The sequence below is a fragment of the Mustela nivalis genome, assembly GCF_964662115.1.
Source record: "Mustela nivalis genome assembly, chromosome: 14".
In the NCBI taxonomy this organism is placed as follows: Eukaryota; Metazoa; Chordata; class Mammalia; order Carnivora; family Mustelidae; genus Mustela; species Mustela nivalis.
Window position 1 is genome coordinate 82,427,168 of NC_139033.1, and position 126,163 is coordinate 82,553,330.

A 126,163-nucleotide genomic window follows, 5' to 3' on the forward strand; every position below is an offset into this window, starting at 1 on the left:
CCCAGGAAGTGGTAGGAACATCTACATGACTGCTTAAATGGTAATGTTCATGAAATGCTGGAGGCTGAGCAAGAACTAGCTTGAGAATTAGAAACTCACCCTCAGTGAACCAGTCAAAGGGGGGGCAGGGAAGCACACTCTTTCACGTCTTACCTTCAAGGAGCCCCAGCAGGTCCTCACAGTGAAGACTGGAACAAAATTCTTTTGTGTTTGATGCAAGGGAGAGGGGACATGTGATCATTTGAAATATGCCCAGATGGGGGCGCCTGGGTGGCTCAGTGGGTTAAAGCCTCTGCCTTCGGCTCACGTCATGATCCCAGGGTCCTGGAATCGAGCCCCGCATCGGGCTCTCTGCTCATCGGGGAGCCTGCTTCCCTTCCTCTCTCTCTCCCTCTGCCTGCCTCTCTGCCTACTTGAGATGTCTGTCTGCCAAATAAATAAAATTAAAAAAAAAAAAAAAAGAAATATGCTTAGATGGTTTATTCTACACACACACGCAGAGTCCAGCCCATGACAGAGACAACTTCCCCAGAGCCTCATCCAACATGGCGACTCCAGCCTCCTGTAGCCTTTGTCTTACCCAGGGAGGCAAAAGAGCCCCGAGAAGCAGCCCTTGTGAGAATCACGGGCGGGGCCACAAGGCCACAAGAAGACAGACCTAATCATCTGATCCTGGGACAACTCCCCTCCCTCTGTCTTCCAGCCCCAAGCAGGGCTCCTGTTTCTAAGAGAGTTGGCAGCTGTAACAACTGTTACAAGGCTGATTCTTCACAAATCCGTGTGTCATCCCTGCACAGGGGTCATGCTGATCTCTGTTGCCATTCCAACCTTTTGTTTGTTTTTAAAGATTTTATTTATTTATTTGACAGACAGAGATCACAAGCAGGCAGAGAGGCAGGCAGAGAGAGAGGGGGAAGCAGGGTCCCCACTGAACAGGGAGCCCGATGTGGGGCTCAATCCCAGGACCGGGAGACCATGACCTGAGCTGAAGGCAGAGGCTTAACCCACTGAGCCACCCAGGCACCCCTAACCTTTTTTTTTTTTTTTTTAAGATTTTATTTATTTATCTTGAGAGAGAGAGAGAACAGGGGGAGGGGACAGAGGCAGAGGGAGAGAATTTTGAGCAGACTCCCTGCTGAGTGCAGAGCCCAGTGAGGGGCTCGACCCCATACCCCTGAGATCATGATCTCAGCTGATATCAAGAGTTGGATGCTTAACCAACTGAGCCACCCAGCTGCCCGGTGTCGTTCCAGTCTTAACACATGTGTTGCCTAAGTGAATACCAGTGCAAGACTGACTCCACCAAAGCAGTTTCTAGAGACACCCAAAGACCACAGAGGAAACATAAACAAGGACACGAGAGGAAACCTCAGCCTCTGAGCCTAACTCCTCGCCAGAAAAACATATAAACCTCTCATTAAAGCGCTATCACAGTTACTCAACATCTGTCTGAAATTTGACAAAAACTACAAGCTTGTGAAAAAAAAGGCACTGTCTGAAGGGAGAAGGCAAGCCTCAGACCCGGGCTCAGCTACGGCAGAGATGTTGGCATTATTGGCAGGAATTTAAAGATTTTATTATTTTATTTTATTTTATTTTTTTAAGAAAATTTTTATTTATTTGACAGAGAGAGAGAGCAAGAGCACATAAGCAGGGAGAGCAGCAGTGGGAGAGGGAGAAGCTGGTTCCCTACTGAGCAGCGATCCCGATGCAGGGCTTGATCCCAGCACCCTGGGATCATGACCTGAGCCAAAGGCAGACACTTAACCAACTGAGCCACCTAGGTGCCCCAAGATTTTATTTTATGAGTAATCTCTATACCCAACTTGGGACTTGAACTCACAACCCCGAGACTAAGAGTTACCTGCTCTTCCTATTGAGCCAGCAGTATGCCCCCTTGTATGGGGAATTTACACAACCATGGTCCATATGCTAAGGGCTCTAACAGAAAAAGTGGGCAACATGCAAGAATAGATGGGTAATGTAAGCAAAGAGATGGAAACTCTAAGAAAGCATCAAAAAGAAGTGGTAGAAATTTTTTAAAAATTTAACAGAAATGGAGAATGGCTTTGGTGGGCACATAGGTGGGCCAGGCACAGCCAAGAAAAGAATTCATGAACTTGAAGATATGTCACTAGAAACCTTCCAAACGAAAATGCAAAGGGAAAAAAAAAGTTAAAACAACAACAACAACAACAATGTCCAAGGACGGCAGGATGATTACAAAAGATGCCGCATATACAGAATGGGAGTTCTGGAAGAAGATAGGAGCAGAAGAAACATTTAAAGGAATAATGGCTGACACTCACTGCCCACATCGTGTGGTGTCAGTGGTGATGGATGTGTGACTCCGAGGCGCGGGCACCCACCGCAGCCGTTCTGGGCCCAGTGAGCACACACTCACTCTTGGGGACAGAGGCTGAATAACCAGCCCCCCTTCACAGGCAGTGGTGTGGGGGTGGGCACCAGCCTCAGGGTGCCTCATCAGTGGGTTCAGGTACCAGGCACTCTGGGCTTTGTGGCTGAACCAGTGTGAGCCCCAAGTATGTCCACAAGCTCTGGTGGCATGGCTGGTATGCTCACGATTTGCCTTCTGAGAAATGTCCACTAACAGTATCCAGGAATGTGTAGCTGAACAGAATAGGGCCCCGTGCCCCAAAAATCCATCCTGGGTCCCTTCTCTGCATGAGCCCACAGTATGGATGCCTCACAGGAACAGGACACAGGAAGGGACAGATAGGGACATAGAGGCTGCAGGTGGGAGCCCAAATCCCCTCTGCCAGAGGTCAGCATGGCTGCTAACGGATGGTGAGCTCTTGTCCTCAGCACAGAAATGAGTTTCCCATAAGTGAGATAAGATGTTTACAAAGTGGTATTTGTGAACTCATTTTTGCAAGAAGATAAGTGCTGGGAGGGGTGCCTGGCTGGTTCAGTTGGTGGAACACGTGACTCTTGATCTGGGGGATGTAAGTTTGAACCCCACTTGTGTGTAGAGAATACTTAAAAATAAAACCTTTTAAATAAAAGATTTATTTATTTATTTATTTGACAGAGAGAGAGAGAGAGAGAGAACATAAGCACGGGGAGTGGGAGAGGGAGAAGCCGGCTTCCTGTTGAGCAGGGAGCCCAACGCGGGGCTCTATCCCAGGACCTGGGATCATGACCTGAGCCAAAGGCAGATGCTGTGCCCCTTAAAAATAAAATCTTAAAAAAAAAAAAAAAGTGCTGCGAAAAATGAAGTGGGGCCCTGACTTCCCAGAAGGTAGTGTGAGTGCCTCGGTGTGTCTCTATCACGGAAAAAAACAAAACAACAAAAAAACCCCGAAACACTAACTCTCCAAAATAACAGCAAAAAACAGAGAATATTGCAGAATTAATGACAGAAACCAAACCACAAATTCAGCAATTTTTTTTTAATTTTATTCATTTGACAGATAGAGATCACAAGTAGGCAGAGAGGCAGGCAGAGAGAGGAGGAAGCAGGTTTCCCGCTGACGTGGGGCTCCATCCCAGGACCCTGAGATCATGACCCGAGCCGAAGACAGAGGCTTAACCCACTGAGACACCCAGCTGCCCCGAAATTCAGCAATCTTAGACCACACTCAGCAGCACAGCCCATCGAGGCATATTCAAACTGCAGGAAACCAAAGACAAAAGGACAACTGGAAAGAAGCCACAAGAAAAGAAAAACAAAAACAAAAACCCCCAGCTCACCTACAGAGAAATAACGATGAAAATCACCTCAGATTTCTTGTCTGAAACCATGCAAGCAAGGAGTAAGAGGGAGTAGAATATTTAAAAAGGTGGGGCAGCTGGGCGGCTCAGCAGGCTGACTCTTCAGCTGACTCTTCATTTCGGCTCAGCTCATGATCTCAAGGCCATGAGATCAAGCCCTGTGTTAGGCTCATGCTGGGCATAGAACCTGCTTAAGATCCTCTCTCTCTCTTAAAAAAAAAAAAAAAAAAGGCTTATGTAGAGCTGAAATTCCGACCTAAATAATTTTCCTTTTCTCTGAAGAACTTCTTTTAACATTTCTGGCAAAGCTCTACTGGCAATAAAATTTTTGTTTTAAAAAATACTTTAAAAAAAAGTATTTGTTTTAAAAATATTTTAAAAAATACTTTTATTTATTTAATTAATTCAATCAATTAAGTAAATAATAAATAATAATAAATAAAATAAAATAAATAATAAATAACTAATTCAATTAATTACATAAATAATAAATGATCATTAATTAAATTAATGAATAATTAATTTAATTTAATACAGAATTAATTAATTATTAAATAAATTAATCAATTTATTTCTTATCTTTAAAGATTTTATTTATTCATTTGAAAGGGAGAGCGAGCATGAGCAAGGGGAAGGGCAGAGGGAAGAGGGAGAAGCAGGCATCCTGCTGAGCAGGGAGCCTGTCATGGGGAATGATGCCCAGACCCTGTGATCACGACCTGAGCCAAAGGCAGATACTTAACTAACTGAGCCACCCAGGCTCCTCTTTTTTTTTTTTTTTAATATTTTATTTATCTTATTTGACAGAGAGAGAGACACAGCAAGAGAGGGAACACAAGCAGGGGGAGTGGGAGAGGGAGAAACAGGTTTCCTGGCAAGCAGGGAGCCTGATAGAGGGCTGGATCCCAAAACTCTGGGATCATGACCTGAGCAGAAGGCAGACGCCCAATGACTGAACCACCCAGGCAACCCTAAAAATTTTTTTCAAGTAATGTGGAGCTCAAATTCATGACCCTGAAATCAAGTGTCCACACTCTTATCAACTGAAACAGCCTGGGGCCCTGAATTCCTTCAGCTTTTGCCTAAGAAAGTATTTCTCCATTTTTGAAGGATACTTTCACTGAATACAAAATCCTAGGTTTGGTGGTATTTTGTTTGTTTGTTTGTTTTCTTTCAATATGTTTAACAGAAATAGTGTGAAGGGACACCCTTGCCTTGTTCCTGACTTTGGGGAAACACATAGCTTCTCATCATTAATAATGTTACCTCTAGGTTTTGTTGGGCTTTTTTTTTTTTTTTTGGTCATTTAATTGTAGTATAGTTGACACACACCTGTGTTTTTGTAGACATTCTTTGTCAAATTGGGAAAGTCCCCTTTATTCCTACTTTGCTGAGATTTTATGAGCAAAGGTGTTGGATTTTGCCATATGCTTCTTCTGCATCTATTGGTATGATCATGTGATTTTTTCTTCTTTAGTTTGTTGATATGATGGATTACATTGATTTCCTAATGTTGAACCAGTCTTGCATACCTGAAATAAATCCTATCTGGTCATGGAGTGTAATACTATTTTAATTTTTTAAAGATTTTTTAAAGTAATCTCTACATTTAATGTGGGACTCGAACTTAACAACCCTGAGATCAAGAGCCACATGCCCCACCGACCAAGCCAGACAGGCTCCCCTATAATTCTTCTTATATGTTGTTGGATTTTTTCTTTTTTTTTTCTAATATTTGTTGAACATTTTTGCACTTACGGTCATGAAAGATAGCTTTTTTTCTTGCAACATCTTTGCCTGATTTTGGTACATTAGGGTAATGCTGGCCTCATAGAATCAGGTGTGTTCCCTCTGAAGAGGCTGTAGAGAAATCATTTCTTCCTTTAATTGTATGTGTCTGATGCAATCATGCACCAAAGGGTAGGTATTACCTGAATGAGATGAAAATTTACATCCACAGGAAAATGTGCAGACGGTTTACAGCGGCTTTATACATAATTCCCCCAGAGGAAACCACCAAGATGCCCTTTATAGGTGAATGGGTAAACGAACTGTGGGATGCCTATACAATGTAGCATTATTCCAAGATGAAAAGAAATGTGCTGTCATAAACACAGAGGAGAGGGTGGTTACCAAGGGCTGGGGGGTGGGAGAGAGGGGGAGATGCTGGCCAAAGGGTCCAAGCCTTCACTTTTAAGATGAATGACTTCTGGGGATGCACGGTGCCTGTAGTTAATGATACTGTGCTGTATACTTGAAATTTGCTGAGTAGATCTTAAGTGTTGTCATTACACATACACAGAGAAACTGTGAGGTGATGGATGTGTTAACAGGGTAGTGGTGATCATCCCTTGAAGCACATGTATTTTGAATTATCATGTTGTACATCTCTTTTTTTTCATGTTGTACATCTTAAATATATGCAATTTTACTTGTCAATTGTATCTCAATAAAGTTGGAGGAAAAATGAGCTATCAAGCTATAAACTGACATGAAGTGGGCTTAAACACAACATTGCTACATGGAAGAGGCCAATCTGAAAAGGCTACACTCTTTATATTTCCAATTACATGACATTCTGGAAAAGGCAAACATATAGAGACAACAGAGCAAAAGGGTCTGTGGCTACCCGTGGTGAGGGGCGGGGCTGGTACTAGGAGCTCTGCAGGCTAGCTGCTCAGTTATTCTGCCATTCTTAAACTACTAAAAACAATGAAGTCTACTAAAAAAGAAAAAATAAGGATATGAGCCAAAAGGGGCTGAGTGGCCCAAATTGGTGGAGAGGAGCTCTTGGGAGATGCGGGGGGTCAGGAAGTGACTAAGCTGTTTTGAGAACCACCAGTGAGAGACAGGGTGTCCCAAGATCCAAGAGAATTCTGGCAGGGTAAGTTGACTGCTTTCTGGATTTAATGCCTGTATTAGAGTCCTGGGGAGAAAAAAGGAGTCATAAACACACAACTCAAGGTCTACTTTATGCACAGAGTAAACGTAAGAAACCAGCAATGGGAAGAACTAAATTGATTTTTGGGGGACAGAATGTTCTGGAATTCTCAGCACCTGTCTGCAGCTCCCCCCCCATCCCCCAGGCACAGATAGGGCATCTTCCACACCATGTTTTCTAACTGTAATAATTGCCCTTCTCCAACTGCCAGACTAACACAAAGTATTAAACCTCTTGGTACCTGTCAACTGCTTTTTAGAAATCCCTGTGTGCCAGGAGTGCTACCTGAATCTGGGGGGCAGTGGGACCGACAGCCCAAGTGGTGGGGTGCTTCATGGAAGGGGCTTCATCTCTCTGCTCTGGGGCCTTGGGCCTGTGCTCCAACACTGCCAATTCACCCTCAAGGCTGTGGAGGGCAGAGCCCAGAAGGGTGTGGGGTCAGATGGAGGCAGGGACGTGGTACAGAAGACCAGGGCTGAGGGGGTACCCTTGGGGGCCTGATGAAGCCTCCAGACCCAGACACAGATACCTGTTACCGCCAAGGAAAAACAAAACACAAAGCCAGACCAGGAAAAGACAAAGAAAGGAAAGGGGAGGGAGAGAGCTCTTGTGGAAGCTGCTGTAGGCATGGGACACACCTTTCCTCCAGAGTCCTGGGGGCCACTAGGAGGCTGTGACTGCCATCCCAATCCCACCAGCAGACTGAGGCCCCCATGGCCTTGGCTGAAGGCCCTCTGCCACTTGGCAGTGGAGCTGAGTTTAGGACTCAACCTGCCAGGGGCCCCTCAGGAGGTGGGGTGCATGTCTGCTTCCCCTTCAGGAGCTACTCCATGTGCGGTGGGTGGGGGATGGGGGGAGACCTGTGTTCTCCCATCCCAGGTGAGGCATGCAACCTTGATGAGGGCATGTTCTTATATCAAGATAGGAGCTTGCACAGGCACACCAATTCGTCTGCAGCATGTGGGAAACATGCACAACACGGGGTCTAAGGGGGTGCCAGGGCCGGCTTGGTGGGCTCCCTACAGCCCCAGGTCAGTGCAGCTGCACTCCACTCCACACTTGTGGGAGAGAATCAGCCATCAAATAGTATCTCCAGTGTTTGCCGGGCATGCCCGTCTCATGGCCACAGCTGAGAAAGGAGGACGTCTGCCTCGTTCTTGCAGACTGAACTGAATTAAATTGGACAGAATTCAACCAGGGCCAGCCCCGCCCCTCCTGTGTGGCAACCCAGTTGAGGGTCCTGGGAGTGGCCGCAGAATGAATGCACAGGCCCCCTCTGCCTTCATCTGTGAGGAAAAAAAGGCAGGACAGGTCAAAGCATCCTGTTTCCTCATCTGCCATGACATCATCTGCCTTTTTCATCCTTCTATCAGTAAAGTACTTGGTCTCATATGCTCATCACTGACAGTATCAACGTCTTTTTGGAGGATGAACTGAGAGCCTGGGCACTCCTGTGACTTCTCCTGGTCCTGAATTCCCTGCTGGGGACCATCCTGGCCTTCTGGGGGCCCGAGTTGCACACACTGTCCCCATGGTACCATCCAGTTCTAATGTGCCTGCATTTCATGCTCAAAAACACTTGGGGCTAATGCAGCTGCCTTTGCACACTTTATAATCTAGCAGGACGGTGCCTCTCATTCCTGTTCTCTTTTAAGCACTTATTAAGTCTGTAGTTTTAACTATTCATTTAATGCCTGTCTTCCCTGCCACAGATGGTGCCACGAGGGCAGCTCTGCGAGCTTTGCCTCCTTACAAGCTCATCTTTCTTACCTACTGCCCCATCCAACCTCATCTGTCCTTCTCCACTGGTCTGCATTTCTCTGCACTTTCAAACCAGGGGGACCTTGCCACACCTACTCGCGGGTTCCTCCTGCCAGGGACTCCCAAGCTGCTGGCCCACTGGGCAAGTGCTAACAGTCACGTGGGGTCCTGTTCCACCTCTTCAATGATGCCCTTCCGTGGCACTTGCTCTGCTCTCCAGTGCCTCTGAGTGTTCTTTGATTCCTCTCTGGTGTAAGCGTGATGCCACCCCTGGGAGGCGCTGGGCTGTCCCACCCTTGCTTATTCACAGCAGGCAGATTTTACGGATTTCATGAAAGGGCTCTGGTGATTAAAATATTTTAAAATCACTGCTGTGTGGGATGTGTGCACACAGCAAAGACTTTCAAAAGCAATTAAAAACGCAATTCCTTGCAAGAAGTCAACCCTGGCTCCTTGGAGCGGCTCCTGCCTCCCCTTCCTGGGCCTTGCACTAGTGTGGTCCGGTCCTCCTTCCCTGGCAGCTGGCGCCATCATGGAAAGCCTACATCTTCTAGCCTCTAGAGTCTGCTGGCTCCCCAAGAACAGGATATTTTAGTGTGGAAGTCACTTTGGGAAGGAAGCAAAGGCACTCTCTAGAGTTTAGAAGGGGAATAAAAAGGGGGCCTGGATTTCTGGGAGTGGTCAAGAGGGCCACCGGTCCCTGATTCTCCAAGGTGGTTTCTGCCAGCTTGGTGACACTTTGTGAGTAGAAGGCCAGCTCATGTGCCCACACCACCAGTCTGCAGCAGACATCCTGCGAGTGCCTGGGCCTGGAAGCCTTGGCCCTGGCGTCCCATGTGCTCCAGGTCACTGCACATCCCCTCGCCCCTTCTCCCACCACAGATGTGCCCTCCCAGTCCTCCCACCATTTCCACAGCTGACAATAGGCTTTGTTACCTCTTGGTCTTACTAAATACGGCACAATGGCTTCCCTGCTCCTCTGACCAAGAAATTAAAAAGGAAAAGCATCTCTACACCCAAGAGGTGAGGGGACTTGTGCTCCATTCCCTCCCACACTTCCCCCAGCCTCCTTGGGCCTGTCTTGCCCTGGCACTGCACAACAGACTTACGGGCATCACCTCAGCCAGGCCTCCAGGGACACACATTCCTCTCATTTCTGCTTCTCGTACTGGCTCTTTCTTATTCTCAAGAGACCCTGTTTCCCACTTCGCCTAAAAAACACCTGTCATGGGGCACAACCTCATTCCACATCCTCCTCTCTACCTTTTCTTCAAAGGACCTTTGTCTTCAGCTTTCCTTGGTGCCAGACTCCGAGAGAGCGAGCACCCTGTGCCACGTCCACCTTGACACCCCCACCCCCCACCCTGTTCCCTGGCCCTCAGCCCTGTGAGTGAGGCCCAGTAACACTGTCCCCTCTCTGGGTTGGTCTCCTCAGATTCAAATGTGGTTAAGCCCATCGTTGATGAAAACCTTCCCTTGACTGCTTCCCCATGGACACCCCCAATCTCTGTCCTTCCTCCCAATCTCTGTCCTTCCTCCACACTTGGGGCTTCAGGGAGGTCTGCGCCTGCCTCTACCTGCTGTTACCCTGTGACCTGGGCTTGGCTTCTGCTCTCCCAAGAGAAGAGCAGTGTGGTCACTGGTCAACTCTGAACATTCTGGTTCTGATTAAATACAGAGAACCAACCAAGATCTGAGTCTATACTGCGAACTGGAATGGCTGCACCACTGCCAAGACAAGGGGCTCATCATAATTAATGTGTAAAAAGAAGATTATTAATTCCTTGTGCTGAACGAAGATGATCATTACAATTGATTTCCACAGCATTTGGGAGACAATAGTGTTGATCTCTCAAAGGGAAAGTTAATGCAATAATTCCATGAATGTTTCAAATACCGATCAATTTAGGTGAGATCAGTTCATTTCCCAGAAAAAATGTTCACACGGTCCTCCCCACTCAGATGAATAGAAAGCAGGTAGTTAACAGATGTCTTAGTGCTACCTTACAACAAATAAATAAAAACAAATAAATATATAAGGCATTTTGAAAGATCTACTATTTACTTTCTTTTGAGGTACTGAGCTAGAAACTTAAAATGTATTTGTATAATCTTTATGACATACCAAGTTCCACTTTCCAGTTGAAGGTCTGAGTGTACAACAGGCTGAAGCAGAGAACAGCACAATGGCCCAAAGCCAGCTGCAGTTATCAGCAGATGGTGGGTTTTGAACCCACATGTATGGGCCCAAAGTTTGTGCTCTTTCTATACCACCAAACCAAAACATTGTCCAGTATTTCTGTTCTGTAAGTCATTGCACGATGCCCAGTATTGAGAAGGACCAAATGTCCAAGAGTCCCTAATACATTCATGCTATCTTGGTCTGAAAAAAGAGGCGGCCAAGGACACCTGCCTCGGCAGCAGTGGTGCTGAAGTTTAGGAAGATGAGAAGAGACGCACATGGGCACCGTGTCTGAATTCCCAGCACTGCCTTCTTCCCCATTCTACAGCCAAGCATCTGAAGAACAATCTGGAAAACCTGATGGAGCACTAAAATCCCACTGGCCTTCAGAGTACCAGCTTATGGTTCTATCACTGGTTACTATAAGCAAAGTCAAATTACAAACACACTCATTTGGGAAGCACTGTAATAAAGGATTAGACGACTTCTTATGTTCACATATGAAATTCCAATTAAGCTATACATGCGCAGTACTATGTTATTTTGGTAACACAGGGACACAATTTAATGATTCTAATTTTTTTTTGTAGTTTTTTTTTTTACAAGTCAGGTGCCATAAACATTCAAATAATCCATCCTTTAAAAAGTACGTTTACAACATCAAAAGAATTAAGATGAAATATAAACCTTTCTACTTACAATTTTTATACAGATTAACCAAATCACAAATACCACAAATAAATGTTAAACTGTAACAATATAATGAATAAACATTCAGATTCTTAATAAAATCTTCCTTTAACATTTGTTTTTAACTTACCATTATACTAAATAATCTATGCAGAGTTTTGGGGTACAATACCAAGAAGGCACCAACAGTACAAAGCAGATACAAAGCAGTTTCAGAACTTTCTCGAGTGCTCTACACGGATGAACGGCACAAAAAAGGCAACAAGCTTTAGGTAAACCTGGTGCAACCCTAGAGAATTCCCTCTGGATTCCCAGTCATTTCCGATCCATGATGCCGAACTGGCTTACAGTGAGAGAGACCACAGATCTACTGTTACATGCTTCTCATCTGCACTATACGAGTATCATATTTCAAACACCAGCATGACAATTTTAAAGCACAAATGCTTTAAAAATGTATAAGCAAAAAGGATTGCTCAGATTTTCAAAACCACTACATTTACAAAAATATTTCCCTTAAACTTGGGATTGCTCCAAAACATTTACAAATATAAAAGTATTATGGAAGGACCCAAAGCATGTGTGCATATGTGTGTATTAACATACTGTTACCATACTATATAAAAGTTACCAATTTAAAAACCGTATTAACATATAAGCAAATAAAGGTCAAACAGTCTCCTCTAAATGGTTTGAACGTTATGTGGCATGCGGTGTGGGCAGCATACATGTGTGACTCTTTACTTAGACACAACCAGTGATGAGCCACGTGTGGCTCCAAAAGCCAGCAGGACCCTGCACACCCATCACCTATGCCTGCAGCAGCAGGACAGACTGTGAACACACCACGCACTGTGTACTGCACACAAACACAATGGTATTCTTCTACCCATGCATCAAAATGGTCTGCGTGTCTCCCTCAGCTTTGAAGACTTGTGTCAACACAGAGTCGTCATGAGTTCTCTCAAATCCATTCCACTGGCTTTGTTAGGTATTTTGTTTCACACTAAATGAAAAGACTGGAATGTTTCAATAGGAGTTTTTTGCTTACTTTTTAGACACCAAAAAAGCCATTAGTCTGAAAGCTTATCTGAGCATACTAAAAATGGAGGCATTCAGTATCACCAATAAGGAATCTGGATGATCTAAGCAGTACATTTTTAGAGATGGAAGAAGATTCCAAATGACAAGCCTATCACATGTAATAGCTAGTACTTTTCACAGGTACCTTGATTATGACAATTCTCTGACCTGTTAAACCAAGTTTGGCATGATTAATAAGAAGCACACAACTTATGACTACAGTGATTCTAGAATGCAGTTAGTGGTTTCAGGCCAATCTGACTCCACAGTACCAGCGAGGGGGATGGAACAGCCTGCAGTCCCCAGGTATTTAGTAACCAAGGCTATGGCTTTCTATTTAGAGGACTGCAGATTAACCTCATAATACTAACATTCCATTTAAAAAGGACAAAGAAATAAGAGTAAGAAAACTGTCAATGCTTCTTTGAAAATGAAAACTGACTCACCAATATATCAAGTAACAGTCAAACCTCTATCCTATCAATGCCGTGCAGACCTTTACATGGCAGCTCTGAGCACGGAGATGAAAATCACGTACTTTAGAGCAAGAATCTAGATGTGGTTCTGATCTCTGAGGCTGCGTCAGCCGTCCTTTGTTCACCTGTGAGGTGTGAACATCAGCACCCTGGCCAGTTGGTGTGGGCCAAGTGATACTGGGCAGTCCTTCCCAGCACTCAGATGGTGCCCAGCAGCATTTCCGGGGCACACAAGAACCAGAGAATGCAACCTGACGTTTGGGCGTCTTCACCATAGTTTGACATATTATTTTAGACCTATGATTTGAGTAAAGGAACATGTCAGAGAGTCGATTCTCTGCTATGCAAAGGGAAACCAGGACCCTACAGAAATGCCCTCTAAATCATTTTATATAAACCAGTGTTGGGGCAGTTCCCTGGGTGGAAAGAGGAGGCCCCCAAGCATTTCTGCTCCAAGCACAGAGTGGAGCGGACTGTCCATTTGGACACGCTGATCCAGAGGAAATCGACACTGAATATTAACATGAATATGAAGATCGAAGATGTACATTTATTTTCATGAATTACAAGTGCATTTCTGTTCATATTAGCAGGCAGTCTTTATATAACCCATTCTCCATTGCTGTCAAAAACCAAACGAGAAAAAAAGGACAGCTGAGAAATGAAAAGCTAAAAATAGAATTAGTTTTCCTAAGTGATCTGCTGGATAGCATTTCCGTGGGACACAAACTCAGAGGTAACAATAAATTTTTCGTTTCAATCATAGGCATGTGGCACTTGGACAGTCATCTCTGCACAGAAAGCTGTAACAGTCATGCGAGGGTACAGTAATTATTGAACAAGGCAAATTTCTCACCACAGAGAGCAGTGGGGGAGTAAAGAGGAGGCACCGCACTGGGACAGAACACCAAGTCAACGCCACAGTATGCAGTGGCAGGAACAAATACTTAAAGAGATCAGGATAATATGGGCTAGAGCTCCAAACATGACTTAGTGCTAGCTTTTTCTCATGGTCTTAGCTCAGCTGTATCAGAAACATTGGAGAGTACCTGATGACAGAACAGTGCTTCATGTCATAAGCTCATGAAGGCTTTATTACAAATTGTTATATCGTAGGTTGAAAAATGAACTTGAGATGCTGACATGCTGGAGGAGGAAAAAGAATTGTACACTTTCTTATTTAAAGACGCAGGGCTCCTCTCTGCTAAATCCTGAGGCATTGGACGTGGCTACACTGAATGTGGCACGCCGTGTGAAGGAGCTTGGGGGCATGCGTACCCCTGCGTGTGCAGCTCTGCCCTGTGACATCCGGCTGGCCTGTGGGCTGCTTCTCCACACGCCTTCCTTAGTGCCCTGCTCCGGTGTCCATCTCTCACTAAATCCCGAGTGCAGCTGCCACTTTCAATCTTTCTGTGTAAGCCTTGCAAACAGTACTGCAGATAACACATCTGGGTGAGTGTTTTACCTCTATGAATAGTGTGAGAAACCACAGTAAATCTAGACAGTGAAGTTGCTGGGTGCAGTACTTCTTTCTTTTATTTAGAAAAATGAGTTTTCTAAAAGCTGGGCAAACAGCACAAACCTTAAATATGCTAGTGACTAACATGATATGAGGAAAGACACGGGCAAGTGCCCCCAAAGGTTCCCGAGATGGGAGCACCTGCTGCAGGCTGCAAAGACATCCCAGGTGTTTCCACATGCTCCTGCTCTGGGGAAACGCTGATGGTGAAAAGGTGAAGTGCAAATAAAGGGCTGTCACTGACTTAAAGTGCCCTAGGTAGTAGCCTTCCCTATCATAAAGTGAGAGGCCAGTGACGAGAGCCAATTTGGAAAGAACTATCTCTGGTGTGACTGCATGGGTCAGCAGGGCGGCACATAAGGACTCAGGAGAGGGAGGAACCACTGCATCTTTCAAACCAGAAAGCGATTAGTGACTAAAGCAACGGTAAGCAGTAGGTGCACTGAAAGTACATACTGCCACAGGTCACCAGTGGGTGACACACACAGGGATGCCAGGAACAGTTCTCTGGACTGAAGGAATTCTTTGAAAGCATAAAAGCCACAACTACCAGAAACCGCCCCTCCGAACGGCTCAAAGGAGTCAAGGTGGGTAAGCCGAGACGGGCTGGAGACAGGACCGGGGTCAAGAACTGGGAAGAACAACACCGATGTCTGAGCATGTCCAGTCCTCTGAGCCCTTGTCCTATTGAAAAACAAACAAACAAGCCTATGAGTTAAGAATGACCCACATTAAAACAACATTAGCAGCAATATTAGGAAAATGGAGAAGTGAAAAGAATGTACCAACATTACGAAAACTGGAAAAATGGGAAGCAGAGGGGGAAGGTCATTTCACCTGGAACCACAAGGGTGTGCGCATCACAGGGCAGCTCTGAAGGAGTGGGCTCGGCCTCCAGTCTGCAGGCGCCTCTCCCTGGGCACCTCAGAGGAGGTTCCCTATTTCTGTGAAATAGGGAACACACGCACTCATGCATACTTGCAGCTTGGCAGACTTCAGTGTTCCTCAGGTGCCTTTTATTAACTACGGTACCCACCACTCCAATGGTCAAAACCAGGATCTGAAGGTCTTTGTAAAGAACACATATTTGGGGGAGGGGGTCCTTGGGTGGCTCAGGTCATGGTACCAGTGTCCTGGGATCAAGCTGCACATTGGGCTCTCTGCTCAGTGGGAACCCTGCTTCTCCCTCTCCCATTTTCCCTGCTTATGTTCCCTCTCTCGCTGTGTCTCTCTGTCAAATAAATAAATAAAAATCTTTATAAAAAAAAAAAGAAAAAGAAAAAGAAAAAGAAGGAACATACATTTGGGAGGTCCCTGGGTGGCTTAGTCAGTTAAGCGTCTGACTTAGGCTCAGGTCGTGATCTTGGGATCCTGGGACTGAGTCCCAGGTCAGGCTCCCTGTCAGCAGGGAGTCTGCTTCTCCCTGTCCCTCAGCCCCTCCCTCTGATTGTAGTCTCTTGCTCACGCTCTCTCGCAAATAAATAAAATCTCGGGGGAAAAAAACCCACACATTTGGGGAGCCTGCATGGCTCAGTTGGTTAAGTGTCCAACTCTTGATTTTGGCTCACGATCTCAGGGTTATGAGATCAAGCCCCACATCGGGCTCCATGCTAGGCATGGAGCCTGCTTAAGACTCTTTCTCCCTCTCTCTGCACCCTTCTGAAACACACACACACACACACGCAAAACATTCATCTGTGACCTCTTTTTCTTTTTTCTTTTTCAATCTCTACACCCAATGTGGGACTCAAACCTGCACCCTGAGATCAAGAGTCACACGCTCCACTGACTGAACCAGCCAGGCACTCCTGCTACCTCCCCTTCTTACCAGGTCTCTTTCCCTCTCTGGATGTCCAGTTAGGACAGAATCAACCACACAGTGCCAAGCGTGTTGTTGTAACAGTCAAGTTCCCTACAACTGCAACAAAGCAGGACAAGCAAAATGAAGTACTGGCTGGAAGTGTGAGGTTGGTGGGCTTGGATTCTGGTGAGGCAGGGAGCCATGGCATGGTTGCCAGGAGCAGCAGATAGTTCTGATCACGTAGGTCTGGGGTGATCTGACAGCTGTGGCCCCACCAGTCCTGAAGGACAGCTCCCTGAGAGACAGCAGGTGGCATCCTGTAGACAAGTCTTCACTCATTCTCTAGACTTGACAGGACCCACCTGCAAGAGGTCTACTAGAAGTGTCACACCATCAAAGTACAAGAAGCACACCTTCCCCCCTTCATTATGGTAATATCTCTATTTTACACGAAGAGATTATATTACAAATCAAATCTACTCTAACCCTTTATAGGCTAATAGTTTTCAAGGGTGAGCATCAGAATCTTCTGCAGAGCTTGTTAAAACACAGACTGTTGGGGGGCAAGGCACAGATGGACCACACTTCTGAGAACCACTGCCTAAGGCATCCATATGTAATGAATTAGGTTCATCCAGAGGTTTCCATTGGTTTTGCATCACGCTGTGGAGAAGTGAAACACTACTACTCCAATCATGTTGTGTTCTTGGCTCTGATGAGGAAGTCTGCTTGAGATGGCTGGAGGGTAACGTAAGTGTGTCAAAATGCAAACAAAATAGATCTTCCCTTTGGAGAGACCCTTACTGTTGTGAAATGTCTGCTAGTATGATCTAGCAGAATGTCACTTTTGTATTTCACAATGCACTTTCAGGCAAAATGGGAGTTCATCTACCACTCAGGAGTCAGGGCAGGAAGAATGATTGTTATAACCCAACTCTCTGACAAGGAGATGGACTCAGAGATGGGAAATGACCTCCCTCTAGAGATACGCTCTTCTGAACTGCAGCCAAATCTACTGTCTGGGAGAAATTAATCGGTCTGAGAAAATTCACCAACAGGCAGAAGAGGAAGGAAGTTAGGCACCTACCTTCATCAGCCTCTAGCAAGAGGAGGCTTGTCACCAAGTTAACCACAGACATATTTTTTAACTTTTCACTGGACACATTATCTAAAACTGACCCACTTAAACGAAATATAACGAACACCCCCGATCATTTCAGACCACTGAGGGCATCAGTAAAGCCTGTGCTGAGTCAAGGAGGGGACACGTGGGGCTTTTCCTGGAGTAGGCTTTGCTATCCCCTCCCGCAAAGGTGTCCCCATGGCTGTACTCTGAGGTCCTGTGTGGGCACGTTTTCTAGTTCTTTCCTATGTGGCTGGGCAGTCAACATCACCTTTCTTTAAAGTCCCTGTATGTTCCAGCACCTGTACCTCCCTGACACTCCAGTTTGTAGCGTCTGATCTCACTGTTGCAGGCTGGGAACTCAGTAACATTGTGGTACAGTATTGTGAATGAGCTCCTCAGCCTTTTCTAGGGCACAGAACTACTACTCCAAGGCAACATACTGAACTTAGAAGAAAATGGGATTTCTGAGTCCAAAGACCCAGAGCTGCCTAACTTTGCCAACAGTGTATAATCTTCAGCAAAATGCTTAAACACGTGCAATCTTCAGTTTCCTCAGTCATAAACATGGGCTGTATACTGACTTCAGTCAATGTTGCTGTGAGCAACAAAATAAAATGTTTGTGAAAGAACCTGGCCCAGAATTTAATGAGTGCCCCCAGCTCCACCTTCCTCTGGATTTACTTTTATATTCTAATGACTAAATTATAAGCCAATCTAGATGTTGGGACCTCCTTGGAAATGCATTAAGAAAGAAGTAAGATAGACTGACAGGCAGATGGAAGAACAGATGAATAGATATGGGAGAAAACAGGTTTCTATTGTAAAACTCAACTTTTCAAAATAGTTAAAAATTGTAATTTAAGAAACACTGGGTAACTAGATCTATAGAGATGATCATTTTGTGATGTATAAAAATCAAATCAGGGGCGCCTGGATAGCTCAGTGGGTTAAGCCTCTGCCTTTGGCTCAGGTCATGATCTCAGGGGTCTGGAATCGAGCCCTGCATCAGGCTCTCTGATCAACGGGGAGCCTGCTTGCCCACCTCTCTCTCTGCCTGCTTCTCTGCCTACTTGTGATCTCTGTCAAATAAATGAATGAAAATCTTAAAAAAAAAAAAAAAATCAAATCATTATGCTGTACACCTGAAGCTAATATGTCAATTATGATTCAGTAACAAAAAGCTGGGGGAAAAAAGTCAGGCTATAATCATGTACCGTGGCGAAAGTGAACTAAACACAGAGTGACTGTCTTTGCCACCCCTTCCCTGGTAACAAGCCCTAATCCTGGACTCTCATAAAGTGGGGTGGACACTGGCAGCCGCCGTGGCCTCCGTCAGGAGACATCAGGCCAGCAGTTGCGCCCTGAAGTCCTAGGAGCACATTTGCCTTTGTCTCGTTCTCCCGTGGCAGCTGCACTGCCCTCCTCCTCCAGCAGCTGCACCAGTAGTCCCAAGGGTACCTTGCTCTCTGGGTCACCCAACATCCTTAGTGTCCTAGAATCACCTTCCTGATGCTTCAGAAACTGAAGAGGCCTATGGGAGAGAGGCGGGCTCCTTGGTAAGCCTGGGCTTCAGCTTCCCATGCAGACCTGACTCCCCAGCCCCACACTGCCAAGCACCTCCCTCCTTCCTGGCATTCTCTCTCACACTAAAAACATGTGTGGCAGTTCTGTTTGTCTTTGTCCCCTACTAAACCGTGTGCTCCTTTGGGGCCAGGTTTAGGTTTGCTCTGCTCCCCAGAGAGTCTAACAGGTGCCTGTCCCAGAAGAAGTATGCAGTATGTGTGAGCTTACCAAGAAAAAGATGGAGAAAAACAGAGGCCACCAACGGACTTCAGGAAAATGAGCTGTTAAAAGGATTGTGAAGAAAGAAAAGCAACCGAAGTAGCTCGGCTCAATATTCTAGGCCAGGGGTCAGAAAACCTGTACTTGTAAAGGGCCAGATAAAACTTTATTTCCAAAACCCTGATGCAGCTGATCTGACCTTGTGCAGACACAGGGAAACAAGTTCTGGGAGAGACAGGACCCTTTCCACTGTGAGCACCAAGCAAAGGGACCAGGATGGAGAACCCAAGGAGACTCAAGTAGTCAAAGCGGTTGGGTCCTGGGGTCTGACTTTTTGTCAGTGAGTGACCCTGCATATCATTATACATAAATACTTTAATAGACTCTAACATCATGGGGTATGAAAGGATAAATGAATCCAAGCCTTGCTAGACTCTGATCTCCTCAGCCTCTTCCTCATCCCAAAGGGCTTATTTATCAGCTTGTTCCTAATGTCCTACAAGCTGGTGCTCCACACTTCACTTTGAGTTTGTCTTTTAGGACATGTCCAGTGTCAGGTGCTAGGGTCAGTAAATCTGGAGTCTTTCAGACTTTGCATTTCCTCCACTCTGCCGAACACCACTTCTCGCCTCCACAGCCCTCGTCCAAGCCTCTAGCCCTCTGGTCTGGAAGCTCACAGATTCATTTCGAGCTCTTCTCCCACCCAGTCTTCTCCTCCAACCCTTCATGCTTAGATACCAGACTTCTTCTTTTTTTTTTTTTTTTTTTTTTAAGATTTTATTTATTTATTTGACAGATCACAAGTGGGCAGAGAGGCAGGCAGAGACAGAGAGCAGGGGGGAAGCAGGCTCCCCGCTGAGCAGAGAGCCTGATTCGGGGCTCAATCCCAGGACCCTAGGATCATGACCTGAGTTAAAGCCAGAGGCTTTAACCCACTGAGCCACCCAGGCGCCCCAAAGTCACCAGACTTCTGAAAACCCCATTTTTTCTCCTCCACACTAGAAGAGTGTACTCTCTACTGGTTCCCAGCCTTACTCTGCCTGATGGTTTCCATGGCCCCCTGAGGCTGAGCTGGCTATGTCAGTCCTCAATTCTCTCTACCCTTCCTTTGTCTTCTGTCCTTAATGACAGGGCTGGGAGACTGTCAACTGTACTGCTGGACTTCACGGGTGACTGGCTTCTGATGAGATTCTGCCAAAGGCCGGCAATGCAGGAAAAGCTAGGTTTCCTTTTTTCTGCTTCTTAGTGACACACGACTTTTGAGGAGAAGGGAGGCTCCTGGTTTCATAGGCACTGGATAGTTAACAGCAGCTTCAGGCTCCAGAGGGCAGTACAGGCTCCTGGCCCCATTCACAGCAATAGTGATGCTCTAACAGCTGCAGTTACAGCAGGTGCCCAGCACCCTCGCTGGGCTGTGTGATGATCAAGGAGCCTGGCTAAAACCGTTTTACTTTTGCTCCTTTAGCTGGAGGCCCCTGGGAACAGCTTCCTGGAGTTACTGCAGGTAACCCTACCCTTTCCTATCCAGCCATTCTAAAGGCCTCTGACCAGTTACACGGTGTCTGTGTGAAACACCCCAAGCAGCTTCTGCTTTTGAGCCTTGCAACTGCCAACCCTCAGCCTGAACCACCATCTGTAGATCCCAATGTATAAAAACAGAATGGACAGGGCAGAAAGAATGGAGCAGAGACACAGTTCTATCAGACGCATACCGCCACAGAAGCCACTCTTCTCTCGCCACCCTCACGGAGCCTCCCGTTTTGCTGCAAGCAAAGCAGCCATGTAGCTACCAGCCATCAGGCTGTGCATGACCCCGCTGTCCACGGAGAAACACCTCCAGCCTCTCCTGGGCTGCTCTGTCCGAAGCATTTCTCCAGCAAATGCTTCAGGCCTGGTTGTAATTATTGACTTCGCTGCTCATTTCTACAGACTTGAACACTATTCTCACTCCTCCACTCCCTCGAGTTTCCACACTATTCTTTCCCCCTCTTTATGGATGTTCTCTAAAATCAAGATCTGCATTTCCTTTTTTTTTTAACACAATTTTTTGAAAATCTTACTGATACCACTGCATTGCTCACCAGACTTTCTGACTTAAGCACAGGAAGTTTCCACATGGAACTCAAGGAAATCTTTCTTTTTAGTAACATTTAACTCATATTCTCTCTCCCTCACCAGGGTTTATCATGTGGCTAAAGCTCTAGGTACCTGACAAATTTAAGATCTGTATCCCGGCTGGAATCTAGCTGTCTCTTCGAAGATGAGCTCTTTGAGCTTTTCCTTGGGCAGGTCGTCCAGCTCCATGTCAAACTTGAATGGCGCCTCGGCAATGGGCTGTAGGAGAGCACAGGATGGGGAGCAGACAAGAGTGGTTATGGCAGAGGTAATCATGTACTGATCAAATGTCTGTGGCTTACACTCCGAAATGTATACAGCAGCACTGACATCAATGGAAACCAAGAGCTCTGATAAAGAGCATTTATGCACCCATATCCCACCTACACGCTCCAAAAGGCACACTTTGTATGAACATGTAATAAACGGATGGGGAGCAACTACATCCATTTTGAACATTCTTCTGAATTTATCACTAATACCAAAATCAATTTCAAATTTTTAAGGCACTAGGTGTTGAAGTAACAGAAATTCACTGTTGTGTAGGTGGTAATGATATGTTTATATAATCAAAAGCCAGGCTACTCAAATCAATGTACTTAAATACATTATTTTTATGTGAAAAAATATTATGAAGCCATTAAAAAATGAAGCCGTAAGGAAGATTAATATCAGAGGGAAATGTGCACGTTTGTGTTAAACAACATGAAGCCTGTTTTGTTTTTTTTTTAATTTAGATACAGAAATATAAGACCGAGAAGAAAATACTCCAAAATCTTTTTTTTTTTTTTTAAAGATTTTATTTATTTATTCGACAGAGAGAGATCACAAGTAGGCAGAGAGGCAGGCAGAGAGAGAGGAGGAAGCAGGCTCCCCGCTGAGCAGAGAGCCCGATGCGGGACTTGATCCCAGGACCCTGAGATCATGACCTGAGCTGAAGGCAGCGGCTTAACCCACTGAGCCACCCAGGTGCCCCGAAAATACTCCAAAATCTTAATACCTGTGTAACAAGACTACAAAGTGATCTGTGTCATAGTTTTCTGTGAGTTTTCATTTTTATTTTTCAGCACACTCTATAACTAATCAGAAGGCTATTTAAGTACATATTTAAAAAGGGGTGCCTGGGTGGCTCAGTCAGTTAAGAGTCTGCATTTGGCTCAGGTCATGATCTCAGGGTCCTGGGATCGAGCCCTACGTGGAGAGTCTCCTTTCCTTCTCCCTCTGCCCCTTTCCCACAACTTGTGTATTTGCTCTCTCTCAAACAAATAAAAAAATCTTAAAAAAAAAAAAAAAAAAAAACTACATATTTAAAATGTCTCTGTTAAGGAATTCCCATATATATATATATGAAAAAGGAAATCAGTCAATTGTTATTATTTATATTTTGATTTTTAAGTACCCCCAAACTAACATAATGTTCTAGAACTAATCTGATGAGGATTCCAGCTGTCAATCAGTGGATGCCTAGTAGTTACCAGGCAATTCTAAATTTTATCCTTGTAATCCTCAAATCAGGCCTTTAGGGTAAGGAAACATGGGACACCAAACTCTGCACTAAGCACTGGTTTCTTGAAAGGGGGTAGAGAATTCATGTCCATGAAACAAAAACAATACCTAGTTCTCTCTCTCAAGGACAGCTCTATGTGGGGTCACACTTGTGTCCTACATATGCCATCTTTCTGGTCTTCCCAACTCCCTAATTGGGTTTGGGGTACCACCCAGGCTTGCGATTAGGACATGGGAGGCTCACAGGGCTAGTCAGAGCTCCAAACTTTACACTATCCCCTCCTTTCCCATTTACAAAATTAGAGGTATCTTTGCAAGCTGCCCCCAGTATTTCTGAGGGGACGGGGACAGAGATGGAAGGGAACTGGTTAGGAAATACTTTCTCTTTTTGACTTGTTCTTTCTCTTTATCAGTTTTTAGCTTTTATACCTTCTCCTTCCCTCTTCCATTTTCCCCTTTAACACACTCTGCTTGGTTCTCCCCACTTTTAAAACAAGAGTGTGAAGAAGGCTTGGTTTCTACATGTGAGCCTCAACCAGAACGACCCAAACTTGGGTATATATTGCATTTTTCTTTATTATTGTCCAGAGAATAAAGCCTCAGAAGAGTCAAAGAGGCCAGGAAACTAGGACTTTCCTGGAGAGAACATGACACACAGTATCTTTACCTGGCTGTCCAGCATGTTCCAGAGGCCTGCCACATCCATCTTTGGACTCATTTCTCACCACAAGAGGCTCTTGTATCCCCATCCCCAAGGAGGCACACCAGACATGAAGTCATCAAGTCACAGTGGGAACTATCCAAGCTGCGCACCCCCCCTTCACTTTGCAATGCCCCTCCCCAAGCAGGCAGTTGGCCTCCTTTCCACCCTCAGGAAGGCACTCTGATTTAGGTTCCTCTTCCTGCCACAAACCATGACAATGGTCTCTAGTCTTGGACCCCTTATCTGTGCTCCCCTTTATTCATCCATTCCTGCAGCCCCATCCCTGCTGCAGGTGGCCTGGAGGAAACTTTTTAAGATAGAAGGGGCTTGGTGGGTGGGGTGGGGAGAGGTTTCAAGCTGTGCTGACAGTACTGCTCCTTAAGGCAGATGATGTGGGCTACTGAGAGGACCAGAGGTGGCACCATATACCTCTTGGGGTCAGTCTAAGTATGATATCTGGGCCCTTCCTGGTTGGGCCTGCTGCTGGCTGATAGATATCCCTGGAGAAGCAGCCAGGAGTATTGGCCTTACCTCATCGCTTGGGTCATAATACTGCTCCAGATATGGATGGGCCAGAGCCTGTTCTACTTCAATCCTCTTGTGAGGGTTGAATGTCAACATTTTGTCCAGTAAATCCAGAGCTACAAAAGAAAGGTTTTGCAGTAGTGAGAAGCCAAAGGAACATTTACTGAATTACTTTCCATTCCCTGCTTAAGTAAACTTGACCGACAAAAAAATGGAACTAAGCATCACCATGGGGAGAACAGCCAACACACTGAGTGACTATTATCTGGGCTTCTGGAGATTATGACCATTTGACAATCACAAATCTAGACTTAGAAAGGTGACATAATCAGCCAAATGCTGAAAATGGAAGACCATAGTTCAAAGTCAATTTTGCCTACAAAACTGAACTTTTCCTAAACGACCATTCTGCTTTGCAGACATCTGAAGGAAAAGTGTTATATATTTATTTCTCTTAAGTCAACTCAAAAGTCCTCTCCGCAATGGCCAATTTATCTTTCAACACATATGGTAGGCCTCTAAGGCCATAGAAGACAATGGTCACTTGTCCTCCTGCGTGGTTTCCATATGTGTGAAGAACGGGCCCCTTGGCCTACTCTGCAGCTTGACATCTTTCTCCAAGACCCAAAAGGAAGTATTCTCTCTCTTTTAAAGTTTATTTACTGAAGCAATCTCTAATTTCTACACCCAACATGAGGCTCAAAACCATGACTCCTAGATTAAGAGTCACACGTACTTCTGACTGAGCCAGCCAGGCACCCCCAAAGTATTCTCTTGATCTAGTTGGTAGTCAGCAGCTGAATATTTCTTCCCTGTATAGAGTACAGGAACAGAAAGTGTGGGATCAAAAGGACCAAGAGGGAGGGACAGCTAATGAATGGCTTACCCTGGTGGCCTCCATAGCTAGTGTCCAGGCACTACTTCAAGCCATGAAGAAAGCCAAAGGTCATGGCTGACAGTGGCTGCAACATGGGTTAAGGGAAATATGACCAAACAGTTCCTATATTTAGTATCAGGAGCGGGTTTCAGTGAGAAAGAATACATGCTAGAAAAGATATTACTGCTCTTTAAAAAAATGTGTGCTTTTATTTAATGATGCTCAGAACAGGGTTTCCAATTTAGGTAGCAGGTCCTTTCCTCAAATTGAAGGCTCTTGACAGGGGTAGGTAAGGAGCTACCCAGCTCTCTTAAGTCCTAGCTTGCAGCTCTGAGGCACCCCTGAAAAATCGAAGAACTCCAAGGAACAAGTCTGATAATCTATTCCAAGTCTGAAAAACTACTAGCAAAATAAAGAATGTCTTCTTTCTTCTTCTTTTTATTTTTAGAGAATGTAATTATCAATAAAATAAAACCAAAGATGAAAACATTGCCATTTCCTCAACAAAACCTTGTTTCTTACAGTGATAACTTATTAGGTCATTGATCTCATCCATCTGCAAATCAGCACATTATCACTAAGTCCTGAGGAGAACGGAAAAGGAAAATCATTTTAATTATCTACTCACTAAAAACTGTGTTCAATCCTGGAGAGCAGCAGGCCAGTACACAATCTGAATCTGAAGTGCCTAACCGCTGTGTGCCAGGAAGTCAACCTCAGGAGAGCACCGGGAGGCAGAACCTTACTGCCTGAGGTCATTGAAAGAACAGGCATGAGAGGATGTGTGTGCATGTGCACGCGTGTGTGCGTGCCTGCATGTGCACTCAGCTCTGGCTCCTACCTGTGACTTCCCTTGTTGCATGTCACCCACCCATTCTTTAAGACAACTGGGAGATAAATGTGGTAAGCCACATTTGGACTGTCATGATATATTCCACACAACACATAACTTTGCTCGTGTCCACAAAACTGTAAAAAAATTTTTATGTAGCGCATATTTTTTTAAATAAAAGATTTTATTTTTTTATTTGACAGAAAGAGAGAGCACAAGCAGGGAGAGTAGAAGAGGGAGAAGTGGGCTCCCTGGAGCCTGATGTGGGACTTGATCCCAGAACCCTGAGATCATTACCTGAGCTGAAGGCAGCTGTTTAACCAACTGAGCCACCCAGGCGCCCAACAGAGTGCATTTCTACAAATAGTATGTTTTCTGTTTTTGCCTCCCTATCATCTTTTCAATACACATGAGGCTACCATAGGAAATTAGGGAACAGTGACATTTTACTTTGTGGGCTAGAGAACTTTTCAGAGCAGAGGAGGCTCTTAGGGTGTTGAATGAAGCACTGTCAGGACCGGAAAGATCTACATCCCCACTGCCATGATGTGAGGTCTCAGGGTCCATGAACAGGCTAGGTTTCAGAGGCGGCTCTCTCCAAAGTCAGGATAGTACAGCACAATGGTCAATAACTCAGGTACCTCTGGCCTTAATGCCAGGTCCCACAGAACCCCAGGCAGATATATGAACACATGACATACCAGTTTTTCAGACTTGTTGCACATTCCAGTCCTACTATCTGTAACCCAGGTAATAAACCTATCCCATCTACTGTTCCCAACCACTGACTGCTCCCCACTACCATAAAAGAACTGAGACATTCCCCAAGAATTTTAAAAGATTTATTTATTTATAAATTTGAGAGTGTGCGTGCATGTGCATCCAGGGGCAGAGGGGGGAAAGACAGAATCCCAAGCGGACTCCACACTGAGCGCAGAGCCTGATGTGGGACTCAATCTCATGACCCTGAAATCATGACCTGAGCCAAAACCAAGAGTCAAACACTTCATCAACTGAGCCATCCAGGAACCTCTCCCCAAGAACTTTCTTGAGGGATTAGAAGTCATTTGGCCTTTTTTCCAATTAGACACCATCTGTCAGGAAAAATCCAGGAAGGTCTGACCACAAGTCAGATCTTAACAGCATTATTTCTAAGCCATTGGGGCATATTTTCCCCCTCCAAACCTTGTTGATACTAATAGGGAAGCACTTCAAGGCAGCTGGTATTTGGCAGCTTAAGCAGCTCTAAAATAGACCTTTTCGTTCTCTCAAGTTAAATTCTAGGCCCTTAAACCTATAGGCAAAAATCACAAAGGAAGATAGCTTTTTTCTGCTACTTGAAAAATAACTGGATCTCCAGCTTCCTTTTCTTGCTAGTGCTATTTCTGCATTATTCACAGCTACAGAAGGGGAAAAGGAGAGAAACGGGAAGCAGCTGGCAGGTGCTGATCCCACAGTCAGAGTGCCCAGCCTCCCTCCTCCCACGTCACACAGCAATCCACTGGCACCACTCAGATGGCATGAATCATTCTGCCTGTGCATATGCTTCCTTGGATGCAGGTTTTATTTCCCCTAAAAGGCTGGAAGTCCCTTCAAGGCTGGGGTTAAATCTGACCACGATCCCTGACTCTCCTTGGTAGCCTCCTAGAACCCCATACCTTCTCTTTAACTTCAGTGGGTACACAGCAACATGACCCTGCTCTGCCTGTCTGGTCCTTCAGCCTTTTTTCTTTCCCATCTCAGCCCAGACCCTGGGGTGAGTCATATGACTGGCTCTCCACAGCATCACTGCGGGTCCATCTCACCTATCCAGCAAAACTCTCATCCAAGATCAAGGCTGCAACCTGTCACTCCCATCCTCAGCCTGAATTTCTGAGTAGGGCCAGAGAAAAAGACCTAGCTGTTCAAACTGTGCCACTGCAACAATGCTTCTCAAACTTCCCAGTCTTAGAATCCTGCTCTTAAAACCTACTGATGATTGATCTTAAGAAGCAGTTAGTTCAGTCACAGTTCAAACTGTACAAGCACTTTTCTCTGAGGAAAAACCACTGCAATTGGCATGTGGCAGACATGCTCTATGTGTCTATGTTCTCATTCTGTCACACACAATGTGCACAAAACGTGTGAGAAGGACGAGATTTAAAGCAAGTACTTTTTACTGCTCTGTCAGGGACATTCTTAGGTGCAGTTGGCACTGGTTTTTGGCTATTAGGGCATGGCACTGCCACTGCCTTGCCCTGGGTCGAGGTGCTGGCAGTCTTGCTCACCACTGCTTCAGCACCAAGAGTGCAGCTGGCAGCACAGAGAAAGTGTGAGAACACCTTAGTGTTACTGTAAAAATAGTTTTGACCCTATGGACACCCTGAAAGGACTTGTGGAGGACCTCAGAGGTCTAAGGAACACACTACAGAGAACTGTGTATCATACAAACTCAAGATTTTTTTTTAAAGATTTTATTTATTTATTTGACAGAGATCACAGGTAGGCAGAGAGGCAGGCAGAGAGAGAGAGGAAGGGAAGCAGGCTCCCTGCTAAACAGAGAGCCCGACGCAGGGCTCAATCCCAGGACCCTGGGATCACGACATGAGCTGAAGGCAGAGGCTTTAACCCACTGAGCCACCCAGGCGCCCCCAAACTCGAGATTTTTAATCTTAACAAGGCCTCCCAATGTTCTGGGGCACCTCTGCTCAGGTGCTTTTCTAGTCTAAGATTATTCCCAACTCACACAGCTTGAATCATACCCTTCCTGCCCCGTGAACCTTGTTACTCTGTGCAGGTATTACTGAGGGTGCTGAGAAAACAGAGGTCCCCAGGAGCAACCCTCCTGGATGTCCTTCCACCAGATTCACACATGTCCTTACTGCAGAAAGAGGAGACTCTCTCCCTGATAGAAGTCAAATCTCCGACTGTGTAGCCCAGCTCCCCCTCATCTGGACCAGTTGTTTCTGTCTGCAATTTCCGTTTCAAACTTCCCATTCACACTGAGTGCTTCAACTAGTCTTTTTTTTTTTTTTTTTTTAAAGACTTATGTGAGAGAGAGGGAGCACATGAGCACAAGCATGCATGAGTTGGAGGAGGGGTGGAGAGGGAGAGAGAATCTCAAGCAGACTCCCAGCTGAGCACGGAGCCTGGCAGTCGGTCTCACGATCCTGAGATCATGACCTAAGCCTAAACCAAGAGTCCCATGCTCAACCAACTGAGCCATGCACGTGCTCCTCAAATACTTTTATCCAGTCACCAATGATCCCTTAGCTGGAAGCCTCTGTTCCATGGAGACTGCTGAGCATGTCCACTTTCTCATGATGCCATCTACTGCTTCTGTGAAATATGCACTAGTTACTTTCTTTGTCCATCATTCTTTCCAGTTTTCAAGAGCTCCTACTTCTATTCCATTGGCCATTGAAGGTTTGTGTTCTCAAGCTCTGAGACATCATTGTTCTTACCCTCTCAACCTCCTGCATGATTCCAAAGCAGACTGATAAATACAACTCTCTGCAGGCAGTAAAAGTATCTAGCTTATGACCCATTCACAACTAATATATGTATTTACAGGTGCAGCAAGAGTCTGGAAGCTCTTCAAACAGGTTATCTGAGAAAAGGAGACAGACTTCTTACATGAACTGCACTTTCTTAATTTCAAAAATAAATAGATGCAAGAAGAAAAGAACTGTTGGCTTTCCTGTCAGGGCCCACTGCCCCTCATTTTCTGTGGAGCTGCGCTTGCCATGGGAAGATCTCAGGCTCACCCACACTTCCTGGTTGTGCCATGAGAATGGTGACAATAGCCTAGCCACATTTCAACTTGATTCCCTTGGCCACAAAGAGTGGTCAGGGATGAATACAAAGAAGCCGTGAGTCCCACAGTGAGGCCGAAACTATCAGGAAACAGGTCAATGTGACCAGGAGTTGCTGGGTCGCCATCTTGTCACCACAAGAAAAGAGCTAACAATAAAGACATCAGAGAAGGCAAGAGGTCCAGATTTCTTGTCAAAGTGGCTGTCCCCTGGAATCCAAACATCACGGGACCTGTCAAGTTATGAGAGCCAGTACAGTCCTCCTTCAGGCCTAAGCTGTTGGCAGTAGGTTCTTGTGAAGTGGAACCAAGAAAGCCTTAAACAGCTGATCCTCTAGTCCATAAATGAGTCATCCAAGATCCCATCTCTCAGCACCCACAACCCCATCGCTCAATGTAACACTGAATCTTCTGAAATATTTTTTAGAATTTTTCTCTGCATGTTCTTTTACATAGCTGAGATCATACCTTATATAAAAAATGCTGTATTATTTCCCCAGTAAATACTGTTCATTAATATTTTCCTATGCTATAAAGACTTTGTTAAGAATCACTTTTAGTGACTTTATGATATTCCTTTAAGCAGAGGCAACACAGTTACCTCAACAATTCAATTAACATTTAGCCTTTAGGTGTCCTTAAATTTAATATGCCCAAATCAAAGTCTCAACTGCCACTCTCTAAAACGTTCTTCCTACTTTCCTCACCTCTTTCTTCATGTAAATTGTGTTCTTATCCTTTGCTCATTTATTTATCCATTGAGGTCTTAGATTTCTCTCTGTTCTTCAGGCACAACTAATATTAATGATGAGTCCAACATCAATAAACTAATAATTCATATAACTCTCCCAAATTTACCCTGAGGTGGGAAATGCAATTTGTTCCAATTTTGAGATGAGGAAATTGTGAGACAGGGAATTAAATTACTTGTCCGAAGTCAAAGATTTGAGGTGGTGGGGTCCATTTGAATTCAGGGGCCAATTCTAGAGCACAACCTAAACCACGGTGCTAAGTTGCCTTAACATTAATAGTTTTAGGATAGGGATCTGTCAAATGCTTTTCAATTTGGAACATTTTATACCTATTGCTCACACTTGACCTAGCTAATCTATTTTAAGTCTTAAACCTTATGTGATCAAATCTACTATTTTTCTCTTATGTTTGTTTTCTTGGTTTGTATGTTTTTACAGCCTCAGAAGATAGTCTTTCTCTAAAATACTGAATATGCTAAGTATCGTTGGCTTTTAATGCCATGATTTTTTAAAACGTATTAGATCATCAATTTTTTTGGAATTCACATTGAAGTATGAGTAATGATTTAAATTCATTTTCTTCCAAACAGTTATTCAACTAGCCCAGTACCATCTGTTGAATAATAATTTCTTCCCCCTCACTGGAGTAATTTTGGAGAGAATCCTAAGCTACACTCCTTTGAAGAAAAATCTACAATACTACTGTTCAAAGGATTCAGCAATCAGAAATTTCTAACAAATATGTGAAAAATATTCAATCTCAGGCTTTTTTTTTTTTTTTTTTTAATAAACTAAGCTCTACACAAACATAGGGCTTGAACTCACAACCCTAAGATCAAGAGTTGCATGCTCTACTGTCTGAGGCAGCCAGGTGTCCCATCTCAGTCTAATTAAAGAAAACAAATTAAAATGTCACTTCTCCATTTGGTTGGTCCCAAAGACTGCTGGAACAAAAGATGTACAGAACTCCCAAACTGCCCTCCAGAGAGACTCAACCAATTTACATGCTATCAGCTGTCTCTGAAAACATCTATTTTTTCACACAGCCTTGACCACATGGTGGGTCATCAAACTTTTTTTTAGACTTCTTTTTTTTTAAATTTATTTGACAGATAGAGATCACAAGAATGCAGAGAGGCAGACAGAGAAACAGAGGAGGAAGCAGGCTCCTTGCTGAGCAGAGAGTCTGATGTGGGGCTCTATTCCAGGACCCTGAGATCATGACCTGAGCCAAAGGCAGAGGCTTTAACCCACTGAGCCACCCAGGTGCCCTGGTCATCAAACTTTTGATGCTTTCTTCTACTGTTACGAGTTTTTTTTTTTTTTTAAGGGGGGGGGATCACCGATCTTTCAATGTTCACACCTTATATAATAAAAATGAGTACCTTTTCCCTCATATTTGAGATATTTACATTTCCTTTTTTAAAAACTATCATTAACCGAACTTAAAAGTGCCAGTGTTTCCGCTTCAGAATTTTAGTGTTGTGAGTCCCTGAAGTCTTACATTCATCTACTTATGTCATTTTTGTACAGATTCAGACTATTAGCTCCCTGCAGGCAGGTAATCAGTTTTATTGCTGTTCTAAGTCCAGGGCCTTGGAACCCCAATGGCACAGAACACTCAGATCTATTTATTAAATAGTGAATTTATGTATGTTATAGTAAAAAACTAGAAACAACCTGGTGGCAGATTAAATATGGCCAAAAATTCTTTGCAGCTCTTCCCATCAATGGGTGGATTTATTTCTCCACCAACTGAATTTGGGCTGACCTTGTAGTTTGCTTTGACCAACAGATTGCTGCAGAAGTGTCTGCTATTTTAAGACTTTGCAGTTTCTGTTCTTTCTCTTTTGGAATATTTCTGCCATCAGAAGCAGCCCAGTTGGGTCTACTGTAAGATGACAGGAAATGACATAAACGAGAATCAACTGTAAGATATGGTGAGGCCACCTCAGACCATGCAACTTGGAGCAAGATGAGCAGACCCACTAGGCTGTGCCTGGGCCAATGGACTTAGGAACAAATACATGGTGGTCTTATAAGGTGCCAGACTGTGGAGTAGTTTGTTACACGGCAACAGATAACTAAAGTGAACTTCAATATCCAATATGAGACTAGTTAAAGACACTCTGAGTCATCACTACAAGGGAATACTATGTACCACTTTTCATAACTAGGGATACTGAAAGATCTCCAAGATACATTAATGAAAAAAATTCAGTCTTGAGATCTCAGAATCCAGACCTACATATTCCAGTGGTCTGGACTTTTATATAACCCTGTGATGCAGGTCCTACTAACAATTTTATAAGCAGGAGGGGCACCTGGGTGGCTCAGTAGGTTAAGCCTCTGACTCTTGATTTCAGCATAGGTCATGGGTCTTGGGGTCCTGGGATTGAACCCTGTATCAGACTTTGAGCTCAGGGCAAAGATTCTCAGCTTGAGAGTCTCTCCCTCTACCCCTCCCCCGGCACACAGGCACGATCTCTCTCAAATAAAGAAATAAATTTAAAAAAAAATTTTTTTAAAATAAATAAATAAGTAAGTAAATGGGAAAAATTGAGGCCCAGAGAGGTTAAGTAGTTTGTTTAAAGTTCACACAGCTAGGAAGTAGCTGGGCTATGAACAGAAACTAGGAGCTCTAGCTGGAAAGCTCCAGTTTCGAACACATGATGCTACACAGCTCACTCTGGCACTACCAACTCCCATTTCCCCCTTTCTTTATTCTAGTTATAGTCCCTCCCTGCTTCACTATTTTCACCCAAGGACTACATTTCAAAATTAACTTCCTGAATTTTAGTAACGTTTATTGTTATCTAAATGAACAAATCTCAGAGTTCATAGCTTTAACCTAAGGACAGTAAGCTAAATAAAAATCTCAAATAATTTGATACAAATCACAACTAACAATAAAAAAGTGAGTAAACAAACAGGAGGGAAGCCTGGAGATTTACTTATTACAAACTCTTTTTTTTTTTTTTTTAAAGATTTTACTTATTTATTTGACAGAGATCACAAGTAGGCAGACAGGCAGGCAGAGAGAGAGGGGGAAGGAAGCAGGCTCCCCGCTGAGCAGCGAGCCTAACACAGGGCTCGATCCGAGGACCCCGGAACCATGACCCGAGCCAAAGGCAGAGACCCAACGCACTGAGCCACCAAGTTGCCCCTATTATAAAGTCTTAATTATGCAATTTTGTTATGTATCCACCTCTTAAAAAAAGGCAACTTAGGAAATAAGATTTAGGTAACATGCTTGGGACAATACAGAATACAAACCAATCTAATCAGTAACACATGCAATGCACTTGAAAGTATAATTTTTAAAAATCTTATAATTATAATGCATTACGTAATTACAAAAGTATAGGTAAAAGCTGCACACACCCTGGAACAGCAAATGTTAAAGGTTACTTTGGGATTCTGGTAATTAAGGGTGTTTCTTTTACCTATTCTTTCTATACTTCCAAACTGTTGCCCATGATAATACACTACCTTTATATCAAAGATTTTAAAAGACAGTTCCTCTAATATCCAAAATAAATTCAGTTTTATTTTATTTTATTTAAGATTTTATTTGACAGAGAGAGAGAGAGAGAGAGAGACAGCGAGAAAGGGAACACAAGTAGGGAAGTGGGAGGGGGAGAAACAGGCTTCCTGCTGAACAGGGAGCCTGACTCGGGGCTCAATCCCAGGGCCCTGGGGACATGACCTGAGCCAAAGGCAGATGCTTAATGACTGAGCCACCCCAAAACAAATTCTATTTTAGACAACAGAGTGTTTCTGAGCCTTGGCTCAGGTTAGTACATAAAACAAATTCAACATCTAAGCTGACAGTTACTAAAGTAAGCACATAAAGAAACACACACAGTAGCAAAAGTTAGAAAAAGCTGAATTTCCAAGATTGATGAAATGTTGCTGTTTTTAACTAGGCTCCCCACCTAACATGGAGATTGAACTCATGGCCCTGAGGTTAAGAGTTGCATAATCTACGGACTGAGCCATCCAGGTGCCCCTGAATGAAATGTTTTAAAATCATTAAAGAAAAGCCAGATCTATGTACTAACATGGAAGGACACTCAAACACAATTCTATTAACAGTGACCCTTAGGGAATTATAAAAGATTTTTACCTTTTTAGTTGAATATTCCTAAAACTTCTGAATTTTTACCAAAAATGTTAGCTTATAAAACAATTAGTTATAGAAAGAAAATTTTAGGTAAAAATATAGATATGTATGAAGATAAAGCTGTGGAAGAACAAGCACCAAGGTGCTGGCAAGCTGCTTTCTTCTCTCTGGTTTCAAATTCTGATTTCTTCCACTTTGAAGGACCCTTGTGATTACAGTGGGACCACTGAGATAATCCACAATCTCCTTCTTCTTATAATCAGGTGATAAGCAACCTTAATTCTGTCTGTAACCTTAATTTCTCTTTGCTATGCCACCTAACATATTCACAGATCCTCGGGATTAGGATGTGGACATCTTTGAGGAGGGGGTCATTACTTTGCCTACCACAATTTTGTAATAGTATAAAGTTTTTTAAAACAGCCAGCTATTAAAAACCAAACAACCAACCACCTAATATATTTAACAGACACATGCTAAATGGGGATAAAAGATAACATAATTATTAAACAAAGGTAACTTAAAATGTAAAAGGGTAAAATGAAATACATCGCCTCTTTCTTTTATGGATGAGGGCTCTTGGTATTTTATCTAAGAAATCTTGGTTTATCCTGGGGTCATGAAGATTGTGTTCTGTTTTCTTCTCAAAGCTTAATAGTTTTGGGCCTTATATTTAGGCCTATGTTCCATTTTTAGGTTTTTATTTGGGGGCGGTATAGATGTTTAATTCTTCCTGCATCATTTGTTGAAGAAACTGACATAAGCAATAATACTGATAACTTTCGGGGTGCCTGGGTGCCTCAACTGGTTAAGCTTCCGACTCTTGATTTTGGCTCAGGTCATGATCTCAGGGTCATGATATCGAACCCTGTAACCTGCTTAAAAGTCTCTCTCTCCCTCTGCCCCTCCATGCCCTACATGCTTGCACACATGTGTGCTCTCTCAAGAAAGGAAAGAAGGAAGGAGAAAGGGAGGGAAGGAAAGAAAGAATGAATGAATGATTGAATGAATACTGGTAACTCTTTAAAAAAAAGTAGCAAAGAGGACGGGGGTTGAGGAGTGGCAAAAATGGGTGAAGAGGGGGCTCCCGGGTGGCTCAGTGGGTTAAAGCCTCTGCTTTCGGCTCGGGTCGTGATCCCGGGGTCCTGGGACTGAGCCCTATATCGGCCTCTCTGCTCAGCGGGGAGCCTGCTTCCTCCTCCCCTCTCTCTGCCTGCCTCTCTGCCTACTTGTGATCTCGGTCTGTCAAATAAATAAATAAAATCTTAAAAAAAAAAAAAATGGGTGAAGAGGATTAAAGGGCACAAACTTCCAATCCTAAAAGTAAATAAGTCACAGGGACAAAAAACAGAGCATAGGGAATAGAGTCAATAATATTGTAATGCACTTATCATGGTGAGCATTTCATAATGTATATAATTACAGAATCACTATGCTGTGCACCTGAAATGAATTTTTTATTGTATGTTACCTACAATTTAAAAAAGAAAAAAGAACTTTTTTGGAAAGGAGCAAAGAGGAGCACCTGCCTGGCTCAATGGGTAGAGCATGTGACCCCTGACCTCAAGATTTTAAGTTTGCACCCCATGTTGGGTGTAGAGCATACTACAAAAAAGAATAAAATAAGGGATGCCTGGGTGGCTCCGTTGATTAAGTGTATAACTCTAGATTTTGGCTCAGGTCATGATCTCAGAGTTGTGAGATCAAGCCCCACGTCAGGCTCCATGCTCAGTGTGGAGTCGGCTTGCCTCTCTCCTTGTGCTCCTCCAACTCCTGCACTTTTTAAGAAAAGTCTTAAAAAAAAAAAGAATAAAATAAAAATAAAAGCAAAGGTGGCAAACTATACAATCATTCATAAATTCCTGTACCCTACTGCCCCTGCTTGCAAATAAAAGGTAAAAAAGAGTAAGTACTAAATAAGGTATTACCCAATTGCCACAGACTTAACTTTTCAGGCCAGTGACCTAATGATTTAACTAATAAAACAAGCAAGCAAAAAATTAAGTCTAAGAAAAATAATCAATAAAATAATATTTACCTTTGGAATCAGCATTTGGGAACAGCCTGTTCCATGGCACCTTATTTTTGTGTGGAAGAGAAAGCAAGTAGTTTCTAGCTTTTAAATTTATTATACAGTTCAGGTCTTCCTGTGATGGGGATCCAAGAATACCTATCAGATAAAATAATGAGCTGTTAATTATACAGACTCAGGCCGACTGACCTTCTGGCTGTGGACACAATGGACCCTGATAACTGTTTTCTTACCATCTCCCCATGCTTACCTTTCTTAAAAGTTTTCACAAGGATCCTTAATATTTGGAATCAAGCAAGATTACAGACTCATAGGTTAAAGGGATGTCAGAACTATTCTAGTTTCATGAAATGACTCTTATGTAAACTGTGGCAGGTGAACTGAGTAAATCTAGCTCCTAAAATGTTTGGTAACCTTACCCAGAATGTGGTTCAGCTGGTCGAGATAATGCTTCCCAGGGAAGATGGGCCTGTTGGACAGCATCTCTGCCAGAATGCAGCCTACAGACCAAATATCAATGGACTTGGTATAGCCCTGTAGTGGGAAGGGAGAAAAGACTGAGAATGATATGTAATGTTACAGGACACAGTGAGATCCTCCTACAGAACAGGTACATGGCTGACAGGAATTTTACCTTCTCCTTTGGCTCTATAATTCAGAAATAAGAGAAGAGAGTGTGCAGATACAAATAATAATTTGGCTTTCCTCTAAGTTGTTGGACAACCAAGATTACTTGATTTTATTTCTCTCTTCAAAGTTGATTAACTTACTAATAAATGAGAATTTCCAAAGTATACTTCATTCCTTTCCTCAAATGATTTGAAAGAGAGCAATGATATAAGCTAAAGCTGGCAAAAGGAAAAAACATTAATATCCCTTGCTTTAGGACATCTGTGGCCAATTTATTTATTTTGAAAAACCTGGAGACCAACTCAAGGCACTCAGAGTCACTGCTATACTTCCAGAGTTTCTTTGTCCGTTTTGCAAATCATTTTCAAAAAAGTTAGGCTGAAAATTCTTGATCTCTAGTGGGGCTATGGGGTGTGTGGTGTGTGCTGGCTCCAACGTATTTTACTAATTTGTATTTGTCGTCTTTTTCTATTCAATTTTTAGGTATAATTTTTCTTTTAAAGGAATTCTGTGAAAAGACTTGTAATAATTATCTAAATCATACAACAGTGTAAAAAACATAGCTCTCCAAGGAGTGTAAGTTGAATTTTATGGAAAATGCAAGGTATAATGATAAATGAACAGAGGAAAAAAAATCCAGCCAAATATTAAAGTTTAGAGAAACACAGTGGGAAAAATTTTTTTTGAAAATCAAACACAGAATGATCCAATCTGCAACTATGATAAACTTAGGTTGAATTTCAAGATTATTCCCCAAATTCTTGTAACCCAAAATAGCTTTTGCTTTGAGCCAAAACCAAATAAAGAGGAACATTTAAAACACACACACAAAATAACTAAAAGGAACCAGGGCTCCCTGGAGAAATGGCTGCTCTAAGTCTGGGACAGGGAACATACTATAAGCCTGGAGCGTCCAGTGCCAAAAAGTAAGGAATTGCTCAAAATTAGTGGGGACATGTCACAGAGGCTCCCATTAGAAAACTCAGGACAACTTGAACATCAAATACAGAACGGTAGGTATGGAACTGAAGCCAATGAATAAGATAACCATGAATTAATAAGTGGAGAGAACTGAAACAAAGAGGGAATGACAGAGCTACAAAATAATCAACAGATGGTAAAAGTAGTGGTTCAAAGTATGATGAAGAAGATAACTTATATAATCTTGAAGTATTTCCCCACTAATTTCTAATTTAACAATAATCTAATCTATTAATCTAATAATAATTATTACCATATTTAACTATAATTATCACCGCTATATGGTAAGAGAACCAGAGGATATCACTGAACCAAAATATCAACATGAACTTCACCAATACGGACATTAACCATGCCTCCTGATACAACACACTGAAAACAAAATATAGTTTTTGTGGTAGTCATGCCCAGAATACATGACATAAAACTGAGTTGCATGAGCACCTGGGTGGCTCAGTGGGTTAAGCCTCTGCCTTCGATTGGGTCATAATCTCAGGGTCCTGGGATCGAGCCCCACATCGGGCTCTGGGCTTGGTGGGAAGCCTGCCTCCCTCTCTCTCTCTGCCTGCCTCTCTGCCTACTTGTGATCTCTCTCTCTGTCAAATAAATAAATAAAATCTTTAAAAAACCCAAAAAACAGAAAACCGGAGGTGCATTCTACAAAACACTATTCTAAGGAAATATATGCTGAAATGCTTAGGGATAAAGGGGCCCATCTATAATTCACTCAGAAGATTCAAAGGAAAAAAAAATCTACACACGTATACAGAGAGAATGAAACAACAAACAGGACAAAGAATAAAGAACTGCTGAGTCTGAATCTCAGGTGAAGGATATACAGAAGTTCTAGCCAGCAGTTCTCCCAGGTGGTCCAGAGCCCCAGTGGCTTCCCTCTAAGGATCTGAGAGGTGACACTACTTTTGTACTACCTAAGGTGTTTTCCTTTCCATTTATTCTCTCACAAGTGCACTAGAGATTTTTCCAGAGGCTATACAGCATGTGACAACACTGTCCATGAAATATGACAATATCTGGAACATCTGCTTAAGTCAGTGAACTAGTATTTTCCAAAGGCTAAATATTACAAAACCATGCGTCAGTGAATGTAAGGTAGCCAAAGAGGTCCTTTTTTTTTTTTTAAGTATTTTATTTATTTATTTGACAGAGACAGAGAGAGATCACAAGCAGGCAGAGAGAGACGGGGGAAGCAAGCCCCCAGCTGAGCAAAGAACCTAACGCGGGGCCTGATCCTAGGACCCCAAGATCACGACCTGAGCCAAAGGCAGAGGCTCAACCCACTGAGCCACCCAGGTACCCCTAGACCAATAGGTTTTAATAAGACTATACAAAAAGTTCAGTGGCATGGTTTCAGACTCCACAACCAAGTTTTCATTTTGTTCATTTTCTTCACTACAGTATCAACAAGGAATAGTCACAAGTAGCTAAAAAGACTACTAACATACTCCCTTTCCCAATTCTATGTGAAGACTCTTCTTCACAGACTTAAATCCAAACAACGTACTGGCCAGACTGAGTACAGAACTAGGAAAGAATTCAGCAACAGTCTATTAGGCAACATGAAATGTGAAAAATGAAAACAATGTCACTTTTCTAACTAAAATGTTTCTGTGATGGAAAATAAACATATGTTTTTATGAAAAATACTTATGTCAACAACAGTAGCTTTATTATTGTTATTTAGATATCAATACTTCTTAAAAATTTCAGTATTGGGGCACCTAGGTGGCTCAGTGGGTTAAAGCCTCTGCCTTCAGCTCGGGTCATGATCCCTGGGTCCTGGGATGGAGCCCCACATCAGGCTCTCTGCTCAGCAGCGAGCCTGTTGCCCTTCCTCTCTCTCTGCCTGCCTCTGCCTACTTGTGATCTCTGTCCTTCAAATAAATAAATAAAATCTTAAAAAATTTTTTTTTCGTATTAATTTCCATATAGTAAATACTGATGGATATAATGCACATAAACAAATCTTGCTTCGGGTCTTTGATACTTTCCTTTTTCTTTTTTAAAGTTTTACCTTTTTGGGCGCCTGGGTGGCTCAGTGGGTTAAAGCCTTTGCCTTCAGCTTGGGTCATGATCCCAGGGTCCTGGGATCGAGCCCTGCATCAGGCTCTCTGCTCAGTGGTGAGCCTGCTTCCTGCACTCTCTCTGCCTGCCTCTCTCCCTTCTTGTGATCTCTGTCAAATAAATAAATAAAATCTTAAAAAAATTTTTTTTATCTTTTTAAAATATTTTATTTATTTATTTGACAGAGAAAGACACAGTGAGAGAGGGAACACAAGCAGGGGGAGTGGGAGAGGGAGAAGCAGGCTTCCCACTGAGCAGGGAGCCTAATGCCAGGCTCAATCCCAGGACCCAGGGATCATGACCTGAGTCGAAGGCAGACACTTATCGACTGAGACACCTGGAACCCCAAAGATTTATCTTAGAGAGAGAGCGTGTGAGCGAGCGGGAAGGAGGGGCAAAAGGAGATAGAGAGAGTCCTAAGCAGATGCCACATTGAGTGTGGAGTCCAATACAGTGCTCGATTCCACAACCCTCAGGATCCTAACCTGAGCCAAAACCAAGAGTCAGACGCTTAATCAACTGAGCCACTCAGGAACCCCTAGTTTGACACTTTTTTTTAAGAGAGTGAAGGAATCTTGGGGTTCAAATGTTTAAGAACCACTGCCTTATACTTTTCTTGCAAACTGAAGATTCTATGAAAATAAAATGTTATAGACAGCACTCTAGCCAAAATGGGGACAATATGAGTATAGAAATAAAAAGATGATAATGGACAGGATGTATTTCATGAGTTTCATAATGTTTTAAAAACAAAGGTAGGAGGGGTGCCTGGGTGGCACAGTCAGTTAAGCCTCCGATTCTTGATTTTGGCTCAGGTTGTGATCTCAGAGTCTTGAGACAAGCCCTGCTTTGGTCTCCCCCCTCGGCAGGGAGTTGGCTTACTCCGTCCCTCTCCCTCTGCCTGTCCTCCTGCTTGTGCACATTCTCTAAAATGACTAAATCTTTAAAAGAAAAAAAAAAGGTGGGAGATAGGAAGAGAAAGAGAAAAAACAGAAAGCTCTTCATAGAAGAATGGCAGTGCATTAATGTAGAAGGAATAACACATTTGGAAAATCACCATTTTGCACCCCCCAATATAATGATAGAGGCAAGGGGTCATCATGGGGTAAATCACCAGGGTAAGACTGCTGGGAAATAGGAGCTCCATATACGTGAGTTCCAAGAATCCACGGGGTTCCTGCCAGAAAAGTGTGACCTAAACCTAATCATAAGGAACCAATCTGTACTCTGCAAAGTATTCAAGGACATGAAGAAGACAGGAAGGGCGGGAGGACCGTTCTAGAGTGAGATCATAGACTGAAAATAAAACAGAAACAGCTGTAAAGAACTTTTGGGCGGGATAACTGTGATGTCACTAAATTAATGCTATTGTCTCAGTGTGCTAAGGGTACTATGGCTGTGGGGAAAGAACACTGCTCTGCCTTTAATGAGTATTATTAGTATGGCCCAAAGGGTCTAGGAGTAAAGTCTTAGTTTATGTTGGTGAAGTATCAGAAGGTTTGACTAGACGGAAGAGAGAAGGTGGCAGAGAGGCAGGCAGAGACAGCCAGGGAAGGAGTAATAAGATATTGAAAGTTCATAAACCGAGGGAAGGGGTGTATGGGTGTTCACTGTGCTCTCAATTCTTCTACGGGTTTGAAATTGTTCTAAATTAATAAAAAGAAAAAAATAAATAGAGAACATTCTCAGGCTAGAGGTGCTGTAAATAAAAAGAATTCACACTCAGTTTTATTTTAGTTAATTCTACAAGTAAGAAGTGCTGGGCACTGTGGAGAACAGAGGCCATCCTTTTTTGGTTATTCCGGCCCCCGCACAGCGTGCAGACAGTGGAGTCATCTCAAGTTGGGATGGAGACTGTAGGGCCACGAAGGCACCAGGATAAAAATCATACCATCTGCTCTGTTTTACAATCAGTAGGCACCACGGGCGTGCGCGCGCGCGCGTGCACACACACACACACGCGTGCGCGCAAATGCTTCTGGTTTGGAATGCCTGTCACATGGCCAGTCCAAAGAAAGAACCTGCTATTTGGGATTATGTGTGATACAGAATTATGAGAATCAACATGGCATTTTCTTCTTCAAAACATCTGTTACACTACAGTTTTCTTTATAATGGAATTTCTTTTAATGGAATTTTACTTTTATAACCAAACTGAACAAATGTGTATCAAGAATAACTAACTGCTTTAAACAAATTCCATTTGCTCACAAAACAACTTATTGTTCATCTCAAGCCCTTCTACTATATGAAGGATGGAGGAAGAGTGTGAAGCCCATGGGCTCACTAATTCTCTTAAAGCTTCCTGGGTCAACTTCTGGTTCCTAGATCTGAGACACAAGGCCCCATGTCTACTCTCATTGCTTTTCTTCAGGAATCTTAACATTACATTAACAGTAGATGGTGTTGAAGATCATCACGATAACATGACTCCCAGCTAATCCTTGGGCTGGACCCTGGTAATAAGTTCCTCACCCTTCCTCTAGCCTTGGAATATGTGCTCTGCCCACCGTTCCCACAGCAGCCATTTTCAAGGATGTAGCCTTGAAAGAATACGTGTTTTTGAGACTATCTGGGCTGTATATGTTACTGAGCCCAGTTAAGGGCTCTATATAAACTTTAAAGGTTTGGCAGATGAGTGCCGAGATTTACTCATGTTGTGGCTGCCCAAGACGAGCCCTGTAATAAGTTCCCTTACATATTAAGACTGCCACTACCCATCTGGAGTGGTATGCCTCTTCATTTTCTCTTTGCCCACCTAGTACTGGGGGTAGTCTGCAAACCAAGAGATAGAATTAAGTTCAAAATCTCCTAATTTTGAGATATTAGATATAGAAGTATGTTGGGTCCACTTACTTTCTTAAATCTGACACTCATTCATACGCTATTTGCAAATGATGTATTAAAAATACTGAATCTCAATCTCCACAGCAGCCCTCAATGATTGCCACCTGGCTCATAAACCTAAAAAAGATGTCATACTTCACTTTTTCTTGCTTTTATAAATTTATTCAATCATTTCTTACAACCAAGACACAGATATTGTTAGAAATGTTTGCCTTCCACCTGTATGCACTCTACACAGCCACTCTGAGATGCAGAGGTACATCTATCTGGAAGCAGGACTACCATACAATTTTGAAAGAATCCATAATACTTCCTATTCTTTCCATACCTACATTTTCTTCCAACTATGGTTGTAATTTTGCTGAAGAGACCTTCTTCATTACCAGATAAACCTGACTTTTGTAGAACAGCCCTGGTCCACCTTCAAAAAAATACGCACTATCATAACCTGTAACAAACCCAGCCTGCACTCATCTGTGGCAGCAGCAGCAGCAGCAGGTGTTAAGAGCTGCCATAGGTAGGACTTTAGAAAAGTTGACCAAGGGCTAGGACACAGACCATTTATTGTTAACAGTGAAGAGATGGGCATGCCCCCCAACTCTACAACACATCATCAGCACTACTCCAGCAGAGAGACAGAGGCCAAAACCCAGGGCCCAGAAGGTTAATGCTGAACTGGAGATTAAGGCAGCAGCTTGATTCTGGCCAGACAGGTCAAGCCTCAAGCTAGGTAGAGAGGCTTACTGGGAGGGAGGCTTACTGCAACATATATCCAAAGTTCTTTTGCTTCTTGGTTTTCTTTTTATGAAAACCTCTGATCCTTACCTTGGAATTCAACATGATTTCTGGAGCCCTGTACCAACGTGTGGCTACATACTCCGTCAGGAACCCTGTGTGATCATGGTCTGGATCTGCAACACGAGCCAAGCCAAAGTCACAGATCTAAGAGAGAAAAAAAATGGGACACCTTAGAGACGCTAATGAAATTAGTATCAAAACATCATAAAAATAAAAAAGATAATAGCAATAATGATGATGATAAGCAGATGCTACCATTACTATGTGGCAGAAGCTTCCCTGTTAATTCTATATGTTCATTTTTTTTTTTTAAAGATTTTATTTATTTATTTGACAGAGACCACAAGTAAGCAGAGGCAGGGCAGGGGAAGCAGGCTCCCTACTGATCAGAGAGCCCGATGCAGGGCTCGTTTCCAGGACCCTGAGATCATGACCTGAGCCGAAGGCAGAGGCTTAACCCACTGAGCCACCCAGGCGCCCCTCTTTTTCTTTTTTTAAAGATCTTATTTATTCATTTGACAGAGAGAGACATAGCAAGAGAGGGAACACAAGTAAGGGAGTGGGAGAGGGAGAAGCAGGCTCCCCGCTGAGCCTGGGAGCCCTATGCGGGGCTCGATCCCAGGACCCTGGGATCATGACCTGAGCTGAAGGCAGACGCTTAACGACTGAGCCACCCAGGTGCCCCTATATACTCATTCTTATACAATCCTCACAACCTGGAAGGTAGTGATGACCATTCAACATGTTGGAGATGAAGAACAGGCTGGAGGACTCTGTTAAGAGGCATACTCATCTTTCATTATCTGCTTATCCCAAAGAAATCTTGCTTAGGTCACTTGACAAAAACTGTTCTGGGTAAAAATAAAGTTACCAGAAACTGCCCAGGGTCCTTTCTCGGGCCTACTCCTGCTGGTCCCTGAGGATAACACTGCTAGATCGGCTCCTTGACCTACACTTGCCTTGCTTCTCAGACTTTACTTCCTGCCATTCTTTTACCTGTTCCACAAATGTAGGTATCTCCAAAGGGTCTTATATTTATTTATTTTTTAAAGATTTTATTTATTTGACAGAGAGAGACACAGTGAGAGAGGGAACACAAGCAGGGGGAGCAGGAGAGGGAGAAGCAGGTTTCTTGCCGCCAAGCAGGAAGCCTGATGCAGCGCTTGATCCAGAACCTTGGGATCACGACGTGAGCCAAAGGCAAACACTTAACGACTGAGCCTCCCAGGTACCCCAACCTCCAAAAATTCTTCCCACTTTCCTCCTCTTCCATGTAGTCAAATCTACTCCCAAAGCCTTACAAGGTCTCATATGCTGAAGACGAATTTTTTTAAAGATTTTATTTGACAGAGAGAGAGAGAGAAAGGAGAGCGCAAACAACCGGGAGGAACAGCAGAGGGAGAGGGAGAAGCAGGCTCTCCACTGAGCAGGAAGCCCAATGCAGGGCTTAATCCCAGAAACAGGGGATCATAACCCCAGCCGAAGGCAGACACCCAAACGACTGAGCCACTCAGGTATCCCAAATACTTTGGTGCTACTCCAGACTCCAAAACATATGAAATTTAACTATAATATACAGTTGGCTCTTGAAGAACATGGGTTTAAACTATCCAAGTCTGCTCACACATGGACTTTTTTTCAATAAAATATATTGGAAAACTTTTTGGAGATCTGCAACAATCTGAAAAAAAAAAAAACTCACAGATGAACTGTGTAGCCTATAAATACCAAAAAAATTAAGTTAGGTATTATTGCAGGAATACAGTATATAATACATATGACATACAAAATATGTTAATTGACTTGATGTTGTTGGTTAAAGCTCCTGATCAATAGAAGGTTATTAAACTTGGGGGGAGTCAAACTTATACACAGAATTTTTTTTAATGAGGATTTTTTATTGTATGGGGGGGTGATGGGGTGTGGGTGTCCCGTATCGCTGTGTTTTTCAAGGGTCAACTACACTTCAGCTCACACAACTGGAGGATGTTTTAATTCCTCAGCATCTGGAGAACTAACCTGAGAAAGCGGGAGACACATTAATAAATACAGGCCAGAGTATAAGGCAAGGCAGCCTGGAAAACACACTGTTTTGGAGCATTACTACTTTAATTCAGTTAAGAATATAAGCCTGAGGGGCGCCTGGGTGGCTCAGTGGGTTAAAGCCTCTGCCTTTGGCTCAGGTCATGATCCCAGGATCCTGAGATAGAGTCCCGCATCAGGCTCTCTGCTCAGCAGGGAGCCTGCTTCCTCCTCTCTCTCTGCCTGCCTCTCTGCCTACTTGTGATCTCTGTCTGTTAAATAAATAAAATTAAAAAAAAAAAAAAAGAATATAAGCCTGAGCTCAGGCCATAAAAATGGAGACAAGGAGGAAAGGACATGCTTAAGAAATATTCTTAAATGGATATCAATCTTTGCTTAAATATCCCAGAGTTGGGTGTCTCAACTCAACTTCGGAAAGCTCCCATTCACTGCACAAATGTCTTCCTCTAGCCTTGGACCCCGGGATTGCCATACAGTCCCTCTGATCCCACAAGTCCTGCAGCAGACTTTGACTACACCACTGAGGAAGGGTTATGTATCTGTGGCTGAACAATCACCATCAATCTACTGCATCTTTAAAAGAAGCAAATGTCACATCTGCTTTGCCAAGTTCCTCTACCAGAGGCAATTTTCTATGTGTATTGAGTGGCCTGATGAGGAAATCCTGGTCCTGATCTGTAGCTCTGACACTAACTCTGGCTACTATACTCTCGTAACTTCAGTCTACATTAACATCCATCATAAGCACCACCCTCACCTTTCAAAGCTGGCTTGCCAATCAATGCCATTACACTCCTAATAGTAATGGGCCTGTAAGAGAACCTGGTTGATGTATGGCCATAAGCTTTTATGTGGGCTCACAGTAAATACTAACTTTGGCTTGGCTGATCTTGAGGCTTTCAATGTCCCTGGCACCCTGTTTGTTTCTTTCAAGCCTTTGCTACTAATTCCAGTGACACCAACTGCAGGAAGGCTTCCTAGTAGTCATGCCCAGGAAGCTCACTAGCAACATGGTCCTCTTTGGCATGATTTCCAACTCAGAGAAGCAACAATTGATGATTTCTTCCTACAATCTGGAGGTGAGTCCTCTAAGCCATTCCGAGCCATCACCTGGCACATTGCCCTACCACCAATCTTTTTTAATTCTGTAGCTTGAATTCTTCAATGTATCTGTGACCCAGTTTTTCTTTTGAGAGCTAACACTTCATCTGATTCGAATTCAACCAAAGCTCACCATTCAGTCTGCCCTCTGTTGTATAAATGGACACCTAAAACCACATCTTGAATTGTACGAAGAAGAAATACTGCATCTTGTCAGCCGTGCAAAACCAGCACAAACCCCAAACCATGGTCACAGATCCTTCATTGCCCCCATGCCTGATAGGACAGAGACTGGATGGGTCTAGACTTGATACACAGCTCCTCACTGGCTAGCTGAAAAAAAAAAAAGTAAGTCCCAGATAGATTTAAAAAGCCAGAATATAAAAAATTCACAGATGAGGGAGGCCATGTACTGAAGCTGATGTTTCCATGGTCCTCCTGGACTGTGGACGAAGAAATGGAAGCTATGTTTTAGAGGGGTTGATTACATTCCTAGTAATCTACAAAGACAGGGGACAAGTGGAATAACTTTATACACAGTCATGGCATATATATTTTCTAAAAAGGGACACATCATTATAACCCCATCCCCCATGCTCTTCTTATAAGGTCTCTGAACTTTTATCAAGAGGACAGGATCTATCTTCCCTCCTCTTGAATCTGTGCAAAACTTTTTAACAGCCTGAACCAAGAGAACATGGCAGAAGTGATACTATGTGACTTCGGAGGCTATCATAAAATGCAACACGACTTCCACTGGGCTCTCTCTCTCTACTGGGGTACCTGGAACCCTCAGGAGGGAACCCAGGACACCTGGGCTGTATGTGGCTGTTCCAGGTGACAGCCAGTATCAATTGCCAGGTACATCAGAGGATTCCAGCCCCTAACTTCACATCTTCTAGCTGATATCCAGATGTGGGAGCAGAAACCAATCATCACTGCTACCCTTTGACTAATTCCTGATCCACAGAAACGATGAGCTAATACATGATTACTATTGTTTCAGACCACTACTTTTCAGGTGATTTGTTACAGAGGAAGAAACAGCTAATACAGCGGTAGTGGACACACTACTTTTGGTGGGACAGGCATTCTGAGGAGGCCCCTCTGAAGTGATACTGAACCACTGAAAAGATGCTAACTATGGAAAGACCCGGGGAAAGCCAGAGCATGCCCTAAAGAATCTACCTGGGCAAGTATGAGGGGCATAGGTGGCAACTAGATCTGAAGCCTCCTAAAACGGCTCTTGAATTGACTGCTTCCACATCTCAACTGTCACGACCTTAGCTGAGATTCAGTTTAGTTTGCTGGAATTAGGAAAACTAGCTTGGTTACCTGCCTGCAAGCTAATTCATCCTTTAGCTTCCTGTCTAAATGCTGCTTCTAAAATATAAGTCACCTTTCTGGCTCAAAATCTTTAACCAATCCCCTTCACCTACTGAACAAAATGCAATTTAAAAAAAAAAAAAAGATTTTATTTATTTGAGAGAGAGAGAGAGAGAGCACATGAGGAGGAGAAGGGTAGAGGGAGAGGGAGAAGCAGGTTCCCCGCTGAGCAGGGGCTTGATCCCAGGAACCTGAGATCATGACCTGAGCTGGAGGCACATGCTTAACCGAAGGAGGCACCCAAGCGCCCCAAAACCCTAATTATTTAAGCATAACCTTCAAGACTATTCACATGCTGCCACCAAACTATCTTCCTCATCTCCTCTCTCCTACCGCCTTCTCTGCCCACATCTGCTCCTACTGACTCAATACTACATCTGCGTTTATGACCTAACTGTGCAATGACCTTTCCACTGAGTGCCCTATCCATTCCATTCCCTTACCCTAAATCCAGCTTGAATGTTACCCCTTCTGAGAAGTTCCCCAGAAATCAACAACACCCCACCCAAGAACTCACTGCTCACTTTTCCAAACTCCTCTAATACTCTGTTAGACACATATTAAAGTATCTCCCACAATCCATGACAGCTGAGCATATGCTCATCTCCCCAGCTAAAAGATTATCAAGTCCCTAGAAAAAGGCAACACTTGACTGACTGGTTATTCCTAAATATTATATACATAATGGACACTTGTTGTTTAGTCAATAAATGACTTACTTCACATGTTTATGAAGCACAACTGGAGTGGATTAACTGGCACAGACTCTAGTGGTGACCATTTTTCACAATATCTGAATTACTGATAATCTTTTAAAAAATAAAAATCAAGGGGTGCCTGGGTGGCTCAGTGGGTTAAAGCCTCTGCCTTCAGCTCAGGTCATGATCTCAGGGTCCTGGGATCAAGCCCCATGTCAGGTTCTCCGCTCAGCGGCAGGCCTGCTTCCTCCTCTCTCTCTGCCTGCCTCTCTGCCTACTTGTGATTTCTGTCTGTCAAATAAATAAATAAAATCTTAAAAAAAAAATCAAGGTACAGAATTACCAGGGTTAATATCTTATGTTAAACAATTAATGTTAGTAAAATTACACCATTCCGGGGCACCTGGGTGGCTCAGCGGGTTAGGCCGCTGCCTTCAGCTCGGGGCATGATCCTGGGGTCCTGGGATCGAGCCCCACATTGGGCTCTCTGCTCAGCAGGGAGCCTGCTTCTCCCTCTCTATCTGCCTGCCTCTCTGCCTACTTCTGCCTACTTGTGATTTCACTGTCAAAAAAATAAATAACTTTAAAAAAAAATTACACTCTTCAAAGTGGCAATATTGAAGAAGAAGGAAAAATTAAAAGCTGGAATTCCTAGTATTCCTTTACTAGGAAGGACAACATAACCTATCATACTGAATGCTGCAATACAACTATCTTCTTAGGATTAAAATTAAATGTGCAGTTGTTCTTCCTCATCCTCTCCCTGCAGAAAATCCAGTCCACCCTTAAGGGGTTGGCCATGTGACATAAGGATCTCTGTGGGAGAACCACAGTGGCCCATGGGGGTATGAGGAACCCAAGCAGAAATAAGAGGGAGCTCCAGATCAGGGCATGGTCGATGTGTGAGATGAAGAGGGAATTCATATGGGGAGGCAGCAGCAGCCCACCTAAGGTCTGAGAGTCTGAGCAAAGTGAGCAGAGGATCCATGGATGATACTGTATAAACCAATTATTTCATTGGAAGCTGCAAAATGATGATTTTTCTAGTTTACTATTTGTTCTGCATTAACTAGCTGGCATTCTTTTAAAAGAGCCAATTCTTCATCAATTGGAGCTGTTTACCCTGATGCACAAACCATACTAGAAAGACAGGAAAATGTTTCATCCCTTTCATTTAGTGACCGATGTTCAGAATAGTAAGTTGGTATAAGGGTGACCTTGTTTTACTATTTATATCCCCCCAGCCTAGCACAGGACATAGACCAGTAGGTTCTCAAAAAAGTTATTGGTTACAATTTAAAATACAGAGGGAGATGTGGGGTTTAAACCTCTAGATTTCACAACTCTATTCATAGTCATCAATGAAAAGCTCATATGATTTAAAAAACAGACCAAAAAACCCCACTGTAACACTGAAGCCTAGCCAAATTTATATGGTATTGACTAAAAACTACAAAGGTTACAAAATTAAAAAAAAAAATTCATCATAATTCCATACAAAGGAAGGTATGGACAAATTGCATATGGTACAAGAAACACAAAATGAGCTCTAGCACTTCTACCTGGCTACTTTATAGGCTCTGCAAACTCAGATTTTCATTAAACAAAGGAAACCCCAAAGATAGCTTTCATGTCCTGTGTTCCAGAATCCTCCTTCCTAGGCATAACCAGAACTAAAAAGGCTATGATACTAGCAACCTGGGACTCCAACTGGGATTTCTGTGGGCTCTGTCTAGCGAACATTAAGGACACAGACTGCTAGAGACCTAATTCCCCTGGTAGTACCACTAGAAATACGCCAGCATAATCTCCAAATAGATCTACAACCCTTGTGTTTCTGTGGCCCTGAGAAATAAAATGGGAGTCTATAAGAGAGGCTCCCAGAAGTTTCTAAGAGGACAACATCTATTTGTCTCAGGGCTTCAAATAACAAGTGCAAAGCATGTTTATGGAAGTGAGAAAGAAATCTTACTATTGTTGACCATGAAAAGTTAAGTCTGAAGACATTAATAACAGCTGATATCCTGAGGGCTCAAGAGTAAGAAATACTTTAGTTAACAGAAACCAATGGAAAAAAGGAAGAAAATGACATGACTGTCTACTTGAAAATTCGAAAAACCCTAAATGACAAGAGGCAAGATCACCGGTTATAAACTTTCTAGGCACAGGGACCTGTAGTATAGGTATCATGGTCACCCCAGGGTACTGAGGATGTGATAGATACAGTGATTTCAGAGCTCAAGCAAACAAGACCCTTATCCCCATTGGTGCTCTCAACTCTTATATACACACCTAAACTGTCACTGTCCCTTGACCTACCTTTGGGACATGCTCACCATGACAAATCAGAGATGACAAGTCATACCTCCTGAATATTTATGCCCATGTGAATTAAGCACACCCCATACGTACATTTCAAAATGTGGGTGAATTGCACCATTGTAAATATCTATATAATCCCACTGTGTTTCTGAACTTCTGTGTTATACTGGCTTTTGAAAACAATACACAGATTGTGTGGATGGCCAACAACACAGATCACTGTGGGTATAAATTTTGATAAGTATGAATAAAATGGCCCTAGGTAAAGAGAAGCCCACAAACAGTGAACAGACAAAAAAGTAGTCTGGTTCTGTTTGTTTTCTTCTTAAGGATGAGCATTTTCAAACAAAGTTAGGAGTCAACTTTTCCCAAAAATACTATATACTGAAAATACTGATCGAGAACATCTCTTCAAAAACAAACGGAAGCAATCTGTCATAACAGAGTTGTAGTAAGAAATAGAAAAAAAAAAAAAGGAAGAACTAGGAGACAAAAATACTGTAATTTTTCAAGAAAATCACTAAGTGGCTATTCCTATGAGCAGCTTCATTCCTTTTGTGCCCACCTGGCTTTTAGCTACAGATCGATGGGAAAGGATCTGGTTACACCCCACGTAAGACAAGAATCTAATTCTGTCAGATCCCAAGAGGTGACAGAGTCCAACCCAACTATATCTAATGTAGGAAGCTACCCTCTACTACATCTCACAGAATGTTGGTCACCCTGTTTCAAACACTCAATGATAGTGAATAAGCTAATCGACCACCTGGAGCAGAACCCACCGCCTTTTTTTTCAGATAGTTCCAGAAGGTTCTCCAAGATCTACCTTCAACCAACAGCTCCAGCTTAGCATCAATGACTTCCTAATTCTCATCCAAAGCTGCAGCCACACAAAGCAGGCCTCAGTGTTTATCCCTTAACTTCTTATTTCCTTTCTGTTGTTCCTTTTGCCTACTATGATACTCTTTGCTCAACACAGCCACTCCCTTACTGAAAGCCTGCCCATCTCTAGAGGACAAGCATGGACACCACCTGTTTCCTGATGCCTCTCAAAGCCCCAGCCAGAACTAACCCACTCTCTCCTTTGCATTTGTACACTATTCTTTTCAGTATCTCAGTTACAGAAGATATTATTACAATCTATTGTTTATCAGACTTCTGACCTATGAGTTTTCAGATTGCAGAGACAGACACTCCTCCCTCTCCCTTGCCAGGTACTCCTTAAGGGCTTCTCACAGGAATGTTTGTTAAACTGAAGTCCAAGAAATGATCACTTTATACATCTAAATGCACTTTTAAAATAGCTCTGAGATATAATTTGCATACCACATAATTCATCCACTTAAGGTATATAATTCAATGGTTTTGGTATTATACTCACAGGGCACGCAACTGTTACCCCCTTCTAATTTTAGAAAATTTTTGTAACCATAGGAAGAAATCTTGTATCCATCAGCAGTCTCCCCAATCCTCCCCAATCCCACCTGCCTAGGATTTTATTTTATTTTATCCACTTCCTGTGCTACAGATTTATCTATCCTAGATATTTCATGTAAATAGAACCAAGACTGGCTTCCTTTACTTACATAATAATTTTCTAAGGTTCATCCACATTATAGCATATACCAGTATTCCATTTCTTTTTATTCCACTGTATGGATCTACCACATTTTAATTATTTACCATCAAATGGATATTCAAACTATTTCCACTTTTGGACTATTATGCTACTTTAGATTATTTGTACACTAGTTTTTGTGTGGACATATTTTCATTGAGTGAAATCCTTACCAACACTTATCACCTGACTTTTTTATTACAGTCAACCTAGTATGTATAAACTGGTATCTCACTGTGGTTTTGACTTGCATTTCCCTATGACTTATGATAACAAACATCTTTTCATGTACTTACTGGCCATCTGCCTAACTTCTTTAGAAAAATGTCCATTCAGATTCTTTGCCAAATATTAAACTGGGCTATTTATTTTTAATTGTTGAGTTATAAGAGTTTTTCATATATTCAAGATATAAATCTCTTATCAGACACATGATTTATAAATATTTTCTCTCATTTTGTGGGTTGTCTTTTCACTTGATGGTTTACTCTGTAACACAGGTTCCTCATCTACATGAAATCCAATTTTTGGGGTGCCCTGCGTGGCTCAGTGGGTTAAGCCTCTGCTGTTGGCTTCACCATGATCCCAGGGTCCTGGGATGGAGCCCTGCATCAGGCTCTCTACTCAGCGGGAACCCTGCTTCCCCCTCTAGCTCTGCCTGCCTCTCTGCCTACCTGTGATCTGTCAAATAAATAAAATCTTTAAAAAAAAAAAAAACAATCCCAGCCTTTTTCCCTTTTGTTGCTTGTCCTTCTGGTGTAATGTATAATAGGACTGCCTAATGCCAGATTGCAGAGACTCACTCCAATGTTTTCCATTTCCATTTAGCTTCTAAATTTAGGTCTTTAGGGGCACCTGGGTGGCTCAGTCAGTTCGGCTCAGGGTCCTGGGATTGGCTGGCAACTGGCTCCACACTCAGCAGAGAGTCTACTCATCTCTCCTTCCCCCCTGCCCCTCCCCTGGCTCGTGCACACACATCAAGTGCATGCTTGCTCTCTCAAATTAAAAAAATTTATGTTTTTATTTATATATTTGACAGAGAGAGCACGCAAGCACGAGAGAGCACAAGCACAAGACAGCACAAGCAAGAGGAGTGGCAGAGGGAGAGGGAGAAGTAGGCTCCCCACTGAGAAGGGAGCCTGAGGATGCCAGGCTCAATCCCAGGACCCGGGGTCATGACTTAAGCCAAAGGTAGACGCTTAACTGACTGAACCACCCAGGCTCCCCTCAAATTAAAATCTTTAAAAAAAAAAAAAATTTTAGGTCTTTCATTTGTTTTGTGTTAATTTTTATACATGATATGAGCATATATTCAGTTGTCCCAGCACTTCAATCATTTGTTGAAAAGAATGACTTTGGTACTCTCACCAAAAATCAGTTATCATAACATACAGGTTTATTTACTCACTGATTAATTGATTACTATAGTTTTGTTAAGTTTTGAAATCAAGAAGTGTGATAAGTCCTTCAATTTTGTTCTTTCATACGATTTTGGCTATTTTGGTTCTCTTGAATTTCTATATGCATTTCAGGACCAAGCTGTCCATATCTGCAAAAAAGCCACCTAGAGCTTTGTCAGGGATCACACTGTGTAGATCAATTTGGGGGAGCTCTGCCTCCTAAATAGTGTTAAGTCTTGCAATCCAGACACTGCTATCTTTCCATTTATCTAGGTCTTCTTGGATTCACATGCATTTTTATCAGACTGAATCCACATTCTTTCATATCTAATACAGTCTTAGATTTCCCTCCTTGTTTAGCTCTGCTACTGTTAAAACAAATATATGTTTGCAAATGCTGCCCATTTTAAAAAAATATTTTATTTATTTGTCAGAGAGAGAGCACAAGCAGGGGGAGCAGCAGGCCGAGGGAGAAGCAGGCTCCCCAGTGAGCAAGGAGCCTGATGTGGGAATTGATCCCAGGACCCTGAGATCACTCAGGTGTCCCAAATGCTGCCCATTTTTATGAGAACTCTGAGGACTCTAAGGATCTAGGGTTTTCACATTAATTGGGAACATCCTAACTACTAAAGTCATAAAGGCTAAGTTTTCAGTTGTTTTCTGAATATTCTTTGTATAAAACTTATTGAAGAAAAAGGTTACCAATGAAATGATTTTTTAACTTATACATAATGCACATGATCCTGCTTTCATATATGTAAGCATAAATGTACACATGTATGTAAGAAAACAGCAAGAACTCTGGAAGAAAATATACCAATATGTTATAGTGGTTATCTCTGGATGGTAGAACTGGATGGAGAAGAGACCTAGCGCTTTTTACTTGCGTGTGTGTGTGGGGGGGGGGTGCATAAAAATGGTTTAAGCCCAGTGAAGGAGGACTGTTTTTTCCCCCCAACATGTATCACCCTAAGAGTAAACAACCGGCTGACCTTGAGATCGCAGGTGGTGTTGAGCAGCAGGTTGGAAGGTTTGAGGTCACGATGCAGTACATTAGCTGAATGGATATATTTTAACCCTCTGAGGATCTGGTAAAGAAAATAGCAGATATGGTCGTTGCTGAGGTGTTGCGTCTTCAAGAGCTTGTAGAGATCTGTTTCCATGAGGTCCTGTACTATATATCTGTTTAGACAGGTTAAGGTAACAGAGCAAATTATCTGGTTACACTTAGCAAAGCACACTGAAATCAAAACGAACCTTCTCCCCAAACAATCCATTATTATATCATGAGGCCTGCAAGGAAAATGAGAAACTGATGAAAATCTGATTTACCTCTATGGAAGGAATCTGAAATAGTTAACCTTCTTAAGTCCTGTGGAAAAAATAGTCATTAATATCTGCCTGATATGATCAATAACAGGCCTAGACTGAGATGAGACAGGCTGTTATGCAAATACTGGATAATCTTTCATCCTAGTCCATTGTCAACAAACCCTCTCCAAGGGTGGCCAGCAGGCATCATACACTCCCCTCTTCTCTTTGGCCCAGCAACAACTTCTAATGTCACTGTTCTTTTACCTCCCTTCTTGTCCCCCCTCCTTCTCCTGAAGAATAAAACCTTCGGAAACACAGACCTAGAACACACTGCTACTAAATGCAGCCTTCTATGTGCTTGACATTTTTTTTTTTTTTAGATTTTATTTATTTATTTGGTAGAGAGAGGTCACAAGTAGGCAGAGAGGCAGGCAGAGAGAGAGGAAGGGAAGCAGGCCCCCTGCTGAGCAGAGAGCCTGACGCGGAACTCGATCCTAGGACCTGAGATCATGACCTGAGCCGAAGGCAGCGGCTTATCCCACTGAGCCACTTAATTAAGTGGCTTGACTCTTAATTAAGGTTAAGATCTTAAATAAATGAGAGCATTGGGAAGTCATGCTAAGGGGCTCACGCTGCCTTTACTCCTCTTGCTTTCTTGCCTACCCACATATCTAAGCCACCTAGAATTTTATCTGTGGATGATTTCTTTCTTACAGAAATTACATTCTAGAACTCTTTAGCTTTAACTTCACCCGATTATTATTTCATTAGCAGTATTTCTGCGTATCTCTTATTCATTTCTGTGTAAATATTATTGTATGTCCCCTACAGATTTATGTTAGATGAGACACAGTATGGGATTCAGAGGAAACAGAATTTGAAAACTTGTCATCTTGAAACAGACTTGATTTTCCTAGTAAAAGGTAAAGGAGGACAACAGGTGGTAGCAGGAGGCATTTCACTTAACACTACAACTTGATAACAGAGCTGTTTAAAAAATGGAAAGGGCTGGGGCACCTGGGTGGCTCAGTCATTAAGCGTCTGCCTTCGGCTCAGGTCGTGATCACAGGGTCCTGGGATCAAGCCCCGCATCCGGCTCCCTACTCTATAGGAGGCCTGCTTCTCCGTCTCCCACCCCCTCTGCTGTGTTCCCTCTCTTGCTATGTCTCTGCCAAATAAATAAATAAAATCTCAAAAAAAGGGGGGGGGGAGGGCTGCCTAGAGACAGTGAGCTGCCTGTCCCCAGCTGGGCAAAAAGCAAACTGGGAAAACTGGTAGGAATGCTGTACTAGCCTGAATAGTAACTTTTCTCTGGCAGACTCTCTTCAGATACTTAATGCTTCTATCTTTCAAATGCAGTCTTTAACCACGGAGCATTCTCTGGACCAGATTTCTAAATGCTGCTGATAGTTAATAACGTAATTTCAGAGCTGAGTCAAATTTAAAGACCATGAAGGCTAGGCTAGTACCTTAATAATGAGAAAACAGACCTAAAGGTGAATGACATTGTCTAAGATCAGGACAGTCTGGATTTGACCAGGTGATATCCAGCACAACCTCCTTCTTACTCTACTATTCATTCCCGCTCTTTTTACCACAACAAACAATATCTAGAATGGAAAAAACATGACTGGAAATGGTGTTAAGATTTTCCATAACTATACTTAACCAAAATCTTTACTGGAATGGACAGTAAATAATGGACAGTAAAAATACAGGTTCTAAAAGACACTAAAAAGAGTTACTGACAACTCATAAAAATGAATCAAAGAAAAAAATTATACAAGTCTAATAGCAAGCAGATTACAATTTTCCCTTTAATGTGCTTTATATCCTTTTCCTTTACTCTGATAAATCCAGGTATTTCAAGTTACATTTCCTCAATAAGGTGATCAATCAGTGGAGGCAGCTGTCTGAAAAGGATACACATCTTTCATTTGCTCAATGGTTGGTGCTCGAATAATGTCATTGATTCCAATGATGTTCTCATGTCTGAAGCGCAGTAAGATTTTTATCTCCCTCAGGGTTCTCTGGCAGTAGGTCTGGTGTTCAAAAGGACTGATTTTCTTGATAGCTACTCGGACTTTGTTGACATTATCATAAGCAGAGCTAAAAAAAAACAAAAAAAAAAAAAACAAAAACAAAAAGGAGGGGGAGGGGAAAGATGGCATTTAAAATAGTTTAGGAACATCTTGGCAGAAAGAATAAAAATCGGTAAAGTATTAAATGTTTAGCACTCTGGGTAAATACTTGTTTCATACAGGTGAAGGCAGCATGTATATTATCCACAAAAAAGCCACAAGCTAGGAAGGATGTAGCTGGCACAATGCAAAACATACTCAATCTCAAACTTAACACAGAGCCCAGCCCCGATAAACATGTAGATGCCCACTGTCATGAGCCCCCGAACATGGTTTATGCCATACACCCATACACAAAACATTTTCCCAGTTTTTAACAGCAACTGCATTTTGGTGAGAGTAATCATTTGTCTCCAAAACAACTTCCTATTGTATCAGATTCCTCTGACTCAGCAGCAACATTCAAATGACCATCAACTACATTTTCAGCCCCAACAAAAATGGACCCAAGAGGACGCCTTCATTGCTTGAATCTACTGTCTTATTTGCAAAATGACATGACTCTTTCTTCTTTTTTAACTGCTTTTTTTTTTTTTTTAAGATTTTTCTTATTTATTTGACAGAGATCACAAGGAGGCAGAAAGGGAAGCAGGCTCCCTGCTGAGCAGAGAGCCCAATGTAGGGCTGGATCCCAGGACCCTAGGATCATGACCTGAGCCAAAGGCAGAGGCTTTAACCCACTGAGCCACCCAGGCGTCCCTAACTGTTTTAAGTAACAAGTTAATGTAGGCTCATATAGTACCAGGACTGACGTCATATAAATGATAAGCACATTATTCTTGAAGAAAAATGGTGGTTCTATGTGTATTAAGGTGGGTTTCAACCATAAAACACAAAAGCTATAAGGGAAAAAAAAAATCACATTTTAAGATAGTACTGGTAAGATAGTGCATGGTTTTGAAACCTACTGTAACACATTAAAAAAAAAAATACACCTTGCCCTTCAAAGTTCTTTTCATATACCTAATTACATTTTGTCTTCACAATATCTTTAAAAAGTAGAGGACAGCAATGTTTTTATGTACATTGCCCAGGTAAGATTCCCTTAGATATAGAAAGAATAATTCATTTACCCAAAGGACTAATATCCCTAGGCCTTCTTTTTCCAAAGTACCTTAGGTTTATGTCCTCTTCTCAGGAAGCTGTCCTTCCATCTCACTCTATCTGGGTACATGCTGCACTGACAGGCTGCCACCAGTGGATGAGTCCCATCACTTAACTAAAGTGCTACTCAAACTGTGGTCTCCAGACCCTTGCATCAGGATCACCTGACATTCTTGTTAAAAGTGCTAGTTTCAGGGCACCTGGGTTGATCAATTGGTAAAGCATCTGACTCTTCATTTTGGCTCAGGCCACGATCTCGGAGTTGTGAGATTGAGCCCTGCAGCCACTGGTGTGCTCAGTGGGGAGTCCACCTGAGAGTCTCTCTCCCCCCACCCCCACTCTATCTTTCCCTCAAATAAATAAATATTTTAAAAATGTTTAAAAAGCTAGTTTCTGTGCCCCATCCTAGGCCTTCCTTTTTGAAAAAAATTTTTTTTAAAAAAATTCCAGTATAAGTAATGAACAGTTTGTTAGTTTCAGGTGTACAACACCTGATTATGCTTCAACAATTCTACGTGGTACTTAGTGATTGATCATCATAAGTGCCCTTTCACCTATTTCATCCGTCCCCCCCCAGCCACCTCCTCTCTGATAACATTTGTTTTCTATATTTAAGAGTGGCAGGGTTGGGGTAGGGAGGGAGTAAGAAGAAAGAGTTTATTTTTTTGCCTTTTTTCTTTGTTCACTTCTTTTGTACCTTAAATTCCACATATGAATTGAATCATACAGAATTTGTATTCTCCTATTTTTAAAAAATATTTTATTTATTTGACAGAGAGAGATCACAAGCAAGCAGAGAGGCAGGCAGAAAGAGAGGGAGGCAGGCTCCCTGCTGAGCAGAGAGCCCGATGTGGGGCTCAATCCCAGGATTCTGGGATCATGACCTGAGCTGCAGGCAGAGGCTTTATTTAACCCACTGAGCCACCCAGGCGCCCCAAGTCTTCTTATTTCACTTAGCATAATATCCTCTAGATCCATCCATGTCACTGCAAATGACAAGATTTTACTCTTTTTTAAAGGCTACTCGACTAATATTCCATTGTATATACACACATTGTCATCCACTTACCTACTACTGAGGGACAACTGGGTTGCTTCTGTAGGTTGGCTATTATAAAAAATACTGCTATAAACATAGGAGTACATATGTCCTCAAATTAGTGTTTTCATATTCTTTAGGTAAATAGTAGTGGAATTACTGGATCACGTGGTAATTCTATTTTTAACTTTTTGAGGAATCTCCATACTTCTTTCCAGAGTGGCTCTTACTTTTTTTTTCTTCAAAGCACTTAACCAAAATATTAGGGTAATCTCCCCGCACCCCCCCGCACCCCCGCAAAGACTTTGTTTTATTTGTCAGAGAGAGAGCACAAGCAGGGAAAGTGGCAGGCAGAGGCAGAGAGAGAAGCAGGCTCCCCACTGAGCAGAGAGCCCGATGTGGGACTTGATCCCAGGACCCTGGGATCATGACCTGAGCCGAAGGCAGCAGCCTAACCAACTGAGCCACCCAGGCATCCCAATATTTGGGTAATCTTACAACAAAACCTGTAACATATTCTTCAAAAAAAGAGTTCTAAGGGCATCTGGCTGGCTCGGCAGAGCATGTGATGGACTATCTCAGGGTCATGAGTTGGAGTCCCACATTGGGTATAGAGATTACTAAAAAAATAAACTTAAAAAAAAAAAAAATGTTCCATAGCTGTCACACAGGGCCGGCCCAGTTCTTTCCAAACTGACTTCAAGGTCTGACTTAACAGAATTCAGGCAGAAGCAATAATAATTATGCCTTCAATTTTGTGATGGTTTTATGTATTTTAGAGTGAGTGAGTTGAGGGGAGAGGCAGAGGAAGAGAATCTTGAAGTAGACTCCCCAGTGAGCGTGGAACCTGGTGCGGGGCTTAATTCCATGACCCTGAGGATCACGACCTGAACCGAAACCAAGAGCTGGATGCTCAACTAACTGAGTCACCCAGGGGCCCCACTGTGATGCATTTTAATCTTGAATGTTACCACTCTCTTTATGATCAGTACTCTATTTAATCTTTTCTATAAGAGCTTTCCATTTTAATAAGTATCAATACCTGGACCACTGAACTGAAGCAGTGCAATAACACTGACAGGCAATAAAACATTGCTTGTTTCCTCAAGTGCTAGAAATACAAAACAGTAAAATTGAAAGTTTTTTTTCTCAAATTTGTGCTTCTGTATGGTATTTGTCAGTCTGCTTATTCTGAGAATTACTGATGCAATGCTGTAGAACAATGCTGTAGGAGGCACTTTACTTTTACTCACCTCAATTCTCCCACACTACTGTTAATATATTGCACTTAGGTGCCCTTGATACTTTGATATGAAATATATTTCCTTAAATAAAAGAATCACTACTCAAATCTTTGGTTTGTTGCATGAGGGCCTAAACCACTGATTTTTAGCTCAGCAGGCAGAGGGATATGTGATTCAAACAATCCAATTCGATAATGATAATGAATATTTTTAGAAATTAAAACTCATTTTGGGTAATTAAAATCATAGAGCATGAGTCCACCAAAAGAGAATTTACAGGTTAAAATATTGGTTTAAACTCAACATTATAAATTTCTTATTTTACTGAAGCAGGGCAGTTAAACATGGCCATAAAATTTGCTTCTGAGCACGACTGTTGGGGGGAGGGGCTTATGGTTAACATGCCCCAGCAACTGTATCAACACTAGTTGATAAAATAACCAACTGATCCCTTTTAAGGGAGAAGGCATGAGATCCTCCTCATTGGTTCCCACTTGAAAAGAAGACATGACTCTGTCCATGGAGTTGGGTCATTTCCTAACTGTTTTCTAGTTCCTTTTTGTTTTATATAATCTGCCATAGAACTGGTCACAAATACTCTTTTTGGAAATTAAAACTCTTTTCCATATTCTTCCATAACAACTCTATATTTACTCATTTTTCCTTGGATTTCTCAGTTTCGTTTTCTATATTCTATTTTGCTATATCTTATCTAGACTTTTTGGTGTTAGCTTTTGTTTTAAAATCACTTTGGCATTACCAACTCTTTTTTTTCTTTCCTCTAAGAATTTAATCTTTGCTCACCTCCATCTCCCCCCACAACTGATACCATGCTACAACTTTTACTTGAAATGTGCCTCTGTAAACAATTTATGGGTACAGTTTAGGACCTCAATCTGTATGTGATTATACTGTCTTTGGATGAGTTGATTTTAGATATTCAAATTTTTTCTTTGAACTGATAAACTTGCTCTTTTCAAAAACAAAAATTTAAGTAAGTTGTTCAATATTAAGGAAAGGAAAATCTTAGGGTGCCCAGGTGGGTTCATCAGTTAAGCATCTGCCTTCAGTTCAGGTCATGATCTCCCGGTTCTGGGATCAAGCCCCACACTGGGCTCCCTGCTCAGCAAGGAGTCTGCTCCTCTCTCTCCCCTTCCCCCTGCTTGTGCTCTCTGTCTCTCTCAAATAAATAAAATCTTTAAAAAACAAAAAGGGAGGGGCGCCTGAGTGGCTCAGTGGGTTAAGCCGCTGCCTTCGGCTCAGGTCATGATCTCAGGGTCCTGGGATCGAGTCCCACATCGGGCTCTCTGCTCAGCAGGGAGCCTGCTTCCCTCTCTCTCTCTCTCTCTCTCTCTCTCTGCCAGTCTCTCTACCTATCTGTGATCTCTCTCTGTCAAACAAATAAATAAATAAAATCTAAAAAAAAAAAAAAAAAACAAAAAGGGAGAATCTTCCTAACTCATCTCTATAAGGCAAATAATCTTTAACAATAAATAAAAACTGATGATGAAAAAGAACTAAAACTAAAACTAAAGACAGAGGCACCTGGGTGGCTCAGTCAGTTAAGCATCTTGATCTTGGCTCAGGTCATGATCCCAGGCTCCTGGGATGGAGTCCCGCATAGGGCTCCTTGCTCAGAAGGGGAGGCTTCTTCTCCTTCTGCCTGTCACTCCCCCCGCTTGTGCTCTATCTCTCTGACAGATAAATAAAATCTTTAAAAGGGGGGGGGGTATGACCACTATGGAAAACGGTATGAAGGGGCCTCAAAAAATTAAAAATAGAACTATCATACAATCCAGCAATTTCATTCTAGGTATCTACCTAAAGAAAATGAAAACACTAATTCAGAAAAATATGTGCAACCATTCTTCAGTGCAGCATTATTTACAATAGTGAAGACAGGGAAACAACCTAAGTATCTGCTGAAGAATGGATAAAGATGTGGGATATATGTGTGTGTTATGAATATATATGTACATATGTATATACACACATTTCACCTTTAAGTGGAATCTAAACAACAAAATAAAATAAAACCTAGACTCATAGATACTGAGTAGTAGTTGTCAGAAGGGAAGGGGTTGGGGGCAGGGTGAAATGGGTGAAGGGAATAAAAAGATACAAACTTTCAGTTTTAAAATAAATGTCATGGTGATGTGATGTATAACATGGGGAATACAGTTAATAATACTGTATTAATTTTGCATGGTTAACACATGGTAACCAGAACTATTGTGGTAATCAGTTAGCAATGTATACAAATGTTGCATCACTACAGTGTATACATGAAATAGAGTACTGTTGGGCACCTGGGTGGTTACGCATCTGACTTTGGCTCAGGTCGTCCTGGCATTCCCCCTCTCCCTCTGCCCCTCCTCTCACTCATCCACGTGCTCTCTCTCAAATAAATAAAATCTTTTCTTTTTAAATTAATTTTTAAAAAGATTTTTATTTATTTATTTGACAGACAGAAATCACAAGTAGGCAGAGAGGCAGGCAAAAAAGAGAGGAAGGGAAGCAGGCTCCCCGCCAAGCATGGAGCCCGATGCGGGGCTTGATCCCAGGACCCTGGGATCATGACCCGAGCCGAAGGTAGAGGCTTCAACCCACTGAGCCGCCCCGGCATCCCTCAAATAAATAAAATCTTTAAAAAAAAAAAAAAGAAGAAGAAGAAGAGGAAGAAGAAGAAGAAGAAGAAAAAAAAGAAAGAGAAGAATTGAATACAGAACAGAATACTGTCAATTATACTTCAATTAAAAAAATTTTAAGGGGTGCCAGAGTGGCTCAGTTAGTCAAATGTCCAACTCTTGATTTCAGCTCAGGTCTTGATCTCAGGGTTGTGAGTTTAAGCCCTGCACTGGGCTTCATGCTGAGCATGGAGCCTACTTAAAAATAAAAAAATCAGGGGTGCCTGGGTGGTTGAGTCGTTAAGCAGCTGCCTTTGGCTTGAGTCATGATCCCAGGGTCCTGGGACAGAGCCCCACATCCGGCTCCCTGCTCCTCAAGAAGGCTGCTTCTTCCGCTCCCACTCCCCTTGCTTGTGTTCCCTCTCTTGCTGTGTCTCTGTCAAATAAATACATAAAATCTTTTAAAAAACTAAAATTAAAAAAACTAGAAACAAATTTAAGGGGAAAAAAGAGACATGATAACAAGGAAAAAATTAAACATTTCGAGATGTCAAAAAGAGTGATAGTGGTTTAGGGGCACCTGGGTGCCTCAGTCAGCTAAGTGTATCCCTTCGGCTCAGGTCACGATCCCGGGGTCCTGGGACTGAGCCCTGTGTGGCTTCCTGCTCGGTGGAGAGCCTTCTACTCACTCTCCTTCTGTATGCCACTCTACTTACATGTGCTCTCTCTCAATCTGTCAAAAAAAAAAAAAAATTCGTGGTTTATGAACCTACATATGTGATAAAATTGCAAAGAAAATACACAGAAATGAGTGCACATTTTAAAATTAGTGACATATGAATGAGTTCTAGAGTGTATCAATGCCAATCTCCCAGCTATGGTATTGTGTTGTAATGTATACTGTAATGTATGATTGTAACACAAGATGTTACCAGCAAGGGAAACTGGGATTTCTCTGTATCATTTCTTTTTTTTTTTTTCCTCCTAAGATTTAATTTATTTGAGAGAGAGAGAATTGGGGGTAGGGTCAGAGGGAAAGGCAGACTCCCTGCTAAGCAGGGAGCCTGATGCGGGACTCAATCCTGGGACTCCAGGATCATGACCCAAGCTGAAGGCAGTCGCATAACCAACTGAGCCACCAAAGTGACCCTCTCTGTATTATTTCTTACAACTGTATGTGATTCTACAATCATCTCAAAATAAAACATTAAATTTAAAAAAGCATCTAACAACAGGGAAGTCATTATTCATAAAGTGAAAAACTCTGCAGCTGAGAAAGAGTGAATAGAAAGATCTTCGAGATTGTTAAGTGGAAAAAAAGCAAGGTCCAGCAGTGAATAACATGCTATCTTTTTCTAGTAAATAATAAAAGATATATATTAATATATTAATATTTGCCTGTGTTTGCATAAAGGAAGTCTGGAAGGATACACAAGAAAATAAAGGATCGGGGCGCCTGGGTGGCTCAGTGGGTTAAAGTCTCTGCCTTCGGCTAGGGTTGTGATCCCAGGGTCCTGGGATCAGGCCCCCACATCGGGTTCTCTGCTCTGCAGGGAGCCTGCTTCCCCCTCTCACTGTCTGCCTGCCTCTCTGCCTACTTGTGATCTCTGTCTGTCAAATAAATAAATAAAATCTTAAGAAAAGAAAAGAAAGGATCAGTGGTGCAGGCACAGACAGCCAGGCTGGAGTAGGGCAGAAAGGAGTGCAAAACCCTTTACTGTATACCTCTTAATTGAAGAGCCATGTGAACCTCTTCAAAAAAAAAAAACAAAACAAAAAAGTCCCACAACTTTTTAATTAGGAGAAAAAATGTACAAGAGAGATACCAGTGGAATACTGGAATCTTTAAAAGAGGAAGCACAATTATTTTGAAATTCCTGACCAATACAAAAATACTTGAAAAATTATTGGAAAGAGGTGCAAAATATCTTTACTTAACTTTGTTCCCACCTGAGAGAATAGTGTACTCTCTCTATCTTTAATAAATTAAAAAAATTTTTAAAAAATAATTTATTTATTTGACAGAGGGAGATCATAAGTAGGCAGAGAGAGAGAGAGAGAGAGAGGAGGAAGCAAGCTCCCCACTGAGCAGAGAGCCCAATGCAGGGCTAGATCCCAGGACCCTGAGACCATGACCTGAGCTGAAGGCAGAGGCTTAACCCACTGAGCCACCAAGGCATCCCTGTTTTAAGATTTTATTTACTTAACTGACAGAGAGACAGAAGGAACACAAGCAGGGGGAGTGGGAGAGGGAGAAGGAGGCTTTCCGCCAAGTAGAGAGTCCAATATGGGGCTCAATCCCAGGACCCTGGGATCATAATCTGAGCCGAAGGCAGACACTTAATGACTGAACCACCCAGGTACCCCAACAGTACTCTGCTCTTGAGGAATTCAAGCTACTGATAGCCAGTCATCTCACATAAATGCAGCCTCAATTTCCAGATAAATCCTGAGATCCATAAATCGTGGGGAAGGTATAGGTCTAAGGCTGGAGGTTAGCATACTCAATATTTAAAACAAATTCCTGCTATTCAGCAATAAAAGGGAATGAACTTGATATAAACACCACAGAGGAATCTCAAAATAATTATTTTGAGTAAAGCCTGACTACCAGAAAAGTACTTCCATTCATAGAAAACACAAACTCATCTTTGGGGACAGAACTCATTTTTGGGTTGCTTGGGGCTGGTGAGGAGGGAGGCTGGTGGGATAGAAAGACTACACAAATAGAGACCCAGTAACTTTGGAGGTGATGAATACATTCCTTATCTTGGTTGTGTTGATAGATTCATGGGTGTACAATACGTCAAAATATAAACTATACACTTTAAATATGTGTAGTATATTGTTTATCAATTGTTTCTCAAGAGAGAAGTTCCTAAAAAAAGGAACCAAGGCTCCCTGGATATATGGTCAATTTCTGGGACAGGGTGGATGGGAACAGATTCCAGAAACATATCTAATCAGTAAATGTGGAAGTAGAAGCCCACAAAATTCTGGAGTAGGTTATTTAACAGATGTTTTGTGATCACTTCGGGAAGAAAAGGGAACCAGCATGAGTCAATTATGAACAAGTCATGCTAAACTAACTTCATTTCCTGTTTTGATAGGGTTACCACAACAACACGAGAGTGACACCAGAGCTGTGGTGGACTCAAGCCGCACTTGTCAAGTACTTCCCATTTGTGAGACTTCATGTTAGGGTTGGTGACAAAAACAAGTAACGATCCTGCCCTGAAGAAGCTAAGAAACGTGCAACAGGAACAGACAACATACACTGCCTTTAACACAGTAAAGCACTTCTGAAAGAAAAGGCAAAGCTGGATTTGGATTAAGTCCAAACAAGGGTATTAGGAGAGGATTAAAAGACGATGAGACCTATAGAAACCATACCCTGAAGGATGAGCAGGCTTCTGAAAGAGGTGCAAGGGCACCAAGAAACACAAGAGTTAACCAAGGATAGGTAAACAAGCAGAACATCTATGGGGACCACTGGCCTCACCTAGCTGGGCCCCTCTCCACAAGGAGGTATTTACAGGGTCTGGAGGACATGCTCATCAGGAGCCCCAGAATTCCCTACTGCCTGAGTCTGCATCAAAGGCTGTGCAAGTCTCTTACACAGCAGCTCTGCTGAGAGGAGAATGTTCCTCCAGTTTTTATATCACAGAGTGGCCAAAGGGTAGCTGTTTGCAGGGTGTGCACTGCACCTGCACTGTCATGTCAAGCTGCGTATCCCGCTTATGAGACACACATCAGCTCAAGCTCATGGCAAAGGCATGGGTCTGGGCTCTGGAACTGCTGACACCGAACTCCAAGAAGCCCAAGAATTTTCCATTTGAAGCTCATCTTTTTTTTTTTTAAGATTTTATTTATTTGAGAGAGCATGGGCAAGAGTAGGGGAAGTGGCAGAGGGCAGAGGGGGAAGCAGACTCCATACTGAGCAGAGAGCCCAATGCTGGGCTCCATCCCTGGACCCTGAGATCATCACCTGAGTGGAAGGTAGTCGCTTAACTGAAGAGCCACGCAAGAGCCCCAATTTGAAGCTGATCTTACAGGTCTTTAAGAAGGTTTATCTGTGTGATAGGAGGAGAGACTATATTTAAGGTTTCTTAATTTGATGTATATGGTACATGGGGCTCCATTTGTATTGTTCTTTTTTTCCCACTTGCATTCTTGACTCAGGCCTTGCACACATTAGAGCTGGGTTTGAGAAGTACAAAATGAAGATGTGGGGGTTGGGAAAGACAAGAGCCGTCTTTAACTTCCTGATTTTAAAGATCTAAGGATGCTTGTGGGTGATAAAGATGGAGGAAGTGAAGATTCTCTTCTTCCAAGAGCATTAAGGAGAGATCAAAGTTGAGAATAAGATATAGGAATCTTTAAAAGAAGCCAATCAGGTAGAGGCACCTGAGTTGCCCAGTGGGTTAAGCATCTGACTCCGGGTTTCAGCTCAGGTCATAATCTCAGGATTGTGAGATCGAGCCCCGCATCCAGCTCCATGTTTACCAGGGAATCTGCTTGAGATTTTCTCTCTCCCTCTCTGCCCCTTCCCCCACTCACACACACACAAGTGTGCTCTCTCTCAAATAAATCAATCTAAAAAAAAAAAAAGAAGAAGAAGAAAGAAAGAAAGGAAGGAAGGAAGGAAGAAAGAAAGAAAAAAAGAAAAAAAGCCAACTGGGCAGCACAGCTGAGGAGAGTTGATGTTGTGAAAAGGGATCTGAGGTCAGAATTCAGAAACAGTCAGAGGAAGAGGAAATGGCTGAAGAGAGAAAGTAGTATAAGTAATAATGGAATGAGAACCCTTGTTGTCCAACACCAAAACCACATGCTAAACCACATCCAAGAACCAGGAGAGGGTGGTGTTTCAGAAGCCAAGGACGGAAAGAGTTCCAAATAGGAGAGGCTAAGGAAGGTAAAAACTGCAAAGCAGTGACTGAATCTGCAACGAGATTATGTGTGGTAATGTGGGTGTAAGTAAATGGAGGAGAATGGCGACAGCAGTGGAAAAAGTACAGCTGACTGTTTTTTAAAGAAGGCAAGGAGGAGGAGAACAACTAGCAAATCCAGGTGAACAACTGAGAGGCACAGGGTGTTATGAAAGTAGTGGGTGGGGTGCCTGGGTGGCTCAGTGGGTTAAGCCGCCGCCTTCGGCTCAGGTCATGATCTCAGGGTCCTGGGATCGAGTCCCGCGTCGGGCTCTCTGCTCGGCAGGGAGCCTGCTTCCCTCTCTCTCTCTCTGCCTGCCTCTCCATCTACTTGTGATTTCTCTCTGCCAAATAAATAAAATCTTAAAAAAAAAAAAAAAAAGAAAAGAAAGTAGTGGGTGGTCGGAGGCTGGGGCACCAGGTGGAGGGAAAGAAAAGGTTCCTTAGAGCTAGCTAGGGGGATGAGAGAGAGTGCTTTTCAAGCAAAGCATGTGCGAAGGTGCAGAGGCCTAAAGGAACCTGGGGTAATGGGATGTAGGATATGGGAAGGGACATGCTGGGGTTGAGGCTGGAGGTATAAGACTAGACTAGAATTAGATATGGGAGAAACAGTAACTTTACAGTGGAGAAATCGGACAGATACCACCTCAACCAGGAGATAACAGTTTATACCCTTAACTGATAACAAGTGAATACTGTCAATCCCCTGACAGGAGGAGACAAGAAAGGCATTCACCTCTGTGATATTCCTTCCCAATACCTGTAACCCCAGGCTAATAAAGAGAACATCAGATAAACCCAAACTGAGGGACATTCTACTAAACACTTCAGCAGTATTCCTTAAAACCATCAAGGTCATGAATAGAAAGGGTGCAGAACAGTCCCAGAACAGAGGAGATGAAGCCAAAATGACAACTAAACGCATGTGGTATCTTGGGAACAGAAAACGCAGAAAAGTGAAATCAGAATAACGTCTGGAGTTTAGCTAGAACATACTAAGGGTGGTTTCTTGTTTTCATAAGCTTACTACAGCAATGTAAGATGTCAGCATCAGGAAAAACAGAATGGGTAGGGGCACATGGGAACCCTCTGTACTCTGTTTGCATCTTCTCTATAAACCTAAAATTATTCCAACATAAAAATTTATCTGAAAAAGCTATTCTATTAAATGATAACTCCAAAACAAATGAAGTGATTAGCATGCGGATAATATGGGCTAAATTTAATAAGCAATTCATAAATACATATTTTAATTTCTCATAAGTGAATGTTTGATAGTATTAAAGTATTCCTAAAAAGGTAACTGAAAACTTTACCCAACTGAACCTTTTTTAAAAGATTTTATTTATTTATTTGACGGAGAGAGAAATCACAAGTTGGCAGAGGCAGGCAGAGAGAGAGGGGGAAGCAGGCTCCCTGCTGAGCAGAGCTCAATCCCAGGCTCAATCCAGGACCCAGGGCTCAATCCAGGACCCTGAGATCATGATCTGAACAGAAGGTAGAGGCTTAACCCACTGAGCCACCCAGGCTCCCCCCCCCCAATATTTTTTTTTTTTTTTAAGATTTATTTATTTGAGAGAGAGAGAACAAGTAGTGTGGAGGTGCAGAGGGAGAGAAAGCAGATTTTCTCCTGAGCAGGAAGCCCGATCCAGAGCTTGATCCCAGGACCGAGATCATGACCTGAGTAGAAGAAGGCAGATGCTTACTGAGCCACCCAGGAACCCCTACCTACCCTAACTGAACTTTATAAGATAAATTCCACCTCAATCATTTGATAAGCATTTACTAATAAATACCTAACACTGTTTAAATATTCACTGCAAACTCAAATAAATAAAACATTCCACCAGTCTTTCTCCCTTTGAGCATCCTAAGAATAGCGATGACAGGGTGCCTGGGTGGCTCAGTCAGCTAAGCGGCTGCCTTCAGCTCAGGTCATGATCCTGGGGTCCTGGGATCAGGCCTCACATTGGGCTTGCTTCCAGCAGGAAGCCTGCTTCTCCCTCTCCCCCTACTTGTGTTCTCTCTCTCTCTCTGTTAATTAAATAAGAAAAGTCTTTTTTTTTTTTTTTAAGATTTTATCCATTTATTTGATAGAGAGAGATCACAAGTAGATGGAGAGGCAGGCAGAGAGAGAGGGAGAGAGATGGAAGCAGGCTCCCTGCTGAGCAGAGAGCCCGATGCGGGACTCGATCCCAGGACCCTGAGATCATGACCCGAGCAGAAGGCAGTGGCTTAACCCACTGAGCCACCCAGGCGCCCTAAGTAAGAAAAGTCTTAAAATACATATATAGGGACAATAAATGAAGATATATACTGTAGCACTACCTAAAAGAACAAAGCTGTACTATCAAATATCAAACATAAGGATTAATACATTATGGAATATTAATTTAAAGGGTCACTGTGCAGTTATTAAACTGAAAATGAATACTCCAGTAACTAAAGGTAAGATTCAAAATAAAATAAAAGACTGAAGCTTTAAAATATTACCTAGAAGAGGCAATTTATGAAACAAGCTAGGATGGTGGGATCATGAGTGATTTAAGACATAATTTAAATTGTCTTTTGTCTCACCATTTCTGTCTATTCCATTGGGAGAAAAAAATAACCAATAAAGTGTAGGTTATATAAAACAAGAGACAGCTTAAAATAAGGCAATAACCTGAGGTTTGAAGGACTTCCTAAAGTTCTAAACACCTTCCCAGGATTTTGCTCCTAGCTATGACAAAGGAACACAGGCTCATTTACTCTCCGATCTTTATTTATTTGACAGAGATCACAAGTAGGCAGAGAGGCAGGCAGAGAGAGAGGGAGGAAAGCAGGCTCCCCGCTGAGCAGAAAGCCCGATATGGGGTTCGATCCCAGGACCCTGAGATCATGACCTGAGCCGAAGGCAGAGGCTTAACCCACTGAGCCACCCAGGCGCCCCTTTGTTTCTTTTAACATTAATATCCCCCCCCCCCGCTATCCTGAATGTACCTGCTTTTTCCTAGATACATCTGGGCCTGAAAGTAGGGTGCTCCACACTATTACCACTTTCCAGTCCTAGTAGTGCCCATATAAGCTCAGCAAGCAGTAAGTCAATTTGATCCCTACAGCTACACTACTTCTACCACTAACTGAATTCTTACACAAGCCATCTAGGCTTTGAACTGCTCTACACAGCTGGTTTATACTGGGAACTTTTCACACTCTCTGTTTCTGATCACATCTCCTCCTTTCTAGGTCATATTTACTATGGTATAAAAAGCAACAACAGTTAACACCGTTGCTATAGTACTTTCAACTCCTGCTTGCCCCACGCCAAAGTTTCTGTTTTTGGTGTATGTTATATATGAAGCAGGTAAGTACTGATCAGCAATTAAAGCACGTTAAAAATGCAGGAAAAAGAATTCTTAGGAACTTGATGGCTTTGTTTTATTAAAAAATGACTGGGGATGTCTGCCTGGCTAGGTCAGCTAAGCATCCAATTCTTGATTTCAGCTCAGGTCTTTGATCTCAGGGTTGTATATCAAGTCCCATATCAAGCTCCATGCTGGACGTGGAGCCTACTTAAAAAAAGTAATTTTTTTTAGATGATTGACAGTACTCTAAATCTACCATGTCTATCAGAATTCCAGGTGGATTTTTGGGTGACCAAGTATAAAGGATAAGAAATATCTACTAAATCATTTTCTCATTGTGCTCTGATGGAAAATGATAGCCATTCAAACCAAGATCATGGGATAGCAGTGAAAACATAAAGCTCCCTGGTATCATTAACTTTATACAATATGGGGGAAATATAAAGAGAATGTATTAATATATATTTATTTATAATACTGTATTATGTGACTAAATAAATTTGGATGGATACCAAGGAAAAATGCAATTGGTATAATTAATGCCATTATGGATAACTAGACAACCTGGTTTAAATGGTTTAGAAAAGGTTTTTTCCTCTCTAAGAAAGTAGCATTTAAAACAGATCTGAAGGGGCACCTGAGTGGCTCAGTGGGTTAAAGCCTCTGCCTTCTGCTCAGGTCATGATCTCAGGGTCCTGGGATGGAGCCCTGCATCAGCCTCTCTGCTTGGCGGGGAGCCTGCTTCCCTCTCCCTCTCTCTGCCTGCCTCTCTGCCTACTTGTGATCTCTGTCAAATAAATAAATAAAACCTTAAAAAAAAAAACAAGCAAACAACAAACAAACAAACAAACAAACAAACAAAAAACACACAACAGACCTGAAGGATGAGTGGGAATTAGGTAAGCTGAAGAAGGGCAGAGAAAGCAAGTATTCTACAAGAGAGGAGTTGGGCTGCAGTATCTGTGGACTCAAAAGAAGGCTACTGTGGCTAAAGCCTACCAAGCAGAGACAGTATGGTTCAGAAAGAAGCTGAAGAAATAGGCAGTGGATCTGGCAGTTCTACTAAGGTTCTGCTAAGTGAAGATTTAACTTAAGTATTCTTCCCCTTTATCTGGGAATGAAAAGTGCCCAATTTATATATATATATTTTTTTCCCAATTTATATTTTTAAGTAATCTCTCCAGCTGTAATATGCAGAATGAATTGTAAAAAGGTAAAAAGTAAACAACAACAACAACAACCAAAAACAAAAACAAAAACAACAACATTTGAAGCACTCCGGTGGTATCAGTGAGACAGGACAGCAGCCTGGACTAAGCAAAAACATCAGTGACACTACAAGCAGGTCGGTTACGGTGTGAAACCATGCCACCTACTACAGGACATTTAGCATCCCAGGCCAAAAGGCACTATGAATGACCAGCATTCCCAAGGCAGGAAAATAATTTTAAAGAGAAAAGAAAAACTACCACACCTTCTGAGGGGAGTGGTAAAGCCCCCCTAAATGTATAAGAACAATGGCAAGGAGACAGAAGGAAGTTAACAAGACTGAAAAGACTGCCAAGTACGATAAGGCCAATGAGATGGTTGAGCAAGCCAGATAGTAACACTGGGGTCCAAAAGAAGCTGGGCAAATGGGAGAAGAAATTTTGCAACATACAGGACTTCTATTCAGAATATATAAAGCCCAAAACTTCAAAACAAGAGGACAAACAGCCCAGTATTAAAAACAAAATAAACATTTTTAGTGTGACAATAAACACATGCAAAGATGACTGATGAATCATAGGGGAAAATGCAAATTAAAACCACATACCCATTACAATGGCTAAAATAAAAAGGACTGGTCATACCAAGTGCTGATAAGGATGTATAAAAGCTAGAACTCTCACATACTGCAGGTGCAACTGTACAACCACCATGGAAAAGCTTGGCAATTTCTGAAAAGTTAAAGGTACACTGATCACACAACACAGCAATTCCAGGGCTAAGGCTTTACTCAAGAGAAATACAAATATATGTCCACTCAGACTTGTATACAAATGTTTGTAGGAGCTTCACCCACAGTAGCCACAAACTTGGAACAACCCAGCATTCATCAACCATTACCCCTTAAACAAGAAGAAGTAAACAAACTGCACCATCAACCCCTGATGGAAGTGTACTCAGCAACATAAAGGAAACAAGTACAGGACTAATGTATCACCAAAGGTTAATCTGAAAAACACCACGTAAAGTGAAAGAAGCCAGGCACAAAAGAGCACAGACTTTTTTTTTCTTCCCCCCCTGCCCCCCCCGAAGGAGACAAAGAGAAGGTGGGGAGCAGAGGAAGAGGGAGAGAGAATCCCAAGTAGGCTCCATACCCAGTGCAGAGCCCACTGGGTTTGACCTCACAACCCTGAGATCATGACCTGAACTGGAATAAAGAGCCAGGTGCTTAACCAACTGAGCCACCCAGGTGCCCCAAGAGTACTGACTCTTAAATTCCATTTACATGAACTTCTAAAGATGAAGCTGAGCTATAGTGATAGAAAGCTGATCTGTGGTTGCCTGAGGTGAAGACTGACTGCAAAGGGGCTCAGGGGTGCTTTCTAGGGTTACGTAACGTTCTTTATCTTTGCTGTGGTGGCTACACAAGTAGATCCATTTGCCAAGATTCACTGAATTGGACATGTAGAGAAGGTGCATTTTACTATATATAAATTACACCTCAAAGATGATTTAAAAAATTGAGCTGGGCTACAAAATTACAGGGTTGGTTTTCCTTCACAGTTCATATGCTCATATTGAAGGCAATTTCAAGAGAAATGTTACCAACAGGTTTTGAGCAATGGCAAGATCATCAGAATAAATGCCCAGACTTCCATAGTCATTTCTGAGGCTTTAATATAAATATGAAATGTCTGGTATGTTCAGGTTTTCTCATCCTCCCCAGTCCACTATAGTCATTTCTTAGCAGAAGCTCAATAATATTTGTGGATAATAAAGTTTGTCTAAAGTAAGTATATTACCACGCACAAGCACCACATACTGTACACGTTGTTAAGCAACTAAAATGCTACCTATCAGCTGTGAATGGATTATTTTTAGGAAAGCTATTAAGCTGTTCTCCAAGCTACCTACTTTGGTGAACTTTAATTATCTGAACAAAACTACAGTATTTCGTTTTGTTTCACAGATAAAAATTAACTTGTCTTCAGATGCTAAGTGAGTTAGACTGATCCAAATTAATGTTCCAAAAATAAACAGATAGATAATACAAATAACTGCTTTAAAAGAAAATGTATTCCTTACTTCAGCTTGATTCTCTCATAATTTACTAACCAAGATAGCCAGTGTAAAGGTTTTTTTAAGAGGGTGCAAACCAAAATCTGTGAAAAAACATGTACTGAATATGTACTCCCTTATGAAGGGAGAAATAGGTAGACACCATATATTTTTTTCTTCTTCTTTTTTTTTAAGATTTTATTTATTTATTTGACAGAGCGAGATCACAAGTAGGCAGAGAGAGAGAGAGGAGGAAGCAGGCCCCCCGCTGAGCAGAGAGCCCGATGTGGGACTCGATCCCAAGACCCTGAGATCATGACCTGAGCCGAAGGCAGCGGCTTAACCCACTGAGCCACCCAGGCGCCCGGTAGACACCATATTAACCAAATTCTTAAAGTTAACATCTCCAGAAAAAACACGTATCAACATCATGAACTCCCAAACTTGATACATTCAGAAGGACAAAACATCACTTCTACCTCATTCTTGCCAAAACTGTATCATCTCATTCCCCTCATGAGAAAACATCAAAAATAAACTGAGGGGCAGTCTACAAAATAACAATCTAGTACTCTTTAAAAGTGTCATGGTCATGAGGCACCTGGGTGGCTCCGTGGGTTAAAGCCTCTGCCTTTGGCTCAGGTCACGATCTCAGGGTCCTAGGATGGAGCCCTGCAACAGGCTCTCTGCTCAGCAGGGAACATGCTTCCTCCTCTCTCTCTGCCTGCCTCTCTGTCTACTTGTGATCTCTGTCAAATAAATAATAAAATCTTAAAAAAAAAAAGTGGCATGGTTGTGAAAGACAGGGACAGACTAAATGGCATGGAGGAGAGACTTAAGGAAAGATAATAATTAAATGCAACATGGGATCCTAGAAGAAAAAAAATGACATTACTGGGAATATGGGAAAACCTGAGTAAGATTTCTGTCTAGTTACTAACAACACTGTACCAGTTTTATTTTCCTGGTTTTGTTAATTTCACTACAGATACAGAAGATGTTACATTAGAAAAAGGTAAGTGCACGGAAACTCTGAGGACTATTTTTGCCACTTTTTCTATTATTAGCAACAGACATCTATTACATCAAAATAAAGTCTAAAAATTTACATACTTATGTTAAAAATCGTCTGTGTGTGTGTGTGTGTGTGTGTGTGTGTGTGTGTGTTGTAACAAAGATTTTAAAAAGAACAAGCAGAAAAAGAAGGAAGAATGTGAAAATAAAGGGATACTAGACTTTAAAGGAACAAAGTTCCTGGTGAGAAAAAGAGCTAACAGTGAGACATAATATGGAAGAATAAATTAAGTAAAGGACTGACTAATTCCTGGCACAAAATAAATGCTCGATAAGTGTTTTTGATTCATATATTACAAAGAGAAAAGAAATAAAAATGGAAATGGGCAGAGCCATGATGATGGCAAGTTTCCTGTTGCACTGACCCAGTGGTTCTCAACCTTGGCTGCATATTGGAATTACACATGGAACTTTCCTCTTTAATGTCTGGTCTCACACTCAGAAATTGACTGACTTGGTCTAGGATACAGTTCTGCACACTGGGATTTTTTTTTAAGGACCCTGAATCATTCTAATGTATAACTAAGATTTAGATTTATTGCTCCAACCTTCTTCTAAGTCTACTTCGCCTGGGTTTTAGGTTACTGTGACAGAGATCTCCCTACTGAACAGAAAAGGCAAGAGAACACAGGTTCTTCCACTATCCCTTTCTCTCTCTTTTATTTTTTTAGATTTTCACTTTATATTGAAATAGCTGGTGTTGTATATATACAAGCAATCACTGGTTCTGGTCATGAGATAGATGAAGATGACTGTAACATCTCTGATATATATGGGGTGCCTAGGTGGCTCAGTCAGTTGGGCGTCTGCCTTTGGCTCAGGTCCTGATCCCAGGGTCCTGGGACTGGTTCCCCTACTGGACTCCCCGATCAGTGGAAGTCTCCTTCTCCCTCTCTCTCTCTGCCTGCTCCCCTTGCTTGTGCTCTCTCTCTCTGCATCAAATAAATGAAATCCTTTAAAAAAAAATTGATATATACACGAAATCTCTTCTCCAAGAGTAAATATCTCAGTTCTTTGAGTACATCAGGGATTAACCACAAACTATAATTTCATGTACACGCAAAAACAACTTAGGTATTTCTGGATCACTGACAGTTCCTTTAATCATCTTCAGGTCTTACCTGTAAGCATCAGTACATCCTAACATTGACTTATCATGAATTATTCAATAGCAACAGCATTTAAATGTTACATATTCCATACATGTTAGTTCTCTATGATAATGGCAGAGAAGCGCAGTAAACCCAAAATATGTAAAGCCATTTAGACTTTGAAATTTAGAGACTGTTATTGCCATTATCAGGAACAAAATTCTTACTGAGTCACATAAATTCATAATTTCATATTCTTTAGCTCCTCCTTCCTCCATATGCCCTTAAGAGATCCATTTTTTAAATTTAAATTCAAGTTAGTTAACATATAGTGTAATACTGGATTCAGAAGTAGAATTTAGTGATTCATCACATAATATAACACCCAGTGCTCATTACACTATCCTTATCTTCTCCAACCTACCAGAATTAACTTCTATGGGATTATACTCATGAGGAAAAATGAAATTCAAGTAATAAGTACCAAAAACTGGCATTACTTCACAGATGGGAAAACTGGTCACTTCCGGTCCTCAGTATCTTCAATTTTTTTTCTTAAACAAGAAGTTTTTTTGGATTTTTTTAAGATTTATTTTTTTTATGAGAGAGAGAAAAAGAAAAACAGAAAGAGAGAGAAACAGTGCACAAGCAGGGGTATGGGTGGAGGGGAGAAAGAATCTCCAGCAGACTCCCCACTGAGTGTAGAGCCCAACTCACAGCTCAATCTCATGACCCTGAGATCATGACCTGAGTCGAAATTAGGAGTCAGAGATTTAACCTCCTGAGCCACCCAAGTGCCCTGGGTTTTGTTTTCTAATTGTTTGTTCCCATCCCTGTCTCTATCCACCCCTAAGCCATAAACATCTTTTTGAGTTTTCTGTTTATTCTTCCATTATTTCCTTATGCAAAGACATACTGATTTATTTACACGTATTGGAGTAAAGTGATTTCCAAACCTAAGTAGGCATCAGAGTCACTCAGAGAACTTTTAGAAGTGTGGAAACCCCGTTTCTATTTCACACCTACTGATTGAAGAGAACATCTGTGAAGTGAAGCCTGGAATTCTTTGTCCAAAGTGACCTTCTGTGAGACCTCCTTTAGGGTATCCAGCCAGCTCACATTCCCCTCACCTATGTAGATTTGCCCCGTTGCCATGGTGACTAAGTAACACCCAGCATACAGAGAAACCATCCAAAGGCTGAGCTGGATCAACTAGCTTCTCTTCTGCGAAAATATATGTTTGGAGGGTGGAGAAAGAATGCTGGGATGAGTCACGCATGCTCACACTTCATTCTGCAGAAAGGAGTATGAAGCAGACAGAACCACAAAGAAAGGGCCTGCTGCTCCTAAGGTAACGACAAGAGCGCTGCCTTGATTCTGGATGACTTCCTAATTCCTTAATCTAGTCTTCCATCCCTCAGGTCCTGGCCTCAGTTTTTTGTTTCAATAATTCAAGAGTGTACACACAGGATCCCCTGAGGACTTCAGAGACCTACAAGAATTCTGTAAGATACTAGTCAGCAGAATTATGAATTTTGTGAAATTACTCAAATTCTTCATTGCTCAAGTTACTGTGGAAATCTTATTTTTGATATCAGTTTCTTTTCTTTCCATATTATCTCCTCACTTTCACCTTTGAGCCATAAATGTATCTGTGCCCAAACACAATCAAAGATCAAGGCAGGGAAATACTGCCAGAGAGAGGCTGCCCACAGATAACACCCAATACTGACCCACAGCATATGCAAAGTAACTGATGATCTAGGACAATGGCTGAAATTCCTGCCTTTACACACTCCAGAAAACATACTGACATGACAGAGCTGCATGTATTTGAAGAAATAACCTTAAAGCTACTCGGGTTTTATTTTGGGTCAAGTTACAAAGGCTGGTCTTGAAGTCCTGAAATCTGAATTCAAGATCTTACTTACACTGTCACAACTCCATGCTTGTAACATTGGCCAAGTCTCTTAACTGTGCTGAACCTCAGTATCTTCCCTTGCAAAATGTAACCACTACTTAACTCTCACATACTGTATAGGATTATCTGGAAGAGTAAGCATCTGTGAACTCACTTCATCAATTCAGTACATATGCAAACAATACCACTGCCACCTAGGAGACAATTTTTATGAGTCCCAGCCCCAACAATCTGTTATTACTTTATTACCATTTAAAAATAACCATTAATTGTGTAAGACTGATGATTCAGAGACCTGTACTCCTGAACCAAATAATACATATGTTAATAAAAAAAATTAAATCACTAATAATAATATCAATTTTCTGTTGACCATTGTGAACTCTGCATATTTTAATTCTCCTTTTATTTCCATTACACATTAAAATACACATTTTTAAGAACACAATACAGAGCGCCTGGGTGGCTCAGTGGGTTGAGCTGCTGCCTTCGGCTCAGGTCATGATCTCAGGGTCCTGGGAGCAAGTCCGGCATCGGGCTCTCTGCTCAGCAGGGAGCCTGCTTCCCTCTCTCTCTCTGCCTACTTGTGATCTTTGTCGGGTAAATAAATAAAATCTTAAAAAAAAAAAAAAAAAGAACACAACAATACAAAACTTTAAGAGTTAAAGTCCTATCATATGATGAGTCTAAGTGACTGAGTCAAAGGCACCCAATGAAAGGGTGAGGATCAACACTTGGTCTTTAACTCGAATTCTATGTTCTTTCTATTCTACAAAAATGTGCTCAGAAAGCCTTATACAACAGAACTTTGGGAAGCGCTAACTGAGAAATGGTACAGAATGCCTCCTTCAAAACCCAACAAAATAAACAAACATGTTACAAACAAAGAACAAAGACGAGACTCAAATGAAGGAACACAGCAAGCATATTTTAAAGGGCAACACAGGCGCTGGGAGTGGTAACGAAATACAAACCATAAAGGCCCAGGAGAAAAGCAGCAGGCTTGGCCAAGGCAAGTCTACAAGAATGGAGAAGAATAAAGACAGAATGGGGCTCTTGAACAACATTTAAAGTGTTACACATAAGGGGGACTGCTAAAAAAAAAAAAAAAAAAAAAAAAAAAGATTACAATATATACTGCAGAACCATGACATATTACGAAAGAATTTAAAACACCTACCAAATGGCAGAATGGGATTGGGGGGGGGGGCACTGAGCCAAGTAGAATATAAATTATAAGATGACAACTTATAAAATAATGACAGAAACCAGGCAACTAAATAGAAGACAAAGCAAATGAAATCAGAGCTGGAAATCACTGAAAAAAGAATTAACCTGCAATAATAGAGGCCCACAGACAAAGCAAAGATTAACTGTTTAGAATCACGAAGGATATAATCAAATATTTTTCTAATTTGAACAAAACCCACAAAAAAACGAAGGGCATCACTGGCAAGAATGAAAGAACACAGTGTGCCTACTAATCAGGGTTAACCCTAAAAGAAAGAAGCTTAAAAAAAGGGTATTGAAAATAACAAAGTTTAAACAGGAAGAAAAAAATACAGATCTGAGGATGTAAAAAGAATGAAAAGACAACACACCTCGGCCCAACTAAAGAAAATTCTAAGTGTAATGATTACTCTCCGAGTAGATTTTATGGAGTCACTGACAAATAGTAACTAATGACTCTGAAAAGTAAATCCAGACAAGTAACAAAAAGTATAATGCATGTAGAAAGGATAAAGAAGCAAGAGTGCAGGGCGCCTGGGTGGCTCAGTGGGTTAAAGCCTCTGCTTTCGGCTCAGGTCATGATCTCAGGGTCCTGGGATCGAGCCCCGCATCGGGCTCTCTGCTCTGCGGGAAGCCTGCTTCCTCCTCTCTCTGCCTGCCTCTCTGCTTACCTGTGATTTCTCTCTGTCAAATAAATAAATAAAATCTTAAAAAAAAAAAAAAAAAAAAAGCAAGAGTGCAAAAGTATACATAGTAAACTCAAGGAGCTCCACAGCAGCAGGGCAGGCTATGTACTATTAAGGAAACAGGGGTTGCTGTTAAGGGAGAAAAGGAGTGACCACTAATGGTTTAGGGTTTCTTTTTGGGGTGATGAAAATGTTCTGATACTAGATACTTCCTCCCACCCCACAAAAGCACGGTTTTCTTTTATTTATTTCTTTTTTTAATTCCATTGTCGGGCGCCTGGGTGGCTGGCTCATTTGGTTAAGCATCTGCCTTCGGCTCAGGTCAGGATCCCAGGGTCCTGGGATTGAATCCCACATCAGGCTCTTTGCTCAGCAGGAAGCATGCTTCGCCCTCTTCCTCTGCCTGCTACTCTACCTACTTGTGCTCTCGAGCTCGCTCACTCTCTGTCAAACAAATTAACAAAATCTTTTAAAAAATAAAAAGGAAGGGCACTTGGGCGGCGCAGTCATTAAGCGTTTGCCTTTGGCTCAGGTCATGATCCCAGAGTCCTGAGATCAAGCCCCACATCGGGCTCCCTGCTTGGCGTGAAGCCTGCTTCTCCTTCTCCCACTCCCCCTGCTTATGTTCCCTTTCTCCCTCTCTGTCAAATAAGTAAATCTTTAAAAATAAAAAGGAAATGGTTTATAACATCACATCTCCAGAAAAATAAAAATCTTGACAAGGTGATGTGGTGATGAAGGTGACCTCTGGGAAAAAGCCACCAAATATAGAAGGATCAAAATTGAAAAATACTGCACATTTCTTAATGTACATAGCATCAGTTCTGAGTGAAGTGCTGGGTGTGAAGTCTGACTGCAGTGTGGACAAGTAGCAAGCCCAAAGTATCAGAAAACAGAGGAAGGAGACCATTCCTGAGAGAATCTGGGTATAGCAAGAACAAAAAGTTCTCTTTCTCCATCTTTTAGATTCTTGGACAGAGTGAAGGAAAGTTCAAGACTAAATTAACCAATGAAAAAGCACTGGATAGAATAACAAAAACTGCTATTTTCTTTCTTTCTTTTTTTAAAGATTTTATTTATTTATTTGACAGAGAGTTAGAGAGAGCGCACAAGTAGGCAAGGGAGAGGCAGAAACAGGCTCTCCTCTGAGCAGGGAGCCTGACACGGGGCTCGATCCCAGGACCCTGGAATCATGACCTGAGCCAAAGGCAGCTGCTTAACCGAATGAGCCACCCAGGTGCCCCCAAAACTGGTATTTTCAATAAGTTTTATATCAGGGGCGCCTAGATGGCTCAGTCATTAAGCGTCTGCCTTCAGCTCAGGTCGTGATCCCAGGGTCCTAGGATTGAGCCTGGCAGGCATCGTGCTCCCTTCTCTGCAGGAAGCCAGCTTCTTCCACTCCCCCTGCTTGTGTTCCCTCTCTTGCTGTCTCTCTCTCTGTCAAATGAATAAACAAAATCTTTAAAAAAGAAAAAGAAAGTTTTACAGCAAAAGATTTGTTTTATTAAAAATTTTTTCACCATAAAACTGGCTAACACAACTTCAGAAAAATAATATAATTTAAAAATAATTATCTTAGGGGCGCCTAGGTGGCTCAGTGGGTTAAAGCCTCTGCCTTTGGCTCAGGTTGTGATCCCAGGGTCCTGGGATCGAGCCCCACATCAGGCTCTCTGCTCTGCAAGGAGCCTGCTTCCTCCTCTCTCTCTTTGCCTGCCTCTCTGCCTACTTGTGATCTCTGTCAAATAAATAAATAAAATCTTTTTTTAAAAAAGTATCTTAAATAAAAAAGAAATATGTACAAATCCCTAGTCACTTAGGTTTCTAAGGTCTTGTTCCTGAACAAGACAAGGATGTCAGGGGTGCCTGGCTGGCTGAGTTGGAAAAGCATACAATTCTTGATCTGAGGGTTGTGAGTTTGAGCCCCATGCCAGATATAGAGATTACTTAAGTGAAAAGAAGGACAGATGGATGGAAGGAAAAGGAAAAAAGGAAGGGACAAAGATGTCTAAGTCTGGCCTCACCACCTCTCTTCAACATTATACTTGAGGTTCTAGTCAAGGCAATTAGGCAAGAAAAAAGAAAAAGGAACCACAGTAGGAAAAAAAATACAATTATCTCTATTTGTAGATGACACAATGTTGTATACAGAAAATCCCAGGGATACATAGGTGGCTCAGTCAGTTAAGCATATGTCTTCGGCTCACGTCATGACCTGGGACTGAGTCCCATATGGGGCTCCTTGCTCAGCAGGGAGCCTCCTTCTCCCTCTCTTTCTGTCTGCCACTCTCCCTGCTTGTGCTTGCTCTCTCGCTCTCTGACAAATAAACTCTTTAAAAAATTTTTTTAAAATAATAAAAAATAAAAATAAATCTTGAGAAAAAAAATGAAAACAAAAAAATCAAAATAAATTTAAGACCTAAGTCTAAAAGCTAAAGTTACAAAACTCTTAAAATAAAGCAGGGGTCGCCTGCCTTGGTCTAGTTGGGCGGCTAAAACAAAGCATCACAGACTAGGTAGCCTACATACAGAAAGTTCTGGAAGCTCAAAGTTTGAGATCAGGGTGAGGGATCTCTTCCTGGTTTGTAGAATCTTCATTGTATTCTCACATGGTGGAAGGAACTAGGGAGCTCTGTGGTGTCTGCTTTGTAAGAGCACTAATCCTACTCATGAGAATTCAGGGCTCCACCCTCATGAACTAACAACCTCTCAAAGGCCCCAACTCCAAATACCATTACAGTTGGCATTAGGACGTCACCAAATAAATTTGGATTGGGGGTTAAGGGAGAAGGGAGGGACACAAAAATTCAGACCATTGCAGGAGTAAATCTTCATGACCCTAGACTTGGCAATAAATTCTTAAATGACACCAAAAGCACAAGCAACAAAAGAAAAAAAAAACAAAAACAGATAAATCTGATTGGGTCAAAATTAAAGCCTTTGGGGCAACTGGGTGGCTCAGTGGGTTAAGCCTCTGCTTTCAGCTCAGGTCATGATCTCAGGGTCCTGGGATCAAGGCCCAAATATATCCAGCTCTCTGCTCACCAGAGAGATGGCTCTTCCCCCACCGCTCTGCCTACTTGTGTTTTTAAAATCTTTAAAAAGAAATTAAAGCCTTTGTGTTTCAAAGGACACTATCAAAGTTAAAAGGTAGGAGGGCCTGGCTGGCTCAGTAAACAGAGCATGTGACTCTTGATCTTGGGATTGTGAGTCTGAGCTCCATGTTGGGGGCAGAGTTTACCTGAAAATAAATAAATAAATAAATGTAAAAAGGCAATTCATAGAATGGGAGAGAATATTTGTAAATAATTATATCTAATAAAGAATCTGTAAAGAATATATAAGTAATTTTTACAACTCAATAATAAAAAGACAAATATTCCAATTTAACAATGGGCAAAGGAAGGGTGCCTGGGTGGCTTAGTCAGTTAAGCATCTGCTTTCAGCACAGGTCATGATCCCCAGGGTCCTGGGATCAAGCCCCTCATCAGGCCCCTCTGCATGGCTGGGAGCCTGCTTCTCCCTCTCCTTCTGCCTGCCACTCTGCCTAATTGTGCACGCTCTCTCTCTATCAAATAAATAAAGTATTTTTTAAAAATATATAAATAACTTAATAAAATTAAAATGGGCAAAGACTCTAAATAAAGAGACATTCCTCACTCCCCCCCAAATACGAATGGCCAATAAACACATGAAAAGATATTTAACATCATTAGTCATTAGACAAATGCAGAACAAAACCCCAATGGGATACCACTTCACACCCAACAGGACAGCTATGGGGAAAAAAAAAAGGAAAATACCAAGTGTTAGTGCAGAAGAAACTGGAACCCTATACAACTCCTACACACTGGTGGTGGGAATGCAAAATGGTGCAGCCACTTTGGAAAACGGTCTGGCAGTTCTTCAAATGGTTAAACATCAAGCTACCATATGAACCTAGCTAATGAAAAATAGGTCTACAAAAACTTGCACACAAATGTTATGGCAATATTATATCCAACCTGAAATGTAATGAAGTACTGATAAATACAACATGGATGAGCCTCAGAAACATGAGAAATTAAAGAAACCAGTCACCAAAAAACCACATATTATATAAGGCTATTTACATGAATGTGTAGAATATGCAAATCTATAGAGACAGAAAGCACATTAGGAGTTGCCTAGGGCTAGGACAAGGGGGAGACAGTAAGAGGTGACAACTAGAGGGTACAGAGTTTCTTTCTGAGATGATAAAGACATTCTAAAATTGATTCTCATGATGATTGCACGTATCTGTGAATATACTAAAAAAAATCAAATTATACACTTTATTTTTAAAGACTTAACTATTTTTAGAGAGAGTGTGAGTGAGCAGGGGGGGAGGGAGAGTCTTAAGCAGACTCCAAGCTGAGCACAGAGCCCAGTGGGGGGGGGTGAGACCTTCAATCAGGCTCAGTCTCACAACCCTGAGATCACTGCACCACCCAGATGCTCCCCAAACCATACATAGTAAATGTGTAAACTATACAGTATGCAAATTACGTTTCTTTCTTTCTTTCTTTTTTTCTTTCTTTTTTAAGATTTATTTATTTGAGAGCGCACGGGCATGCACAGGGACAGGGTAGAGGGGGGAAAAAAATCCCAAGCAGACTCTGTGCTGAGGGGGGAGAAGTACAACAGGACAGGACTTGACGCTTGATGTCAGGACCTCAAGAACATGACCTGAGCCAAAATCAAGAGTCAGATGCTCATCTGACTGAACTATCAAGGCATCCCACAAATTTTATTTCAAAAAGTGTGGTTTGTTTTATTTTTTTAAACTTAAGTCCCTGAGGCAGGAAATGTACTAGGTGAGCCTGGAGCATCTTGGAATGGGAGGAAAGGAAAAAAGAAAAAGGGAAGAAAGAGAGGGAGGGAGGGAAAGAAGAAAAGGAAAGAAGGAAGGAAGGAGTAAGTCAAAGGGACATAGGAACCAACTGGAAGAGCTCCCAATGGCCAAAACTTCCAACAATTTGAGAAAAAAGTAAAGTAGCATTAGATTATAACCCAAAATGTAAAATTAATAGCCATGAGTCATACTGATATATATGGGAACAAACTTCCTAAGCAGAATCTTAAATAATTTATGTAAATACTCTCACACTTCCCATTCTTTAAGGGGTAGACAAACAACTTGCTCCCAAGGAGTACATTATGAAAAAGGAAAAATAATTTTATGATGGGGACCCTGACAAACAATACCTCAGTAGAACAAGGTCAATGTCAACAGTGTTGTCATGTTGACAGCCAATATAACATAGTAACACGGCACTTTATTTTTGTGGTCTTCCTCCCAAAACCCCAGTCTAATTGAAACAAAAACATTGGATAAATCCCAAAATATCTGACCAGTACTCCCCAAAACAGTCATGGTCATCAAAAACAAACAGAAACTGTTACAACCCACGGAAGCCTATGAAGACATGACAACTAAATATAATGTGGTACGCCCTGATGGGACCCCGAAACAGAAAAAGAATCTTAGGTAAAAAACTCGGGGAAAATGAATCAAGCAGGGACTTTAGCTAGTGTATAAATACTGATTTCTTTAATTGTGACAACAAATGTGAAATGTTAAAAAAAAAAAGGGGGAACTGGGTGTTGTGGATTTTATGGGAAAATTCTGTACTATCTTTGTAATTTTTCTATATATCTAAAACTATTTTTTAAAAAGTTAAGCCCTTTTTTTTTTTTTTAAAGACTTTATTTATTTATTTGTCAGAAAGATAGAGTACAGGCAGACAGAGGCAGAGGGAGAAGCAGGCTCCCTGTGGAGCAAGGAGCTTGATGTGGGACTCGATCCCAGGACGCTGAGATCATGATCTGAGCTGAAGGCAGAGGCTTAACCAACTGAGCCACCCAGGCATCCCAAGTTAAGCCCTTTTAAGTTTAGTATTTAAATAGATTGCTTTGTAATACATGAATGATATGGTTTTAAAATTTTGACTGTTTTCAAAGAAATGTTCAGGAGCTTGGAAAATACATCATGTTGGATGAAAGTATCAGAACACCAAATTATATACAACTGACCTTTAACAACATGGGTCTGAATTGCATGAGTCCATTCACACGTGGCTCTTTTTTTTTTTTTTTTTTTTTGGTATGTAGTACAGTACTGTACATGTACTATTTTCCTCTAGCTTACTGTAAAAATTCAGCATATATAACATATAAAATATGTGTTACCTGCTTATGTTACTGGCAAGGTATCTGGTTGAGAAGTTTGGGGCGGGGGGAGTCAAAAATTATATGCAGATTTGAATCTGTGAGAGTTTGGTACCCTGAACCCCATGCTGTTTTCAAAAGTCAACTGTAGGGGCGCCTAGGTGGCTCAGTGGGTTAAAGCCTCTGCCTTCAGCTCAGGTCATGATCCCAGAGTACCGGGCTCTCTGCTCTGCGGGGAGCCTGCTTCACTTCCTCTCTCTCTGCCTGCCTCTCTGCCTGCTTGTAATCTTTGTCAAATAGATAAATGAAATCTTTAAAAAAAAAAATCAACTGTAATGTAATCCCAATTTTATTAGGAAAAATGTGCCAAAATGTTGACAGCAGATATCCTTAGTTACTAGCACTACGGGTGAAATTTCTGGGGGTATATGTGCCTTTCTGTATTTCCAGATTTTCTATAATAAAAAGCTGACACAATTCTCAAATCATATTATTTATTTGGATGTTACAAATTGTACCAAGTTCAGAAGAGCACATTCATCAGTTCTTAGCTAAAGCCTTTGGGATCAGAGGTGTTTCAAAATTCAGTACTTTTCAGGTTTTACAAAGGTAACAGAATGCGTACAGATGTGGCATACGACACCCCTGGCAAGGTCTGGTGCCATATCCAACAATCCAACACTAGTATTTCAATATTAGTATTCCTACTGAATGGGAAAAATAAAGGCTATACATACCCTCTTGACAGTTCAAGGTTTTACCCTGAAGGAGTTACAAAAGAATCCAAAAAGGCCTGAGTCTTTAAACTGTGAATTAGGACAGTGGACCTGTAGAGGAGGCTTCTGGTCTGAAGGTGGACTTCCAACCCATAGAACCAATTCCAACAATTAAGAGCCCCTCCCCTCATGGCTTTGCTGAAACAAGAACTCAGTATTTCCAAGTGTGAGGGGTACAGACCATATTCGGAGATGATGAGATAGAAAAGGGCAAAGAGAATGTACTTCAAAGATTTTATTTGTGACAGAGAGGGAGTGAGCACACAAGCAGGGGGAGCAACAGGCAGAGGGAGAAGTAGGCTCCCCACTGAGCAAGAAGCCAGATGCAGGACTGGATCCTAGGAGCCTGGGATCCTGATCTGAGCCAAAGGCAGATGCTTAACCCACTGAGCCACCCAGGCATCCCAAGAATGCACTTGTGCAAAGGGCAAGGCAGGTCTCCTGTCAGAGGAAGAGCACAGGGGGCTACCAGGTAGCTCTCTGAAGATTGTCATTATTTCAACTAAGCCCATCAAGACTGTACTTCTGATATGTCTGATAGTTACTTGAGTTGTGTCACTTCATGGCTCTGATGAGCCTTGTAGATCTAGCCAGCATGCATATGTATTTTTAAAAATTTAGATGTACAGACCCACTTATTAAAGATTCAAAATGCTAAGAATTATTAGCACATTTTTAAAAACAAGTGAAATTTATGGAGAATAAACCTAGCACTCAAATGGTTACAGAAGACAGAAACACTTAACATTAACTTCCTGCTTAAACTTACTTACTTCATAGTGTTTACAAATATAAAATGTAAATAAAACATCATCCTCCACTGTACTGTAGAAACATACTTTTTTAATTTGTATGTGTGTTTTCTTTCTTTCTTTTTTTTTTTTGGTGTTTTGTTGTTGTTGTTTTTGTTTTTTAAGTAGCCTTCATGTCCAATGTGGGGTTGGAACTCACAACCCTGAGATCAAGACTCGGAGCTTAACAGACTGAGCTTCCCAGGCATCGCTGCAATAGGCTTACTTTTATTTTTTTTTTTAAGATTTTATTTATTCATCTGACAGAGAGACAACATAAGAAGGAAGACGAGCAGGTGGAGCAGGAAAGGGAGAAGCAGGCTCCCCACTGAGCAGGAAGCCTGACATGGGGCTCAATCCCAGAACTCTGGGATCATGACCTGACTAAAGGCAGATGCTTAACAACTGAGCCACCCAGACTTACTTTTTAATATAGGCTTACTTTTTTAACATGGCTTTGCTACAACAAGCAATATGGTGTCCACTCAAAGTAGTAGACATTATAATTCCAACAATCTTTGAAATCTCTATTCTATTTAAGAGAGTTTAAAAAGGCAAAAACAGCTGCTGTATTAGTTACAATTCCATTACATGAGTCTTACAGCAAATGACTGTCCTAACCTCCAAAGGAATATAGGCCAAACTCAGGAACTTGCTTCTAACAACAAAAGAAGGGGTAAGGGTTGGGGGGGTCGAAGTGATGGTATGTCTTTCCAGGCTAGGTCATAAAGGTATTCTTTCTCTCTGGGAAAACCTGGCCAACCACAATGTGGTGACTATACTCAAACAGCCTAGTTGGAGAAGCCTCCAGGGGGAGAAAGGGAGGCCTAACCTCTTGTCCCCCTACCACTAACAACTGCCAGTCCTGTGAGTGAGAAGCAGATGCCCTCGCCTCAGACAACTCTTCAAATGTCTGTAGCCCCAACTGAGATCTTGGCTGCTATATCATGAGTCCTTGAGCCAGAACTGTCCAGCTAGCCCCACTCCTCAATTCCTGATCCACAGAAAGTATGAGGTAACAAATTTTTATTGTTAAGTCACTAAGTTGTACAGCATTTATCACATAGCATTAGATTAGCAATAGAGCAATGGAATGAGGAAAACAAGATAACAGAAAACTTTATAGACACCATGTGGTCTGGAAAAGAAATGTAAGAATATAAAGAGTACTCAAGAACTTCTTCCCTCCAGATATGGAATATTAACAGCACTGCAAAGCCACATGATCAATGACAGAAAAATGAGGAAAGTCTTTTCCTACACTGCCAGTAGTATGCCTTTTTTAAGTAAAATTACTTTGAAATATAGACATACACAATATGGATGATTCTCACAATGCCGAATTAAAAAAAAAAAAAAAGACACAAAAGAAAACAAACTGTAGGGCCAATTGATGTAAAATACAAAACCAGACAACTAATCTGCATGTTAGAGGTCAGGAAAATAGTTACTGGTGGGTAAGGGGTGCAGGGGAACATAGGCAGGCTTCTATAATGCCAATTACATTGTTTCTAGATCTGAGTACTGATTACCTAGGTGTGTTCAGTTTGCAAAAACTTATTGGGCGGAATAATTAAGATACGTATAGCACTTGGCTAACTGTATATTTCAATAAAACATAATAAAAAAAATCTTTGAGCAAAAAAAATATCATTTATTCCTGGTACTAGAAATAATAACTAAACCCATAATTAATGTTTTTCTTCAGCTACAGGCTTCTCATAAAAAACCTGACTATCACAAAAGGAATTTGACAGTTTCACCCTATACATTAAGCCACACACACACACAAAAATCAAGTTCATACTCACTACAGCAACAAGGAGATGAATGCTTTCTATGCAGAAAACTGTGAGATTCTTAGGGAAGAAAGTAGTACCTCTCCACCTCTACCTGTATCCTCACACTCCACCCCCACAGATAAAGCAAGCTGGGCTTTCCCCTACCCTCTCAATACATACTACTATCCTCTGGGTACTACCCTTTCCCTCTGCCCCATTAAGTGATCATGAAGAACTTGAGGGCAAGCCCATCTTTCCACCCTCAGGAAGGCTGTAAGCCCTGAAGGCTCCATCCTCATCACGAGGCTGAGGAAAATGGAAATTCTAAGATTATGAGTTCCAGAATACTTACGAAGTATAACCTGAATAATTGGAAAATTTATTATCATAAGGTCTTTCAAATTTAATTGAAAACCTAAGGAATAAAAATAAAATATTGCTTAACTTTCAATGTTTAACATCATTAATTCACTAACCATGGCGATACTATTTGACCCTTACTTTGAGAAGTACTTTTATAATTATCTAGGAAAAAAGGGCACGCTACGGAAAACACACACACATATACACAAGCAGACATCTAAATTGTAAGCGGCCTACTTTATTTGCTGAAGGCTCCTCTGAGATAAGGGTTGTGCCTGACTCATATTTTTATCCCAGCAAGTGCTTAACACCATTTATTAAGAGAGTCACTCCCATTTTAACTGCCAAATAGCCACTGCTGACTGAAAGCACACCAAACATACAAGGCACAAGACCCATCAAAACAAGCTCTCCACCTCCCACCTATCAGAATGGCTACTATCAAAACAAAAAAGAAAACAAAACAGAACAATACCAAAAAAAACAGAAAATAAGCAATGGTGAAAATGTGGAGAAATCAGAACTTATGTGTGGCCCTGTAAAATGGTGCAACTGCTTTGAAAAACAGTATGATGGTTCCTCAAAAAAGTAAACCTAGAACTATGATACGATCTGGCAAGTCCATTTCTGACTACATAGCCAAAGGAAGTGAAAGCAGGGTCTTACAGAGATATCTGTACATCTATGTTAAAAGTAGTATTTTCACAACAGCCAAAAGGTGGAAGTAATCCAAGTGTGCCTGACTGGATAAATGGATAACAAAGAAGGAAATCCTGCCATTTGCAACAACATGGAAGAAACTTGACGACATTATGCTCACTTATAAGGTAAAATTCATAGAAACAGAAAGTAGAATGGTGGTCACCAGGGGTGAGAGAAGGAGAGAATGCAGTTGTTTAATGGACAGAGTTTCAGTTTTGCCCGGTGAAAAAGTTCTATAGATTTGTACATTAATGTGAATATACTTTTACTAACTATACATTCAAAAATGGCTAAAATGGTAAATTTTATGTCATGTGCATTTTACCACTAAAAAATAATTTAAAAACCCCAAACCAACCTTACAAGTTACCTACTTATACAGATGTCCAGCCTGTACCTCCCAGTTTTCATTTCAATGCTTTATTCTCTAGTCTCATATTGGGATGCAAGAAAAATTGCTCTCAGGATTAAATAGTGAATTATTTGATGTAGTCATTTCAACACTCATAAGACATGATCCCTGCTTCACTGAAAAGTGAAATGAGACTCTGAGAAGTTAAATGACATGCTCTAAGTCACCCAGCTATTAACACTAAAGCCAAGATTTTAAATGAAGTTTCTAAATTGATAAATGAAATATGTTCCCTGCTGCTCTTAAAGAGGCTTATAATTTAGTAAGGAACTTATTTCTTCCCTGAATTCAAATTGAGGGAATTTTCAAATAATATAAGGAAAAGAATGGAAATGTGAGAAGGTGGAAACTATGAACAGCACAGAGCCAGCCAACCTCAATGTACCATCACTAGCACTGTTCTATCTGGCTGATTCCAGGAATATTTGCTGAGCACCTGCTATGTGCAATGTGAGTACTAGGTGCTGGGGATGCATCAGGGAATAAAGTCATCTCTCTCAAGGAGCAGAGCCAGTCCCTTGATTCATGTCTAGCTGACTTTCAAGCACAAAACAGCTGTCTCTAATTTTCTTCCCCCTTTCCAAGCCTCTGACCCTTCATACAATGCACTTGTAACAGATGTCTGACCTTACCTTCTACTTGACTCAGAAGCTAATGAATGGTACTTGGCCAAAAAAAAAATCTCTTACATATACTCAGTTTGGCATGGTTTTACAGTGACATCTGTTCCCATAGCATCCTGCAAAACTGCACCAGAGATAATGAAGGTACAACTGTCAAAGGCCTGTTCCTTTTTCCTTCGTTGGGGCCTTCTTCCCACAAATATCCCCTCTTCTAACACTGCCAATCTAGCCAGCAGAAAATATATGACAAGATGATTAAGTTCACTAAAGAAATTGAATCTGTGGGGGGGCGTCTGGGTGGCTCAGTGGGTTAAGGCCTCTGCCTTCGGCTTGGGTCGTGATCCCAGGGTCCTGGGATTGAGCCCCACATTGGGCTCTCTGCTCAGTGGAAAGGCTGCTTCCTCCTCTCTCTCTCTGCCTGCCTCTCTGCCTACTTGTGATCTCTCTCAGTCTGTCAAATAAATAAAATCTTAAAAAAGGAAAAAAAAGAAATTGAATCTGTGAAACAGAATCAGAAAGACTCCATCAAGAGCATGAAAAGGCAACTCCTGGAATGGAGAAGGTATATGTAATTCATAAATCTAAAAAGACACATGTCCAGGACTATTAAGAACTCCTATTACATACTAAAGACACAAATCTGTCAATTAGGTGTCCGACTTTTGGTTTCAGCTCTGGTCATGATCTCAGAGTCCTGAGATGGAGCTCCATGTTCAGCTCTGCACTCAGCATGGAATCTGCTGGATATTCTCTCTCCGTCCCCCTCTTGTGTGCACACATGCTCTCTGAAATAACAGAATCTTCAAAAATAAAACAAAATGAAACAAAAAACAACAAAAAATCCAAGAAATCTCAATATAAAAATCTGCCAAAAACCTGAACACTTCACAAGATGGTCAAAAGGCTAACAACCAAAAAGTAATCTGAAGAGCTAAAAAGGTCAGGGAGATGGCAAACAGACCTCACAGAGCATACCATTTCACACCTACCAGCATGGCTAAAACCTTAGTTTTAGAAAATATCAAATGCTTTTGAGGATATAGAGCAGTCTAAACTCTAATACACTGCTAGTGGGTGTGAATATGACTTAACATCTTTAGAAAACTGTATGGCAGTAGCCACAGTGGACTCCCCACTGAATCTATGCATACCCTGGGTACAGCCACTCTGCTCCTAGGTATATGCCCAAGAGAAATGTGTATACATGCTCACCAAAGCACACTGCACTACCATGTTTATGGTAGCCTACTAATAATGATCAAAAACTAGGAAGAATCCAAATGAATATTAACAGGATGAAGAACTATGGTATAGTTATACCACAGAATACTAACACTACAATGAGAATGATTTATTCACAACTGCAAAAGCATGACGCTGAATAAAAGAAGCCAGATTTTTAAGAAACATGTTATATGCTTCTATTCAAGTAAAGTACAAAACAGAATGAATCTATACTATGTATCAGGACAGAGTCACCTATATATCTATGGAGAATGATGGGAAGGGAGTTCAAGGGGAGCTTCTGAGTTGCTGAGGTTCTGCTGATCTGGACACTGGTTATTTACATGAGTGTGTCTGGTTTGAGAAAATTTATTAAGCTGTAATCTTATGATATGTGCACTTTTCTGAATATGTTATACTTCAATAAAAGTAAAAAATAAAAAGGGGGTGGGAGGCTGAAAAGAACAGTCATCACAAAATCGAGGTTAGTGGTTGACTCCAGAAGGGGATTTCAAGAGGCATTCCTAAGGTACTAACAATGTTCTAGTTTATGACTTGCATAATTACATGTACTTAAATATTATTCTTTAAACAGTATATATGTTTGAATACCTCAAAATAAAATTAAGAGGTAAGAAAATATAATACTCCAATAAATACAGAAACAAATTCCTAGAAAAATATGAATTATCAAGAAGAAATAGAAAATGTAAAGTTATATAACCATTTTTTAAAGATCTCTGAATCAGTACTTTAACATGTTCCCACCAGAAACAAAATAAAAGCAAAACAACAAACCACTCAAGTCCAGACTTCTTTATAGGTCAATTCTACCAAACTTATGTGAATTAATCATTTCAATTTTACAGAAATAAAAATAATGGGAAAAAAGAAGAAACACTTCCTGATTTTGTAAGGGTGGTCTTTTTTTTATTTTTTTTTTAAGATTGGAGAGGGGGGGCGCCTGGGTGGCTCAGTGGGTTAAGCCGCTGCCTTTGGCTCGGGTCATGATCCCAGGGTCCTGGGATCGAGTCCCACATCGGGCTCTCTGCTCGGCGGGGAGCCTGCTTCTTCCTTTCTCTCTTTCAGCCTGCCTCTCTGCCTACTTGTAATCTCTGTCAAATAAATAAATAACATATTTAATTAAAAAAAACAAATAAATAAATAAAAAAAATAAAGATTGGAGAGGGAATGTGAATGGGGTGGGGGTAACAGAAAGAATCTCCAGCAGACTCCCATTCAGTGGGGAGCCAGATGTGGCCTAATCCCACAACTCCAAGACCATGACCTGAGCTGAAATCAAGAGTGGGATGCTTAACTGACTGAGCCACCCAGGTGCCCCAGGATAATCTAATTTTGATACTCAAGCTAGACAAGAACATGAAAGCATGAAAAAGGAAAAACAACAGGCCAATTTCATTCATGAACACAACGAGGAAACTCTATTTCTTAGCAAACGAAATGCAGCAATATATAATAAAGATAATACATTGTGACCAAGCTGGGCTTAATCCCAGAAACGAAAAACTGGCTCAGCATTTAAAAAACCTATTAATGCAGTCTGAAATTTTTAACAGATGAGAGGAGAAAAATCTACATGAAAGTTTCTATAGATACAGTAAAAAAGCATGTGGAAATTCAACACTCAGGAAAAAAGAAACAGAAAAACCTTGAAAAAGAAAACCCTGGGCCACCTGGGTGGCTCAGTGGGTTAAGCCTCTGCCTTCGGCTCAGGACATGGTCTCAGGGTCCTGGGATCAAGCCCCACATCGGGCTCTCTGCTCAGTGGGGAGCATGCTTCCCTTCCTCTCTCTCTCTGCCTGCCTCTCTGCCTACTTGTGATCTCTGTCAAATAAATAAATAAAATCTTTAAAAAAAAAAACCTAATAAGGAAAACTACACTAAAATAGCCCCTCCCCCATTTGATTAGCACTTTCCTTTTATCAGAACAACTCTGCAGATGCTACTATCACCACTGCTCTCAAGATGAAAGAAATCTAAGTAATGGGCACACTTGGGTGGCTCAGTTGGTTAAGCGTCTGCCTTTGACTCAGGTCAAGATCCAGCGTCCTGGGATTGGTCCTGCATTAGGCTCCTTGCTCAGCAGGGAGCCTGCTTCTCCCTCTGCTTATGTGTGCATGCGTATGCTTTCTCTCTCTCTCTCTCTCTCATACATATATATCTATCTTTAAAAAAGAGAGAGAGAAGAAAAGAAATTTAAGTAATGAAAAGAAGAAAAACTGTCAGGATTTTCAGATGATATGCTTGTCTTGAAAATATTTAAACACAAATTATTGCAGTAAGAGTTTAGCGAAGTTTAGCAAACAGATAAAAATTACCACAGTGGGGACGCCTGGGTGGCTCAGTTGGTTAAGCAGCTGCCTTCGGCTCAGGTCATGATCCCAGTGTGCTGGGATCGAGTCCCACATCAGGCTCCTTGCTCGGCGGGGAGCCTGCTTCTCCCTCTGCCTCTGCCTGTCATTCTGTCTGCCTGTGCTCGCTCTCTCCCCCCCTCTCTCTGATAAATAAATAAAATCTTAAAAAAAAAAAATTACCACAGTGGGTGCCTGGGTGGCTCAGTGCGTTAAGCCTCTGCCTTTGGCTCAGGTCATGATCTCAGGATCCTGGGATGGAGGCCCACATCAGACTCTCTGCTCAGCAGGGAGCCTGCTTCCCCCCCTCTCTCTGCCTGCCTCTCTGCCTACTTATGACCTCTTGCTCTCTGTCAAATAAATAAATAAAATCTTCCAAAAAAAAAAAAAAAAAAGACAACTTAAAAAAAATTACCACAGCAACAACAAATATAAGGTACCAAGGAATAAACTTATTTATTATATTAAAGATTTTAATATTTGAGGGGGGAGAGAAAATGAGTAGGGGGGAGGGGCAGGGCAAGAGAGAAAACCAGACCCCCTGCTGAGCAGGGAGGTCCTACCGAGGTCTCCATCCCAACACCCTGGGATCATGACCTGAGCTAAAGACAGATGCTTAACCAACTAAGCCACCCAAGAGCCCAGCAACAAATTTAACAAATGATGTACAAAAATAATGGCACAAAAATTTGCTGGAAAAACTACTTAGGAAAACAGGGTGGCATTACCTAGTGAATACGTATGCATATGCCCCACCACCCAGCAGTTCTATTACTGGAGATGTGTCCGAAGAAACTCTTTTTTTTTTTAAGATTTTATTTATTTAGGGGCGCCTGGGTGGCTCAGGGGGTTAAGCCTCTGCATTCGGCTCAGGTCATGATCCCAGGGTCCTGGGATCGAGCCCCACATTGGGCTCCCTACTTAGCAGGGAGCCTGCTGCCCCCCTCTCTCTCTGCCTGCCTCTCTGCCTACTTGTGATCTCTGTCTGTCAAATAAATAAATAAATAAAATCTTTCTCTAAAATATTTATTTATTTATTTATTTGACAGAGAGATCACAAGTAGGCAGAGAGGCAGGCAGAGAAAGGGGGAAGCAGGATCCCCGCTGTGCAGAGAGCCCGATGCGGGGCTCAATCCCAGTACCCTGGGATCATGACCCGAGCCAAAGGCAGAGGCTTTAACCCATTGAGCCACCCAGGCACCCCCCAAAGAAACTCTTGTACACCAGAACCACTGTAATAAAAAGAAACAACCCAAATGTCCCCCTGAATGGGTATATTGCAGTATATTTATACACGAGACTTATTAAGCCATGAAAATGAGTAACGGTATCAAAAACGTAACAATGAGTGAAAAAAGCTAGTTGAAGAATGTGTATGGTATGATCCCACTCATACACGTGATGGTGCTTAATGGGTAGTTAGAAATAAGAGTCATGGTGGTAGTTCTGCAGAACAAACTGGAGGAACAAGAAAGTGATGGCAAAGAGACCAGGCAGAAACAAAACCTCAAGGAAACACAAAAAAAATCACCAGACCAATGGTCTCTTAGGGAAATTCTGCCACTGAAAGATAAGGTAATCCTAATGCTATCCTGGAACACAGAAAAAGAAAACTTCCAAATTCACTTTATGAAGAAAGTGTAACAGTAACCCCCACACCTGCCAAAAGACTGCACAAAAAATGATATAGTAGACTAACACCATTTGTGAATATTAACACAAAATCTTCAAACATTAGCAAACAGAATCCAATAGTACATTAGAAAGAAGAATACAGGGGCGCCTGGGTGGCTCAATGGGTTAAGCCTCTGCCTTCAGCTCAGGTCATGATCTCAGGGTCCTGGGATCGAGCCCAGCATCGGGCTCTCTCTGCTCATCAGGGAGCCTGCTTGCCCCCACCCCCCGTCTGCCTGTCGGCCTACTTGTGATATCTCTCTCTCTCTCTCTCTATCAAATAAATAAGAAAGAAGAATACAGCCTAACCAAGCAAGATTTATTCTAAGAATATAAGGGAGGTTCAATATTAAGGAAATCCATTAATATGGATATAATGCTAGAGAAGAAAAATCACAGGATCATCTTCACGGAGGCAGAAAAGTTTACATTTGACAAAATTCACCCATTTATGTTAAAAAACAAAAATAGGAAGTGATGGATACTTCCTTCCATAAATAAAATATACCTCGGCGCAATGCCAGCAGCTTACTTAGTAGGGAAGCATGAGAGACTTTCCTGTTTAAATCAGAAACCATGAGAAGCCACAAAATATCATCCAATTTACATTTGTATAGATTAGCATTAAATTCTAGGTTGCTACACAGACATTTACCAGGTCTTGGAAACTATATTCTGCCTGCTGGGGTAACCAAAAACATTCCTGAAGTTTCTATAAACTTCTTATAACCATTCCGTCTTACACTTTCTTGGAGACAGGAAATAAACGGCTCTTCTGAGCAGTTACATCAGAGTGGACAAGAATCACAAATGTCCTTTCTTTCCAGCTCCTCCTGGACTAAGGAAGGAATTTACAACACTTCTAAAGAATATCACTTTTAGGGGCGCCTGGGTGGCTCAGTGGGTTAAGCCGCTGCCTTCGGCTCAGGTCATGATCTCAGAGTCCTGGGATCGAATCCCGCATCGGGCTCTCTGCTCCGCAGAGAGCCTGCTTCCCTCTCTCTCTCTGCCTGCCTCTCCATCTACTTGTGATTTCTCTCTGTCAAATAAATAAATAAAATCTTAAAAAAAAAAAAAAGAATATCACTTTTATCATCACATGGATGGTAAAGAATCAGAGTTGTCCTAAAAGGATGCTTGAAAACATCAGCAAATATGGGACAGGTATCCCCAAAATTGGGGATGGGTATCCCCAAAAAGAGGACAATTGTTCCTAGCAACAGTCCTAGATTAATCCAGTGTTGCTGTCAACTGGTTTTTTGCTGATGTTAAACATCATATCAAGCATTTTTATATGTCTATATGGTCTTGCAAAAATTGATTTATGGGAAAGATTACATTGGTCTAAAAAAAATCTTCAACTATGGAACAGAAACAAAGATGATTTAATGGAGGAAATAAAGTTTTATTTGAAGATAAGTCTGCATCGCCAGATTGAAAAGGGAAGGAACATTTTAAGTAAGCCCCAAACTAAACATTTTCACATTTCTTTTGAGGGAATAAATAGCAGTATCCTCAACTCTGACTCAAGATAAAACCTGGTGGCCACAGTAAATTCTGTAGGTTTTGCTCCCCACTTTGCAAGCCTGTGTTCAGTGGAAATTTAGATATTAATTGGGAAATACATTGGTTTTGTTTTATTTTCTTCAGCTGTACAGTTAAAAAATTTTTTTCTATAAATAAGATTGTACTAAGTTTTCTCTTTTTCAAAATTACTTGTAATCGGGCATCTGACTGGCTCAGACAGTGGAGCATGTGACTTTTGATCTCAGAGTTATAAATTTGAGCCCCACACTGAATGTAGAGATCACTTAAAAATTTTAAAAAAAGGGACGCCTGGGTGGCTCAGTTGGTTAAACAGCTGCCTTTGGCTCAGGTCATGATCCCAGCGTCCTGGGATCGAGTCCCACATTGGGCTCCTTGCTCCGCAGGGAGCCTGCTTCTCCCTCTGACTCTGCCTTTCACTCTGTCTGCCTGTGCTTGATCTCGCTCGCTTTCTCTCTGACAAATAAATAAATAAAATCTTTAAAAAAAAAAAAAAATTTAAAAAAAAAATTTTTTTTTTAAAGATTTTATCTGAGCAAGAGAGCAAGATTTTTCTGGTGTTGCCTCAAGATTAGATTTGGATTATGCTTCAAATTTTTAGCTTATTAGGAAAACATGGAGAGAGCAAAGCTATATATACCAAAACCAAATGAAAGACAAGTTTTTTTTTTTTAAATGGGCAGAAGTTAGGACCAGACACTTCATCAATTAAGATATACAAATGGTTAATATGCACAGAAAAAATCATCATTAGTCATGAGGAAAATGCAAAGTAAAATTATAATGCAATACCACTTACAATACTCAATCAATAACGATATAATCAAAAAGACTGACTAAACCAAATTTTGATAAGGCTGTGAAGAACTAGAATGCCTCACACACTGCTGATAGAAATGTAAAATGGTGTATCTACTTTGGAAAATAGTCTGAAAATAGTCTTTCTTCAAAAGTAAAAATACAACAATTTTCAGAAGAGTCAAGGTACTAGAGCCAAAGGAAGTCTAACGAACTGCTCCAGCTAGGAGACCAAAGACAGGACAACTAAATGAAATGAGATTGCTGAACACTGGCTAAAGAGTAGGAAGTAATAATGTGTCAGTGTTAATTTCCTGATAGTGATGGTTATATTATGGTTATGTAGGAGACATTCCCTGTTTGATAAAAAATACACATTGAAGTGTTCCGGTGAGACGGGGCACTGTATCAGCAATTTACTCTCAAGTGGTGCACGCAAATACCTTCTTTGTACTGTCCTTACAATATTTCTAAACATTTCAGACTGTTTTTAAAAAATTGTTAAAGGGCGCCTGGGTGGCTCAGTGGGTTAAGCCACTGCCTTCAGCTCAGGTCATGATCTCAGGGTCCTGGGATCGTCGAGCCCTACATCGGGCTCTCTGCTCAGCAGGGAGCCTGCTTCCTCCTCCTCTCTGCCTGCTTGTGATTGCTCTCTGACAAATAAATAAATAAAATCTTTTAAAAAAATTGTTAAATGTTAAAAAAAAATTTAAATGTGTAGCATTGAAAATGTTTACAGAAAAAAAAATGCCTTCCTCTTTCCACTCTACATTTTTTTTTAAGATTTTTTTTTTAAGATTTTATTTATTTATTTGACAGAGACAGACATAGGGAGAGAGGAAACACAAGCAGGGGGAGTGGCAATGGGAGAAGCAGGCTTCCCATGGAGATTGGAGCGCCATGTGGGGCTAGATCCCAGGACCCTAGGATCATGACCTGAGCTAAAGGCAGACGCTTAACAAGTGAGCTACCCAGGTACCCCTCTACTCTATACTCTTAACCTATTTTATAGAAGTTTTCTTCACAGCACATACTAGTAAGTGAAATGCTGGTCTACCTTCTCCACTGAAGAGTAAATTCCTCATGGTCAGGGACTTAGTTCTGTTTACCACACCATTCTCAGCGCCCAGAATAGTGGCCCATACATAGGGTATTCATATTTGTTCAGTGAATTAATCTGTAGTCTTGTTATGGTTTAAAATAAAATCATTTTACCATCCTCTCCCCAAACACACACATACATTATCACTTGTTCTATAACCCAGCAACTCCCAAGTAACCAAGAGAAATATAATCAAATATCCACAGGAAAACTTACAGATGAATGTATAACAGCATTATCCATAATAGACAAAACCCAAAAACTTCCACATGTCCATAATCTGGTGTATCTATTCAGGTAATTGCTATTTAATAAAAAAATCCAAGAAACTACAGATCCTTGCAATGACACTGATCAATCTCAAAACCACTGAAAATGAAGAAAACACCAGATACAAAAAAATGTATCTTGCATGATTCCATTTTCATGAAAGTTCAAGGAGAGGCAAAACAGAAAGCAGATCAGGAGCGGCCTGGGGGTGGGAGTGGGGGTGGGAACTGACTGCAAATGACAAGGAGGAACTTTTTGGAATGATGGAAATGTTCTAAAGCTGGACTGTGGTGATGGTTGCACAACTTTGTAAATGTACCAAAAATGATTAAACAGAATACTTAAAATTTTATGAATTTTATAGTGTATTGATATAGCTATTTTAAAAGGTAGAATGAAGGCTAGATACAGCTTCCTTTCGCTTGCGGTTTGGTCAATTTTTTAAAAATCAGTCTCATTTAAAAGGATGAACACAGCTACATCCTGGAAGTGGGATATCAGCATTTTTTTTTTTAAGATTTTATCTATTTATTTGACAGACAGATTAAAAGTAGGCAGAGAGGCAGCCAGAGAGAGGAGGAAGCAGGTTCCCTGCTGAGCAGAGAGCCCAATGTGGGGCTCGATCCCAGGACCCTGGGATCATGACCTGAGCTGAAAGCAGAGGCTTTACTCCACTGAGTCACCCAGGCACCCCGGGATATCAGCATTTTATTAGAGCTTGTTAAATCAGATTAAGGTCCAAACTGCAAAAACTGAGACCCTGATAATTAGTGGAAGCTGCAGCCCTCATATTTTTTTTTTAAAGATTTTATTTATTTATGTAAGAGAATGAGAGAGAGAGAGAGAGAGAGAACATGAGAGAGAAGGTCTGAGGGAGAAGCAGACTCCCTGCTGTGACTCCAGGATCATGACCTGAGCCAAAGGCAGTGGCTTAACCAACTGAGCCACCCAGGCGCCCCATCAACCCTCATATTCTATCTGTTTGACCCCTCAAATTGGCCTTAAAGGGAATTCTCAGAATCTGCATCAGACTCATACCTGGCCATCTCTTCAACACCTACCCTTGGAATAACAAACCCATTAAAGCTAGTAATTGAAATAAAGTTGCAAAATTAGAGCTAAAAGAGTTTGTAGTTTGTGTAGAGGGCACTGACTGGCTGAGAAAGAAACTATTAATTTTCTTGGTTAGGATATCCTATAACTTTTTAGTTGTTAACCACAGTTTTATTTCTTACAACAGATTCTTACATAAGGGAGGACTATTCTGATATGGCTTCAAATTCTCAAAAATTATTTTGGGGACATGTGAGAAAAAGGAAACAAATATGATCTGCTTAGTATAAAAACTGCTCAGAGGGGGTGCCTGGCTGGCTCAGTCGTTAAGCATCTGCCTTCAGCTCAGGTCATGATCCTCTGGTCCTGGGATCGAGCCCCACATCAGGCTCCCGGCTCAGTGGGAAGCCTGCTTCTCCCTCTCCCACTCCTCAGCTGTGTTCCCTCTCACCCTGTGTCTCTGTCAAATAAATAAACCAAATCTTTAAAAATATATATTTTTTAAAAACTGCTCAGAGGGGCGCCTGGGTGGCTCAGTGGTTTGGGCTGCTGCCTTTGGCTTGGGTCATGATCTCAGGGTCCTGGGATCGAGCCCCGCATCGGGCTCCCTGCTCCGCAGGAAGCCTGCTTCCCTCTCTCACTCTCTCTGCCTGCCTCTCTGCCTACTTGTGATCTCCGTCTTTCAAATAAATAAATAAAATCTTAAAAAAAAAAAAAACTGCTCAGAGATGCTTTATTTTTGTTTAATAACAACTGAAAGAATAACCCACTTAAACAATAGATTTGTCCATGGGATGCTTGGCTGGCTCAGTGGATTGAGCATCCAACGCTTGCTTTCAGCTCAGGCCATGATCTCAGGGTCATGAAATCGAGCCCAGAGTTGGGCTCCATGAGCTTGGTGTGAAGTTGACTTGAGATTCATACCACCACAACCACCCCCCAACCGCCTCCCACTCCTTCCCCGCTCATGCACTCACTCACTCTCAAATAAATATTTTTCTTTTTCTAAAAGAAAAGGATATTCCAAGAGACTGAGGTGGGTCTTGTCAGGCCCATTCACTTCAAGGGAATTATGATTAGAGCATTAACCAGATAACTGAGCACTCAGCACTTTCACCTACATTCCTCATTTAATCTTCACAACACTGAGGTATACACCACTACTCCCTTCCTACAGATAAGGAAAATAAGGCTCAGGCTGAATAATCTGCCATAGCTGCATATATATATGATATACAAATGGTGAAAAACCATGCCCTTACCCACTCCACTCTATAGACTTCCAGAAAGAAGTTAAACCTTGAAGTGAAGGCTGTGGCCAAGACAATGTGATCAAGAAGTCACTGAGGGTAGGGGCACCTGGGTGGCTCAGGGGGTTGGGCCTCTGTGTTTGGCTCAGATCATGGTCTCAGGGTCCTGGGATCAGCCCCTCGTCGGGCTCTCTGCTTGGTGGGGAGCCTGCTCCCGCCCTCCTGCCTCTCTGCCTACTTGTAATCTCTCTATCAAATAAATAAATTTAAAAAAAAAAGAAGAAGAAGAAGAAGTCACTGAGGGAGGAGCACTTAGTGGCTCAGTAGGTTAAGCCTCTGCCTTCAGCTCAAGTCATGATCTCAGGGTCCTGGTATTGAGCTTCCCCCCACCCCTAACATTAGGCTCCCTGCTCAGTGGGCAGACTGCTTCTTCCTCTCCCTTTGTTCCTGCCCCCACTTGTGCAGGCTCTCTTAAATAAATAAATAAAATCTTAAAAAAAAAAAAGTTACTCACAGAGTTGTAGGTTCTTAAGTGTTTACTGTTAGGTTACATAATTTACACATGCTACATATGTATCAAATACCAAATAAAGCTGAAAGATACTGCCCAGTTTAGGTGCCACCCCCATTATACCAGAGACAGAAAAACAAAAGAACCCTAAAAGCAACCCAAAGCTCTTCTGTCTCAACTACTTCTCCCTCTCCTCTCCTCTCTTCCTTCCCCACAGACTCCAAAAGGCAAGGAAAAATCCCAGCCTTGAGAAGAGCAGGGGAAGCAGCACCAAGAACTTGAACCTGGCAAGTCAGCATTCAGCAGGAGACATCTTCTGACTACTGCCACCTCATCCCTCATCCCTTAGAGAAGTTCAGCCTTTTCAAATGACTTCACCAGCTGACTGGACCAGAGATGGACACTATCCCAAGCTGGATCAAATTCTCTCTCCCAGGAATTGGATTCAGAGTGTGCTCTCAGCCTCTGGTAGTCAACGTACTAAAGACACATGCCTTGAGGAAGCTAGGATAAGCTCTCTTCTGCCAAATGCATGTGGATGTGGTAAAAGAAAAAAGAAAAAATCCCCAGCCATGCAGAAATGCAGAGTGCAAGATTTTGGATACATCAAGACAGAGGGAGGTAGGGGACTTGGTCTATTTTCTAATTCCCGATTACAACTGTATATTGACGTTGTAAATGCGCTTTCCATCCCTGTATTACCACGGGAAGGATCCCTGAATCTTAATCACAAACTCAATTTCCACAATCATTTTCTACAAGGTAGTACATTAAACACTCCAGCACCTTATACCACCTTTCAATTAGTTAGCTCCAAGTCATTCTTCAGATCCCAACTTAAATACCACTTCTGCCAGGACATATTCCAGGACTACTCAAAACCACCCTAGCTCTCCTTTTAAGCTCTCCAGTAGCATTGTGCAGCTCATCAAACTCAGTCAACACCACAGAGTGAAACAACCCTTTCTGTTCACCACTTTGATCGTACTGCTGGGCACATAGGTCAGATACACGCTATTAAGTAAATGGAAATGAAGAAACTGTGGAAGGAAGTAGAAAAGATGAGAAGAAATCAACACTACCCTCCTGATAAAAAGTAGGTTTAACCTGGGGGTGCCTGGGTGCCTCAGTCGTTAAGCCTCTGCCTTCGGCTCAGGTCATGCTCTGCTCTGCAGGAAGCCTGCTTCTCCCTCTCCCATTCCCTGTGCTTTTGTTCCATCTCTCGTGGTCTGTCAAATAAATAAAATCTTTTTCTTTTTTTTTAAAGGTTAAGTTTAACCCTACCTCTCTCATCCTTTCCAGATATCCAGTTTTTCCCTCTTCTACCTCCCTACAGGCCCAAGTCATCTATGACAATTATCATTTTATACTTTGGTGCCAATGCAGTCAAGAACCCAGGCTGTAGGAAGCATTTTTTCAGGTACCTTGGTGTAACAGAGTAAAGCCAAATAAATAAATATTTTTTTAATCAATAAATATTATTTATTTATTTATCACTCATTCACTCACAGGTTTGGGGTATATATAGCTAAATCTCAGTTCTGCTATATATTTATTGGTTGTGAACCTTGGACAAATTACCTGAGACCTGGATTCCTTATCTATAAAGCAAAAATAATAATAATAATAATAAATAAATAAATAAATAAGCAAATTATCTCAAAGATGAGAATGAAAATTAACCTGGAATCATAGTACCTAAAACAAGGTAGGCATGCAACCAATGTCACTTAATTGACCATGGTATACCCCACACCCTATTAACCAACTCCTATTGGCCATGGATTCAGAACACAGAGCCTGAAGACTGAGAATCCAAAAAGGACCTTGGAGAATATCTATCCTGCTGGCTTTCCAATGTGAGGGAGCCCCAAGTAATGAAAGAGAAACAAAGGGGAGAAACAGCACCTCAGGGTTAGGTGGGTGGGTAGAGTGGACTGGATACAAGGTGAAACAGCTCTGGATGTTTGTTGGGGAATCAGTTCTTTTTTTAACTAGCAGGTATCTTAATGTGAAAAAGGTAGAGAATAAATTATATATGGTTTCTAAGAAAATGCAGATGCTTTTCATAAAACTTTTCATATAATACTTGAGAAGTGAAAACCTGCAATTCACGGAAATGGGTTATCAGTCATAGCTAACTACCAGAATTGTACACATCAAAAGGGTTGTTATTAATACCAAAATTCATTTCACTGAGTTACTTGTACTCGTAAGTGTTCAGAAACACTGAATTTTCATTTGCTCATGTAAGATGGCCTGCCCAGATCACTGAGTTCCCAGATGCATACAAGACACTTCACTGTTAGAAGTTAACAGGCAGGGGCGCCTGGGTGGCTAAGTGGGTTAACCTCTGCCTTTGGCTCAGGTCATAATCTCAGGTTCCTGGGATGAGCCCTGCATCAGGCTCTCTGCTCATCAGGGAGCCTGCTTCCCCCCCTCTCTCTGCCTGCCTCTCTGCCTCCTTGTGATCTCTCTCTGTCAAATAAATAAATAAAATCTTAAAATTAACAGGCAAAACTAAGAATCTGAATCCAGATATACTTGTAAGTCTTGAGCTTCTACAGATGATATATACTACTGCTGGTCTTGCCTTTCAAACAGGTGGTACAAATACCCAACAGAGTCTCAGGAAAGGAGGGAATGCTACAGCCAACAGTAATAAGGGTAAGTTTATGAAGGAGATGAGCCAGAGGAACACGAGAGTTAAACAGGGCCCAATGTTTTGGGGGGATGGACTAGAGGGGTTTACTATCATCTTGACAGGACGATGCTCTAGTACAGGGACTGTACCATGCACTGCAGATAGTTTAGCATGCCTGCCTCCACCATATACACATGGAAAACCTATAATACTCCCCAACCAATGTAACAACCAAAAAACAAAACCCACCTACATTTCAAAATGCCCCTGAAAAAGGGATGTAAGTCACACCCACTGAGTAGCCCAAAATAAGAAGGATAAGAAAGTAAGCACAGCAGGTAGAAAGCATAAGAGACACAAAGAGGGGAACATAATTCACAAAATTTAAGAGGAACTGGCAGAGACAAGGCCATCCTTTAATAACTCTCTCACTTACAAAATCAAGTCTAAATTCCTCAGTAAACAATGTCCTTCAGGATTTGGCTATCAACAGCTGTCAACAGCTTTCTCCTAAAAAGACATGCTACACTCCTGCCATCCCAAAAAACTTGTGGTTTCCCTGGCCTGGTATGTTGCTTTGCATGTACATTTTCCTCCACCTAGAATGCATATCTCAAGGCGAATTCCTATTCATACTTCAACACCCAGGTCAAAAGTCTATAAAGCCATACAAAGACAGCCCCACATCACTCAGGCCTTCTTTATCTCATAGCACTACATACATTCTTTCTGAATGGACTGGTATATTCTCTTTATTATTGCCCAATTCCATCCAACCATTTGCACTGAAGGATACTAAAAGGCAGGGACCATGTGAATCCCAGCACATAATAGGTACACAGTAAATATTTTCTGAGTGAATGACCTTGCATGGAAGTTTTTTATTTTTTATTTTTATTTTTTAAAAGATTTTATTTATTTGACAGAGAGAGATCACAAGTAGGCAGAGAGGCAGGGAGAGTGGGAGGGAGAAGCAGGCACCCCACTGAGCAGAGAGCCCGATGAGGGGCTTGATCCCAGGACCCTGAGATCACGACCTGAGCCGAAGGCAGAGGCTTAACCCACTGAGCCACCCAGGCGCCCCATGTTTCTTAAAAGGCTGTAAAGAGTGAGCCTGGGTGGCTCAGTTGGTGAGTATCTGCCTTTAGCTTAGGTTATGATCCCTGGGATGAAGCCCTGCAGCAGGCTCCCTGCTCAGAAGTGAGTCAACGTCTCCCTCACCCACTCCCCTTACTTGTGCTCCCCCTCTCTCAAATAGATAAAATCTTTTAACAAATAAATAAATGACTAAAAACTGGGGTGCTTGGGTAGCATAGACAGTTGAGCATCTGATCCTTGATTTTGGCTGTCATGATCTTGGGGTCCTGAGATTGAGCCCCACAGTGGGTTACAGGCTCAGCATGGAGTCTGCTTGGGATTCTCTCTCCCTCCACCCCTCCCACTCACGCCCGCACCCATTCACGTTGTTTCTAAAATAAATTTTAAAAATCTTTAAAAAAAAAAAAATACAAGGCTAAAAGGGGATACAAGCAAAAGCAGACAATAGGTACTTCCTATTACTGAAAGAATATACCTTCTCAACTTTGATCTTTGGTTGAGTATCATTTAGGAACCAGACAGACTGGGATGCATTATCACTTATTAGCTTGTATCCTTGGGCAAGTCAATCTCTCCGTCTCAAGTTTCCTCACTTTTATACAAAGTAACCATGTTTGCAGTGTGGTTATGAGGATTAACTGATGCATATAAAGCGAAGTGTTGACTAAATGGTAGTTCTACTAGTCTGCCACAATCAAAAACTTAGTAAGACAGGATATTGCACCATTCAGAAGGTAATCACACTGAAATTTTGCTTGGAGCCATCTTTTTTTTTTTTTTTTTTAAGGAGAGCTGAAAATCACAAAGTCCAATAATTTGTCTTCAAATTGCATTGTTTGTTTGTCCTTTATACAATGTTAATCCCTTCTGACCACAATCTTCTTGGCTTCTCTGATGATCTAAACTCCTGACTGGTCTCTTTAGCCACACTTCCTCTATCCTCTTTTGTAACTTGTCCTCTGTTGACACCTAAAGTCAGGCATTCCTGTGGCTCAGTTCTCACATTTTTTCCTCCAATCTTATCCACTCTCAAAGTATCTCTACTTCAATTAGTATCTCTATGGAGATAACCCTATGACCTCTCCAATCATATTCAGAAAGTGTTTCAAACTCAACTTACTCAAAATTTACTTATCTTGGTTAATAAGTGATCAAGCATACACAGCTTCAGTTTTTCCTCTCATACAATTTTTTTTCCTGATTCTAACATGTCTCACTAGTCCTCAGGCTCTCATTCCTTTGCCTACCTCTTAAAAATATTTCTCAAGGGGGAGTGCTTGTGTGGCTCAATCGGTTAAACATCCGTTAGGCTCAGGTCATGATATCGGAGTTCCAGGTTCAGGTCCCACACTGGGCTCCCTGCTCAATGGAGAGTCTGCTTCTCCCTCTCTGCTCCTCCCGATTGTGCTCTCTCTCTCAAATAAATAAAATCATACACACACACACACACACACACACACACACACACACATTTGTCAAGGGGGCATGTGGATGGCAAAGTCCATTAAGCATCCCACTCTTGGTTTCAGCTCAGGCCATGATCTCAGGGTGGTGAAATTGAAATGGGGGTCAGACTCACCCACATCAAGGAATCTGCTTAAGACTCCCTTCCTCTCTCTCTGCCCCCCTTGCGCATGCTCGCACTCACTCTCCCCCTCCCTCTAAAATAAATAAATCTTTTTTAAAAGTTTGTATGGTTTACCTCTGTGGTCTTCCTGTTCTACCTCAGTAGTTCTTAACCTGTCTGGGACAAGGGACCCCTTTGAAAATCTACTGAATGTATGGATTGTTTACTAAAAAGATGAATATACACAACTGCTTGCAATTTCACCTCATCAATCACCTCAGATAAGAATCTGTGCTCATCCACACAAGAGTACCACTTTCGGGGCGCCTGGGTGACTCAGTGGGTTAAGCCTCTGCCTTTGGCTCTGGTCATGATCTCAGGGTCCTGGGACTGAGCCCCACATCGGGCTCTCTGCTCAGGAGGAGCCTGCTTCCCATCCCCTCTGCCTGCCTCTCTGCCTACTTGTGATCTCTGCCTGTCAAATAAATAAATAAAATCTTAAAAAAAAAAAAAAAAAAGACTACCACTTTCATAAATTTTCATCTCCAGATTCCCTCTTCTAAATTTCAAGATGCCTTCTGGATATAGCCTAAATGGCCTACAGTCATCACAACTTAGTAAGTCTCAACTCATTATTTTTCCTTAATAAACCTTCTTTGTCTACAGTATATTTCTTCTCTAACAACAGCAACACCATCCTCCCAGACTCCCAAACTAGAAGCCTTGGAATTAACAAATATACCCATATCCAAACTGAAAAATCCTTGTCTGTGAAATCCCTCTTAAATCCAAATCCCACCTCATTAAGACTCTTGCCCTTCTAGACCTCATCATCCTTTGCTTCTTCCCATACTTGCCGTATTTCATTCTTTCTACCATTCTTCTGATAAAGAGCTCATATAGATTTTTTTTTAAAGATTTGATTTTCAAGTAATCTCTATACGAAACATGAGCTCAAACTTAACAACCCTCAGATAAAGAGTCACATGCTCCACTGACTGAACTATCCTGGCACTCCATGAATTCTTTTTTTCTTTTTCCTTTTTTTTTTAAAGTAGCCTCCACTCTGGGCATGAACTCACAACACTGAGATCAAGACCTGAGCTGAAATCAAGAGTTGGACACTTAACTAGCTGAGCCACTTAGGAACACCCACCCAATGGATTCTATCTTAATAAGGTCTCTCAGCACCTCCATCTGTTGCCTTCCAATACCACTATATCACTTCACCTCTAGACAGTTAAAACAGCTTAATTGTAATATCACAGTTTTTTCTCTATCAATTCCACCAGTGTTGGTCTACACTCCAAAAATCCCAGAATTAATCATATGACTGCCTGTTTTCAAAATAATGGATACTTAGGGGTGCCTGAGTGGCTCGGTGGGTTAAGCCTCTGCCTTCAGCTCGGGTCGTGGTCTTGGGGTCCTGGGATCCGGCCCCACATCAGGCTCTCTGCTCAGCAGGGAGCCTGCTTCCCCTCTCTCTCTGCCTGCCTCTGCCTATTTGTGATCTCTCTGTCAGATAAATGAATAAAATCTTTAAAAATAAAATAGAATAAAATAAAAATAATAGATACTTCTTCATTGCACAAATATAGAAGCAAACTCAGTTTTGCCTTTACAGTCCTCTACAATTTTCTACCTACTTTTCTAGGATTAGATTCCACAGCTCAATCTATCATTTGAGCCTATCATCCATCAAAATCATAACCACTCTTAAAAGATGGAACTCAAACTCCACTCTTCATCTTTATACCCTCCATATAATGATTAAGAAAGGGCTCTGAACAAAAAAGGGCAAAATTCTCAATTCTTGAAAATCTTCAAATCTGACTGGAAGCATTACATTTTTAAAAAATCACTATTTAAACATTAACATTTCATTTAAGAAGCCCTCCAAAAACCCAGCAAAACAAACAAACAAACAAACAAAAACCTTTCAATTAAAGTATCCTAGGGGTACATGGGTGGCTTAGGTTAAGCCTCTGCCTTCAACTCAGGTCTTGATCTCAGGGTCCTGGGACTGAGCCCTGCATAGAGCAGGCACCCCTAGGATACTTTAATTGAAAGGGGTTTTTTTCTTCTTCTTTTTCCCTCTGAAGAGATTCTTACTAGTCTGAAAATAATTTAGATATGGTAACTATTTCTATCATTGCTGTAGACATTTGACCTTCCAAGTCTCAGTCAGGGGAGATGCCGAGTACTTTCACAGTAATTTTCTTTTGCTAAGTTCCAAATACCAGTATAATTGGAAGTAGAATCCTTGGTCCAGATTATTGCTTTTAATCCTCATCTTAGTAAGAATGTAATCTGTGTTGCACATTATTAGCATTTAATAAATGTTGATTAAGAATGCTGGGTTTGGGGCGCCTGAGTGGCTCAGTGGGTTAAGCCGCTGCCTTCGGCTCAGGTCATGATCTCAGGGTCCTGGGATCGAGTCCCGCGTCCGGCTCTCTGCTCAGCGGGGAGCCTGCTTCCTCCTCTCTCTCTCTGCCTGCCTCTCTGCCTACTTGTGATCTCTCTCTGTCAAATAAATAAATAAAATCTTTAAAAAAAAAAAAAGAATGCTGGGTTTTTGGAGGGCTTCTTAAATGAACTCCTCCCCCCGCCCCCCGCCTGCCTACTTGTGATCGACCTCTCTCTCTCTCTCTGTTAAATAAGTAAATATTAAATAAAGTATTCTAAATCTAAAGATTTTTTTCAGTCTTTATTTTGGATGTTAAATTTTTAAAAAGAGCTGAACGCTGTTATGGGCAGCTCTGAACCTCATGACACCTGTACTGGCATACTTACCAGCAGATGGAATAGCAATCAGATGTATCACAGAGAAGTGATGCTATGGGCAGTACTTTCTAGGGCCTTATATCTTTTAGACCTGACCTAATTTAATTCCTCTTTTGGTTCCTAAACCTCTGAGTTCACATTAATTTTCACAGTTGCATATGTGAAGCATTTTGCTCCTCAAGAGAATGAAAATAGTCAAGATTTAATTAGCTTTTTAAAATTTAATTAGTCTAAGATACTTGTTAAAACATGCCCTTTATGGCATTTCTACAATCACAATCATTCAAATTTGAATACATTTATAAAACAGACTTGCTTACAACAGTAAAATATGCCCAACTCTAAAGCTATTAATAACACTATTTAAAGACAGCGGGATATAACAGAGCTGCAGCATTTGAGACAGGATCTCAGTCTACAATCTCAGGTCTGGCTCTTCAGTAGTAGGACCTGAAGAATTTGCTTCACCTGAAAATACATTCTCCCCTGAAAGAGGGGTATCAAGCCCTTTACTCCTTCGAGGTGGCTGTTCAAATAAAATTAGATGATATATCCAGTACAGTACCTGCCACCAAGTGTTCAATAAATATTAGTTTGCCTCCTTCACTCAACGCAAGGCACACTCACAAGAAAAACAGGTGTAAGGGAGTTTACACTTCATTAAGTCCTCATCAGCACAAAACAATATAGTTAATTCTAATAAACAGAACCACGAATGTTTCTGAGGAATATGGATCAAGATAAGGGAGAGTGCCTGTAATTCTGCAAGAACTCTATTAAGGCTGCATAATTACTGACCACTAAAACATTAACAGGGAAAGTCCACAACTATTGGGCTAAAACGTCTGAATACATTTACGCTAGTAAGAGAGCTCACTCCGGGTAAAGAAAAAAAGAGTGAAATTAGGCCCAACTCCAATCGACTCTTTAATAAATCAAGAGAGCCGTGCGGGCTTATCCTTTCTGAAACGCAAATGAAATGGGTATTAAAATCCATTTTAAAACTTCAAGATTAAAACAGTTCACAACCAACAGTGATGCTACTAACGCTTTTTATAGAAAGCCTGCGCAGGAAAACACCGTTAGCACTACTAAAGATATTTAATGAAAGCCGTTCGCGGAATACAGGCGAGGGGAGGAAGGTAATTATTTTCTGCGTTCTGCACACATGCCGAGGCGAAGCGCTTTTAAGACCGTGGCCAACACCACCACCGACAAGCTTCTGAAGGAATTCCCGGCTCTACAATCGGATGTCAAGAAGAAAGCCACGATGCTAGCAAACCGGAGGATGCGGGGACGGGAAACCCTAACGTTCTCTTCCCGGAGATCCTGGCTGTAAAATCTGCGCTACGCCTGTATCTGGGGGTACGCGGGTACTGGCCTCCGCCCCCTATGCCCCTCCCTGCGGCAAGCGAAGGCCGGTCGGCGAAACGCCCGCGAGCAACACTCCAACCTCGACCGGCCCCCGGACTCCGCCAGAGGCCCCCGGACTCCGCCAGAGGCCCCCGGCGCTCCCACCGCAGTGAAACCAAGAGTTGGGGTCGAGGCGGCCACGGAGGCCGGGGCGCGGACGAGGCCGCGGCTGCGTCCGCTGTGTCCCCGGGCGGTCGGGTAGGCGGGCGTGGCCGGGCCTGCGAGAGGGCGCGGACACTCACCACACCATGCCGTAGGCGCCCTCGCCGATGTACGAGAGGTTGGTGTAGCGCGGCCCCACATCGAACACCTGCCCGCGGACCATCTCCGGGCCCGCGCCCGCCGCCGCCGCCGCCGCCATGTTGGCTGCCGGGCCGCCGCCGCCGCCTCCGCCGCGAAGGGCTCGACGCTCTGCAGCCGCCGCTCGGCCCACGCCGCGCCTCCCGGAGGGACCGCGCCGCTGCGAGGGCAGCTGCCGATGCCGACCGGGAAGGAGCAAGGGCGGAACCGCTTAGAAAAGCAGGAGAGGACACCACCACTCGGACCGACTGCCTGCCTGACTGACTGACGGACGGGCCAGCGGGCGGAGGGAGGGGCGCGCGCCGTGGAGGGCGCCGGGGAGGAGCCAATAAGCGTGCAGGCGGATTGGCTCCCCACCGTCTGGGGGCGGGGCTGCACGGGCCGGCGGAAGCGGCGAGGTCGGGGCGGAACACTGCGACGGCGGTAGAGTCACCGCCCTGCTTGGTCACGTGCCTTCGTGGGGGAGTTGGCGCGGGAGGAGGCTCTCTAGACGCAGAACACCTAGGGGGGCGCCTGGATGGCTCAGTGGGTTAAGCCTCTGCCTTCGGCTGGGGTCATGATTCTGGGGTCTTGAGGTCGAGCCCCACATCGGGCTCTCTGCTTGGCGGGAGTCTACTTCTCCTTCTCTCTCTGCCTGCTGCTCTACTTGTGATCTCTCTCTGTCTCTCTCTCTCTCTCTCAAATAAATAAATAAAATATTAAAAAAAAAAAAAAAAAACCGAGGCATCGGCAACAGCGAGAGGTGTACCACTGAGCCTGAGAGGCTGTCGGGGCAGGGAAAACCCCGGAGCCCGGTACTGACGTGGGATAGGGCGTGGGGGACGACGCCGGGGAGCCACAGGCCGGCCGCAGGCGTGGGGCGGGCCTCGGTGGCCCCCACACAAACTTAGAGGCCTGGAGACAAGGACAGAAACAGAAAGACATGACCGAGACCGCGAACGATATTTGCATACTGAGAAAGTGTAAAACACAAAAGTTTGAAACTAAAGCGAGAGACTCAGGATCCACTAATCAGACACGTTTGTTCAATCAGTGTTTGCTGAGCATCTAAGTTGTTCCTGGGCATCCACATTCTAGAGTGAGGAGATAGGTAGTAAGAAAGAAAGGAGGGAAGAGGGGTTTAAAAAAATATATATATGCTCAAGTTGTGATAAATATTGTGAAAAACATAAAGCAGAGTAAGGGGTAAGAGGGTAGTGGAGAAAGGGAGATTCAGAGCCTGAGACCCAGATTGGTACAGATGGGTAGAATCTTAGGACATGCCAAAACAAGAATGCAAAGGTGTAAACACCAAAACTAAAATATTAAGATCTAGAGAAAATGAGACAAACACACTGGGGCCCTGAAGTACACACAAACACCAGAGGTTGGAAAATAAAGATCAATCCTAAAGCCCGTGAATACCAAGAATGGCTAAGACAATGAGACAGAAATGAAACCACCACTGCTTCGGAACATTTCCCAGGCCATCTTTGGAGGGGAACTAAGGATGTAAGATCCTGCATCTCAATTGTCCAACACTGTGATCTTGAAAGCCCTCAACTCTGGACTTCTAGAGGTCAGCAAAATTCAGTTAGTCAATCTCAAGTTGAATAGGCAAATTATTTAAAAACCTGGTATGAAAAAGGTACGTGGCATGTAAGATGAGAAATAAGGTGCTAGAGCCAAAAATTACTCCTTTGAAGTATATTTAGTCCACTAAGCACAACCCAGTTTTAGATACATCTTATTTTTATTCTTGATTATAAGAGTACATTGCATCTTTGGGCGCCTGGGTGGCTCAGTGGGTTAAAGCCTCTACCTTTGGCTCAGGTCATGATCCCAGAGTCCTAGGATACAGCCCCACACGGGGCTCTCTGCTCAGCAGGGAGCCTGCTTCCCCCCTCTCTCTGCCTGCCTCTCTGCCTACTTGTGATCTCTCTCTGTCAAATAAACAAAATCTTAAAAAAAAAAAAAAAAGAGTACATTGCATCTTTTAAAGAACAGACCAAGATAAATGGAGAGTATTATGAAATTTAAACCACAGTAACCATAGTAAAATCCAATAGTTAATGCAGTAAAAAGCAGATTTGACAACACAGAAGAGCAAATCAGCAATATAGAAGACAAGCATAAGAAATACTCAAAGTGCTGGAATTCTTTGAGAAAAAAATGAGTAGAAGAATGTCATGAAGATTCAAGCTATAGGCATCCCTCCTCAAAAGAAGATAGAGTAAATCAACTACAAGCAGTAATTTAAATTACAATAAAATTTTCCTTAGGATTGAAAAGATCTGACTGCAGGTAGAAATTTGAGTAAATTCACTGAGATCTAGAAAAACTAATCAGCAGAAACCAACTTCAAGACCTAATCTGGAAATTTTCTTTAATTTCAGGGATATTGAGAACAAACACTAACATTATCCAATAAATAAAAATATATTTTTTTACTTTTTTTTCCAGATTCTTCCTTTGCAATAATCAAATGCAAAAGGAAAATAGAACAAGACTGACAGCACTCGGAGTGCCTGGGTGGCTCAGTCATTAAGTGTCTGCCTTTGGCTCACATCATGATCTCAGGATCCTGGAATTGAGCCCCACATCGGGCTCCTGGCTCCACAGGAAGCCTGCTTCTCCCTCTCCCACTCCCCCTGCTTGTGTTTCTTCTTTTACTGTGTCTCTCTCTGTCAAATAAATAAACAAAACAGCACTCAGAATGGTAGATTATAACCTTCCTCGAATGGTTTCATTCTCTCTAATCCTAAATTACTCCCAGGTCTTCAACCACTGTGCAGAATCTCATGCCTGAACTCCAGGCGAGCTTGTTTACCTGAACAGCTTTATGCGACATCTCCACAGGTGTTTCAACTCCACATATCCAACCTTCCCATGGTTAGCTGAAGGACGTCTGTACTCAGTGCCAGAGCGTTTCAATCTTGGCAGTTCCACTTAACTACTTGTATGACCTCTACCTCAGTTTCCTCACTCTTAAAATGAAGATCACAATAGTACCTACTTCGTAAGTTTTTTGTAGAGAGTAAGACAACATATGTAAACAACCTGGAACATAGCAAGTACTCAATAAATGTTATCTTTTATTATTATCTACCCCACCCAAACCTGTTCCTCATCTTGTATCTGTGGATAGCATCACCACCCAGATACTCAAACTGGAAATTTGAGTATGATCCTGAACAACTCATTTTCCCTGGTTGCCAACTCCCCCCCACCCTGCCCAATCCAACCAGTCACAAACTCCTGTAAATTCTGTTTCTTAAATATCTCTGAAATTCTGGGGCTGCCTCAGTTGGTGGAACATTTGACTCCTGATCTCGGGGTTGGAAGATCAGGCCCCACGTTGGGTATAGAAGTTACTTCAAAATAAAATCTTTAAAAATAAAATTAATAATAATATTTCTGAAATCCTGGTTACTCAAAGTATGGTGTCTGGACCTATAGCACCAGCATTACATGGGAGTTTGTTGGGAATGTGGCATCTCAGGCCCTACCCCAGAAATACTGAGTCAGGACCTGCACTTTAACAAGATCCCCAGGTAGTCTGTGTGCATAATAAACTTCAAAAAGCACTTTTTTTTTTTTGAGGTATAAATGACATACAATATCACATTAGTTTCAGATGTATAACGTAATGATTCAATATGCGTAAATATTGTGAAATGATCACCATAAGTCTAGTTAACTCTAAGCATCACACATGGTTACAGACTTTTGAGAAGCACTGTTTTAGGCATTCCCATGTCATCCCTGCTGCCATTCTGCTAAGTCTGCTGTGTCAACCCTCTCACCTAGAGTACCACCATAACCTTAGTCTTTCTGCTTTCAGTGTTTCCCATCTCCAAATGCCTCTCTTGTACCCAGATCGATCTTTCCATAACAAATTTGACCATGTCTCTTTCCTTCTTAAAGCAAATCAGAGGCTTCCCATTGCACTGAGAGCGAGGCCTTTGCTGACCACCCGTCTACCCCAACTCTGCTTAATTTGCGCTCCCTACCTTCCATGTTTTGGCCAGATTGGACTACTCTCAGTTCTCTCTTGTCTTTCTTTCTTACCACATACCTATCTCTTTTCCTGTAACATGTTCTCTCTTCAGTCTTTCAGCATATTTGTGGACGTTTTAAAGCCACCACACTATCATGCTATGATCCATCTAACCACTAATTTTCTCCAGAGAACTTCTCTTGCCTGGTTCCATGCGCACTGAATAACCTTATGATTACAGTTTGGCTTCTCCGGTGGTTTTCAACAGGGAAAGTTTACTAACTAGAGGACAGCCCTGTTCAGGTCCTTTGGCAATCACTATTTATTCTAAGATGGGAATTAGATAGACATCAGTCTCTGCTGAGTCAGGTTAGCATGAGTCAGGCCCAGAGGGAACAACCATCTAGCTACACTGACAGCAACCAACACTTGGAAGCACAAAGCTGAGAAGTAGGTTCTGGAACACTGTGAGACCGTATGAAATCACTATCTAAGCACAAAACTTAGAAGGGCACCTGAGTGGTTCAGCCAGTTAAGTATCTGTTTTCAGCTCAGGTCATGATCTCAGAGTCCTGGGATTGAACGCTGCATCCGGCTTCCTACTTAGGGGGAGCCTGCTTCTCCCTCTCTCTCTGCTCTTTCCCTTGCTTGTGCTCTCTGTCAAATAAACAAATAAAATCTTAAAAAAAAAAAACACAAAAAACAAAACCCTGCTTAGATGGGCAGCTGACCACGTGGATGTCTTCTGTGTTGTCTGTCTAGAGTGTAACAGTTCATAGAACTATAGAATATTAGAAAACAATGGATGTCTGTTATTTTTGCCTGCCCATCATCAACTCTTCCTTCTGGAAGCAACAACCCAATTTTTCCTTGGTGAACTGTCCCATCTATACTCATAGGAGGTTTAGGAGGTTTGGAGGGTTGGCATCACCCTCAAATCAAGTGTAGGGATGTGACCCAGGGCTCTCCAATAAGAGCCACAGACATTGGTTCAAAGGATGGGCATGTGACCTAATCCAGGCCAATGACACTTGGCTCAGATTTTTACAGAAACAGTTGGGAAAAAAGTGCTCCCTTTCTGCTAGGGTTCTAGGGTAGTGAGTATGAGTTGGAGTGAAACATGACACAATGTGAAAAATGCCCTCTGAGGATGAAGGCAAGATTGAGAAAGAAGAGCCCGGAAATGGAGACAATTTCCTGATGACACATTTTGAGGCCATAGTCAACCCAATCTGGACTTGACAGGTTCATGAGCCAATATATTCTTTTTTTTTTTTTTTTTACGGTAGTCAGTTTAAAGTAGGTCTCTGTCACTTGAAACCACAAGAGTTTCTGACTAATACACTACCCAATTAACTCACTTTTCTGCAAAAATTGTTCAGAATTGTATAATAAGCCACTGAGACATGAATCAGAAACTCATGAATGATGAAACGAGAGGAAAGAACTGGCAATAAGCCTTGAAACCAGCTAAAGATAGAGCGATAACTGAATAAAAACAACGCTCAGTAGAGACTGTTTGATGCTGATAAGTTGAAATCATTTTTGTTGCTATGGTAACAAACAAAATGCAAAAGAAAAAACTGAGTAAGAGGATTTGTAAAAATTGGATTTTTAACCTTAGATTAATGCAATGAAAACCGGAAAAGAATAAAGAAGGTATAAAAAACAAGTTATAGGGGCGCTTGGGTGGCTCAGTGTGTTAAGCCTCTGCCTTCGGCTCAGGTCATGATCTCAAGGTCCTGGGATTGAGCCCCACATCGGGCTCTCTGCTGGGGAGTCTGCTTCCCTCTCTCTCTCTGCCTGCCTCTCTGCCTACTATGGTCTCTGTCTGTCAAATAAATAAATAAAATCTTAAAAAAAAAAGAAAAAAGAAAAGGCAAATTATTAAATCTTTTTTTTACATACACTGAAGTTAAAAGTTATTTTAAAGGTAGTATAATTTCCATATATTTTTTCACTGTAAGAAGTTCTATCTCTATCTTATAAATCATTATAACAGATAAAAAGGAAGGTATAATTCGTGCAGCAAAAATCAAGAGCCTTTACCAAGAAGCGTACCAGACACTTTTGTCACATTGTAAATGGAAAAGAAATAGCAAGGAATCATAAAAAATGACATTAAGAGCAAGGGAAAGAAAAGCAGAAAGAAAAGCAAAATCAAACTATTGGAACAACACCAAAATAAAAAGCTTTTGCACAGCAAAGGAAACCATCAATAACAAACAAAAGGCAACCTACTGAATCGGAGGAGATATTTACAAATGATATGTATATAATGATATAAATGATATATAATATAATTTGTAAATATAAGATATTTACAATTATTATATAATAATATAATGATATATTAACCCAATAATGGGTTAATATCCAAAATACAAAAAGAATTTATACAACTCAACTCCAAAAAAATAATCTTATTTAAAAAAGGTCAGAGGACCTGAACAGACATTTTTCCAAAGAAGACATATAGATGGCCAACAGATGCTTGAAAAAATGCTCAACGTCACTCATCATCTGGGGAATTCAAATCAAACCTACAATGAGATAGTTACCTTACACCTGTCAGAATGACTAAAATAAAAAACACAAGACACAACAAGTGTTGGTAAGGATGTAGAGAAAAAGAATCTTTGGGCACTGCTGGTGGGAATGCAGATTGGTGCAGCTATTGTGGAAAATAGTCTAAGTATAAAGTTTTTGCAAAAAAAATTAAAAGAGGGGTGCCTGGACTGGCTCAGTTGGTAGAGCATGTGACTTTTGATCTCGGGGCTGTAGGTTCAAACCCCATGTTGGGTGTAGAGATTACTTAAAAATAAAATCTTTTAAAAAAATTAAAAAGAGGGGCGCCTGGGTGGCTCAGTGGTTAAGCCTCTGCCTTCAGCTCAGGTCATGATCCCAGGGTCCTGGGATCGAGCCCCGCATCCGGCTCTCTGCTCAGCAGGGAGCCTGCTTCCTCCTCTCTCTCTCTCTGCCTGCCTCTCTGCCTACTTACGATCTCTGTCTGTCAAATAAATAAATAAAATCTTTAAAAAAAAAAAATTAAAAAGAGGATTATCCTATGATCCAGTAATTCCACTACTGAGGATTTACCCAAAGAAAATGGAAGCACTAATTTGAAAAGATACATGTACTCCTAAGTTTATTGCAGCATTATTTCCAATAGCCAAGAGTGGAACCCAAGTGTCTTCCATAGATGAATGTACAAGGATGTGGTATATATTCAATGGAATATTACTTCAGCCATAAAAAAGAATGAAATCTTGTCATTTACAACGACATGGATGGACCTAGAAAGTATAAAGCTAAGTGAAATAAGTCAGTCAGAGAAAGACCATATGATTTCACTCATATATGGAGTTTAAGAACCAAAATAAATGAATGAACAAAAAAAAAAAAGACCAGAAAAAAAGGCATTTAAAAAAAAAAGATTTTATTTATTTATTTGACAAAGAGAGACACAGCGAGAGAGGGAACACAAACAGGGGAAGTGGGAGAGGGAGAAGCAGACTTCCTGCTGAGCAGGGAGCCCCATGCAGGGCTCAATCCCAGGACGCTGGGACCATGACCTGAGCCAAAGGCAGTTGCTTAACCGACTGAGCCACCCAGGCGCCCAACAGTACACTTATCTTGATGAGCACTGCGAAATGTATAGAGTTGTTGACTCATTATATTGTACACCTGAAACTAATACAACACTATATGTTAATTATAATTGAATCAAAAAATAATAAAAAAGGTTTAGGGCACCTGGATGGCTCAATTGGTTAAGAGTCTGATTTAGGCTCACATCATAATCTCAGGGTCCTGGGATCAAGTCCCAAATTGGGCTCCCTGCTCAGCAGGGAGTCTGCTTCTCCCTCTGTCCCATTCCCCATTCGTGGGCTTCCCCCCACAAAAAATTAAATAAATAAATAAAATCTTTAAACATTTTTTAAAAATTTAAAATTTTTATTTTTTTTAAGATTTTATTTATTTGAGATAGAATGAGAGAGAGAGCACAAGCAGAGCAGAAGGGCAGAGGGAGAGGGAGAAGCAGACTCTCCACTGAGCAGGGAGCCTGATGCAGGACTTGACCCCAGGACCCTGAGATCATGACTTGAGCTGAAGGCAGATGCTTAACCCACTGAGCCACCCAAGGGTCCCCACAATTTTTTTTTGAATGACTGAAGACAGTGTTTCACCACAGAATGAAGATTTAATAAACCAAAACATCGAAACACCAGAATACTAGAGGATGGAAGTTAAACTAGGTTTAACAAATAAGGCAAATGTAAATAAATATGAAAAACAGAAATAGCTAAAGTTCTTATATAAAAATAGGAAAATCTCAGATTGGATCAAAAGACGAACTCTAGGGGCACCTGGGTGGCTCAGTTCTTAAGCATCTGCCTTCAGCTCAGGTCATGATCCCAGGGTCCTGGGATGGAGCCCTGCATCCTGCTCTCTGCTTAGCCGGAAGCCTGCTTCTCTTTCTCCTACTCCCTCTGCTTGTGTTCCCTCTCTCACTGTGTCTCTCTCTGTCACATAAATAAATAAAATCTTAGAAAGAAAAGAAAATAATGAAAATGAGATGGCTACTACTGCAAGCTTGGAGGGCAATTTCTTTAATATTAGGCTGAAGGCTGCGCTGGCCACCGGCACCATGATTATGTAACATCACTCTGGTCCAAACAGAGCAGCTATTTCTCATCCCCTTTTGTGGGTTCCTCATTATCTGTCCATTCCTTAAATTTCAGTGTCCTCTGCTTGCCAGATAGAAGCTTTCAGCTGTAGGTTCAGAAAACTTTGAATCACACAGAGCCAGGATTAGGATGAGGTTTTCGAGGCTCCAAAGGTGCACTATTTAAGGAGACAGTCACTCCTGGCGTCAGGCAAATACGGCTGCAGCATCCGAGGGAGGGTTCCTCTTTCAGTGTTGCATCCCACGGGTGCCTCCATTGCCTCCCTCTGGACCCCGCTGTGCCAAACCAAATAGTGATAAGCAGTAAGGACTTTCTCATCTAACAGGAATCCCACAGGTAAGGTTCTCACTCTTCCTCTCTGCCCTTTTCTAGCCTCTACCCAATTCTGAGTGTTGACATCATCCTCGGGCAAACAAGAAGATGGCTGTAGCATGTCCAGCCTGCCCATGGTGTTACATTACCCAAAGGCAGGAAAGGGTTTGTGTCTTTGGGAGTCTCCTTAGAAGAGAGGAAACTACAGAGCCACCCGGCAGGGTTCTGCTCATGCCTCATTGACAAATGGGGTTATATGCCTACCCACTCTAATCATCCTTAAGAAAGATGGGGTGCCTGGGTGGTGCAGTGGGTTAAGCATCCAGCTCTTGTTTTGGCTCAGATTGTGATCTCAGGGTCATGAGATCATGCCCTACCTGTGGCTCTGTGCTCAGCAGAGAGTCTGCTTGGGACTCTCTCTCTCTGCTTCCCTTGCTCTAAAATAAATAAATAAATCTTTAGGAATAAGGAGACTACCATGAGTGCCTTAAGCCAATCGAGGTTTACCCTTGAAAACTAGAAGAGGGTGACCCTCACCAAGCTGCATGGGGAAGGGTAGATACCCCAATCAAATGGGTACTCAGAAAGAAAGAGGGAATGGACAAGCCACCAAAAGGGTTATCCCACTCCTCTTACAGGATGTACTTATCCCAGAATAGCCATCATCTTCACCCGAGTCTTCCTATCTAGTCCAAATTGCACATACCAGTTCCGCATTCAAGCACAGGCCCTCATTACAAATCTCTCCTTGAACTTCCCACCTGCCCACTCTGTTTCCAGCTCACCCAAGGGCCCCTCTGCTTTCTCAGTTCCCCAAGCCAAAAAGTAAACACCTTCTTCAACCTCACTCCTTACCAACCCCAGCGTCTAATTCATACCCAAATCTTCCTCACTAGACTGTCTAAATAGTGCTTGTTGTTTTTTTTTTAAGTAAACATCATTTTGTAGATTTACAGAAAACTTGCAAAGATAGTACAAAGTTCCTATTATCCCACACTGAGTTTCTCCTGTCATTAACACCTTTTATTAGTGTGTACATTTGGTACAATTAATGAACCAGTATTGATACATTGTTGTTAATTAAAGTCCATAGTGTATTAAAATATCCATAGTGTTTTACCTGAGGTCCTTTTTTCTGTTCCAGGATCCCACATTATATTTACTCATTGTGTGGTTGTGACAGTCTTTTGCCTTTCCGAGATCTTTTTTATTTAAAGATTTTACTTATTTATTTGACAGAGAGAGAGATCGCAAGTAGGCAGAGAGGCAGGCAGGGAATGAGGGGGAAGCAGGCTCCCTGGCGAGCAGAGACCCTGATGTGGGGCTTGATCTCAGGACCCTGGGATCATGACCTGAGCCGAAGAAGAGGCTTAACCCACTGAACCATCCAGGTGCCCCACTTTCCACGCTTTTGATGACCCTGACAGTTTTGAGTACTAGTTGAGTGTTTTGTAGACTTTCCCTCAACTGAGATTTGCCTAATGGTTTTCTCATATGTGCATTTTGGGAAGGAAGACCACAAGAGCTAAAGTGCCATTTTCATTACATAATATCAAGGCTACATGCTACCAGTATGACATCACTATTGATGTTGACCTTGATCACCTGGCTGAGTTAGTGTTTGTCAGATTTCTCCCGGTTAAAGTTGCTCTTTTTTTCTCCCTTTCCAGACAGTACACTCTGAAGGAAGTCGTGATGCACAGCTCACACTTAAGGAATGGGAAGTCACGTTCCTTCTCCTTGCAGGTCGTGTAGCTGCAAGAATTAGTTGGAATTTTTCTGCATGGGAGCTTCATCTCAACAGTATTTGATTTTTTTAAAAGATTTTATTTATTTATTTGACAGACAGAGATCACAAGTAGGCAGAGAGGCAGGCAGAGAGAGAGGAGGGGAAGCAGGGTCCCCGCTGAGCAGAGAGAGAGTCCGATGCGGGGCTCGATCCCAGGACCCTGAGATCATGACCTGAGCCAAAGGCAGAGGCTTTAACCCACTGAGCCACCCAGGCACCACTAGTATTTGATTTTTATAATTTATTTTGAAATAATATCAAACTTAATAGTTACAAGAATAGTATAAGAACTTCCATATCTCCTTTCTATCCTCCTCTCTCCATATATACATATATATAATTTATGCATATAATAATATAGTGTATCTTAATAAACATACATTAATATATATTCGTATATAGTAGATAACATATATGCAATATAATATATAAAGATAAATAATTTATAAATAATGTATAAAGATATATAATTTATATATAATATATTAATATATATAATTATTATAATAATTCTTTCATGAACGATTTGAGGGAAAGTTAAAGAGTTGATGCCCTCATCATCCCTAAATACATCTGAGTATATTTTCCAAACAAGAAGGTTCCTATGTAACCACAGTATTCTCACCCAAATCAGGAACTCAACACCAAGGCAACACTGGCATCCAATCCTGATTCTCTTCAAATTTCACCGACAGCTGCACAATGCCTCTTATTTTTCCAGTTTATGATTCAATCCAGAATCATAAGTTGCATTTAGTTGTTGTGACTTTTTAGTTTTCAGGATGTAACAGTCCTTGGTCTTTCCCTGTCATTCATGACCATGTGTTTTTGCTTTGTTTGTATGTTTAGTAAACTATTTTTAAATTGTTTTAATCTT

General features: G+C 41.8%; 1 protein-coding gene across 1 annotated transcript; it reads right to left on the reverse strand.

Annotated features, from left to right (window-relative positions):
• Positions 1-11,160: 11,160 nt before the first annotated feature.
• MAPK1 (mitogen-activated protein kinase 1) lies at positions 11,161-114,893 on the reverse strand. Its single transcript, XM_082697729.1, has 9 exons — positions 114,458-114,893; positions 57,504-57,686; positions 55,256-55,445; positions 43,723-43,839; positions 36,777-36,891; positions 36,364-36,495; positions 23,952-24,061; positions 21,305-21,430; positions 11,161-15,071 (listed from the first exon to the last, which is right to left on the reverse strand). Exons 1-8 carry the CDS (start codon positions 114,574-114,576, stop codon positions 21,314-21,316), a joined length of 1,083 nt encoding a protein of 360 aa, XP_082553855.1. The 5' UTR covers positions 114,577-114,893; the 3' UTR covers positions 11,161-15,071; positions 21,305-21,313.
• Positions 114,894-126,163: the final 11,270 nt, after the last annotated feature.

Bases quoted from the DNA above. Each gene is read 5' to 3' on its own strand.
- MAPK1 (XM_082697729.1), bottom strand. From the start codon at position 114,576: ATGGCGGCGGCGGCGGCGGCGGGCGCGGGCCCGGAGATGGTCCGCGGG. The intron at 36,892-43,722 runs GTAAGGATCAGA...TTCCCACTACAG, and splicing joins AAATCATGTTGAATTCCAAG to GGCTATACCAAGTCCATTGA. The intron at 24,062-36,363 runs GTAAATATTATT...TTTCTTTTGTAG, and splicing joins CCCAAATGCTGATTCCAAAG to CTCTGGATTTACTGGACAAA.